At 41.5% G+C, this 144179-nt stretch overlaps 3 protein-coding genes and 2 long non-coding RNA genes across 11 annotated transcripts in view; 1 reads left to right on the top strand and 4 right to left on the bottom strand.

The window, feature by feature from the left end:
- Positions 1-22409, top strand: part of PCYT1B (phosphate cytidylyltransferase 1B, choline) — a 35841-nt gene extending 13432 nt beyond the window's left edge. For 2 of the 3 annotated variants that reach the window (XM_061453304.1, XM_061453303.1), the window contains exons 2-8: positions 5441-5540; positions 6934-7050; positions 10202-10353; positions 11283-11361; positions 13918-14060; positions 16173-16361; positions 21807-22409. In XM_061453304.1, coding sequence (XP_061309288.1) covers positions 5441-5540; positions 6934-7050; positions 10202-10353; positions 11283-11361; positions 13918-14060; positions 16173-16361; positions 21807-22013 — 987 coding nt within the window. In that variant the 3' untranslated portion in view covers positions 22014-22409. Of the gene's footprint in view, positions 1-3743; positions 3796-5440; positions 5541-6933; positions 7051-10201; positions 10354-11282; positions 11362-13917; positions 14061-16172; positions 16362-21806 lie in introns of those variants that run through there. The other variant, XM_061453305.1, reaches the window with a different exon arrangement.
- Positions 22410-31014: 8605 nt separating this feature from the next.
- Positions 31015-83622, bottom strand: PDK3 (pyruvate dehydrogenase kinase 3). Of its 3 annotated transcripts, none has more exons than XM_061453315.1 (11): positions 83395-83615; positions 65967-66108; positions 57865-57936; positions 50151-50335; positions 47965-48054; positions 43804-43881; positions 41591-41667; positions 40299-40400; positions 39586-39696; positions 35467-35580; positions 31015-34385 (listed from the first exon to the last, which is right to left on the bottom strand). In XM_061453315.1, the coding sequence occupies exons 1-11, from the start codon at positions 83498-83500 to the stop codon at positions 34242-34244; spliced, it is 1221 nt and encodes a 406-aa protein (XP_061309299.1). In that variant the 5' UTR covers positions 83501-83615; the 3' UTR covers positions 31015-34241. The 3 variants fall into 3 exon arrangements, with proteins under 3 accessions (XP_061309299.1, XP_061309300.1, XP_061309301.1); XM_061453316.1 differs by lacking the exon at positions 83395-83615 and adding an exon at positions 67620-67641; XM_061453317.1 differs by lacking the exons at positions 39586-39696; positions 40299-40400 and having other exon boundaries at positions 83395-83622.
- Positions 83623-96089: 12467 nt separating this feature from the next.
- Positions 96090-107025, bottom strand: LOC133269259 (uncharacterized). 2 transcript variants are annotated; one of them, XR_009743390.1, is made up of 3 exons: positions 102873-107025; positions 100752-100859; positions 96090-98780 (listed from the first exon to the last, which is right to left on the bottom strand). It is a non-coding gene; the product is annotated as an uncharacterized LOC133269259 (long non-coding RNA). The 2 variants fall into 2 exon arrangements; XR_009743389.1 differs by having other exon boundaries at positions 96090-97389.
- Positions 107026-107596: 571 nt separating this feature from the next.
- LOC133269266 (uncharacterized) lies at positions 107597-132223 on the bottom strand. The gene is made up of 2 exons (XR_009743392.1): positions 132007-132223; positions 107597-109169 (listed from the first exon to the last, which is right to left on the bottom strand). It is a non-coding gene; the product is annotated as an uncharacterized LOC133269266 (long non-coding RNA).
- Positions 111123-121019, bottom strand: LOC133269257 (organic solute transporter subunit alpha-like). Of its 2 annotated transcripts, XM_061453301.1 has the most exons (8): positions 120933-121019; positions 119502-119653; positions 119312-119385; positions 117560-117718; positions 114484-114595; positions 113481-113627; positions 112061-112166; positions 111123-111592 (listed from the first exon to the last, which is right to left on the bottom strand). In XM_061453301.1, the coding sequence occupies exons 1-8, from the start codon at positions 121009-121011 to the stop codon at positions 111405-111407; spliced, it is 1017 nt and encodes a 338-aa protein (XP_061309285.1). In that variant the 5' UTR covers positions 121012-121019; the 3' UTR covers positions 111123-111404. The 2 variants fall into 2 exon arrangements, with proteins under 2 accessions (XP_061309285.1, XP_061309286.1); XM_061453302.1 differs by lacking the exon at positions 117560-117718.
- Positions 132224-144179: the final 11956 nt, after the last annotated feature.

Genomic DNA, 144179 nt, shown 5'->3' with positions numbered 1-144179 from the left:
ATCTAGGCTCATAGGCTGCATGCCACCTTAGCTGTAGTTTGGTCTTTCAGTGAGTCCTACCTGGGTCACTTGTAAGCAGCGCTCCTTCCAGCTGTGGAGGGAGCAGGCTCAGGTGGGTAAGCTGCCAAGGGTCACGATTCTTTTCCAGCTGCTGTTCATGGAGATTGAGGTGCTTCAGCAGCAGTTCTTTCACTTGAGTTCTGCTTGACTTGGGGGCCATCCTACCTCTAGGATGAGTTTTATTTTCTAAATAGCATATTCCAGTTCAGTCAAAAGTTATGGCTGTCACACAGGAATCCTGTCATGAAATTCTTTGGCCTTTTGCAAGTACTATACTAGATTATATAATAGTTGTTCTAGTTTCATAATCTATTAATCTGTACATATATACATCATTGTGCTTCTTGAGAAGGCAGTGGGAACTGCTTTTCTTGTGTGATATCTTCCATTTTTAGTTGCATCTTGTACTTAATCATTACTGACAATACTAACAAGGAGCAAAGTATATTTGATTGAAGATAAAGCCCAAAAAGAGCAACTGAGAATAAGGCAATTTGGAATGCTTGCAAACAGATGATTTTTTTTTTTTTTTAAGTTATTGTTCTTTTTAGGTTAGTTTGCCCTGTTTTTAGTTTACGTCCACTTCCCTCAGTCAGCAGAACTGTGGGAGAACAGGCTAGGTTTTCTTTTTATACATGCATTAATATTGGAATTGTTTGTGAAAAACTTACCTGGAGGCACATACCAATAACACTCAGTTACGACTTACTTAACTGCTCATAAATTTAACTGTTTGGGTCAAAGTTACTAAAGGCAATATATGAGACAACCTCAGTTTCATCTTTCATAATGTTCACTCCCTGAACCATTAAGAGAAGGCTTTGGTAGTCCTTAACATGGTCTTTCCACTTGCAAAGAGTATTCATACTTCAGAAATTCAGCATGTATTTTTAATTCATTCTCAAGAGTTTTGATAGTGTTTTTCTTTTAAACATGCCTTAAAACTGATGTCAGTGTTTCTTGCCCTGTAATTATTGTTTGCCAACATCAGGAGCAGGTTCCCAAAATAATCTTTCCTTACATGAGCAGATCTTACCCGCATGATTTGTTCCAGTAAAATGAGTTATGTGTTTTAAATACTGCCTCTGAGATAAAAGGAGATTACAGCATCAGACCTCCCACAGAATTTGTCTGTCAGCTCAATTGTTTTAAAAGCACAGGCCCAGCCTGCTCTACCAAGTTTTGCCTGTGTAGCTGTAGTGGTTCAAGACCTGAAAATTTGTTAGACATTTGTTGATGGCAAAGTCTTAGATGACGATACAACTCTTCTGTATACAAAGAGGACAACAGTTTTGTCTGTGTCATGTGGTGAGGAAGGTAGTGTAGCTGTGTGAATTTAAAAAGAAAAAAAGAGGAGAGAAAATGAAAGATTGGCACCTTCCATTAGCACATGGTGCACGCAATTACTCTGCAGGCAGAGCCACAATGGCAGATGCACTATGGCATAGATGGATCTACGTTTGCTCATTTAAAAAAATTTTCTGTCTTCCTTGCTGCTATGTAAAAAACACAACCAATAACCAAACGTGGAAAACAAGCAAACAACCCAATTAATTATATCCTGTAAACAAAAGAGAGTGTGTGGAGCTGCTTGTGCCTTTAACCTGTTATTTCAGTGGTATGACTCCACTACAAATTGCCACTTTCCTTTTACTTCACTGGAAACATAAGCTATGAATGTTTATTTTTTTTACTAGCAGCTGAGTTAAATGGCTATTATGAAGAATGATAATAGAACAGCAGCATTGAGATATATCTGAAAATAAGCTGCTTCTAGCTGTCACTTAGGGTTTCTTCACGAAGTATCTCACCACAGAACCAGCTCAGAGCTGCCTACCACAATCTACTCTTCTCTTTGAGATTCCATCTCATTAAATATAGTCAGGGGTTACAAAGATGGTACTGGGTGCAAATGAAACTGTGAGGCATTTGCTAGGAAGCCCCCCTTTACCTACCTTCCATCTTTTAATGTCCTGAAGTTTATTGAGCATCATTCAGTTATTTTGCAAAATTGTGAGAATGCAAGTAAGATACTATTTAAACTTGTCATAGAATGAATGGTTTCTGATATGCAGGGGTTATTGGACAGGATGGAAGTGAATTAAATTATAATTGAATGCAGCATCTTCATTCCCAGGAAATAGTCCTTGCATTGCAAGAGTTTTTTAACATCTTCTGAAGTATCACTAACATGTCCTAATGGAGAGAGTCCAGTGACTCTCCATTTACAACAAGTAATAAGCTTTCTGTAGACACTGCATATTAATAATACAGTAATGATGTGGCATTTGGTCTACTTAAATGAAAGTAAGGTCTCCTTGCTGACACCAGGTGTAAGGTGCTTATGTTGTCAAAGATATAACCACAAAGCGTGAGCACCATGTAAATGATTTTCTATTCCTATCTATTAAAGCTCTAGAAGCCAGAGGAATTATCAGTTCGAACACTGTAAAACTCACCTTGCATTTAACAGAGAAGGGCTACAAAAAATAATCAAAGTTGCCTGCCAGCTTCCATGCAAATAAATGTGGCAAAGCTCTTCAGCCTGAAAATGTGACTGAGGGGAGAAAAGATAGAGGCAGGGAACAGGTGACTATGAATGAATTTACTGAAGCTTCCAGTACAAAAATACCAAATTACACAAGGAGGAGGCAGGTGCTGAACAAACAAAATGAGATAATGCATCACTAAACTTGCACTTAGGCTGTAGAGCACCCTGCTACAGGATGATGCAGATCTCAGCAGCTCACCTTGATCCAAAATACAAGGCTAATTTGACTTGCTTGACTAATTGCAAAATGTAAATGCCTAGAAAATAATGAAGGCACAGATGAAGGGAAATCTGTCAGGGAAAGACAGAAGTACATTTGCACAAAGTCTTTGTCTAGCCATCTGATTATTGGCAAAACTAAGCAAACTTCTAAAAGTAATTTAATGGATTAACCAAAATGAAAAGTTGCTATGTAAATTACTTGCTCTCTTCTCCCAGTTCTAGTTAATACTGACAAGAAGCTGGAAAGAATACAAGCAATTATATGCAGACTGAAAGAGGTGTGATAAATTATTTCTGGGATTTAATAATTTCTTGAAATATTTTATCTTATGCTCAAATGATCCCATCTTATGTTACTCACAAGATTTTTTTGTTAAGCTCAGCAACATTTTTTCTAAGCCACATAAAATGAAATAGTTACTCTTTGGGAAGCTACTGCTGTATTTCCCTTAATCTGTCAGCACGTGATATTTATGCATTTCTCTATGTGGCTTTGGTGAAATATTGCTGATTTTAATCTATTGTATTCAATGTATTTTCATATCCAGTGACTTAGAGGTCACTGGGTAATGGGAATATTGACAGGTCTGGTTGGCCATAAAGTGAACTTTAATGATGAGCGTTTACAAAAGCTGGACAGATGAGAAGCTTATAGAGGTGGTTCTTCATTGAGCAGAGGCTGGGGGAAAAATTTTAGTGTGGCAAAGGCATTTACATGGATTAAAAGCATCACTGTGTTTGCCTGGGGTAGGGGGAAAGATAGCTTCCTGCAAACCTGGCCTATTTTCTTCAAGTAATCTCCAAGGAAACAGCCTATGCTGAGCTAGGATCTGATTCCCAGTTGCAGGCCTCAGACCATAGCCATTATTGTTTTAACATTTCTGCCTTCATCTTTATCCCAGCAGGAATCAGGCTGTAAGGGCTGCTGTGTAACTTGACCTAGCTTGGAGATGAAAAGACAGGTTAGCACACAGAGATCACAAAGCCAGAAGCAAAAAGACAGTATTTAGAAAATAAAGGAGCTGGTGTGGTATGATTATGTGTAATGTTCTACACTGTGCAGCATGGGTGGCCTGATGAACAGCGTCTGTTCATGAAACCCAGAAACCTGGACTTGGTCATAGTTTCTCCATTTTTAACCTTGTCTGTACAGAGATGCTGTGATTTTCATCATTAAAATACTAGTGATGATGATTTCCTGCAACACTGAAGATTACAAAAAAAAAAAAAAAAAAAAGAAAGGAAAGAAAAATGGGGGGGGGGGGAAGAAGTCTGCATAAAATTTTAGTGCTTTCAGTAGACAAAATTAATAGTAAATCAGCAGAAAGATTTGAATCTTTAAGTCTTTGCTGTCATTTTACTACTGTACTCTGAGCTTTCCATGCAATAAGCCAGTGAGCCCATAGTCAGCAGCAATTAGGCATGACATGTCTTAAAACATCTCAGGGATGCTAAAGAAAATAAAAGCATTCAGCATCTAAAAGCTGAAAAAAGTGTAAAGGGGGAAAGAGTTTCTGTTATGATAGACCATGGATACTCAAACTGGTATGACAACTGTGCATCACACGAGCGGTCACTGTCAAAACCCAACCAAACCACAGCTGCAAGGCCACAGGGTCCCAGTTAAATTGTGGTAGAGGCAAAGTGAATGATAGATTTCCTTCGGCTTGCCTCAACCATCACCTCATCTCACAAAAACAAAGCAACCCAAAATTCAGCTATGATTTCTTAAAGATTTCAAGCCAAGAGCAGTAGAAGCATGTTTTTTCATATCAGACCATATGGAAGGTAATAAATATCTGGTTCTGATCGCTGATAACATCCTACATAGGCATGGGCAGAAAATACAGTTTCTGAAATCAAGTTTCCTGACAGATAATGCCACGTCATTCTTCATACATCCTTACTCCCTCTCTTGTACCTTTAGGCTGTAAGCTCTTCAGAGCAATTACTCTTGTAGTGCTCTGATTGCAGAGCGTTAGTACTATTACAGTATGTGTCAGACCAGAGAAAGGAGTTGCAGCCTGGTTAGCTTTAGTTAGGTGGGGCTTCTGGTTGCATTCTTGCATTGTTTTGAATGGCTCCTCGAAATTATATAAGATACTGATTAAAAACACAGCAAAACAACCCGCAGTCCCACTGATGTCAGTGGAAAGAGCTGGTGCTTATGAAGAGGTGGCTCATTTGAAACTTTCCAAATCCCAGTTATTTTTCCCAGCTATTATTTACAGGTAGCAGAACACATTTTGCATCTTGGGCCTTTGGAGTCATTGAGACCTAACAAAGGATTAAGCTGCTTGTACCATCAAACCTGACTTTGTTCTGCAAACAGGAAAAAAAAGTTGTAAATGCACCCACCTCAAAAATGTTTGAGCTTCTCAACAAAGAATTAGGTTGCATGATGTGTTTGGAAAGCTTTCTTTTCCTCATCATTTTACCTTGTGTGAATTGTGTATGCTCCAAAAGGGGTGACCAAAAAGCAAAACACCTTAGAGAACAAACCAGCATTAAGCCAGGTTATAGCATCCTGCACTAGCTAGATGGTTCTTTTTGAACTACTTGATGGAAAAATATTTTTATTTTCTTTGTGTTTTTTCCTCCTTCCAGACTCTGACAACACCTGCTCCATTTGCCGATGAAACAAGCTGTCAGTGCCAAGCTCCCCATGAGAAGCTAACCATCGCACAAGCCCGCCTGGGAACACCAGGTATGTGGAGAGAACTGCATCAGCAGTGGGTGCTCCCAAAGCACAGGCTCTCCCTTATATCTGTCAATGCCCACTTGTGCCTTCCACTTGGAAGCAGAAAGGCCAGTCTGGTATCTGGTGCTGTCAGGTAATGGGGAAGAAAGCAGCAACTATAGGGCCATTATCTTCTGTTAGAGAAAAAAACAAGAGAAAACATTTCAAGTTAGAGTTTGATGTTTTCATGGATGTCCACATGTTGGTCAGAAGGAAGGCTTGTCAGCCCACTTCAGACAGCCTGAAAATTGTTTTGTGTAGTGGCTACCTCCTGGATTCTCTTCCCATGTTGCCCCTGTATGCTGGAAATCTTATTTCGCTAATGTTCTTGTTGATCACGTCAGATCTTCAGTGGCCTTAAAGGCCATTTGCTGTCTGCAAAGAAACCATGCCCAATTTCTTTATCTGAATGTTTGTGACTGGGCTGCAAAAATGGGATGATTTCACATAAAGTCCCAGATATGTACTTCAGCGCCCCCTAAATTACAAGAGACTTAAAAAAAAAAGCACTTTTGTTTACTTACTTTACTTATTTAAAATAAGCTTTCAAAACGTGTACACTCTATAGGGGTAAGCCGCAGCTTTCCAGTCAGCTCTGCAAGGAACAGTGTTCTCCCTGGGATGTCCTGACAGCAGAGACATCTCTCTGTAGCACTGAAGTACAGTCCACGAAGGCTGGAGCTCTGTTGCTCTCATCTCCACTGTCCTTTTGCTTGGAAATGGCACAGCTGTTACTTGTGTCATTTGGTAAAGCAAGTCCTTTTTCTGTTTGGAGCCTGCTGCTGAAGATGTCATACAGAAAGTAAGAGTTATAAAGGTAATAGCAGGAGGATGGTAAGAAAAAGACATCATAGGCTTGTTAGAGAGAAAAGCTTGGTGGAAGTATGAAAGAAGGGAGGTGAAAGTTTATGTAGAAGACATAAGCAATACGTTTTTACAGCACTAAGCTGTGAAAAAAAGAAAGTCACAGACAAGAGAGGAGGAAAAGGGAGATGATATGAAAAAATATGGGAAAAAAAAAAGAAAAATCCAGAAGGTAGAACTGACTAGAAAGGCAGAGAGAAAAGAACAAGGCATATGGTGGAACCCTGAATGAGGCAGGAAGATGACATTTTTGCTAAATTAGAATATAGGGATGATGGATGATAATAAATAGGCTAAGTCTGAGAGAAAACAGCAGAGAGCAGAGAGAAGGACAAGTAATGAGCAGGATAAAACACTCCAAGTCTACCCATGGTGCCTTTGAGCATCAGAACTGGGGTGAATCTCCACAATCATCTGGGAACAAAAGCCTGTCCAGTACAATTAAGTGCAACTTGTTTGGGTCTGAAAAATTACTGTTGTGTTTCTTTTTCCACAGTTGACAGACCTGTCAGAGTGTATGCAGATGGGATATTTGACCTCTTCCACTCTGGCCATGCTAGAGCTCTTATGCAAGCCAAAACTCTATTTCCAAATAGCTACTTATTAGTAGGAGGTAAGATCAGAGTTATTTATTGCACTGAATTTTTGCTTCTGTGCTTCAGTATCAGAGAGTTATTGCCATACCCATACCACCAGTTGTTTATACACTATGACTTTGAACGCTGCTTTCACTCTGGGGGCTTTCTATAGGCCATTTGCCTTGAATTATATCTTACAATTGCATCAATTAAAGTAAAAGTCAAATTCTGCCCTCAGCAGTACAGGCACAATTCCCATTTAGTTAAAGCAGGTGCCTGCATGACTTTGAGCTTAGAATAGCTCCATATGAATAATTTACCTTTTTCAGTTATTCACTCAAAATTGTTCAAAGATGGAGATGAGTGAATGAGATCAACCACTCATTTATTTCTGGCTTCTCAGTCCCTCTGCCAGCCAGGCACAGCCCACGGCTCCTGCCTGCCAGGTCAGTGTGTGTGTGCAGACCTAGCCTTCATCAGGAGAGAAGCTAAATCTGGCCTCTTATCATTGGAGGCCCAAATATAGGTCATGATTTGAATGTAGTTTTTAGCTCACAAGTGTCCCTGGGCAGGTTACTTTCTTATAAGTATTTTTGCTATGAGTATCTTCTTTTCTTGCTGTGTGGTTGCCTAACAGCTGTTCAGCAGTTGGTGTGCGCCTGAGTTGTCACTGGAGGGTGGCTCTTTCCTGCCTAGCTCTACTCTCCTGGGGCGTCATAAACATACATTTTGGTTCCAGTTTCCCTGCACTTTTGGGGCTCAGATATGCCTCTCATAAACATTTCACAGCAACCTTCAGCTACTCAAATGCTTGCAGCAGTGATGATAAAGCAAATGTGAATGCAGCCTTCAGACACTTACTAAGATGCATTGTTTTGCATCTTTGTCCCACATCAGTTGAAAGGGGAAGAAAAAAACCCCAAGATAGAGGAAGAGGAAAAGCTCCTTGTAAACACACTTTTTGGGTTTACTCTTAAATTTATGAAATAAGGTAATTCCCTCGGAGGGAAAGGAGACATCCCTTTGTTATGAAGGAAACATTATGACTCTTGTTTTCTTGTTGAGCCATATAGCTTGCAGAAGAAGCAGGTGGGGGTGCAAGACTGTGAGGTTTAAAAAACCTCCAAGTTACATAGGTTTTGTTGTTGCTTTTAAAGGAGTGGGGGGTGTCCCAGATCAGTAAAGGAGCTCTGGGGCAAAAGCCTGGCTCCTTTGAAATTCATGACATACCTTCATTTTGCCCTTATTTTTGGAGTGAAGGACAAAGCAGCCAGCACTCATCAGCACCTTTTCCCAGCAAGGCACTGTGTCTTAGCATGTTTGAAAAATGGGCGCCTTTCCACACCCACATACAATTTGTGCTGCAAAAGCACTGGTGTCATAAGTCTTTGTGGGCACCACAACCAACCCCTTCTGTTTCTCATTTTGAAGACAATTATTTGGAGCTACAATTGTTATTTTTTAGTAGACCTTTATACCTTCCCAAATCAATCATTAGAGCAGGATGACAGAATCAAAGGGAAATGAAGATATTGTATCTGCACTGCACATTAACAAAAGTAATCAGAAATAAGATCAAACCTTTCTACAGAATTCAAGCAAAAATTACTGCTTTCCAATAATTTTAGTAGAGCCTTTTTCCAGAAGACTGTAGCTTTAAGGTGACATAAAGGCTGTAAATAAGTATAAATACAATCTAAGATGGGATCTTCCTACTGAAAATGCATTGATCTCCATTAAATTTCTTGTCTGCAGGCATCAAAAATGACATAATAGGATTGAGTATCATTCTGCTAGTTGAAATTCATATGTGTATTATCTGGCTTTGGATTTTGCATGCACTCCAGAGCCTTCCTACATTTTTGCTACTATAAAGGTCCTTAACGACCATCACAGCAAGAACATCCATTGTAGTTCTCAAAAAAGGGCAGCATCTTTGCCAGCACCTTGCCTGATAGGTTGATGTTTTCAAATTAGAAAGAAGCAGCAGCTGTAGGGCTGCTGTCACACTTCCCTGCAGCACTAATAACATTGCATTTATCACTTGTCAAGTATATTTACTGTTTGTCTCAGTGTCACAGATGAGTGAGATCCAAAGGCACAGGTTTGACATGTGTTGAAGGACCACCACTGTCAACCCAGCTATAAATGGGTATCACATTATTCCATCTGGAGTGTCAAATGACTATTGTAGCTGTAATATTGGACAGTTACAATGGGGATGAGTCACTGTTTTATGCAACATTCTGAGAAACATAGAAAGATAATACCCAACTTTTATAGTCCTCTGGTAACATGGGTGTTGCTTCCCTTCATTTTAAAAGCAATGTGACAAAGTATTAAGGACAGAGTATCAGAGGTAAGGACACAGGATTTACAGGCTTTTAAATCTGCCCATTCCACTAGGGCATAGGGCTTCTCCCAGTCCTTTCTATGGATATTCCTTCTGTGATTTCCTATTTAAACATGGAACAAGCCTTACTTCTCTTTTTGTAAAACCTGCTGAACTCAAACCTAAATTCAGAGGCAGATTCCTATAAAATGTGCCATGGCCTGTTTTCCATCAGTGTCTAGTGAGAAACTGTTCTGCTGGGATTTAAATCTTTGTTGGCAAGTTCATCATTTAGAGTATCATTTACATAAGCACAAAAAGTGGGAAGGCCCAGAAAAGCTGAGGGGTCTCCATCTTCAGGAACTCAGCTGGATGAGGCCCTGAGCAATCTGCTGTGTTCGACCTTGTTGTAAGGAGCGAGGTTGCATTAGGTGATGTCCACTGGCGCTTTCCTGCCTCGACTGTTTTGTTAAGTTTGCAAACATTCTGTGATTGCCAAAACTGCACTTCTGAACTCTTTCTAAAGCACTAACCATTGCCCCTGAAATTTCACAGCCCATGAAACCCCCGCTTACAGTGGGATTGAGTTGCCTTAACATGGGCATACTGGACCACCAGTGATGTTCAGCAGTGTATCACTGGGCCTCTGGCTACAGCTGCAGAAAGGAAAGGCTCTCTCAGAAGTCTATGGTTGTACCTGCTAACCCTGAGCAGAACTCAGATGCCCTGGAGCACCCCAAAATTAGCTAAGCTAGTAACTAAGTCCTTAATGGAATAATTAAGAAATAATCAGCTGCTGGTTATGCTAATTCTACTTATTGTGGGGCCATTTTGTTTATACTTCCATATTTCAGTTTGCAGTGATGATTTAACTCATAAATTCAAAGGCTTCACTGTGATGAATGAAACTGAGCGATACGAAGCCCTCAGACACTGTCGCTATGTGGATGAGGTCATCAGAGATGCACCCTGGACACTGACACCCGAGTTCCTTGAAAAACATAAGGTACATTTCTCCCCGTATTCTTCCCTTGCCCTTTGTAGACTGACAATTAAGAATTAACAGCAAGTCTGTGAAATCCTATTAGGTGTAACAAATTATTTAATTCAGTTAATTTCAGTCACTGAAAAAAACACTGTACATGGTGCATTTTGCCTCCACCTTTTTCAGCAAATGTGTTTGTCTTGCCTTTTTTTTTTTTCCTCAATACACTGAGATGATTCTTGTAGTGGGAGTTTTGAATGGCAAAGTAACACTGAAGAATTATTCACAAACTGACTTCCAGGGAAGGAGATCATAAACCACAAAAGTTATCATGTAATGACTAAAGTCCCAAATAAAAGACACATTTCTTATTAATGGCAACAGATGAAATAATTGGCCAGAAATACATAAAAATGTCATGTGTCCCCTTAGAGGCAGGATAGAATTTCTTACATGCTATTGACTGTCTTGAAATATATATGAAACTTAACAAAGCATAAATAACTCAGATATATGTTAGTACCCACATCATTGGGTGACAAAAAGACAGTACTAGGTATACACATATATATACACAGCCCTAAGGAGGCAGAATAAAGAATCCTGCCCCCATGGTTTTGAAAGCTTTGCCACTTGACTTATTTCTTCCAGTAGCAACAAAAGTAGGAACAGGCATCTTCATTTTCTACAGAATGTCGCACAGAGCCAGTCAGAATGATGTGTTCATGGCAATGCTTCTGGAGACAAGGTTTCTGTTCTTTCATATTGATCATGCAACACAGCAGTTGTAGGCCTAAATCTAGTGCAATATTCTAGGCGATGGCTTTAGAATGAGAATGTCAAAAGCAAGTCAGCTGAAGTCGAGAAAAGAGATGATCCTCCACATCGACCCCTTACTGAACCAGAATTCAGTGATGGTGGCATGTGATTCTTCTTCTGTTCACTGGCAGATTGACTTTGTAGCCCACGATGACATCCCGTACTCTTCCGCTGGCTCGGATGATGTATACAAACACATAAAGGAGGCAGGTAAGGGCAACTTTTCATTTTTAGCACCTTCATTTTCAGCCTCAGCTCAAATTCTTTTACTGCCTTTTGACCACAACTGCTGGGAGAGAAGGAGGAGAGATAATATCACATTCTCTTACACCCTAATAGTAGGTACTGTTGACTCCAGCAGGAAGATTCACTTTGTAAAACCACAAAGAATGTCCTTAGCTGAATTCCTGCTATAACGCCCAGGAAACCATTCAGATCTGTCATGAAACAGTCCCATCTGGGCTTTTAAAGCAATTTATGTGTCCCTAAGTAAAAGCTTTGAGTGGGTGAAAATGAGTTTTTTTCTTACAGCAGCCCAGCCAACTTCAGATATTTGTTGGTAACTGTGAACTGATGACTCCTTGACACAGCCCAGTCCTGAATATGGGCAAGCATAGGCAGCCTTCTAGAGTCATTAGGATCCACTTCTGCTTTGCACTGTGGGTTCTTTTCACTGCTCAAGGAAGCTGAATTAATTCTGAGGAGATAATGTTAACCCACTTTTGCCAGCAGCAGCTATCCTAACACAGTAAACAGTGCCAGAGGAGGAACTGATCATACCTTCCTCCTCCTGCTCCCTAGAGGTGCTGCTTTGAACTTTGGCAAATCCATCCTCTCTCTGTAAACAAAAACATGTATATTGGAGGCTTAAAAAAAACATCCAGAGCAAGCTTGTCATGCAAAGTGACCTTCTCAAGGTATACAATGTATTCAACTGAGCTGCAAGAATAAGCTTTTTATAGCAGCAGTTCTTGATCTTTTTCTACTTGCAAACCTCACTGTGGTGTCAGACTCACAACCCTTTGGAAACTGCTGTCCTACAGTTTCAGAGCCAGCACCAACTGACTTCACTAGGCAATGAGTACTCCCATTTTTCCACACCAGGTTGCTGGAGAGCAGAGAAGCAGATGGGAACTGTGGAGCTACTTGTGTAGAGTCCCATGGGCTCCCATTTCCCCACTCTCTTCAGTGGGTGGGATGGCACAGGGATGTTAAGCTGGATAACTGTGTGCTGACTAAACATCTGCACATCTGAACAGTTAGTTTGGAAAACATGAATCAGTCCAACATGTGAAACATATGAAAGCAACATCAGTGACAAAAGGTAACGTTCTCATACATGGGTTTGTGAACCTTCTTAAAATCAGTTCTGCTTTTTTTAGCAAGGGTAGAGTTTGGATTTGTTCATGTATTCTTGTAGCTCTTATCTATAAAGGCTTCTGGCTCAAAGTGGGTTTCACTGCTTCCAAAAATAGTTCCTTGAGTGACTGCTGCAAGCCTGAAAAGCACGATCAGGGAAACCTCTCTGCTCATGATTAAAATAATCTACTTTTAGCAGAGTATTAATTAGAGATCAGAAAGAAAAACTATCACATAGCAGTTAGTCACAAGAGACTGCTAAGCTGCTTGATTCCTTCTCCAGATCTTTTTCTAACCCTATGAAACTAGGTAGCAATGCCTGTCTACTTCAAGAACATGGGAGGATTAATTTGCTGGTAGCTATAGCACACTTTTAAGACAAAGCACTACTTTTTTTTTGCAAAACCATTTCCAGTCTTATCTCTCAGCTCCCTCTCATCAGCAGCTTGATGTTGCAATTACCCATGAGAGAAGTAATTTTTTTTGTAGCCCTAAATAACTACTAAACCAAGGTGTGCTAGCACTCTGCTATTATTGCCTTTGTGACTTGCATTAACAGTTCAAGTGAGTTTGTCTCAATGAGGAGCAATTAAAAAGCAGTATATAACCCAGCTGTGTTGATGAAAATACAAGCACTATTAATAAGCAGCCAGTTTTCTTAGGGACTGATCTGTTAGAGCAGGGAGAGAGGTTATGCAGCCACTGACATGGCCCAGTGGACATGAAATGGGGGTTATAGAGATTGATACCCTCAGTCCCTGTGGTATATCCATGCTTGTTCACACTGCCATTATGCTTCACCTTTCTGTTACAAGCTACTGGCACCTCCACGGTGTTTTCCAGTTCTTGTAATGCATCTTTTACCTGAAGGCACTTCCTGGCTTTGGCCAAGGCCAGGAGTTGGTCTGTTTTACTCAGCAGAACAAAGACTGTCAGATGGTGCAGTGCAGGAGTGGAGGAGAGAGTGGAAATATGCAGGAAAGCAGCAAATGCCCTATTGATAGCATGAGTGGAAGCCAACCCCCAGCTCCTTTATGTAACATTAAATAATACACTTATGGAAAGAACTGCTCAGTGAATTGCCACAGCTGTGAGGTTTAGCCTTCCCAGCTCTGGAGCACCTGTCAGTCTAATAACTTCCACATCATAGCTGACACTGAAGTTGTAGCCTTTCTGAAGCTTCCTTCTGAAGACTTGAGGGAAAATGAACAGTACAGCAGTTCAGTATCTTCTAGTGCCTTCCCAAAGCTCACACAGGAACAACAGGAAAGAACTAGGAATAAGACAGGTAGAATTGCAAGTCTCTTCCCTTTGGTCAGGTGTTTCTGTGTTCATCCTCAGCCACCTGCTGCAGTGCCTGATCCTAGTGGGCTTTCTCAGCAGGCTTTGTTTTCCCACTTTGCTCAGGAATGTTTGTACCAACACAGAGAACTGAAGGTATCTCCACATCTGATATCATCACAAGGATCGTGCGGGACTATGACGTGTATGCCAGACGCAATCTCCAACGAGGATACACCGCCAAAGAGCTGAATGTTAGTTTTATAAATGTAAGTACACGGATCTGCATTTGCCTCCGAGACGCTCTTCCTAGGACCCCAAATGTAGAGTAAAGCTTATGAAAGAATGTCTTCCTCCTGCTGCTTTTAAAATAGCTAGGAAGAGCTTAATTTAAAAGAAACTGGTAAGCTGAGGGTTGTTTTAATTGCTCCTATTAATTAGCAGCTTCATTTCCATCTTGTGCTTTTATGTTTATAACAAAAGCTGCTGCTCCCCTTTCCTCCTTGAGCTGTAGGTGGTCTAATGACAGACTAGGAAGGAGCTGAGCCCACCCCACCACTGCAGGCTTCTCAGCCACTCAACCAAGACACAATTTCTTTATTCCCATTATGAGAAAACAGCACAGAAAGCAAAGATTGTGATATGCAAACTTCCTCTACCCTGCAACAAAAAGTCCACCAAACCAACCACTAAGCAGTGCCATTACTAGAGAAAGCTAAAATGGTTTTTAAAGGATAAGGAAGTGTGTTAGGTAGTTGGTATATACATGATGCTGAAGAAACCAGAAACTGTAATTGTAGGGCAAGAGCACCATTTGAAAGCATGGCTCAAATTATTCAGCTTCCATGTACAGAATTGCACCTTACACTCCACTGAGGAGCGAACACTTGACAGAAATGAGTTTACTTTCCTTCATTTTCTGTTTCAAGTCTTAACTTAAAGCCTTGAGATAACCCACATAACTGAAATCACCCTTGTAACTGGGCTGACTTGCAGCAGCCTGATTGTGATGGACTGAATTGTGTCATTTCATAAGGGTTTTGTGCACTGGATTATTGTTTTGAAGTCTGACAGGTAAATAACAGATCACAGGGTGTTTTTCACTGGGCTTTTGTTTTTAGCCTTCTACACCTCTACAAATCCTGCTTGTAAGTACTCCACCCAGAAGGATCACTATTGCAAATATCCATTAAATTCAGGCATGCTGCACTGAATTTAATGTTGGAGCTCTCAAATTTACCCTTTAGCTGCTCTGAGGTTAAGATACAGTTGCATAAAGTATACTTCGCCAGCCTCAGGCACTTATGTATCCTGAAGTCTCTCCTGGCAGTTGGTTATTTAGCTAATAGTAATTTAAATGCAGAAATAGTTATTTGCACCACAGACTGTGTTTCAAGGTTAAAACCGCAGGATTTCACAAAGGCAGAATAGTGCTGGTTTCCTCACTAAAGGAAGGGTTGATCACCTATTAGGTGTAAAATGAGTTTGATTTCTTTGGACCTTGGGGATTTTGTTTGCCCTTGTGGCCTGCAAAGGCAGTTCTTCTAGAGATTCATGAGCTAGAATAAACCCCACCTCAGCACTAAACATTACTTCTTTTAAAAGTAAATTCAAGTGCCCATTAAATTAAGTTTGAAGGAAATTAAAAGCTAATAGTGATCTGTGCTTCTACAAAAGACCATTACACCTTCAAGGGCACAGCATTAGCTGTGTGTGTTTGCAGAGTACAGAAGCTTTTCAAGACAAAAGCCCTTTAACCTGAAGTATTTTAGAAGCTTGGCCCAAGGAAAGCTCCCTAACATTATCTTCTCTGTTCCTCTCTTGTTCTGCATTACTTGTCAATTAGGAGTTTACTCTCTTTTTCTGTGAAGTCTGCTGGCCACAAGGCACTGGCCTACACACATCTTTGTTGCAGCCAGAAGATGCTGAAGAGAGTTTTGCTTATGCTTTGCAGAAACCCAACCAAAGAGGCATTCTGGTCCAAGTTAACACCCAGGCTGGCAAGCCAGCAGCAGGCTGCATTTGCTAGGAAACCCAGGGAGATTTGCCTTCCACTTACTGCTAATTTTGAGCTGTTAATTTGTCACTTGTATCCTTCACAAGAGTCATAGAATTTTCAAAGTGCATTCAGTTTGAAAATATGGAAAGAGTCATGCAGTGGGTTAAACACAGTAATCACCCAGCACTGTCTTTTCAATATGTACCTTCAGCACTTCGTTCCACAAATGTTACATTTGCATTTATAAAAATAACATGGGAATAGTTAACCAAGGCCATATGTATTAGGATACATTAATGCAATTTGTTTCTTCTTCTCAGCTGGCAGTGGCCAATTAATTTCCAAGTCCCTATGTTAAACTCTGTCTGCACTTTTGAAACAGGAGAAGAAATACCGCTTTCAAAACCAAGTGGACAAAATGAAAGAAAAAGTCAAGAATGTGGAGGAAAGATCAAAAGAATTTGTTTACAAGGTGGAGGAGAAGAGCCATGACCTCATTCAGAAATGGGAAGAAAAGTCCAGGGAGTTTATTGGCAACTTCTTAGAGCTGTTTGGACCCGATGGAGCCTTGGTAGGTATTCTGCCATTCTAGGAAGTCTGGATGGCTTTTATTTCTCCTCCGTGACACAGGTCAAGAGCAGATTCTTTTGCTGCAGTCTTTGTTTTGAAAACCAGCACAGTAGGATAATGTCAGACCTGCTTGCTGAGTCCAGTACCTCATGCCAATACTGCAGTGGGAGGATTTGCACTTCTGACTGTTGCTTCTTTGTGGATAATTTCTATCTTTTGTCAAGGTGTGGTGCCGAATGTGATGCTGCATTCAGTAGAGCTATGTAACATCAGTACACAAGTAAACAGGCTAATACAGTCCATTGTCCCCATTAGCACTAAATGGGACCACACAGACATTAGAGAGGGATTACACACTGGAAGTGGTGAGGGAAAGAAGACCATAGAAAAGTTTTTCAGAAGTTATTTTCATGCTCTATACTCAATAGTAGAAGATGAAAATTTTCTAACTTGAAAAACTACTAATTTGAAGTTCCAAGAAGTGATTTTACACATCAAGTGGCCAGGCTCATCTGACTGACTGCAGGGAAGGCTTAGGAACTGAAGCACTTCAAAAGCTCTGCTTGGTACATGCTGGCTCCACAGAGCCCATTTATCAAAGGCCCCCAGGTGACTTGGAAAGGCAGTGGAGGGTCTGCAAAAGCATCCTTCTGGGGGGAAACCCTGGGGCCTCACCTGCTCAAACCAAAGTCATGCACTGAGTGAGTGGTGAGTTGGTGACACTTCGGAGCCCCAAGAGAGTCCTGGACCCCATCTTTCAGTTCTGATAGCTTGCCAAAGCCTTGAGAAGCTTCGTCTTTTTGTACTACTTCCCCTTGCTACATTGAAACCAGTAGCAAAGCTTAATTTATATGTAGAATTTATTTGTTCTTGGGCCTTCCCAGGCCTTCCTGTTGGGAGTCAGTCCTTTTCCAACAAGCTCTCTCTGTGCATCTGTGTTCTGGTGAAAGCCCAAGCCCCAGCCAGACCCTCCAGTGCAGGCATCATCTCAAATGTGCTGCTCTAATTGCAAGCTCTAAGTGAAGTTGTTGCTCTGTTCAAGGAAATGTGAGCGAGCATGGAGGAGAGCAGCAAGCACTGCAGGGTGAACTGAGGGGAGCAGAGTAAGAGCTAGACAAATGATCCTGCAGAACAGCAGGATGCTTCAGAGGTGCATTTTCAGATTGTGGCGCACAGACAGTCAGGCATCTGCCTCCTCACTTGAAAGTAAACTCTGTGCAGGAGGGTTGTGCAAAGCTTTCACTGCTCATGGATTACAGTTTGAGGCAAAGTGTCAACAGAGGCAGCAAGCCAGAAGAAACAGTTTAGGACTAACATGAAGCAGATACTATTGGAATAAAGAGTCAACACACGCATAATGTTCTCTTAGGTCCCTCTTTATCAGTTAATATCTGAACTTCCCATCACAAAAGGTACCTTGTGTTAAAAGGATCATAGCAGAGGTTTTGTTTATAAACAAACACTCAGGAAGAGTCACAGACCTGTGGTGAATTAAGTAGCCCACATCACAGGTGTGTCACAACTCAGTGCCGCTAAAGCACATAACATAGTACCTGCCTCTTACTGGAGTTCTCATCTCTTCTCAGCTATGACATGCCATATTGATTACCATTCAGTTGAGAAAACCCTCGAATTAGGCTGTGAAGGCTTCAGAACAGAAACTGCATCTTTATAATCTCTTTACAACATCTGCCATGCAAAGGCAGGTGCTCTCTGAATAACGTAAGTCCCAGCCATATAATCAAATAGCTTATTTTCCCTGGGGAGGGGAAGAGAGCAACTCTTCTGATGAAGAACCCAGGTTTACCTGCACTGACCACATCCACATGAAGCTTCTTCTCTTAAGTTATTCTCCATAGAGCTCGGCAACTGTTCCTCATGTGGGATGGTCCTGTGGCCGTAGGTGCTGAATAAATAAAACTAATGCTAACAGAGCACATGAAACTCGGAGGAGGTGAGATGAGTTTGCCTGTGCAGAGAGGAAAAGAATTTGAAAGCCTTGATCCCATCCCCTGGCTCTACCCACTCAACTGCACACTGGTGGCATTTTTAGAAGCCCTTTGCTGATGAACATTTTACCAAATCTGATTAGAGAAAAGCTGCTCTGCAACGGTCTCTTAAGAGCTGGGGGTGGCCTCCTGTTTCACAAGTTAGTGTTTGACCATGGGGCAGGGAATCTGGTGAAGTCACAGAGACCTTTGCTAAGAATAAGAGGATTGAAACCTCCTGACAGTGTTGTAGAAAAAGCGTCAGTGACAGCGAGCCGAGAGGTGGTGCAGCTTTTTTAAATACGCTTTGAGCCTTGGCAACAGGAAAGACTTTTAAAATAACGATAACTTGCTATTAGTGTCAAAACTGTTATTAACATTAATTTGCCTTATCACTGTTAGTTAGATGTTGCTTTTAATGTTGACATTAAAAGTACAGGAATCGTTATGGGCATGGTGGATTCCTAGATCGGTAATTTGCATGCCATTAATATGCTATTATTATTTCACAAATAATTATTATAATACGCTTTATGCTAGCATCATTTTTCTGAAAGGGCCACGTAGCCCACAGAAAAATGCCCATTTGTGAAAAAGGTCAAAATGTCAGTTTTCAAATGTCAAGACGTCTATAATTCATTGGCAATTCTGCCCACCTGCGTGTAGTTTTTCTGCAAGAGAGTCACATGTTCTGGCATGCGAGAGGACGACCACACACTAGGGGACCCTAATGGCAGAGACATGGCCCCGGGGAAGGGGAAAGCAGTAGGGTTCATTCCACCTCAGACACATAGGAGCAGGCAGCTGCACATAGGTCAGCAGAGAGAAAACAAGCTCACAGGGCAGGGTTTCTGTGCTAGTCTCCCTCAGGAGTGTACCTTCAAAGGGCCAGCTTCACCCTATGCAGTGCACAGAGGGAGTTTGGGATGGTTGCAAATGGCTGCATCACCTCAGACATCAGCAAGGGCTCAAGATAAATCCTGCAGGTTGCAACTAGAACCCGGGGACAGCGTTTAGGCCTCACCATGCGTCCACAGCCTGGACTTGAGCATGGCCTTGAAAGAATCAGCAGCTCAAAAGCAGCAGTCATGGAATCATAGAAGGGTGTGTTTTGGAAGGGACCTTAAGATCATCTAGTTCCAACCCCTCTGCCATGGGCAAGGGCACCTTCCACCAGACCAGATTGCTCAAAGCCCTGTCCAACCTGGCCTTGAACACTGCCAGGCATGGGGCAGACACAGCTCCTCTGGGCAACCTGTGCCAGTGCCTCAGCACCCTCTTAGTGCAGAGCTTCTCTGCAATGCCCAACCTGCACTTGTTCCATAAACTGAAAGAATGTCAACATGCAGGCAATAAAATTCAGAAATAAGCAAAATACTTCTGCCCAGTAGCAAGTTTGACAAAAGCAAAGCATTATCTCAGGACTGAGCAGGCACTTACCCTGCTGAAGGTCTGAGTGCTCCGGCTTGCTCAAGCAACAAGCTCTTTGCTGAAGCAGAGACTGGAAAGCAGGTGTCCTACAGCCTGGCTGAGGGCCTCAGCAGGAAGGGGAGATTCTCCTTTCCATCCCTTGACCATGTAAACCTGCGGTACAGTGAAGCTCCCTCTGCTACACGGCATACCAGCCAAGCTGGGACACCTCAATCTCCTCCAGCACCGGTACCACAACACCGTGAAGCATCCCAATGTCACCAAACTTCCTGAAGTGGCTGACTGATGAGGTGCCAGTGCAGTGGTTTGCTTGTTCAGGAAGGGGATGTTTCATATCAAACATCATATTTTTTGTTGGGGGTTACCTTCAGTGCGACATGACACAGACCAAATGAAGCAACAAAACCTCAGCTTCTCTGATCTAGAGAGCAACTTTGCAGTCCTACCACTGAATTTCAAATAGGCTCCGGGGCTTTGCCAGCCCTGGTGACTTCCTCACAACTCTCAGCAGCAGAAACCCTCCCCCCATCCAAATGCTTCCTGGCACCATTTATCAGGAGCAACCACCATCTGCTAACTACTGAGATTGTAGGAATCCTTGACTATTCTGGACCCAGCAGGAGTGCAGGGGTAGGTTACATGCCATAGGTATATGTGGGAGAATGCTATTAAGTGTGACTCCAGGCAGCAACTGCCCTATCATTCTGCACTGCAGTGACATCCAGGCTCTAAAACTTAATAAAAGCCAATGTGATAAAGATAAAAACAGTGTGAGGGAGCTCACAGGGGAACAGTTAAGTTTTGTACCTGTGCTCAGTCATTAGCCCCCAGGAGTAGCAAACACTGGATGGGAAAACCTTGCATCCGCCCCTCTGCTGGCAGGGAATAGTGCATTTCAAAGAGTGAGAGGAAGAGCAAGATGAACAGCCAGATGCTCCTTGGCTAGGAGGAAGGTCATCACAGAGCAGGGTTGCTGCAGGGGAAAGGGAGGAGGAACAAAATGAAAACTCAAGCTCAGCAAGCCTGTGGGCTGCAGCAGCCCAAGCAGGCAAAACCAGAGTACATCCTGCACAAGTTCTTTGTTCTCAGACCTCAACTTATTTTGCTCTCAAAGCATCAGTTTAACTTTGTCTGGGCTGGCTCTTCCATTCCAGGTGAGCATTGCCTATGAGCCGACCTCCAGTACTCCAGCCAATGCTGAGGCTTTTTGTTCCACCCCCCAGAAGAAGCAGTGGGACACTCACATTTTGCACATGAAGCCTGCAGCAGCAGCACAGCACAGGCCAGGCCAGGCCAGACCTCCTGTAACCCAGCCTGGCAAGGCCATGTAGGTGCTACCAAGCAGCAGCCTTTGCCTTAGCGTGGCAGACTGCTTGACTGGCAAGGTGGTCTCCTCCACCCCACCAGCACTGGCAGACCTTCATGCAGCTCCGCAAAGCAAAACTGACAATAAAGAGCCCAAAGCAGAACAGTGCCTGCACATGTTTCTCTTTTCAACAGACACCTGAATTCTGACATTCCCACCCCCAATTCAGGGTCTGGGTAGCACCAGCTCCAAGTAGCCGAGGATGTAGCTGACTCCCTTGGGAAGGGAAAGAAGAAAAAAGGCTGGGCCAGCCAGTAAAGCTCAGTGGGAGATGGGTGGTATGCCCCAGCACACTGAAAGGAAGAGGTCCTGGGAACAAGGAATGTTGAAAGCTCAGGCAGAAGACTGACCAACGTGTACGAAGAAATCCAAGTGGAGTTTTCCCTAGCTGGCTTAGGACAATACACACAGTATTCTCACACTAGGGGTGTCCAATCTAAAAACATTTGTCATGTAAAAACTGGGTTATCACGAGCACAGTAAAAGAGGCAAAGGCTAAGTGTGAGCTGGACTGGCCATGTTTCAGAGCAGAAGGCTATCCTCTGTCTCCCTGCTCTCCCCAGGTGACAGGCAGAGTGCAGCGCAGCACCTGCCTGCCCACAGGTGTAGATACCTTCTCTGTGCACTACTCAGAGAACATCTTCTCACTTTGCTTTTGCAGAAGCAGATGTTCCAGGAACGAAGCGGCCGAATGCTCCAGGCTTTTTCTCCCCGGCAGAGCCCCAACAGCAGTCCTACACGAGGCCGCTCTCCATCCCGTTCTCCATCTCCACCCTGGGTCTTCAATAAAGCCTCTCCTCCATCTTCTCCAAAAGCTGCCTCTGCCTCCCTCAGCAGCATGAGCGAGGGAGATGAGGATGAAAAGTAAAACAAAGATTTATTTTTTTAACCATGAGACAGAAGAACAAGCCACAAACTCAACCACTGGATGGGGAGAAGCGCGAGGAACATCAGGGGTATCTCTGACAGCGGGAAATGTGCTCTGGAAGATGCCGTAAGCAGATCAGAGCACAGCAAGGGAGATCTCAGGAAGAGCTTATCCCATCCCCACTCCCCGCGGTGCCCGGTGGCCCGACCGGCAGTGCTTGCCAGACACGGAACCAGGGTCTGACAGAAAACAGACACCTTTGTGCAGGCTCCTGTCTGTGTCTCACTGCTTACAGCTGCTGCAGCTGGGCCAGTGAGCTCTGCACTGAGCAGGACTGGCAGGGGAGCCCTGCTGGACCCAGTGCACAGGCAAGCAATGGCTGAAGCGTGTGGATGGAGGAGCTTTTCTGGCACGTGAAGGAATGGCACTGCTGCAGCAAGTTCACTGAGAAACAGGATGAAACTTTACTTCTTTTCTCAATGGGATCTGCCCCAGACCTCAAACCACACCAGTGAAATGGAGAGCCCTCTAGCCGAGTTGGTGGGAGTCAGTTGAATACATTGAAGCTACTGAATGCTGCTTGTTGACTGAGCCTCTGTAGAGGGTGGATGTAGAGTTGGGCTGTATTTACTTTACCAAATCGCTCTCCATGTTCCCAGTGCCTGAACAGCCACCTAATAACTGCTGGTTTGCTCCCTGGCTTTGCACTTTGGAGGCAAGAAAGTAAATGAAAACACAGCCGCAGCTGGCGTGTGTTGTTGAAATGACACAGTCTGAGGATGTTGGCAATCTTTACTGGTGAATTCTGAAAAACACATGGGATCCCAAGGCCTCAGGACATAGCCTCCTCAGAAACCCTGCTGCTCCCAGCTACGTGTCACCAAATGACGAGCACAACAGTGCTGCTATCACCACATGCTACGCAGATGGCTAAATAAATTTCACGTCAAACTCTAGCCAAGATACGTGCCCAGACACCATGTTCATGGAGAGGGTCCCAAGGCCATTCCTCTCTACCTTCATGTGGAGAAGAGCTGGGGAAAAGGTTTCAAACAGGTTAGGCATGGGGGTCTCTGTCCACAACACCCCCACAGCCCCCAGCAGAACCACAGCACGAGCAGCATGAGTGAAGCTTTGCCCTCCCCTCAATGCACCAGCTCATCTCTTCAGCTGTGCAGAGCCAGACCTGCCTGATGCCCGGCTGCACCACGCAGCCCCTCAGCTGGTGCCTGGTGAAGGGGCTTGCAGGGCTTCTGAGCACAGGGACACCCGGGCCCAGAGGTTGCTCTGCCCCGCAGCTCAGAGTGCCACAGAAGACATCGCTGCGGTAAGACTGCAAAGTATCAGTGCCGGTTTGCTCCTGGATTGCCTGGCGAAGCCTGCCTCAGTGCATGGGAACACTAGAGGCTCTCCAGCCCCGTGCCAGGCCAGGTGAAGGCTGCCACTGCCTGCCTGTCCCACCTCAGGCAGGAGGGTGCACCAGAGCTGCCTGCAACTGCAAACTCATCAGGGCACAGGCCGCAGTGGGCAGCACTTCACTGGTCCCCAGCAAAGGCAGCACAGGGAACACTGGGAGAGGGAGGAGCTGAAGGAACAAGATGCCTGAGCACAGGGGGTGGTAGTACCTGCTGGCAGCAGTCGTCCGCCCCCTGCAGCCAAAATCCTTACTCAAGTGACCCAGTAGGTAAACTCCTTTCACTCCTTCCCTTTCAGATGCTTTTCCAGGCAGGTAAATTACAGATCCTGGTACCAGGCGCCAAATTATCCCCGTGTTCTGTTCATTCCTACAGCTTTCATCCCTCCCTCACTACAGGGTAACCAATTTTTCTTTGGGAACTTTTTGCCAGACACTTCTTGAACTGCTGTAGCACCGAGGATGTTCCATCTCATGGTGTGCTTTGTCCTCTGGAGTCCAGTCAGGTCCTTCTTCACAGAGCTGCAAAAAGAGAGGAGCAGGGAAAAGGGTGGGAAGTGCAAAGGGAGTGCCAGGGGTAGTTCAGCTGCTGCCAGCTGTGTGCCCGATGGGATGATGCAATTAAGACCTTTCTCAGCCTTAGGCAACCTGTTACTGTAATTTCATACCCGGGATGCACTTGTTAGTTTTTCTGATCCTTTGCAAGTCCTAAGTCTTCCCATCACAAACCACTCCTCCACCATGGGAACTGTCTGCTCTGTGCTGGTGCTGTTTATATGATGAGCGATGGCCAAACGCAATGGAGGTCGGCAGGTTTTTGTTGTTCTTGGCTTTTACCATTTTTGTTTTGTTTTAGTTTCGTAACTTACTGATTTCATAAGCTTACTGTTCAGCAGCCTCTGTTCAGTGGTTTGAGTGGAAGACAGCACCATGACTTGTAAATAGGGACAAAACAAAACCTCACCAGTGGCTTCTGCCAAACAGAAACTGTTTCTCAGAGTCACAGGTTCCACCCAGCAACAAAGCCATACGCTGTACCAGGCGCCTGATCGCAGTTAGGATATCAACAAGCCGAAGCCTTTGCCCTGCTGGTACAGACACCAAACCCTGTGCTGTCTCTGGCAAACCAGAACCTCATTGCCTCTGCACACACGGAGGGCAGTTTTGCACTTCTGAGTCATGGTTGGGTTTTATTTTTCATGAGCATTGCTTTAATTCAGTCCCATTTACCAGCCAAGCGCCACAAGAAAAATAAAAAGTGTACCACAGATACTGCTGCCTCGCACCCTCATTTTACAGCACCTCTGGGCACAAACACACCCCCGGCACAAGCCCCACTGCCAACACAGTGCTTGTTATCCCCACCCTTTGTACCCAGGGCTTTACACCCCGTCCAAACGCCACTAGAGCAGCTCCACCAACCGCCCCAAATGCTGCTGCATGAGTTAGTGCTGCTGCTCTCTGCTGTGGGGATCACCTCTCTCCTTGCCCTCACCCACAACTTTCCAGCTGCAAGGTAACAGTGGGAGAATGCTGCCTCAGCTGGCACAGTGCAGCATTAGATACCAGCAGGTACAAGACCCCCCCTCACCCTCTGCCCCAGCACAGTGGCATCAGGAGCCACTATTTTAACTCTTACTTCCAGGTGGAAGAGGCAGTGCTTTCACAGCCATCCTGGTTCTGCTTCGGAAGACCAGCCCCAGCAGCAGCAGTGATGCTCTTTGTGCGAGACAGTATACGGCTGTGCCAGCTGCAGGCAAAACTGCTGCAGCCAACATTAGCCACGGAGACAAATCCCAACACTGGCCCTCCTCCAGCTAAGTCAGTCTGATGTCTGAACGCTCCTGCTTCCCTCCTTCCCTTTGTCCTTTCTGCAAGTAGCTGCTGCCACAGCAGCTGTAAAAATTACTGATCAGCCCTGCCTCAGGCAGGGAGAAGCTGAACCAGCAGATGGGAGCTCAGGCCTCCCCAGCAAAGACACCTTTAATTACAGAATAAGCAAATTTCAAAGTCACTGAGCATGGCAGAGAAGCTACTTAAAGGCAGACCCCACACCAGAATGGTCCTTGGTAAAACAAGCTTTATTACTGATGGTGAATTTGGGGCTGTTTTAAGCAGCGTCTTGCATCACCTGGGACATCCCTGTATGCTCCCAGGAGAGGGAAGGTCAGCCTGGCTGCAGTCCTGCTCTTCTTCTGCCACCAAGCTGCCTTCACAGCAGGAGACCATGCCCGAGGTCTGTTCACCATCCCAATGCCTTGTAGGCAGTTGTGTGCATGCCCCTGCACTCCTGGCAGCACCCTGGGAAGGGGCAACAGGGACCCATGTTCACATGGGCTGGATCTGAACCCCAGGACAATAAGAACCACCAGTGGGTAAGACCCTCCCAGGCAAGGTGACACAAGGCAAGAGCTAGAGCTCCCTAGGGCAACTTCTCCCTCTACTGCCAACAAGCACCATGTTAGATCTGGAACTGACTTTAAATCCAGTAGTATGAACTACAAAGCACTTCTGATTTTGTAAACTGGCATTTCACTGCACCATAGAAACCCTGAAACAGCAGCAAAGAGCGTAACTGGAGCCGGTCAGAGAGTCCCCACTGTGAATTCATATGAGCTCATGTGAAAATAGGCAGGCAAAGTTTGAAATGAAGTGTGGCTGAAGCAGCAGGGATGATTCCCTGCAGTACAAGGCAGGGCTCTCGTTCAAGCGCTTGTGAAACAACTGCACTGTTTCCTTGGTTTTAAATTTTTCCAGGATTTTGACAACTTACAACATTTTACTGCCACCATTTTGGTAGCGCAGCTTTCCATTTACATTTAGGAATCAGAAGCCCCATATCCATAGGCAAGGGGATTGCTTTTGCTGCCCAGCAAACTGCATTAATTACAGCACAGCAATAAACACCTGGAAGAGCCCAGACATACACCCAAGAGGGGAACACCCCAACCCCCTGCCTGATTCTCTGCCACTGTGACCTCAGCCAGTACATGGCAAAGAACCAGGATTCCCCCATTTTAGAGCAGCCTGAAGTACCCTGATCAACAGCAGCTCTTGCTCAGGAGCACATCTGCAAGGGCAGGTGAGCAGAGCGACTTCAGGCCACGTACGACTGCCCTGGGCTGCTCCACCGCTGCAGGGAGCCACAGGCTCGCAGCAGCTGGGCAGCACTGACCTCAGCATCTGGCTGCTGGTGAGCTTGGTCCTAAGGGAGCAAACAGGGCAGGAAACCCTAAACCCTGGTGACCAACTTCTGTTTGCAAGGAAAGGCGCAAACAAAACCTCCGACATGGGAAAGCTGGGGATCCAGGGAGCTCAACAGGTTTTGGCTTGTTTTTAGGTGACTATGCTAAACTGCGAGGCACAGATTTGTTACAAAGCCTAGCAATAAATTATGTTTTTAAATGCTTAACTGGACTCATCAAGAAAAAATAAACACATTCACTCTCTCAAAATAATCACTCCCAGGTCTAAATACACGAAGGCAGAAAGTCTAAGGGAATATCCTACCTGCTGGCACTGACCAGGCTGCATGCGCACCTCATGTCTCACACTTTAAATTCGAGGAACAGCTTTGTTACAGTAAGTTGCAGTCTCTGCAACACACTGTCATACTTTTTAACCCTATTCTATCATTCCCTAATCATAATTCTGACAAACTGACCCTGGTTTTCCATAAAGTTAATTAACTGTGAACCACAAAGCCATGACTGAATCACAGAATGGTTTGGGTTAGAAGGGGCCTTGAAGCTCATTCAGTTCCAACCCCCTGGCATGGGCAGGGACACCTTCCACTAGACCAGGTTGCTCAAAGCCCTGTCCAAGCTGGCCTTGAACACTGCAGGGATGGGGCAGACACAACTTCACTGGACAGCCTGTGCCAGGGCCTCATCACCCTCATCAGCCACTTACTTAAGATTAATTATAACCTGCTCTTTACGAGTAGCTTTGAATACCGACAGGGTTGTGTTATCTTACTGTACTACATGCCATACTAGTCCCTAGCTTTTCCATTTCAAAACTAGTGCACAGAAACAGTAGGAACCCACTTACTTTGCTGCTTGACTCTCCTTCGGGTATTTTCTATCACCAGTTTGAAAACTAGTTTGATTTTTAACAGTGCCCTAACCTTGCACTGCTACAATACATGGTTAAAGGCCAAATGGCAAGATTAAATATGAAACTATCCTTTAGAGCAAATTTCCATTGTGGTGGTTTCTTTCTTTGGTTAGTTTTTTTTTTTCTGTAACTGTTGGTCCTCCATAGCCCCAAGGGCTGTATCAAGCATTCTCTCATCTATGAAGAGGTTTATTGACACCAGAATAATGAGCAAAGTAAAACAGGGAAGGAAGGTGCTCACAGAAAGCACAGGACAAGCCACAGACATCACTGGCAATTTCAAGTCTGCTAGATGGCCCTTCTATTTTAAAAACTGACACAAGAGTGCAAGCTGGCCTGTTTCCATCACCACAAGCCAATTTTAATGCAGCTGTCCTTTGAAAGCTTTCTAATGCCAAAACAGTGTCAACATGTGACCTGGAGGACTGGCAGAACTAAAGGTTTCTTCTGGAAAAAGGAATTAAAATCTATTTACCAGCATCTGCTCATTTATTAATTTCAAGGAAAGCATTCACAGTGGCAGACCAAGGAGGAAAATCATCTTACAACTTCCAGATAACATCTCCTAGTTGCACACTAGTAGAAGCAAAGTGACATGCCTGTTGCTTTTGGATTGGGAGACACAAGAGGGGATATGCTGGGCCAAAGACAGGAAAAGTTATCCAAGTCACTGGAATGAGAAGGGTTTTCAGATTGCTGTGACAAGTCTTCTGAATGGCTGACAGACAAAATACAGCAGCCATTCTTTACTATATTCAGTTGTACTAGAAGAGATGGTACGAAAGCTTAAAATAAACACACCCTTAGTGGCAAATGATGACTATAAACTAATCTGACAGAAGAATGTTTAATTTCTCCTATTGAGCATGTCTGACATGTCTTGTACACCTGACTTCATTTTAAAACTGTCTACTGCAAGACTTCTTTCTACTTTCTAAAATAACAAATTTAAGTACTGAGTCTACAACAGTCTAAAAAAAAAGGCATGGGTTCTATAATGAGAATCTGGTCTCTAATTACAAACTGTTCTCCCACATAAGCCTGTGTCCTGGAGCCATAACTCTTCATTATGCTGCTGCTGCTGCTCCAGTTAGTTGCTTCCTGTTTTACAGGCATTTATTTTACAGGCATATTATGCGGTACATGCCAAGAGATACTGCAATTCTGAGCCACTTAATGAACCCCTGTGCTCCTGTGAATACCCTGCCACAACAAATGGCAAACAGGAAAGTTCAGCGCACAGATTTCATCTCAGGTTTCTAAATAAATTCTTCATCTGAAAGATGTTCTTCCAAAATTCTGACCATGTGGAGCCTCATTTATTACTCTGTAAGGAAGTTAGCAAGTCAAGAAAGCTGGGTCTCCAGGCAACCCCCTGCTCTGGAATTGCTTGGCAAGAAACGTTGCTTTTTCATTTTAAGTTGTGAACCATATGAAACTATAGAAAGCTAAAGAAATTCACGGTAGAAGCCTTGGGTGTTGCTTTATATTGGATATTTCAAATGTTAAGAATGATCCAAGAAACTTTAGCTTTAGGGAGATATATACAGCAGGAAAAGCCCAAACCTCAAAAGGTGCTTATATGCTTCAAAGAAAACTTTCTGGTGACAAACCATGCTGACATGCTCAGAACAATCAGATACCAGAGTTCCAGAAACCCCCACTCACTCAGTTTTGGTTCCAAACCATTGTAGGAGCTTCTGCTGGTTGCATGTCAGGAAATCAAAACCTCCAAGCAGGAAGGATGAACTGGAGGCAGTCCTTAGTAACACTGACTGTTAAAGGAAATGTCACACTCCACTGAAGTGTTAGGAAGTAGCAGAAAACAAAGGCTTCACCTCCATTCAGTTCAGAGGAAGCGTAAGCACTGCTGGATGAGGCAGCTCCATCCACACCTTCAGCATCTCACCAAATCCCATAGTTCTGCAAACCAGCAGCCTGAAGTGCTGTGAAGCCACGCGGCTGCCACCACAGTAACAATGATGACTCAAGGGGATAAACACTCCCTTCTGTTACGTGCAGTGACCTAGTAAACCTTACTGTTATTTATTAACAGTAAGGGCTATGAAACTGAAGAAAAAAAACCCATACACTTAAATAACAAAATTGTTAGTGAAACCACTGTAAATCCACCCAAATTTTACCAGTTTGAAATTGATGGCACCAAAATTCCAATTCAGCTCTTAGCCAACAACTGCCAATTTCTGAGATCCTTTAAAGGAATACAATGCTGCAATTAAAGCACATGGACTTTAAATTTTCTTATTTATTCTTAATTAGAAGGCCCCTTCAGTTACACAAATCTTTGCCGTTTCAAATTAACGTCAACAGCTTAAGTCTGGATCCTGAGAACAGATTCATTTCAGTGGGATGACTTTCATACACTGTTTACCTGTGCAAGCATTTGCAAGATTCAGCCCTGAAGTTGCACACAACTTAGAGCTGTGCTCTTCATTTCTGAATAAACTCTCCTTCGAACTCAGTAACACATCATTCTGTCATGTGCCATCATATTAAGTTCTGCACAAACATATTTACATACATTAATTCAGATGAGTTTGTCAGGAAGAGATTAAGAGCTATTAGAAACCACAGCATGTAAATGGCAGCTGAGGAAACACACAAGAAAACATTGTGCAGTCACACATGGTTACCCCTCAAGAGATAAATACTAACAATAAACACTGAGGCTACTCCCTACAAAACTGATACCAATCAAGACTATTTTGCGCTTTGCAGCACCCAACACATAAGGATCTGTAAGTTCTTATTGAAAGGTCAAGGGGGAGATATCTTCCACATCAATGAGGCTGAAATTCACCTTAAATACTCAGTTTGGGTGGAAGTGAAGAGGAGACTGCTCTACACTGCAAGATCATTCTTGCTCACTTTTTGGAGAAAGCAAACTGCTGTTTCAAAGCAAATTCTACATGCCGCAGAAGACAAAGAAAAGTATGTTATCCAGCTGAAGCAGCAAGTGTTGCCTACAGAGCAAAAAAGTAGCTTGAGTTTTCCAAGAACACTACAACTAATATCCATATTCTTTAAACATATGTCAAGGGACCTGCTTTAAACACTGTCCAAGAGGTAGCACAAACTGCAGCAGGACAAAGACTTTCTCAGTACTATCCTAGGTCACCAGTCAAGTACAGAGACAAAGGCTACATCTGAGTTGCAAAAGAAGCATTTCAGTATCTTCTGAATGTTTCTCATCAAGTGCAGATTCTGAAAGACCCCTTGTCAACCCCAAAACAAAGCCTAGAGGAGCAGTAAGCACAAACAAGTATAGGATTTGGAGATACTTCAGTATCTATTAATATTAAACTAGGCAGGAGATTAAAATTACACTCAAGACATAACACCAGAAAAATGCACACTGGACAAAAAAGTTAAACTATTTGTTACACTACAACATACAGAAGTTGCTTGTAAATTCCCAGGAAGAATCAAGGAACAAACATCTCTTACTCAGTTTGTTACTTTTTATCACTAAACACAACAGATACAAAGCATTTTCATTGAAAACATTTTTTCCCTACTTATGCGTCCTGTAACTCAAGACAAGCAGGTTGCAACAACGTTAGCAGGTCATACATCTGAAATCCATAAAAAGAAATATACTTTTATATCATCAGGAAGTTTGGTATTAACAGCCCCAAAATACTAAAACAAATAGTTGGAACAAACTCTAATCAAAGACAGAAGTAACTGAATAAAGACCAGTATCTGAAGTTAAACCAGCCATATTAAAAACCCATCCACCTTCATTTTTCAGGCACACCCACTGAAACACTCTCTCCTAATCAAAGGTCTGCTGCTGTTGTTTCCCAGACCAGTTTTTTGACTAACACCCCTATGTAGAAACATGGCACAAGGAGGATAAATAAATAACAACCCATGGCATACCTGGGATTTCCACTAAAGCACAGGCTGCCTAAACAAGGCTGGAGAGAAAAGTGGCTTCTCATACTCACTCTAATGCCCAGAAACAGACCTTGGGAAATAGAAAGAAAATGCATTCCTTGTGCTCCACCTTCCTGCTTTCAAGGTGTTAGTACATACTCAAGAGTGCTTGGAAATAGGTGCTATTTTGGGGGACTTCAGTTTTCAAGTACTCAAGCACTTCAGCCCTGAAACCCAGCCAGTTGGTTTTGTGAGCAAAGTGGTGAAATAACTAATATACCGTTAACATCCTCCACAGCATCTTCAGCTTTCATTCACCGGCTTCTGTGGTTTATATTCACTTGATGGAAACAAGTTCAATATACCTGCATCCTTTCTTTCGGTTCCCTCTCCTCTTCATGCATAAGGAGACAGGCAAAAAAGAAGCACCATGTCAGGATTTACTGCTTCAAAATGTGACTTCTAACAAAAAATGAAAATCAGCTTCTTGCAAAAACTTAGCATGTTCTAGGAAATGTTCTAGGAAAAACTGACCCCACACAACTGGGACAATACTAGTTTCATCGCAAATTTCTATTTTTAAGCAAGCCCTCCTCTGTGGTCACCAGAAAACGTACATAATTTGAAATTAATTTAAAAACCAGTAAGAAGTTATGGGTGAGGGCATAAGTTAAGTGACTAAATTTTAGTAGCTGTGACTCCCAACTGGTGTTTCAGTCAAGCTATTACTCTGATTTCACCCAGCAGCATAGCTGTATCGCTTCAGCAACAATTTGCCTTCTCTGCAGCAGTGGGAAATTATTGCTCTAGAGGCCACAGGCGTTACACCCTCTCCGTGCCACATAAAGATCCACTAGCCAGGGTCAAATGAGTCTGGTTCACGAACAGAGGAGGACAGCCCCTTTCTCTTCCTACCTGCTAACAGAGGGGGATCACAAGGGCACAGCTTACCAGGTAATGAACCAAGCAGCCTTCAGCAGCTGTCCTGGTATCTCCACCTCCAAACAGTACGGCAGCACTTTAGAGATGCGTATGAGAGCACACTAAAAGCAACCTGGTGCTCCAACATGACTCACCTGTACAGTGTAGCAAAGCCCACAGAGCCTCAAGCCCTGCAAACTCATGAACTAGTCACATGCAAATTCTTTTAACTGACTGTAACAAAATTAAGGGTTTGTAAGGTAAGGACTCTGACTCTTCAGAAATGGGGCTATGTGAAGCTTATTGCTCAAAGCACATTGTAATCCTGTGATGAAATACGTTATTTAAGTGCAAAGTACTACTGTTGAGTCAAACTAAGATTTTTATTTTTACAAAATATCTAGGAATTCCTCAGCATTTTGCTGTTTAATAGATCAGTTCTTTATAAAAATAAATACTGGGAGGACAAAAGGGCCAGTTCCCCCACAGTTTTAGTAAACAAATCTCATTTTTTTCCATGCTAAAATCCGCAATATCTCAGAAAAATATCAAAACACCTATGAGAGACTGAGGATGCATCAGAGTTGCTCCAACTCATCTACTTTATTCCCACAGCTAGGAGATCACCAGAACTTCTAAACTTCACAATTTTTTCTAATAAGCCACAGTATCAGAAACATTATTTGGCAAAGGCTTGTTAAGGAACAGTTTCCTAATAGTCAGCAATAACCCTTACAATAAATTTTAGGGGAAAATACTTAGGGGTTTTCTCTTTGATGGTTTTTGTTCCTTAAGTAACGTACAAGCTATGTTTAGTCCCTCTCATTTCTATGGTATCTCCAGTTTCATGTATTTAGACCAATGACACTTTCCAAAAGCTGGTGTACAACGTCTTTATATACACTACAAATTCACGTTACCAGACTATTGTCAGACATTGAATATATAAATAACTTTGCAAAATATTTACAGGTTTTAAGCTAATCTGGTTCCAAGCAACCAACACTCTTAAGGCAAATTCATTTGTATGACTGGCTGTCTGGCCTTTCAGCACTTCTTTCCCCAAATCAACCCAAAATGACAGGCAATAGACATGAAATTGAATTACCCCCTGTCCCCAGATTGACAGAATTTCTTGTATGAAGAGATGATCCAACTACTTTCCACAAAACAGGGAAAAACATAGAAATACATTTCTGTGTTTGCATGTCAATAAAATCATGAAGGTGCATACCAAGAAGGGGAAAACCCAATGTCTTATAACGTTAATTTTTGTATGCACTTGACAAATGGATTTGGAATTTGGGGAACGCATCAGTTTAAAGCTGCACAAGCCTTTTTAGAACTATGCATTTAGAAGCTCATTTGATACAAGATCTGAAGAGCTCAAAGAGAATTTCTGTAACAGGTGACATTGTGCAATATAAAATGTAGCAGAGTGGATTTTCAAAGCGTACATTCAACTACATTAGAACTCTTATACCATATTGCTGTGCAAGATACTATTCACCATTTAAAGGTATTATGCACATCTGGCCAATCCTTACCTTGGAATAAAAATTGGCCATTTCAAATAGTATCTTTTTGTTATAACATTGCATTCTTAAATGCAGTCAGTGCAATCCCGTTTGTCAAAGGATGACTGAAGCAACCAAGCATATTCTGGTGAAGTAGACAGGATTCATATACCAAACATGCTTACTGCCTTCCTTTATGTCCCAATCATCACTTTGTTCTTAGTATTTTTCAATGCCCTGATTAGGTCTTTGTTTGGAAGTAATTAGCTACTGCAGTTTGAAGGATTTTGGAACAAAGCAGAGACTTTATACTGAATGCAGAGGTCATCTCTAACAGAGACAAAAGGTGGCAAATTATCGATTAGCTTTATATTTAGAAGCATCCCTTGGTTCACTGCTAGGATTGCTCCAGTCATCTGCTTCAGGTGTAGTCTTGTAGTGTCGCCACGCTGACTTATTGAAAACTGGAAGTCTTTCAAATGATTCACTTGAAAGGGCCTATGGAAAAACAAAAGCAATAGTAAGATAGCATCACAGACACCAAGAGCAAGATGATACTCTGGGAAGTCCTACAGTTACAACTTCTGTATTGAACAAGTGTGCCAATTATCCAAATGTTATATGCCATAACACTGTTTTGAAAATACTTTAGCTGTGACTAATCGCTCTACTCATAGTCAAAGTACTAGTCATTGTAATGTTAAAACAAAATAGTAACACTTTCAAATATATTGCTTCTTTCGAGGAGTGAGGTCTACAAAAACAGCAAGAAAAATGTTTTGGTCAAAAACATTTTAGGGAGATTTGTCCTTGACACGGGGCAGACAACTACTCTAACATTTCACTTCTCCAGCAAACTTGGACTCTGTCAGCACACTGACTTCTGAGGACTGATCTAGTACAGTCCATCAGCATGCCTTTTTCCACTGAGAAAGGCAGTACATTTCTTCTTCACACACACAGGAGAAACACCCATCAGAACTAAGGCTAGCACAGGATTCCACAACTTGCTACATAGCGTTGGCACTGTGCCTTGCTGTAAGTCAACAACCTGCACATGAGCTATACACTATATTCTTTTAAATTCCTTGATGATATTCAAACAGTTAGTTTCAACCTTTAGCCCCTGAGGAGCCTGGAATCTCCCAAAACATGACAATAGGATCAACATAGTGTACTGTACAAAGGTCAGGAAACGCATAGAAAAAGAGTATGTACTAGTCAGAGGTTAGTCAACATTTTTGTCAGTTTTATTGTGGTTAGACCTTTTACGATCAAAGTATTAACTAAATTTATATCTTATCACCCAGTTCTTTGGAAATTCAGCACTTATGATGGATTAACAGAAGGCAAAGATCCAAAACTGGGGACTGAAAAATGAAAGCAAACTAGTATTAGCACCAGGTTAATATTTATAACCTTGGGTTTCAGGATTCTGTGTAACTGATTTAGATAATGAAGACAGCAATTACCAATTTGAAAAGAAGTTGAAGAGTGAAAAGAGAGAAGGGTCACTTATTCAGCCTGCTACAAACAAACTGCATCACATTACTAGCTTATAAAAGGGTCAAATTTATACCTTCAAATAAATTACAGCATCCGAACCAACACCCTCCATGGAGTAGAGTTTAAGGTCACCTTGAAAGTACCTAGCATACAGACGAGAAATTGGCAAGCCATAGCCAAACCCAGCCTACAAAAAACAGGGAAATAAAAACATGATGAAAAATTTAAAAAGCCACACAGAACACTGAAAATAGACAATACCTAAATATTAGATTTGCATCAAAATCCTTTTCAAGCTTTCTTTATTACTCAGCCAACACTTTTGAGCAATCTTTCTTCTCCTTGGCATTATTTTTCATTTTTGGTAACAAAAAGGGAAAAATATCGGAGTCCTTTCTTAGGACTGACTTGGCCATTTTGCCTCTTCTCAAAGAGGTAGGTAGGTGCGACATATAGTACATGCTGCCTCCAATCAAAGCAAACAGATGCTCTCTTCTGCTTTCTCAATACGATTACCATTGCTATGATACTTCATTCCTTGGTTCAAATCAGAGGTTTGACAGCATGTTTGTTCTCCCGCAAACCTGGGACTATTATTCTCATATGTGTCAACACTTAAGAGACTACACAAAAAAGCCAGAGACACCTCTGCTTACTTCATCTAGGTCACACCACAAAGTGATTGTTGATGCCATACTGCAGTACAGATCAGAAGACCACTGCAGAGGACTGCACACAAAACAATATGAGGCACATAATTCTTGCTGTTGTTTACCCATCTACCAAAAGATCAGAATTCCACAGTACTGAAGGATCTACCTAGGACTGTGACCCTGTACAGACCACACAATCTTCAAATCAGAATAGATATGACAGGTATAAATTTTAGACTTTAAATTTACATAACTAAATATTTACAACCACAGCTGCCACAAGGTCAACACCTGGCACCTTTTCCAACCCACTCTTGTCAGAAGAAAAGAAACCAAAACTCCAAGCCTCTCTCACTGCAGCCAGGGAGCAAGATTTTGAATTACACATCACCATATCACCCCTTTCAGATGACTGGGTATGTGCCAAGAATCACAGTGGTTGATTATTTACCCAATCCCCTCTGAATTTTTCAGGACTATGCAAAGCAATAAAGGAAGGAGTCCAGACACACAAACATTTGAAAAGAATAATATACAAGGCAATGGGGTAATACAATTTTTCTGCAAGTGAGGTTTACAGGAAGAATTAAGACACCTAACGTTTTCAGAAAACCAAGAAACTCATTCCATTGTAATATTTCTACAAAGGCAACCTGACATGAAACTGAAAATCATGCCCTTAATCTTAAAAACAAAGCCCCCAAATGATCCAAAACCAGAAGGCCAAGAAAAGACTTATGAGCATTATACAGACCTAGTACGTAGTATCACTTTATAGAAAACCCCTTGAGGGAGAGATGAATATGAAAGAACTTTGTACTACAGTATCCATCACATATTCTCTTGCTGTTATCTATTATCTCCACAGTATCTTTTGACCTCTGCCTTGTTTTTACAGAAGTCTAAATTTAGTGATCTTAAATTGGTTAGTTTCTTACTCAGCAGTTCTGAGCAACGTGAAAAACAGAAATGCCAAAGATACCCTTTCCTACTCATGCTACTTGTCATAGTTAATAGTGTCCATTTCCACAGTTAGAATGGTTGCTTAGCAGCACTTCTTCAAACAACAGTATGCTTTAAGCATATAATTCTCAGACACATGCATCACTTTCAAACATCTGGTCTTGAAAACCAGATGCATTTTACTATCTTAGAAAGAGCTAAAAGAAATAATTCCGAAAGCTAACTTGCATCTTTTGTGGAGACCAGACCATACATTACAGGAAATAGAAGCACAGTAACCAAAGGGCAAATTGTAGATAGTACATACCTCCAGGAACAGCTCAAGTAAAGGGCAGTAACAAGCAATCCTGAAAACACATTATACTTTCCTCTCCCCAGAATTACATCTCCTCAAAACCCATGCCCAACTCCTGTTTGCCTCCTGCCCCTTCAAGCAGTCTTTTACACTCTGTGCGAGCCCTCATTATTTCATACTGCCTTCATCCAAAAATGTCCTGTCTCTTCTTTACAGTGTTTTTCAGGGTACTTTCCAAAACTGGTAACTTACAAGAAATATTAAGACAACAGACCCCAGATGAGTACCTTGTTAAGGCAAAACACTGCAAACAGTGTATTTTGTAAAAGACATTAAGAAGCTATTACTAAGTAGGTCTGTGCTTAACCTAGACAACAGATTATAGTCACTGATAGCACATCTGCCTTGAGAGGGAAAACCTTTTTAGAGCCAATTTCTAATTAAATATTACAGTTTGCATTATACCAATAGAGAATTATTACATTTCTGCGTACAGTTCTCTGTAGGTCTAATTAAACATAAGCCACATTTCTCCCACTATAAACAAATGCTGCCAAAGAAAATAATTCCTTAAGAAAACGTAATTCTCATTGCACATTACATTATGTTTCTAACATTTTCACTCTGCGTATAGCAGTACAGATGAACACAAGACCTAAGATCTAAAAGCTTCCATGCTCACAAGGTTTCTTGGCAGTTTTTAACAATATCTGCAATGGCAGAAAAAGAATTTCCACCGATCAACAAAAAGATTCCTCTCTTCTGCTCCCCAAGTCCATTAATGTTCATAAACTAGACAGGGGATCATATAGCAATGGGAGAGTGTGCTAGAACAGAAAAATATGTCTATTTACACTGCACTGCAATTTAGTATATTATCTAAGTCAGAACAACACAAGCACATACATACCTACCTATGTTCTAGAGCACCATAATTCTTAAGTGGTTTGGTCTTTGGCATTAAGCAATTAAAAATTTCTGCTCTACGAACTTTAGAGGATTTACATGCAGAACCTTTCTGCTGAAGGATTATTTCCAGACTAACATACAAATTATAGCTGGATCTGGGCCATAATACATAACATGGCAATCTTCACTGCCAAGTCCTTTTTTCTCTTAGTGGAAAGATGCCACAGACCCCCAGTCCCTGACTTCTGTCTGTCTGCACACACATGTAAATAATGGAGCTTAAAAACTGTTCTTGACATTCAATCATGTACAGGCTTCGGGTCAGACTCACAGGGCAAAAGCTGCCAGGTTCACAGGAGAGGGGGATACCTTGCAGGTCTGACTACAGTAACATACAGACTGAAGAGGGAAGCAAGGCCTGGAAACGGGGTACAGCAAAAGCAGATTAAGTACAAATGCCACAGAATCAAAGTAAGCAGTCTTGAAGGTAAGGAAATAAATACAAGAATGCACTGCTAAAGACACACGGGAAAAAAATGAAAGAAAAAGTAGTGTAAATCCTAAAATGAACACATTTTACAATCAGAGAATCATAAGGGAAGAAATATTTTAATAGCGAATACAACTGGTAATCAAGTCATAAGTTTATAATGAGAACAAGCTTCAGGAAATCCTTGTAGGCTGATATAGTAAATTGCTTATCAAAAGTGAGAGAGAACAAAGGCAGATTATGAATCAAGATTCTGCATTTGTGACAAAGGAAAAGGTTATATTTGAATTAAGGCCTCTCACCATCACACATCCCATTCAAGAAAATCTTCTGTGAAAAAGCCGAAGTTTGAAATATATTGCTAAAATGCGTTCTAGAGGTAGAAGCTGTTAAGTATTAATATCAACTTAATGCAGATATAGAACCAAGAGTTACATATACTGTGGTAGCATCAAACACTGCTGAAAACAAGGCAATACGCTTACGTACCACAACGCAATGAACTGTGGACTAATAGTACCGTAGAGACTTACTTCTAAAAATCTAAAAAGCAATTCATTATCTCTGAACACTCTGAACTGGTTTCATCCTCAGTTCACTGTTAATTATTTTACATCAGAAATAGTCATTTAGATTCTCTGTGCCATGTTTTAATAGCTGCCTGAAGACACTTCACACAGTAAGGGAAGAAAAGCAATTTTCTATTCCAAAGATTAAGTGACTGTAACAGAACCCATTTTCTCTTGATACATTTTACCTGCAAAAGCTTGTTAAAGATAAACAATTTCTTCACTGTAAAACCTGATCCAGTAAATTGCAGTAAAAGAAAACATACAACCAGAGTAGATCACTGGGACATTTAAACACATTGCAACTGCTTACCAAAGGCACAGCTCTTGATGGCTCCAAACTAGGCCTGGGTGCTGTTGAGTACATGTAGTTAAACAATCTGTCTATTTTTCTTAAAGGTACACCTCCACCTTGATCACTTATCTAAGGAATGAAAATTAAGAGTTTTAAACATGTTCTGAAAAAAACCTGCAAAAGTTCAGCAGCATTATGTAGATTACTTCAGAAATATGGAAGGAGCAGCTAAGGGCTTTGGGTTTGCCTAGTTTGGTAAAAAAATGAGGGTGAGTGGTGACCTCACTGCTCTCTACAGCTTCCTGAAGATGGGAAATGGGGAAGGAGGTGCTGAGGTCTTCTCCCTGAGATCCACTGACAGGATGCATGGGAACAATTCAAAGCTGCTTCAATCAGGGGAGGTTTAGACTGGACATGAGGAAGCATCTCTTCACCAAGAGGGTGGTCAAACACTGGAACAGTATTCCTAGGGGTGGTCAATATTCCATGCCTGTCAGTGTTTAAGAGGCATTGAACAATGCCCTTAACAACACGCTTTAACTTTTGGCCAGCCCTCAAGTTGTCAGGCAGTTAGATTAGATAATCCTTGTAGGTCCCTTCCAACTGAAAATATTCCAACGTATATGAAGAGTCAGAACTGATGTAGTAACTAATTTGCCTGTTCAAATTACAAGTCATACTGTTCTAAACCTAGCAGGTTTATATGCTGCATATTATTTTTAGACACTTACCTTAATAGATAGATCCTCTTTTCCCAAAGTGACTAAGGTTTTGATCGATGGATAACCTTCTTTTTTACCTTCATGCAATTCCACTGTAGCTCTCATTGAATTCTACAGATAACAGAAATAAGTGGGTTTGAGTCTAAACTTTACCATATATGCTTCCTATGACAACTTAGAATTTGCAGTTTTGTTGAATCTAAATACTTTTTCCTACATTTGTATACAAGAAAAGGCCATATTTAAAACAAATTCAAGAAGTGCTTTCTAGTCAATGAATTATCTACTTAAAACTTCCACATCAGAACTTCTTTACACATTTATCTATTTAATATAGTCAGAGAACATAAAGTAATAATTTTCTCTTCCTCCCCCTGACCTTGTGAAATCAAGTAATTGTATATAAGTGATGACAACATCCTTCACCTTGCAGAACACCAACAGTGATGTTCACCACAGATAGCAAGATTGCATTTTATCAGCCTGAGTCACACAATTGTTAAGTTACCATCTATGAATCTGACTTTATCATATCTATTAGTAGGGTTTCCATCACCAGTCCCTCACACATTACCATTACTTACAGATACAGCTTACTGGTTTCACACTATTTCATGACTTGTACCAAAGCATACCTAGAAGTAATGTAGAAATTCTCACCTGTTCTGCCCTAGAACTAGTTACAAATGGTAAAGCAAGGGAAAATTTAAATGAATATACATGACAAGTGTCAGAAATCAAACCCAAAATATCATTATTTAGGAAAAGTTTCTCTCTGACCAAATGCATTTTTCCCCTTAATGTCTGCTGTTCAACTGCACCACCTAGAGACCACCTGTCTTACTCAAAAGCATATAATAGCTCTCATGTTCCATTTTCACTGTTGTTCCAATTACTATGGAAACACAAACCAAGCCAAACCAAAACATGCTCTTCACATGATTCAAAGACATATAGGCTGTTTTCACAATAAAGATACTGATCGTAAGCAGTCCTCAAATATGCAATAAAGATGCAAGCTTATAAAAATTGCAAGGTAATGAGCATATCACTATTGGAAAAAAGACTACCATGAGTGTTTAAAGCTGCAAAAGCACTTAAGTGGGAAACCAAATTTTTTTTCTTAAGTACACAAGGGCATAAGAGAGGGCTCTAAGCTTTTAAGTTTCAAACCCTCTTCACTTGTTTAAGAATAACCTTAAACAAACTGAAATGACATTTAAGAGCTGTAACTGAGCAGAATCTCAATTTCAACAGTATCAGAAGTTCACAAGACCTTCCAAACAGTAAGTGCAACCTACCTTGAATAATTCAAATAACATATGAAACAAATGAGAAGGTACATAGACTACTTGAATAGGCTTGTTTGGAGCTTTAGCTAAAAAACAAAACCAAAAAAAGTAAATTCTTTTTTAAAAAACAGGATTTTATAGCATTTCTACCTACAGGAATAACATGAAAATGTAGCCAAAACTAAGTATGTAAGCATGTTCTAATTTTCCAAGTGCAACATTAGATCCATGAAGTAAAAACATAAAATTCAGTTGACTCCTATCATCTGAAGTAACACATTCTAGTGATGATTTTCAAAGACATCTATCTATGGCAACAGACTTTTAGATATGAAACTTCACTAAACAATGGTTGGTTTTGTCCTGACAATGTATGCTAAGAAAACTTTCCCACTAGAATGGGAAACATTTTTTCTTAACACACATGATATTTAAGCATGATATCTGCTGCATAAAAAGATTAAAATAAAAAAAAAACAAAACACTAAAAACCAGAAACCCACAACACTTTAAATATTCCAAAAACAATTACATATTTTTCCTTAATTAAAAGACAGTGCAAAGTACTCAAAACTTTTCAAAATATACTTCAAACAATATCTCAGTTTTCTTATCGCAAATCATAACTGAATTGTTTGGCCACTATTGCCCTGCTGTTAGTGTTTCCACAGATGTGTATGGTTTGGCACAACTCTGAATGCTAGAGTGCTGACTGATTCAGCCAGAAATACTACAGCTCCATTTAATACATTCCAGGACAGTTTTGGTGCTGAAGATGCACTTGTCTCTGAATATCTACTGGCATTAAATTATACAGTCCCAGCTTGTCAGACTCAGCAGAAGTTCAGGCTGAAGAAAAGTCTCTGAATGTCTGCTTCATAAACGGCAGGAAAAACTAAACATGCACACAGACTGATGTGTGCAGACAGACGTGACTGGAGTCAACATCATCATTTTTGGCACTGAGGGCTGATTACAATACCAGTTATTACTTCAAGAGACACAGTAGTGAGATCTCCTAGGAAAAGGAGGAGATCAAAACAATGCTCTGTATAATTAGTTGCAAGGCAACCTTCTGTTTTATTATGTTAATTTTATCAGAGTCCATACTCCAGTTTTATGCATCACCAAAATGAAGGCAGAGTGATTCACACTCCTATAAGGCATAGAGTACACACAGAAAACATGCTATTGCTGCTCTTGTGATCACATCCGCAAAGCCACTTTCCTCATGCTGATTATAAGCTAGTTCATCGGAAACTAGTAATTCCTTCCTCACTTCTTTTTTTGAGACCCACCAACTTGTTTTCTCTGCTGTTGGATCTTTTTACTTAGTCTTCAAATGAATTTCTGCATTGATTCCTCTGCTGCAGCACTCAGTACTTTTTGCTCAAAAAAATCACTCAGTTTTGGGCCCTTTGGTTTTGGGAGAGGGGCTGACAGTATTGCATCCGACTTGACAATATCACTTTGCGTAGAGAAGTATTTCTACAATATTAAATAGTACTTTAAGCAACATACATTCCTATGTATCACTCCATTGAGTGCTACCCATTTCTGAGACTTCTGCAACTCTACTGCTGAAGTTTGGAAACATCGTAGTCTTATGTTTGGATAGCCGTCCAAAATTTGCGAGGATCACTCAAGACAATTTATTTTTTAACTTTAAAAAGTAATCTACGTTTTGTCAATAGAAATTATGAACAAAAATCTATTCTCATCAATTTTGTAGGACTGAATTTTCATCATTGTAATCAACTTGAAACAGACTTTCACGTAAGAAGTTTATGATAGGACTTAAAGCATAAGCTATGGAAAAAAAATCCCAACAATTTTGCCACCTTACAAAGAAGAGCTCACCACTAGTGCAGAGACTGACAGTGGGATTTATAGGCATATTCAAAATCAGACAAATTTCAGCTCTATTATAAGATTAATTTGAAGGCAGGCGTGTTTGCTTCCCAGTTATGATTATTCCTGACCACTTTATTTTCCTTGAAGTAACACCAAATTCAGCAGCTAGCACTCTGCATTCAGCATCAAGAAGTAAACATATCATGATGAGAAGCTGTAATTCAGGTGCCCATGCAGACACATTAAAGTCACCCTAAAATACAGGACTGCAGAGTTCAGACTATCACTTACAATTAACTAACAAAACTAGAAATCACAGCTATTAGAAATGCTTTTTTCCTACATACATCACTTAATTTCACAATTACCATTGAATTCTTCAACTTCCAGATCAGGTGCCACCAGATAGTACTGTTCACACAACATCTTAGCTGTTTCATAAGCATCTATAAAACAACAGAACACTGATTAAAATCACCTAGAGAAGATTAGCAAAGTTTATCCTGTATGCAAAAGACAAGCAGAAACTCATTTTAGTAACTAGTTTACAAGTGTGAAACTGGTATCCATTCCAATCCTTTTTTCTCTGTATGATTATAGCCCATTTGCCAAGAAAAGGCAACTTCTATTTAAAGATCTACAAACAAAAGCAGATTCGTAGAGACAAGCTATTTTCCATCTTTGTTCAAGGCTTGAAAACCAGAAGGGTATAATCTTAGGCTGACCATAATACCTACTTATTTGTCATGTGCTGATCACAATTTAATACTTTCAATCTCAAACAAAAAAGTGATGACATTGCAACCACAAATTCATTTTTTCCAAACACAATGCTGTTTACAATACTTCATTTTCAAGGTCTTTTTAGGGGAAAGCTGGAATCTAAGATTCTTCATGCTTTCCTACTGAACCAAAATAAAGCCTTCTCAGAATGCAAATCAGTCTTTATGTATTGTCAAAATATAGCAAGGAAGTTCAAGTCATCTTTTATTTGAAAGCTTTCTTACTGGTTCTAAATATTCACTGGTATTTCATCTGCAAAAAATATTTTAGAAACAAGCAGCAAGTGTTAGCTTAAAGAGAAACCACAAGCTCAAGCATGTTCTAGCTGTATTGCTTAAGCTACCTTAACAGAAGTGGCTTTCTTGTAATAAGTATGGGCTATGAGCAAGCACATAAAAAGGTGGGCAGTTCTGCAGACAAAGAACTTTGCTAAAGTACCATAACAACTGCATTTGACCTCATCCTACATGTACCTTCTTCCTCCTGTCCAAAGTGACACTACAAAAGAAAACAGTCACTGCCAAGACTCAGAGCTCTGTGACAAGCACAAAAACTGAAATCACTAGCCCAGAGAAAGGGCTGGTTACCTGCAATTGTGCTCCTTCACAATGGCTACAGAAATCATCTACAGTATGACCAGATATCTGAAAACCATTTCTATCAGTTGTTCAGACATCTGCAGGGCTGGACATATTACACAGACACAAATGCTTCTGGAGGTCTAGTAAAATGGGGTTAATCAACACTGGAACTTTCCTTGATAGAGTCCTGGGAATGTCCCACAAAAATCAGCTACCCAGTAGGAATCTTCTGTGTCAAGATGGTCAGCTCCAGAGACTTTCTAAAAGTGTCCCGTCATTAACACAATAAAATGTGTCCTAGTAAAAAAGATCAAGATCCTGTTTAATATCCAAGCAGTACAGAAAACTGTACAGAGAACACAGCCTGGGATGTGCATAATTTAGGAAAAAAATATGCAGAAATAGCTACACTTACATGACATTCTAAGATTATCTCCAAAATTCTATGGCCTTAGGAGCAATCCTGTGCTTTAGAAACAGGGATGCAAGAAGCACAGCCACAATCTTTACTCAGTCATCAAAAGCTGAAGGTAGCAATAAGCTAGTATGACCATAAGGCTGTCTACGTGGAGAAAGAAATATGTTAGCACATTTCAAAGAGTTTTGAGATCATAGAAATGAAAATTATATTGATCCTGTGGGCAGGAGTTGAATATCTACTGTGGAAAAAAAACTTCAAGGCCTCTAAAAAGCAAATCGATAACTGTATGAGAATAAATCAGAAAACCTTACTCCACAGATGTGGATGCAGACACAGCCACTATACAAACCTTGAGAGAATCAAGAGGCTCTGAATAAATCTATTTGGCCTCCCTGTAAAGAATACGAGAATGATTCCTGTCAAGAACTGAGGAATCATTGTTACCAATGCACCTGTGACCGGTGTACCATGCGTGGAATGTATAAAAACAACCTTGATTATAATAGATGTTGCTGTCAATGCTATGATGGGAAAGAAAAAGAAAGAAGGGAATAAGCTAGTCCGCTCTTTAATCATTTAGACTGTTAAAACAGTAAGGAACGCTTTTAGCTTTGTTTAGCTGCTTGAATGCTTTAAGGGGGTTAAGTAATCAAGGAGACACATCCTGCTAAATATACGGGTCTAAGATTGTGGTTAAGCTTGTGATAGATATCTTTCTGTTAATGTATTACTGAGAAGTTCCAGTATGTTTCTTTACCTGGACAGAAGACCCCAGCAACGGGACAGAAACAAATGAAAAGGAGCCACATCGAGTTCGGGCAAAGAAAACAACAGGATTGGCTGGAACTCAAAACCAGGAACTGAAACCCTGGACTGAGAAGTATAAGAGACTGTACTCCAAAAACCCCAGTGTGCGTTGTTGGCGGAGCGGAGACTCCCTGCGCACCCAGCGCTGCTTGCTTATTGCCTCTTGATATTAATCAATTGTAATAAAATAATTAAATCAGATCATGGCCAAGGCTAAATTTTTATAACATCCCTAAATTCAGTGACAAACTCTAATCCATTTTCAAGAAGTAGACACCTTACCATCCTTCAGATGAACAGGAAGGAGCTGTCACTTCATGATCAAGTAAAATATCCAGCCCCAAGCAAAACTGCCAGAGTCTGAGTGCAGTCTTACATTTTACCTTCCTCCCAAAGCCAACTCTTTGGCAAAGTTCTAAGACTGTAAAAGAAACTGCAAAGTTCAAAGAATGCTTCATGTTGTCGCTGGAGGTAAGTAGCAACAAGAGTGAAGGATCTATGAGCACCTCTAAAATCCTGGCTCCAGGAACAAGACTGGATTTCCTATCAGCTCAAAAATCTTATTGAAAGACAGTGAGACAGAAACCCATCTCAGTTACAGACACAACACTCAATGAAGCTGCTTGAAATAAGGAGTAACTGTTTTCTTCAATGTTTGAAGGGTACACAGAGCTTGTAGCGATCATATACAGCACCAGAAGTCAACATCTTAACTCTGACAAATTGCTCAGAATGCTGCTTGTGAACCAGAACACTTTGGAGCTAGTACGCTATACACAATGTAGATTAACCCCTCCACCCATTCTGCAAGGAAATGGCCTCAATCACCTTGACCCTAGACAGGCTGGTTTAAAGGACTTCTTGCTTCTTTGAAAGACAACACTGCATAATGTTTATGATGCCCTTGTTCTGTGGAAGAGCTATTTCAGCCTCTGCCTTGAAAACTGGACTGTGCACCTTCTGACATGATGCATTCCTCTGTCCAAGGCAGCAACTATGAACTTGATGATAAAAATGGATTTGAACATATGGTCTAACACATACAATGCTGAGGTCAAGCTGGAGTAAGATCAATCAAAAGAAAAGAAAACTGCTGAAAAAAAAAGGCTGCCTTAGGGACAAAAAAAAAGAGTTTGACGCCAAGAAGCCTTCATAACAGCAAAAAGCATCTACATTAAAAAGCAAGCTCTCACGCAGGTCAAAGTCTGACATAAGAAAGGTTTCCCTCTTACTTCACCAAAGGCTCAGGGAAAGCAAAGGAGAGAAACACATTCTTCCCCTCTTGCAGCTTCACGAACAGCAGTGAAGGATAGAGGGTGGAAGTCCCTCCTATGTAATTACCTGTATTTGCAAATAGAGACACTCAAGAGTGTGAACAGCATTTAAGAAAACAGCTTTTCTAATGTGACTGCCATTCAGGTCACATACATGTCTTCTGTATAAGAGAGAACAGGCTGCGGTATGAACAGATGCACACAGCAAAGAGGAATTTCCCTGGAATATTTGTCACCTGAAGATGTTTTACTGAAAGGCCTAACTAAACAAACTGGAAAATATTACTTACTCTCAAATTTTCTTTAGTATCGGCATCAGATAAAAAAGCAGTACATTAGAAACTCCTTCTAAGTATTTTAGGGAAGAAAACATCTGAAGTTTAACAAAACACTTCATCTGATAGTTAAAAATGACAGATTAAGGTAACTAAAACATTACTTAGTTCCATTAAAATACCTAAAGCTTCTACATTCTCAATAATGAAGACATTAGAAAGCCTCAATAAGCCCACAACTTTGCTGCAAGCAACTGCAGAACTTCTATTATTAAATGAATTTAAGTCACTTTCAGTCTCTTGTATCTCAAAACCATATTTCTGCATACTCTAAGGTATGAGGTGTTTGTTTTTTTTTTAATCAACACACACATTAACATCATCTTACCTTTAACCACCTCTGCTACATTACAATTAGGATCAATGCTTCCAATATGTTTGGGATGAGCAGGATTAATATCTCCACCAAAAAGAAGTGCTAAAAGGGAAAAAAAAAGGCAGTAAGTCACCTACTAGACTTGAGGCAGCCCAGAAAGTTTAAATCTGAAATTTGGTGGACAGTGAATTGTCTTGTAAAAACATACTCTAGCAAATTGCCAGAATCCTTGTTTAGGAAGACTACATGCCTCCCTCTTCCATTTTCTTTTTTATTTTTCATACTTATAGCTAAGACTAATTAAAACCAAAATGGTGTGGAAGGGTTTAAGTGGAAAACTTAAACTTATATTTTGAAATAGGCTATCAAAAATTAGATTACACTAAAATGTAAAATGCTTCACTCGTAGCATTACATCAGAACACAAGCAATCACAACAATGGAAGTATTACAGTAAAAAGGACTGACGAACTGTAAGACAGCATTAAAAACCTTTTACACTCACCTAAGCTGCAATTTCACAGCTGGCACAGGGGTGTCTCTCACTTGACTTCCTCCCTGACTCTCAGCAATATGCTCCCTACTCCCTTCCTTTGCAAAAGGATCTAGCACTCACCAGATCCTTCAGAAGAGTTGAGCTCTCAAAGCAGTAGAAAGGTTTGACACTTTTTTTCAGAAGTGATTTTCTGCTATTTTAGCAAGTTATTCAGCTCTGATATGAAACAGATGCAGTATGAGGTGAGCAAGTGACAAGATCTGAAAGCTTTTCCTATTCTGGTCCTGGTGAGCTAACACAATGGCACACTGCCTTGCAGAACTGCACTGTAAGAAACAGTCTGTCAATAATGTATAAAAGAAGCGGAGACTACATGAAAACTCATTTCTGCATCCTGCTTTCCAATTATCATATTCATCCGTGCTTTGAGATTAATATTTGGCATCATATATGGATCACTACTGTGGAAAAATTTTAGAAGATTAACTAAACTTGCAGCATCTGCAAGTAGTTTTAAGTTTCAAGCACTTAAATAAGAGTGTCCACAAGAAAAGCCATTTCAGTTCAATGAAATAAGTTTGATGTTTCAGAACTAGTGCCAATAATGCTAGCACTTGACCCAAGAATTCTATTAGGAGAATATTTTTATTTATAGAGTTCCACAGAACTCTTCTATGGAAGCCTTTTAACTTAACTTGTTTTTTTGCCTGTTACTTGTCTACCCAGGTAGAAGAATAAGCTGCACATTTACCTCATTTTCTATACTTTGCCACAATGAAGTTATTCGTACACACACAGGGAGGCATTTGTTAGTCACACTAAAAGTTACTGGAACAGCACACATCTTGTAGTAAAGTACTTTGCATTACAGTAGCTAGTGTCTGTCTGCATTATATGTAACACATTACAGCTTCTAAGAGCTCATAAAAGCAGAACACTGAGCAGACAATGAAGCTCTAGAGCTAAAAGACACAAGGTACACTAAAAGAGATCACAAGACTGTCCTTAACTTTATACAGATCACTTTCTGCATGGTTGCACATATTGGTTAGTAGGAGCTGTGCAAGTAACTCCTTTCACTCTGTAATACGAATATAAAAAAGCAAGTTTATTAGTAACAACAAGTGAAACAAACTAATGACAACAAACAACTATTTCTAGCATTTATTCATAAAGAGTGAATAGGAAGTACGAGAACACAAGGGATATAACTTAAGTTTTAAGTTAGAAATACTCAACCTTTTTAAAAGGCAAGAAAGTCTAGGTAACTCGCTGGAAAAACACAGCAGTAAAAATCCATATAGTGCATAACCTATTCAAAATTTATGGCATCACTGCATTTCATTATGGAATAAATGTCAGCTCTACAAACTATGTTGACAGATTTGTGAGCAGAAAGATACAGCTACTCTACTATCATCTAAAAATAGTTTATGCATCACTACACAAGCTGTCTCTGCCAACAAAGTTAAAAAGCGACAGCCACACTGACAAAGCTTGACAAATTGTGGAAGAAAGCACACTGCTGGCTTGGATTCATTTCTGATAACTGCAAAGAACAAAATTAACAGGTTGCCAGAATATCTTACTATAATTAGCACAAAACATTAAGAATTAGTCATGAGTAAAAAAACAAGCTATGGCTTCAGGTTTACAAGCAATAACTAATGACTTCTCAAAGATGAGAAACGCAATTACTTACTGTGTTGGTTAATAAGCATACGGAAAGAGATGCGGTTGGTGTAGAATCTATCTAGAAAATACTGGATGTTACTGCTAACAAATGGATCAAAGCCATATTTTTCCTTGTATTCAATCACCCCTTGCGCCATGGTTGGAACCACATCATTGTGTCTGTTCCTGACTTTAATTAAAACATCTAAAAAGCTAGAGGAAACAAAAATCAGAAACAGATTGTTAAGAAGTATAGTTAAACTCGATCTCTCACTTCTCTTTTCAGCTCCTCCCCAAAACACCCCTTTAAATTAAATCTCTTTTCACCATTAGCAGACAACAAAAGGAACAAAAGATTCTCTTTTATTGCAATTGTATGCACCATGGTAACTCATTCTCTAACAGTACCTGAGAGATTGGAAAAGAAGCTTGGGGAAAAAAAATTGCCTGACTGACCTTCATAACTTGATAACCTTTACATTTTCTTCCCAACACCTCAACCTGTGCAGTGTAACTTTTGAATGCATTTCCTTTACCTTGCATCTGTTCTTAAGTTTGAGCAACGGGATGGGTGATTACTACCAGTGTGACTTCTGTTCAGTTTCCTTTTAGACCACTGGATGGCAGAGCGCATACAATGGTGCTCTGATGGGCTCTGTGGTATCCGGAAGTTTTAGGAGATCACATTGGTTTTAACAAGTGGCTGTTAGGATACACTGACTTTGAAACAGGTTGGAGGACTTCTGCTTCTCCTACTAAGGCAGCTTGACGCCTATGATCTTGTAAGCACTCATCCTTTTTGTCCCACACATGCAAATTCACACATACTTGAAATATTAATTATTAATAGGTTTCTAAAGCCTAGACATGGAAAAATCAGTACTACTCAACTGCATTACATTCTCCAATATTAAACGAACACCAGAATGATTATATAATCTTGTTTTTAAAAAGCACACAGTGAAATACACTTTTCAAAGTGCAGCTGGGAGACTTGTTCAGCTATGCATACATCTACAATTCTACAGATCCTTTTTAAAGAAACATCAATGGCAGAACATTCTCAGATTTATAATGATTACTAAAATGAAATGTATTATTAGAATCATAGTTAGGGTTGGAAAGGATCTTTAACAGTTATCTAGTCTAATGAGCAGGGTGAAAACCACCAAAAAGTAAAAGACTACCAGCAGTTAAGTCACATTTAAAGCATCTGATTCCTTCCTTTCCATAACCCCTTAGCTAAAACAATCTTCTGACAGTACACCATACCATTCTCAACAAGTGATACACTTCTAAGTATTTCTGCCAGTCTACACTGACAGCTCTAAAGGAGTGTAAATTCCAGTTTCTATAGTTTATCATTCTCAATTTAACCACCAGTTTTTGCCTGTGTGTTAACTGTTCAAGTCTTTCAACACTATGCTGTGCATAGAAAAGTTTAACTGCCTAATTCTCCAATCTAAATACTATCACAGTACAGAATGACTGCTCTTACTTACCAATCTTGCTGACTTGACAGCTCAAAAATCTTTTAAGGTTTTAAGATTTCAAGACTTTTTATGTTGAAGTCTTGATTCTGTGTGTTCTATAACCACTGAAATAGGATGTTAGTTTTCAAGACAAACGAGTGCCTGGATGCACTCGTGCTACTTCTATGTTTCAGAGCAACAAGACACTAAGAACACAGCAGAGAAGCAACACCTACAACCACATCTGAAAGACAACTCACAACACTCTCTACTAACAGCTATTTGCTGACAGCTTTGCTATTTGTTTTTAAATCCTTCCACTATCCACAATATATATAACGTGATGCTACTGTGCTCCATGAGGGCAAACCATTCACAGACATCCCGCTACCAAAGCGCTTAAATGCACAGAGCATGCTGAGGGGCAAATACACGATTAGGAGATTCATCTGCTACAGACCAGCATCAAATCATAGCTGAAGCTTAGTCTGCAAATACACAAAATAAAGGAATCCTTCATTATTGAAGTGATACATGAAACCCCCAATTCCATCTTTGAAGGTAACTAGTTCACACAAGCGTTTCCATCAAGGGGATGCTTTTAAAGGACCAAACACATGGAGTATGTACAGGCACATTTCAAAGTGGCAAGGCAGAAATCAAAGCATGTTTCCTTAATCTTACCACTCACTCCTTACCACATCTCAAACCCACATACCCCTGGAAACACAGTTTTTACTGTACTCAAACTGTGGAAGATCATGTATAGAATTTCTTAAAATGCTCATGGGATTAGCGGGGGGGGGGGGGGGGGGGAAGTGGAATATTCCAGAATAGCTCTGAAAATTTTATTAAGCAATTACGTTTTATTTTCAGGGTTTTTTTTTGTTGTTGTTGTTTTTTTTCAGAAGCCAGTGTATCGTATATATTATTCTGGTTTGATCTATCATCAAACTGCAAGAAGTCAAAGTCAATGTAAAGACAAAGGGAATTTCGCTATTTCTCTTTTATGGATAGCATTATCTGAAAAATGAAAGACAAGAAAGTGATGAGTGGACTAAAAAATAATCCTTTTAAATGGATTTAAATGGAACAGATATGCAATTTTTTTTTTTTTTTGATTGGCTGCCCTGTTTTAAACAAGTGCTATCTGGCGGCTGAGAGTCATCAGAAAGACAGGGACAAGTTCACAAAGATTTCTCTACTAGAAAGCATAGCTACTTTCAAAGTGCAAAACTAACTGAAGTGGTATTTCACATTACTTGGAATGTAAAAGAAATGGCACCCTCTTAAAATCTAATCAAATATTTACTTATTTCAAATCGCTAACAGAAGCATTATCTTAATCTTAGTGCTGCTAAAAGGAAAATTACTTCTTGTTAACTAAGTTCCTTGTCTGTGTGCTATCTCTAGCCAGCTTAAGTCACTCTCAGTTCCAGGACACTCCCACACACACCCTCCCGCAAAGATTAAAAACAGCAAGGAAACTCCATCGCCTGTACCCATAAGTGTTCTTTGAAAGTACATGTGAACAGCACGTTTTACAAACACTTCAACTGTTTAAAAACAACTTCTGCCTCTGCGTGTTTTATTGACACCACGGGAAGCTTCTGACACTTCTGCCAACTTACCACATCTACTGAGCATGGACACCTTATCGCAACACTTCTCAATAACATAATCACACTGTTTGACAGAAGTGTGGAATGACTTCCACCTGGCCACTCTGCAGTTTGAGCAAAGATATTTGTTATCAAAAAGGCAAAGTAACCTGACCTTTTGGCATATGCGCATACTACCAGCAGTGCCAGTAACATGGTGACACTGTAGTAAGCCTTCATAAGGTATGCTAACCAACAGAATGTAATAAAGAAACTGAAGCACCTCTGAAGCTTCATCACAGAAATGCCAAGACAAAAAATCCCTTCATTTAGTCCAATATTCATAAAGGTAACATTCTTGAATGTAACATCTGGCCTCGAATTCATTCACTAAGAGCAGAGATAATTTGGGCCACTCTGAAAAACATCAGCTTTAATTTAGTCTCCACACTTACTGCTTCTTACCATTCACCTTCTCTATTGCCTTGTCTGTCTTTGTAAGCCACACTGTAACAGTTTAGAGTCCACAGGACGGAAAGCGGTCTATTTTTCAACTACATTGATTTCCCAATTCACTTCACTGCATGGCTTCACAGTCAGCTGTGACAGTACATGGATAATATCTGTAATTCTGTAATCCTCAGAAAGAGTGTCCAGATTCTGAGAATACCAGAGCAGACTCACCATACAAGCAAAGATACAACACTAGTGCTGAACGGATCAAGTAATTCCACTGTTTTAGAAGGCATTAATTGAAGTCCTGCCAACACTGATACAGCACATCTGTGGATATCAAACCTCTTTAAAACAGCATCTTAGCTCCCTTTCTCTCCTATGCCATTGTTACCTTGATTAGCTGTAACAAATTGAGGTCATCTCAGCTGCTAAAAAGACCACCAAGGCACTCATTCAATTTCCAAAAATCAGCTGCTCTGTAAGCCATCATGGTTGAGTGCTCGGTGTAGACACTACATTCAGCTCAAAGAAAACCTGAAGTACTTCCACCCAGACATGTCTTACAGTTGGAGAAGCTAAGTTACAGGAAGAAGCGTTAGACTGAGAAAGCTGGAGCTGTTCATCTGGGAGAACAGAAACTGTGTGGAGAACTCAGAGCAGTTTCAAATATCTGAAGGGGGCCTACAAGGATGCTAGTGAGGGGCTCTTCATCAGGGACTGTAGTTATAGGACAAGGGGTAATGGGTTAAAACTTAAACAGGGGAAGTTCAGGTTAAATACAAGGAAGAAGTTTACTGTGAGGGTGGTGAGGCACTGGAATAGGTTGCCCACTCACAACATGAGTGCTCCATCCCTGGCAGTGTTCAAGGCCAGGCTGGACAGAGCCTTGGGCGATATGGTCTAGTGTGAGGCATCCCTGCCCATGGCAGGGGGTTGGAACTAGATGAGCTTAAGGTTCTTTCCAACTCAAACCATTCTGTGATTCTGTGAGATAAGGGCCATTATGAAATGTCCAAGTCATCTGATACCACACACGGCACTCCAATGACCAAAAGATGCAAGAGTGGCCTTCCATAATATGAGGTATATAATACATAGTATTAGTATATAATAAGTACGCTCCTACAGCATGCTCAATGCAGGAATAAGACAGCTGAGAGGAACCAAGAGATGAATGCTCCAACCCCTCTTCACATGCTACTATATGCAAGGTACTCAGAGATACATCACAGATACTGCTAGTACCAGAAAGTCTCTGGTTCAAATGACCCAGCATACCTTAAGAGTCAACTTCCACTTGTCTTTTTCTAAGCAAACCAATCTGGTTGAAGGAAAGTACTATTCCTAGTCATGCATCCCTAAAGACGCTACCCATAAGGTCCCAGATGACGACTCAAATTCTGTATTAAATGATACATACAAATAATAGAAAAGTGGTATGTAAACCTAAATTAACTCAGATAAGTGGTTTGTTTTGGTCCCTTCTCCACCCCACACTCCTGCACTGCAAAGTAGTTCATTAACTATCTCCCTGTATTTCTCTGCTGACTGCAAGGCATAAAAGTAGGATAGAGCTAGACAGCAGCAACAAGGAATACTGGTACAGAAGTTGAGAAATTTGTTAGACTTATCTGTGGGTTATTACAAGATAAATATGGACATAGTTATTCTTTGCAAAATACTTATTTAAAAAATAACTATGTCCATATTTATCTTGCAATATGATAATGATAGCTAATTATGGATCAATATCCAGTTAAATAGCACAGCCTTCAGAAAGCTAGGAAGAGATGACATGCAAAGAGCAGGAAAGTAAATCTGATCTTCTAATCTTAGGTAGCCTACCCAGTACTGGCAAGAAGACAAACTTGCTCTTTAATCAGTCTTTCATCTTTTTCCCCCACAGGCCAAACTCAGTATAAAGGCAATTCTTACTGTCCTAGTCCCTACCGGGACTTCACCTTAGAATACAGAAAAAAATATCCCCAGCATCCTTATTATATGTACTTCATTACATAAATGCAATAACCACAAGATTTCAAATATGTTAACAGTTATACTGAATGAGTTCAGTATAAGTTCAGTTCAATTTGGTTCATCATCAAATATTTGGTGTATCATACTAATATAGAGCATCAAACAACACTTCCAGTTGCCATGAAACACCATCAAGAATGTGTGTTATCCATATGCCAGATTAAGATAATTCATTTTATAATTATGCACAGACTGAAAATAGATCTCCAAGAAAACTCTTCATCAACATTTTAAAACATATGGTGATCTACCTCTTGCTTACAGGTCTAGAACAGCTTATGCCATCTCAAAAAGAAACAAGACACCTAGGTTTTGGTAACTTAATTCCACTCAAAACACTCTTTCAAGTCAAGCAATAGGAAAACTTACTACTGAACAAGTCACAAACAAATTCTTGTGCAAACAGGTTGTAAATACAGAATAACAAAATGGAACAACTAGAAGCAATTGAAAAGTTCATCTAATTTATCCACTACAGAAGAAGCTTGCCTAGAACATCAATAAAAACTAATCTGTTCTTAAAAGCTTTTAAAATTGAATGCTCTACAGAGAATACTTCAATTTTTACTATTTATTAAATAAAATGGAATTATTTATTTCCATTCTGAAAAGCATTCTTTTTCAGAACAGGATGAAATGGTCTTTTTCAGTCTGTTCTTGCTAATATTAGAATCTGCATTTTTTGCCCTGTGTACAATCTCAACTACAATAAAAATCAGCCACTTTTTTTTTTTATTTCTCCACTTCTTCACTTCAAGCAACCAATAATCTTTTATTATGGTGACCTTTTCTTTTGGCACGCTCAAGACTTGCAGTGTCTCACACTTCAATTACTCTTTTCCAATCTAAACGAATGCCTTCAACATTATTCAGTACTTCAACTACCCACATCTCCAATTCTTGTTCCTTTCATATCAATACTGTCCATGTGCGTTTTAACTGCTTAATAGGTAAGTACCCAGAACTGAAGACAGTATTCCAGATAAGGACTCACACTGAGAAAATACTTTCCCTTGTTCAGTAACACTACAATTCACTTGGTCCATGAACCTTACAGCTCCTTCTACAGTTCTGCCACGCAGGGAAACTGGTACTCACGCAATTGAGTTTTTCCTGTATTGGTCGATACTTAAGACCTTGGATAACATGACCACAGCCAAAAGAGCATAACATCTAAAATGCATTACCTAATAAACCCCTTACTTAGCCTAACATAACATACCAGTTAATGTATCTGGAACTACCGGAAAGCAAAACATCATTTTTGCACAGCGTAGGCCACATCTTGTACAACCAGAGCATTTACTGGACTGCAAGATGTTTTAAAAAATGCTTCCTATAAAGTGTTGTAAGATTTCTAGTTTTTTTTGTTTTGGGTTTTGTTTTTTTCTTTGGGGGGGGGGGGGGGTCGTCTTTAACACGAGAAGCTACCCTAAGAAAACTAATTAATAGAACAAAAGCAAGACATAATCTCCTGAAACAAAGCTGGCTGCTATATAGTACAGAGTAACCATATCCCTTAGTGGTGGGAGGGGTTGTTTTGCTTTTTTAAGTCTCTAATGCGTTTGTTGTACCTGTTCTCACTTACATGTGGTTGGGGGTTTTCTTATACATACATATTTCAAGGAAACATTCTCATAACGATTTTAACATGATTTTGTTGATAAAGAAAACTGGCTAAGCTTTCCTTCCTTCTCAAAACATAAGTAGTACTATTCAGTGAGGTAGGTGAACACAAATAATTGAAGCCCATTAAAAAAGCTTTTAGATAAAAACAATGACACACCGAATGTTTTCAAACTGAAAATGAAATCAAAGTATTAATGCGTTAATATACACTATATGCAACAGTACAAAACTCAGTGTATCGAGAAATGACATTTTAATCCTAAGCATTTGATATGCAACTATATTCTTACTTGCATGTTGTCTTCTCCATACAGCCTTGGAGGAAGCATTTCACACTATTTCTTAAACTACTGGACTGTGCAAATGCAAAATATATTGTTCAAAAGCATAAGATTCCTGTATCCTGCTCCAGATTACAATTTTGGCCTTTCCTGCACAAATTCTACCTTATAAATAAGATTACTGTTATCTTGTAGTATAAAAACACTTGATTGTTTTGAGACAGATTATTTTAAAATGAACCATCAAAAGAAAACAGATTACTCACTCATCCAGAACATGAGGATCCTCAGGACTTTTATTTTCATACTCTAGAAGCTCAAGGAAACTCTGCATGTACCTGAAAATAATCAGAAATGATAAATAGTTAAAATACTTAAAGTATATTTTTTTTTTTAATCTTAAGACTATAACCTCACCTGAAACAACAGTAGTACACAGTCCTCTGTAAAGGCTAAAATGAAGTTGGATACCAGAACCAAGGGACAAAAAGCAACTCCAATATATTATATTGAGTTGTAAGCATTCTTTATGCCTCTACAGACCACAATTTAGGGAAATTTCTAAGGCCCAGTTAGAATTAAACTTAGCTAGAGGTATTAAAGATAACAGGAAGGGATTCTACAGGTACATAGCAAATAAAAAACAGACTAGGGAGAATGCAGGCCCCCTCAGGAAGCTCTCGGGAGAACTGGTTACACAGGATTTGGAGGAGGCTGAGGTTCTGAATGACTTCTTTGCCTCGGTCTTCACTGGCAAAGCCTCTGACCACACCACCCAAGGCTTGGAAGGCAGATGCAGGGACTGTGAGAATGAAGACCTTGCGCCCACTGTAGGAGAGGATCTGGTTCGAGACCATCTTAAAAATCTGAACGTTCACAAGTCCATAGGTCCTGATGAGATCCATCCGCGGGTCCTGAAGGAGCTGGCAAATGAAGTTGCGAAGCCAATGGACATCATATTTGAGAAATCATGGCAGTCAGGTGAAGTTCTCGATGACTGGAAAAAGGGAAATATAACCCCCATTTTCAAGAAGGGGAAAACGGATGACCCAGGGAATTACAGACCAGTCAGTCTCACCTCTGTGCCTGGCAAAATCTTGGAGCAGATTCTCCTGGAAGGCATGCTAAGGCACATGAAAATCAACAAGGTGCTTGGTGACAGCCAGCATGGCTTCACTAAGGGGAAATCCTGCCTGACCAATTTGATGGCCTTCTATGATGGGGCTACAGAACTGATGGACAGGGGTAGAGCAGTTGATGTCATCTACCTGGACTTGTGTAAAGCGTTTGACACTGTCCCACACAACATCCTTGTCTCTAAATTGGAGAGACATCAATTTGATGGGTGGACCACTCGGTGGATAAAGAACTGGCTGGATGGCCGCACACAAAGAGTTGTGGTTTAGCATTAGGTGTCCCTGCCCATGGCAGGGGGGTTGGAACTAGATGATCTTAAGGTCCTTTCCACCCCTAATTATTCTATGATTCTATTCTATGAAATTGCTATATAAATCAAGCCGAAGTTAACAGGCACAAAACCCCTCTTCAGGTAGGTCTGTAATTTCATATATCTTAGTTTGTCCCTGGATCTTTATTTCCTGGTCATCCACTTATTACAGATGACAGTTTGCTGCCACATTCTTCAGACAGCAATCCAAACTTCCTTCCAAAATAAAGCTCCAGGGAACACTCCCCAAAAGCCACACTAACAAGACTGCACCAAGCTGTATTCCAGCACAGTACTCCCCATCACACATTCTCACATCTCCTCTCATTGTACCTCAGGCCACCTGACACAACCCTGGGTTTCATAAAAACACCACTCTTACACAACACAGCTCTACTTTAGACATTTGTCACACGAGATATTATTATGCTTAGAGCCACAGATGTACCACAGGACTCAAAAACCATTTAAGGCAGAGTACCACTAAACATCAACATGGCCAGCCTGTTCCACTGGAAACTAGCCCACCACCACTTAAAATGCACCACCTCACACCACTGGGCCTAAGGACCAGGGATCACCCCCTGAAACAGGCGCATTAGCAGTACAGATATAGCTTTAAAAAAAATACAGTAATGGGACCTCTTTCTTGAAGTAAATCACACAAGGTATAAGTCACACATAAAAGGTTGGGTGGTTTCAGCATTACCAGAAGGAGCTGGCATTCCTTTCCCTTTTACCCTCCCTTCACTCCTGGTTAAGCACTATGAAAACATCAGTGCTAATCAGATGTGTGTCTCAACAGCTGTAGCTCCCTGCAGTGGTGTAACAGAGAGCCAAACTGATTAAAAAACTCAGACCTTTCTCTTACATGAAAACAACTCACAGAAAGGTCTAACCAGCTAAAGCTAGCACAAGAAGAAAAAGATAACCATAAAGCCTACATAAAGAAAAAGCAAAACAAGTGACCCTTTTCAGTAGGCAGCAAACAACAAGATCAGCTCAACAGAATGGCCTATTCAGAAGCTCCGGGCCTACGAGACTGACCCCAGCCACTGAAGATTGGACAACTTCACATTACAACAAAATCTCTGTTGGTGGCAGTTCTATGTTAAGATTAGCTTACGGAGGCTGTGAAACTTCACCCTCCATCTTCAAGCTACAGCAAAGCTTAACACAGCACTGCTGTCTACATGACTCCCTCAAGCACCACAGGCTGCTACTCTAACCCCCATTTCAGCTGCATGATGTGGAGGATAGAGGGGCAGGAGAAGAATCATCAGGACCACCAGCAGGAGGAGGGACTGAGTTTCTAAGAGTGAATCAGAACTAATCTCCCTTGAGAATTTGCCCTTGCACTTTCCTTTTTCATTAATTCCCTCTGGAAAAGGCTGCTTTAGTCTCTGAACTCAGCTGCCTCACCTGCAAGACTTAACATGTAACAAATTATGGTGACCCACTCCTTGGTTTCAGAGAGGAACATATTCTTCAACATTACCTGGCTCATGTGAATCAAGGTCAATCAAGTTAATCATGGGTACAGGATGGGAAAAAAAGGTACCATTATTACAGTTAGCAGAACACAGTAATAAACAATCAGCAAAGAAACTCCAAAATGAAAGATGGGAAATAATGGGCAAGGCACTGAGTAATTCAGGGTGTCATCAGCTTGGCTCCATACAGGCAATGAGTTTTTTTACTTCTCGCCAAACTAGCCAACATCATGTAGAAACAATGCTTAAGACCCATTCCTGTGCCAAATTTTGCTCTGCCTCTAACAAATACATGACATTCCACAACAACTCTTTGCTGCCTACCTCACCTTTTCCTTGATGGATGATGAGAACATATCTAAATAATTCAATCTGTAATTGTCTCCAAGAGGAAACTGACTTTTTTGGACTTTTTCTGTGGAAAGGGAAAATGGGTATCATTCACATGACATCCTTGCAAATACGTTTAGTAATTTAAAAAAAAAAAAAGCCATGTAACTTAAGACCACCAGCACTGTCAGATGGGACTAGTTCTCTCATACTGTGGGTAGTAATATAACGAAAAACTCCTTTCTTATTCTATAATAAATATTTGCTGTCTTATATTTGTTTGTGTGGCAAAAGGAAACTGCACAAAATATTTGATTCTACAGAGAAAAGCAATCTACCCAAAAAATACCTGCATGATTACCATGAAGAAGTCTTACTCTAATCCTCCAATATAGGTTGACCTCATCATTCAATGACTGTTGTCTGCATTTTCATTTCCAATCTAAACCTGTGGTATAATAATCTTCACTTAATTCAGGCCCCTTATATCTGCAAAGTGGTTTTGGCACTTATAAGAAACTAAACAGGAAGCTGCTGAAGCTGCCCATCAAATGTGTGAAACCCAAGGCAGCCAACGTGACCTGAAAAAATGAGTGAGCCAAAATGCTACAATTTCCACCCCCACTTCCCCCCATCCCTCCCAAACAGCTCAAAATTAAATAAACTTAGAACTCACGTTAGCTGTAATAAATAATTTTCAACACTGTCTTATCCATCAACCACATTACGATCTGTGTAATTGTGAACAGTCAGCAATGCAGTTCACTCCTGTAACAGCTAGGGTGTGTAAAAACAATCATTCCCCTTTCATACAATCTATTTCCTTAAATTGTCTTTTGATTTGAACTGTGTGTGCAGATATGGATAAAAGAAGGTGGTAACTACAGAGTTAAATCAAGCGCTGAAAAGACCTTGTGATGTTTTAAACAATCTACCAGACAGCCAGAATGAAGCAGAAAAGTAGCAGAATAATGGATTACTTGCTATATTACCAGTAAATGAGTGCAACTATACAGTACATATCTTAGAAAAAAAGAAACCAGAATCACCCCAAAAACTGAAACAAAACAAAATATTTTGTTATCTTCGGTGAGGGTGAGTCATCAAAAGCATGAATCAGAACCTATGCCCTTCAAATCTGTTGCCCTTCTAGTGTTTAATTTTTTATTATAATAGACTACAGATCATTGGGCAAGCTCTTTGGTTTCAAGCAGCCTTTAGCCTTGTTCCTTTGTTAATTACTGCCACGTAGATTGAATTGTTAGTCTGCCAAATGCAGTAATTCTTGAATGGCACTTTTCACACAAAATCACTGCAAATGCTCAGAATGTCAACTCCAAGTTTGGTTGTTGGGTTTTTTCAGAACTCATGCAAGATACTTTTGCTTTTTGGGTATGTGTATTTCAGAAAGATTTTCCTTTAGAACCTAACAGCAAAGCACTGAAAAGATAAAACATATCTTCATAGCAACACAATTTTGTTAGCATAGTCTGAATGTAAAAAATTATTAATCCCCAAGCTGTATCGATTTCTCCAATGGGTCTTTTCAAGGAGGCAAATGGAAATTCATAGCCTTTTCCAGGTAAAAGTACTAAAGAAGAGACATTTAGTCAATGCCAATTAAAATACGAGTTTTTGATGAGTGAGTAGCATGTTGTGCAAACATCACATGCACTTTAGATATTTTACAAGCTCTGATCTTATCCATTATAAGGTTTAATTGTAACTACTTTCCCTCATCACATCACATTAGTGATGATATCCTCTATTATGCAGTTCTGCCACACGTTCAATATCCTACCTCCAGTGCACAATAGCTGGAGCGCCCTCTGAAAGCTGGCCTAAAAAAAGGCCTGTTTCTTCAGAACTAGGATGCTGCCCACTAATCTTGAAAAACTGAAAATAAGTTGCTGATCCCTAGCACACTGATTGTTGATCTGTCAATGCAGCTCACAGTCAGAACATGTTAACTGTACTATTATTTTTATTCACTTTATTCCTTCTGTTGCTATTCCATACAAAACATACACATAAAGTAAGTTATAAACTCAAACTGGGACAGAGCTCATGATTTTGCACAGACTGAAATGCACAGACTGAAATGCAAAACTGGTTTTGTTGTTCATAGGTCACTCTCTGGACACTGCCAGCTTTATTCAGAAAAGCAATACAAAGAAAGGACAGCTGTCTTGCCTACGCTCGCTGCAGCACACGCATCAGGCTAAAGGAACACAGAAAGGAAGGAGAGAAAAAAACTCACCTTTCCTGAAAGCAATCAAGCAATCAGCTGTAAAATCTGTTAGGCAGCACAGTGCAGTCAAGAAGCATGTTACAGGAAGCGAAGTGCCTATAGACCCTGAAGATGGATTAGAGAACAAGGCTTGCCTGCAGCAGGGAGTGTATTCTCAGAAGTGGCAAGTTGAGGTTGCTTCCCAAGGGATCTATAAGGGACTAGAAAATGCATGTAACCCAGAATGTCACTGCCTGACTGGACAGAGGACTGATGGGAAAGGAAGGATCCATGCTGTAAAGTAGGCAGGGTCAATTTGTTTTCTTACTCCATCAAACCTAAGTTCTATTTACAGAGCCACCATACTCTAAATAAAACCTGCTTTAAAGATAGGAGCTTTTTGTATTTTTTTGCATGCTGACATGAAGGCATAGACTGGGAACTCAGATTTAAAGCTTCAGCTAATTTGGAGTCTCAGCAAAAGCACATAAAATCAGGCTTCTACTGGAAAGTGGTAGCATAAATCAGAAATATGCTGGTGACTACATAAATTACTGAAAATTAGCAGATAAACAGACTAAGGTGAATAATGCATTAAATTATGTGTGCTCACGTATGGCAAATGTACATCAGATTTTTTTGTTCGCATTTTAATAAATTACCATTTTACTATGGCATAGTAAAAATAAAGTATTGTGAAATCTGATCTGAAAAAAATTTCTTGAAGCAAACAAGTGTGTCAAGAAGGTGTTTCTTAATTTTACAAGTACACAAGACAGCTATATTTATTCTACTGCCTAAAATTCAGGGATCTCTCTCTAGATATGTCTGAACTTCACAGGAAGAAACTATAAATATGTTTTAAAACCTACTATCAGCATAGCTGCATAATATTCAAGGTCATTCACACTGAAGCTAAGAAAACACTTTTGGTCTTTTCAGAAGCTGATAGAGTAAATTTTGGCAAGGGTTCATTACCAGTATACCATTAGGCCTTACAATCTACAGGTAAATATTTAAAAATTAAAAGCCTCTAAACAGAGGATAAGAAATAAGCTCTTTCAAGTCCACGTTTACAATCAAGAAAAAAACATGCTACATTTATGTTTGTTACTTCTGACATAAGATCACAAATATATTCTTATACAGTCTCAGTGAAGATCCTCTTTTCCACAAAAACAGCTACTTAACTGAAAATCAAAATTAGAAGAACACAACAAACATTCTGATTTCAACCTTCCATCTCTGGGTTGGATGTCCACTTGAACTTCGTCATGTTAAAGCCTGATTTTTGGCCCATTTATCAGAAAACTGTCAGTCTATAGCTGTGATAGTGCAAATCACATTATCATATAAAGTACATTATCTGGGCACGACATTATATATTCTAACACACTTAAGACTTTTTAAAATATTTTTATTTTTCTCTTTTTTATAATCAGTAGTATCTCTTGTATAAGTCATAAGCTGTAAAAGTCATCCCTTGAGTCCTCAGACCTCTAAGCAAAAATTCTGAAGGGGGCATCCACTCTAAGCACCCATTCAGTTCCTTTGCCAAAAGTGATCCAAATGTTACTTGAGTCTGTATTAGGAGGTCAGAAGCCTATGCACAGAAGGTATATTTGGAGTAGAAGAATTAAGCTGTAGAGTCACTACAGAAAAATTATTTTCTTTTCTTCATTCACTCATGCGTCCACATTTCACTAAAGACAGCTTCACAAGTCATCTAGATTAAAAAAAGCCTAAAAGATCTGCATATTATCCAGTCTTTCCTATTTGGCATAACAACTTCTGGTAACATCAGACAGATGATACAAGCCTTCAAACCTTGCAAGTTGCCACTTAACCACAAAAGTGATTGTTATTGTGTGGCTGCACAGCATTCCCATTTATGTGAAGCACTTAATCACTATGTTTGAAGTGGTCATCAAGACAGCCAGTGTTACCCTTTATAGACAAACATATTTAAACCAAAGTACACAATATTACTTATACTAATTTATATTTCTTAAGTATGAAGCTTGATAAATGAGACCAAATCCAGAAGAAAGGTACAGCCAGTGCGGAATTTCTTGGTTCAAGGGCTATGACTGAACTTAACAGAAGTCTACAAAACAACTGCTGTTACAGTTAGATAAGCTGTTTTCCACAAAGGGAAGTTTGTTGCATACTGCAAAGATATTTTTACATAAATTCTTTGGATCAAGTATTTGTAGATAGAAAAACAGTAAATACCCCATGAATGACAATTTTTTAGAACTTAATACATACAAGGCAGTACTCTCTAAACCACACCGAACATGCAGGTAACCTAGAAAATAATTACTGCGGAAAAGATGACAGGACTTTAAATAATTTTGGGTATACACTAGTTATTATAATAGGGAATGTTAATTACTGGATGACACTAGATTTTTGTCTCATTCCATAACTTCTACTCAATACCAGGTTAAGTTTGCAGATTTAGCAATGAAAAGTACAGATAAGGTTTACATTTTCTGTTGGTATTTTTGACAAAGGAAGAATAAGGAGAAAGAACAGCTACTTCAAGAAGTCATGGGTGCAATATAGTAAAGAGTATTTAACAAGCTTGCTCTTAAAAGTTATTGACTGATTCTAATTATGTGGGAGACAACAGTATTATTTTACTAACTTAAAAGACTAACTTATAAATTCTTATCTCTAGGATCCCTTTTAGAATATTTATTGTTAGATAGAAGAAAATTAAACTTCAATTTGACAAGAAACATGCATTATATACAGTTCAAGGCAGAAAAGAGAGTTCAGTTCAAAACAGTTCAAGCCAAGTTGAAAGTAAAGCAATACGTACAGTTTTGCACTAATTTTTCAATCCATTTTTAAACTTACCAACTCTGTACTAGTCCAACTGAAGGCCTATTAAGTAAGTTATCAGGCAACAAATTGACTTCTCTCATGGTGTTAGCTAGTCGCACTGGAAGTTCTTTCCGCAGAAACATGTAAGAAGTTTTCTCACATGCATTGTCACGACCTGTTAGAAGAGAGGGGAAAAAAAAACAGATGTCCATTTAAGCAGATCAAATTTTAGACTTCCCAGGCTTGTGGAATTAAAAACATTTTAAGTCTGATTTCTTTCACTACCCACCTTCAGTTCCTTCACCCCAAAATGCATATTCTACTCCTACCTTCCTAGAGCTTCACCCCTTTTATCTAACATTTTTCCCCATTTCATATAATCTCATCCTCCCTCCTATAAATAAAAACCTCTCATCCTACAGATAAAATTCATTGAATACGAAAGACTTGATATCAGCTGGAAATAAGACCCCAAAATACCAGCTTTTATCAGTATGATTTTTCTACTAAATTAAGCTTTTAAAAAGTACATGCCACACATGTAATGGAGAGAAGAAAACGAAGGGACAAAACAGAATGGCAGTAGCCAGTTGATGTTTCATGCCACAAGCTCTTCAAAACTACTGAATACTTAAATATATCATCAGCACCTGGAAAGACCAGCAAAGGTCATCATCCCTTCTAGGACTAGCCTACAAGATGCTCACTAGCCACCTGTAAGGAAAGTGCAGTGCTTGTCACCACATTCCCATTTGGAAAAGCTGCAGTTGAGATTATCTTGAACTTTCATTTTTAAACCAGATTTTTATCCAGCACAATATTTTGACAATTAAAAAAAAAAAACACAACCAAAAAAAAAAAAAAGGTCAGAAAGCAAATGAAAGGGATCCAGGAAAAATATCACTACTTTGTTGCAGACCTAGTTGGAAAGGTGGTAATTCTCTGGAGCCACCCTACAGGAGCTAGAAGACTGACATAATTAATACCATTCTTAAGCTAAACTAGTTGCTGATGATACCTATAAAACTTTAACTACAAGTATATGAAAGTGCAAGATGTTAAGACACTTGCCCGAGTAATTCAGATGCCAGATCAGACCTGACAGACTTTTTTGTATTTTGCAGCATTTCACAAGTGGGGAATTCCTCACCATAACTAATTTCTAAGAGACCAAGTAAATTTAAAAAATAAAAAAATAAAAAAATCCCTTTTACTTGTAATGAACTGTCAGTATTCTGCTTAAATCCAGAAAGACAGAAAATGTCTTTTGTGATGATAACCAATAAAACTGCCTGTAAAATCTGTGAGTGAAGGCATAATACAGGAGCTATAAATTATGTTCAAGCAAACCAGAGTTTTAAAAGCACTGCCAGGCACGTAATCACTGAGATTTGCAATTTGAAAGACTCAAGTACTATGCAACCAGCACAATCAAGGTGATACTTTTAAGACAGTCCCATTATAATCAGATGAGCAGCAGAGTTTTCACCTTCTTTGCATAGGTAACATGCATTGATGGATTAGATCCCAAACAGTAACAAGCTTGGGGGAATATGCAAGAAGGATTAAGATTTCCCTTTCTTCTTGCTCATTTAGGTATCATCAGCCAGTGGATCATTAAATTCTATTACTGTCAGCAATTCTATTATCCTTCTTTCAGCAAACATTTGGATCCATTTCACTTACTTGCATTTTCACATCTTAAATTACAAATACACACATCCTGTCAAAATTAGACAAAGGAAACAGATATTACACTGTTGTTTTCTGTGAAGCACAGTAATGATTTCAGAGTTCAATCCTTCAATTAAGTTAGATACCAATTAACCTCCAATAGAGGAGAGATACCTGTTTGTTCACAAGTCACTATATATAACAGTGTCTTTACGAAGACTGTGGCTGGACAGCAGGACTCTCAGACTAGCTCACACTACAGCTTCTGGGCTGGAAAACCCTCAGGAACAAAGACTTCTTCCCCAAGAGTGACCAAGAGCAAGCTGAGTTATTTTGTAGGCAATGAAAAGCAAAAGGAATGAAAGACAGCCCAGAGAAGGGGGAAATGACAAACAAGAACCTACGACCTGCAGGAGCCTGTGAAAGGGCACAGGAGCCCTTCATGGACACAGTCCCAGGACTTGTGGCAAGGCAGATAACAAAAGCTGCAGGACTGGCATAATAAACCCCCTTCATCTCTTCCCATGAGCAAGGGCACATCTCTACTCAACCAGGCTCACCCCAGCAGTTCTAAACTGTCTCTTTTCAAAGGAGTTGCCTTGCTCTAATGAGCTACATTTTAGGTACAGAGCTTCTTGGGATCCTTTTGCATGCTCACTGCAGAAAAGGAAAGGAAGCTCTGTTTAAGCTTGCCTAAGTGGAAGACCTGCTTCACCATAACTTCAGTATATCTTTTTGGTTTGGGATACACGGTCAGAATACCGGCTGCTTAGCTGTATGCAATTTATCTGAGAGCCTTCACAGAGCAGGTTCACTTCTACTCTAACATCAGTTATCTGCTTGCCAAACAGCACATACAAGTAGATATTCCCCAGCTCTGAAGCAAAAAAACATACTTAATGTATCCTAACAGTTGCTCCTTGGCTGCTGTTCCTCACAGCAACACTTACACCGCCACATTTGTCAAAATGAGGGACATCCTAGTAACTACAGAAACAACATCTGAGTCTGTAAGTTAGGTATTCATTAGAAGTTACTTCAACAGAAAAATGGCAATAAAAAGCAAGATATTACAAGAACATAATCTTCAAGTTATTTCAAATTATTACTACTGCATGCATACCTAGGGCAAAATTTGAGAGATGCCAACTGTAACCACAGCAGGTCTTTAAAAAGGCTTAAGAAAAGGGGGTCAACAAATGCTCTATCATCTTCCATCTTCTCTGTTTGGGCTAATCAGTAACCCTATGCAAGTGATACAGAACAGCAAATTCATGCCTGCCTCTCTGTTACTTTCAAATCTTCAGCTCAAAACTAGCACCGAAGAGAGACTGTGATGCCAATCCTGAGATTCTTGTTTAAGTACAAGTCTATGTAACAGACTGACAACAGATACAGCCTTCAACATAAAATGAGAAAACAGATCAGTCAAACAAGGATCTAAGCAGTGATCTGGATTTCAGGATTATACATCATCATCACTGGTGGACCTTCAATCCAAAGGAAATTCAGGAAGCAGTTTTACCTCCAGACAGTTTTCTCTACTAATCTATTTTCCCCCTCTCCGGGATTCAACTCTTGATATCTGCTCATATCTTTCCCTGCTTTTCTATTTTACCTTTTACCCAATAGGGCTAAGAGATGGAGAACAAATCTAACACTGATAAAAAGGCCCATTCAGGCTCTAGGGATCATAAGCCTGTAGCATGTAGGGGAGAAAAAAAAAAACAAAAACAACAAAACAAAAAAACCAACAAACCAAACCCCACACATTTTCAATTGGAAGAAGTGAACATTTACCACAATGTTCCCTCTTTTCAGTTCCTTCCATTGCAGTGAAGGAATTGGACAACTGTTGCAAAGCTGGACCTAAACTGTTCTGGGTTGTGCAACAAGAGGCACTAACAATGTAGTGGCTATCCACACACATGCAGCAGACCCCAATTCAATCCTGGCAAATTCTACAAATTGCAAGAGCAATATGCTGTCCAAGATTCAGATTACAGAAGGATTAGTTCCATAAAAAAAAGCTGTACACAAACCTCGATTTTGCTGCAGAAAAGGGCAGAAACTCAGCATGGCACCATGAACTCTGCTTCCTCTAGAAGATCATCAAATGCTCTCAGTTCAGCTGCCAGATTCTCACATTTGTGAAATACCCCTGAGAACAGACTACAGTAGCAGTCCTTCACAGACAACGATCAAAGTCATCTGCTTCAAAAACCTAACATGGCTGTCACATCCCTAGCAGGTACTGGACTGCCAGAGTAACATCATAAAAGCATCAGTAGTTTAACACTTACCTGTCAGAGGAGACAGGAAAATAAGAAGCTAAGTGATTATTTTAGTCTTTTCGCTGCACCCAGAGCTCTAATTCTCTCTACTAAGTATGTAGTTAACACTGAGCTGAGACATTAGATACCACACTACTTTAAGACTCAAAAGCAGCAAAGTTCTACCTGTTGTTGAGAGGAGGGACTCTATGCAAAATTCCTTAAAAAAAAAACCAAAACAACAAAAAAAACAAACCAACCAACCAACCAAAAACAGAAAACCCCACACAACTACAGGATCAGAAGCATCTCACCTCCTATCCCTGTGCAACTACTACTACTGCTGCTTTTATCTAGACAGAATACAGGAAGACAGAAAGGCAGAAGTGGCAGACCATATCTACTCTCTTCTTGAGCTTCCAGAACACTTGTTATCTCCCATGCTAGCAAATAAAATGGAGGGAAAAAAAAAAAGTGGAGCAGAAGGATAGGGTGATCTTCAAAAAAAATACACAAAAAGATGAAGGTATCAGAGCAAACTGAGCGAAGGCTAAAACTAGTAACTTGCTGCTAAAGCTAGGTAAACAGAACTCAAGGATCAATTAATTCCACTGACTATACACCATTTCAGGAGCATGGGCTGTACGTTAAATGGCACTGCCCCAATAAATGTGGCTACAAAAAAAACAAAACAACACCCAAAAAAACAAACTAACCTCAACTCCAAAAACCAGTCCTATTCCCAACAGAAATAAAGATATTTTCAGCATATTCTCTAGGTATTTATCTCACCAACAACTAAAAACACCAATCCCACAAAAAGCATACAGGGCTGATTTGTTTGTTTGTTAAAGAGAGGTCTTTGTAAAATCCAATGAAAGGAAAAGGAACACACGCAATGTAACTGCAGATGCTGACTCCTGTGACCCTAGCTCTCTACCACAGAGCTGCCTCTAAGAAAGCTGCACACTGAAACTGCTTTCCCTTTTCCAACCTACCACATCGTGCTACAGGATAGCAACGACAGCCTGCACAGCTGTTCCAACATAGGTAGCCAGCAGACGGCCACATCAGGGCCCACACTAACCTGAGGCACTTAACCTGTTTTTTACACATTGCAGACCTAAGCTTCAGCCCAAGTTCCATCACTGCTCTCTAACGATACTTCCACCAACAACTGCAATTTTTATATTGTGCCCTTTTTTAAGGACATGCTTTCACTTGGCACATATCACTAGCATAGTAAGAGACTGACTTTTATTTCATTAAGTAAACTCGAAAAACTCTGAAGTTTCAAGAAAATTAAACTTGAAGAATTAATGACAATGTTTCTTCATCTTACTGAACTATAATAAACATACCACTTACAAACTCTGAACAATTAAGTTTTGTTCAACAACTACTGCTAGAAAAGCAGCTAAATCCAGAGGAATTAAAGTCTGCAAGTAAGCTTTCCCATGTAACTTCTGTTCTTCAGTCCAGTTCCCATTACTAGGTGCCCCTTTGCAGCCTAAGGGAAAAGCACACTGATAGAAGTACTCAAGTCTTCTCAATCTAAACTATTTGTGTTCATAATTGAGAATTTAGTTAGCACTGTACAACCACTGATTTCTACTCTGTGCCACTGCATTGCTAAGCACAATCCAAACTACTAAACTCACACGCTAATTCACTTTCCAGCTGAAGTTTCCAATAGTCATGCTGGAAACACAGCATACAGGTAAGTTACCAGAGTTGAAGTACAGAAACAGTTGATCTTAATAAACCATTTCTGATTCATGCAATTTAGCTAACAGATTCAAGCTCTGTCAGCCAGGCCAACTGAAGCACTTCCTTTCTATTCCAAAGGAAAATTTTAGGATACTATTCACTAATGAGAAGCCTCTATTTAGTCCTCTAAATAACCAGTCCAAATCACATTCACAAAGGTCCAGACGTCAACTTGAATTCAAAATAAGCAGGTATAACTACTCTTCAATTTGCATACAGAAAAAACTATACTTACCTCCAGTTATTTCCAAAAATCTGAGTCAGTTTGTATCTTCTGTGTATTAATTACTATAGCTATATAGATGAATACTAGAGCCAAGAGAAAGTCAGTTTGTATCTTATGTAAATGCAGGTTAAGGGCAAAATGTCAAATAGTTGTCATTATCTCAACATGGACAAAACCATTACATTTATTTTTATATTAGCTGTACACTAATGTAATAATAATGTAGAAATAATAAGTTATGACATATAACTTGTGAACTCCAGTAAACACGTTTCAAGTAAATGGTCCTCCGAATGAAAGAGACTTGTGCTGGGAAACAGCTTAACTTACTGTTGAACTGGAACAGATAAACAGAAAGAATTAACAGATGCACAATCCACTGCAGATCTCTGAAAGTCTTAGTCAAAATACACTCATTAATTTTAACTCTTAAAGCCACAACTTTCCTGTCATATTAAAAAGGCTCAAAGGAAGATGTGCTTCTGTCTCAAGAGGAATGGATTATGAGGCAACCACATGTAAAAGCTGTAAATCAGTATCACACATTATGTAAAACTCAAAGCATGCATTTTTAAAATAAGCTTCCCTGATTTAAAACTAATGTTTGTACTTATTACCACTCTGTTCTAATGAAATAAAATTTTGACTTATTTTATAGCATTTGCCAAGTAGAGTAGTCAAAGGGATCAATAAAGTTTAATGCAGAGATGCTCAAGCAATTACCCACAGGCTGTATTATTTTTCAGACGCATCAGCCAAAGGTTGTTTTTCCCTGGGGCAATTTCAGAGTAGGCTGAAAGTCAGATGAATCATTCCAGCAGCTGAGCCTTGTCTTGCTGTATCACAGGCACTCCTCACAGTACATGACAAGCAAAAACCCAAATTGTTCTTAGAAGAAACCATGGCCTGGATCATGGATCCTAGACCTATATGTGCAACCCAAAACCTCCCTCCTTTACCAAGCACAAGGAGCCTCTAAAAAAAGTGGCTCTTCAGAGTACCTCAGTTCCCCTTCTGCTAACACTCCTGAGACCTAAGCAGGTAATAGTCCAAGAGCAGCGAAAAGGTGTACATACTATACACACATCAACCCTAGTCACACTGCGAAGGGGATCTATAGCTTTCAAACAGGAGAAATTTAGTTTTGTTCCACTGAAACCAAAATTTAAAAACAAAATTTTAAGGGTTTGGGCTGTGTTTTTTTTTTTTAATGTAGATAAGGCTTAAAAATTAAAACATCAAGCCAAAGAAACTTATTCCCCATTTATTGCTCTCTGATCAGATTCTGTTACAGTAAACTGACCAAAAAAGAATGATTTTTTGCTCCTTTGAGCTTATAATCACCCTTTCCTCCTGTAAATGGTGAAGACCTATTTTACACCAAAGGTTATAGTTAGATATTCCAAATTTTTAACACTCTTCCTAAGTTTTCACAGATTTGCCAGCTTCCTCCCTAACCTTTATGAAAAACTTCCGTAATTCCCCACTAACTGTTCCAGAAAAATATGAATCTCTGTTTTATCCTTTAGTTCCTATCAACATGCCACAGTTATTCCAAATCTCCATAATAGATAAAACTAATGTTTATGAGCAAACACTCATAAAGTTAATACCCATTACATAAAATACTGCCAATGCCACATGGTTCAGTTTCCCTTCAGTCTCAGTGAGCTGAAAGGTGTTAGACTGTTAAAACATCCTGTTACAAAATGCTTTTGATGATTAACAAACCACATTGCAAAAAAACAGATGATGAGAGGATTCCTCTATGCCACTGCTAGTTACCAGGGTTCAAATGTATTTATGCAGTCCATGCAAATTTTTAAGCATAAAGACAAAGTAAATTCTAAATTATTTTTTAGCTAGAAGTAATTTTTAACTTTGCCTCTTTCTTCTTTTACACAGTCTTCAACGTAATTCTGAAAAATATTGACTAAAATTTACACAAGCATACCATTTGATGGAATTAAGTCAGTGAAAGTATTATAAATCCCACATTACTTATTTTACATTAACTCCAGACTAATGTGCTGATTTTGTTTTACACACACACACACATATATACACATAGAGTAACAGCAGCCTCTTCCCAGGCAAAGAAAATTATTTAAACAGGGCAAAGACACAATTACACATTTGCGTAGAAAAGATCAGAGGAAAAATGCTCAATGTAATAGTCTCTCACAAAACACAAAACATCAGAAAAAGGAGAAGAATTGTTTATCTCAGTCCCAGTTCAGTGCTCTAATCTGTCCTTTCAACCTACTACTCTAAGAAAAATTACATTTAACTGACTCCAGGAACACACACAAAATCATACACATATTTTAAGAAGGATAAGTAGCAGCCTGTAAATCATTTAAACTATTCTGGGGAGAAAAATGGCTTTCAAAAACACTAATATATTAAGGAGAACTGGCATCAAGAAAAACTGCTGTAATATAGTAACTATGGAATTAGATAATACAATTCCTAAATCTATGCCTAATTCTCCTACAGATTACATTGTTGGGCCTTGGAGAAGCAGAGCAATACTACTCACACTCCACAGAACAGTACTGTGAAGATCAAAGGCTGCTAGTAAAACACAGAGTATATATGAAGTGCTGTCCAAAAGTGCGTCTAACAAGTCTGGCTGGGATGAAGTCAGCTTTCCCCAAGGCAACCCATAAGGTTCTGCTGTGAGGGTGCTGTGCTTTGGATTTGTAACTGTAAGTGTTGATGACATGCCCCTGGTTTTGGCTATTGCTGGACACTACTTGCATAGCACAAATGCCTTCTCTTTCTCCTGCATTCAGCCCTTACCCCAGCAAATAGGTTTGGGGGTGGGTTAGAGGCTGAGAGGGGACAGAGCCGAGACAGATGACCTAAACTGGACGAACGGATGTTCCACATTACATAATGTCATGCCCAGCAATTTAAAAAAAGGTGGTTCTGTCTCAGAAGACAGCCACTGCACTAAGACAGGCTGGGTGGGAGGAGACAAGTTACTTCCTTTGCACCACTTGTTTCTCTTCCTTTTTCCTTCATTATTAAACTGTCTTTTATCTTGACCCATGTCTTTTCCCATTTGCCCCTCCTGTTCTCTCCCCTGGCCAATGTGGGGTGGGAGAAGGGAAACAAACACCTGCATGAGGGCTCATCTTAAAGTTATTCCATAGCTTCTTATGGTTCAGTTGGGTGGTGGTTTTTTGGGTGTGGGTTTTTTTTTTTTTGAGATTTGGGTTGTGGTTTTGGATTTTTGGTGGGTTTTTTTGTTGTTGTTGTTTTTGTTGTTTTAAGGTTTTTGTGGGTTTTTAGTTTTGTTTGTTTGGGGGGTTTTTGGTGGTTTGTTTTAATTAATAATTTCACATGGGCTGTACCAAAACTTCATGAAAAGCCAGGCAGAGCATCGACTGCTACTGCCTTAGCAAGCACCAAGTTAACTTCGAAATCAGAGTGCCCCAACACAACTTATTGTTTACTACCTTATTATCTCTTGGCGCTTACCTATATATCACTTCATTATTAGTTCTGTAATTTTTCAGCTACTTCAGTCAACCCCACTTACTCCGTCTTCCTTTTTCACACAGGTAGTGTATTTTCCCACTTCCACAACTCAGAGGCCATCACCATAGGTTATTTTCATGAAGCTTGTAAACAACAGCTGGGCTGTACCAGGCTGCTTACATTTGCAGAAGAGTGTTCTGCTAGTCACAAAACACATCACTGGCTTATTTCTACTGAAACCCACTAAGCCAAGAGGATCTAGACATATTTCAGCTTATCTAAAATCAGGGGCAAGGGAGAGCTGTGATGCCCTTTCAGTTTCTGGATGCAAGTTATCTTTTTCTGACCATCAAAGCAAAGATGAATTCAGCAGCCTTTACCATTACATAATTACTTTAATCAAGTAAATGCTACAATTCAACATTCTCCCCAATTACTATAAATTATCTCAGCATCTTTTTCTCTGCTTTTCTATCCCATGACTTTTCACCTCAGTTGTTATTTGTACTGCACCCTGACATACATGTCCTTGCTTCCAGTTTCCATATGATTCCTTTTTAATGAACAGTATTTCTGTAATTCCTAACACTGGTCTACTACTTTCTTTTGCCTGCATCAGAAACTGACAGGTCATCTTACATTCCTTATGTCTCAGGAGAGACCCTATCTACCTATTTCCTTAGTTTGTGAAAGTTATGGTACTTTAAAATCACTAGCTGTTATTTCTTCCATTCCTGAGAGGAAAGAACACCACCAATTCATGATCGTTTTCACCAAAATTTAATTAAGTTTCAGATTTTCAAGCACCTCCTTTTTTGTCAAAATCTAGTCCAAAGGAGACAGTGCAATTATTTTTTACCAGTTTCTAAATAAAAAGGTGTCCAAAACATCCTTAGATCTTCAAGAACTACAGAACCTTTCTGTCTTTCCAGAAAGTGGTTTTGCCATCAGTCCATTTTTGTTAAGCTGTATTCTCTATCACTTATGTCACCTGATAAAGGGGGGGGGTGGGGGGAGGGGGAAGCGATAAAGCAAAGCATTGTTTACTGCTTTATGCAGACCTGCTGTTCTTGTCCTGTTTCACCAACAAACATTCAACTGTCTGCTTAAACACCATATACAGCTTCAGGAAAACAATGCATGAGCGTGCACACATGTAACATCATCTCCCCTTCTGAGAACCTGAAAGCAGAGGGCTGCAGCAGCACCTATGGTCAGTCCAAAGACAAAGAGAACACAGACCATGAAATTTTCTGCTGTTTAGAGAAACAAAACAGTCAGAAGATGCTCACTTGCAGGCTACTAGCCTACTCTTACAGGCAAGAAATGGCCAGTTGGATCACCTACTTAAGGCAGAATTTCCAATGCTTAGGACCAATCTTGTTCAACATCTTTGTAGGCGACATGGATAATGGGATCGAGTGCGCCCTTAAGAAGTTTGCCAATGACACTAAGTTATGTGGTTGACATGCTGGAGGGACCTTGACAAGCTTGAGAGGTGGGCCGACGCAAACCTCATGAAGTTCAACCAAGCCAAGTGCAAGGTCTTGCATATGGGTCAGGTCAATCCCAGGCACAGCTACAGGTTGGGCAGAAAAGTGATTCAAAGCAGCCTTACAGAGAAGGGCTTGGAGGTGTTAGTCAACAAGAAATTGAACATGAGCCAGCAGTGTGTGCCTGCAACCCAGAAAGCCAACTGTATCCTGGGCTGCATCAAAAGGAGAGTGACCAACAGGTTCAAAGAGGTGATCCTGTCCCTCAACTTTGCTCTTGTGAAACCCCAGTTGGAGTACTGTGACTGATACAGACAATTCTGTACATGACATACACTATCATCTAATATTATATGCTACTATACACACACAAATATCTGTCTTATCAGCTCAATAGTGAGTGCTGAAGTTATGACTCTTCCAGACCTCCACAATAATCAATATTAGGCTTTATAAAATTCAATATTATGTACAGTATTGGAATACCACTGCCTGACACTCTGGCAGAGGTGCAACTGTTACTTATAACCTGTTACAATTTACATCAAACAGGAGCTACCAGCTACTTGCTGCGCTACAGCCCATTCAAAGAGACATTTTTGATATTATGAAATGCAAACTTTATCCATGCTCAAATCCAGAGAATGAAGGACTGAATACAGAAAAGCAATAACCCCAAAATAATTCAAGAACAAAAGCAGGCAGACAACCCTGCTTGCGCATCTAGCCTTCACTGTGGCAAAAAGGCTAGCCTTTCAAGGTAAAAACTGAGTAGTAAAATGCTTCTATCCCACTGTTAGGCAAAACTCTACTGGGATTCTATTTAAAGCTCCAACAGACATTTTTTAAGAATAATACTAGAAATCCTGGAAAAGCAAAAAAAAAGATCATTTCATAGTATTTTCATAAGGCTTAAAAGTAACTCGTTATTAAGCTAAGGAACGTATTTAGCTTTACAAAATCAAAACAAAATACTCCATCACAATGTACACAAAATACTCCACAGTGAAAAAAATTCCAGACATTAAAGGATCCCAACCTACCAACGACAACCTTAACAAAATTGCTGGTTAGAAGCTGAAGCCAGTCAGATGAAAATAAAAGACAGTAATGCCTAACTAGCATCCATCTTTCTGATCTGAATCGGTGCTCAGCACACTCCTGGTTAACATTCACATTAAAACTTTTTTTAAGGTGCATTTAAATCAAGCGTAACATTTAAGGTCAATGCACAGTACAATAAATAAAATAAAATAGCAATTAAAAAAAAAACAAAAAACCCACAGCTACAGGTAATAAATGGTAAGTAATTATTTAATAGTATCTTTTAGCCCTAAAATCTGCAAGTGCCTTAGATATGCATTCTGTTTCAAAAATAAAAAAAAAAAGACACCCCTCCCCCCCCCCATAACTTCCAGTGTCTTTTTGTATAAAAAGTCTTATAATAGTAATCTTGCATCAGAAAACTAATAATTGTGTTTGGAGACATAAGATGGCTTTCAATCTCTACTTTCCTAACCCCACATCTTGCTGTTTATATCGTAACCTGCTACCTTTTCAATGGCACATCTTCAGTTCCAGTGCTGACATGTGCCTGCTGCCAACAAGACAACATGAAGTGTAAACACTCCTGCAGAAACCTGACCTAACACTGCACGTACAACTGACAGCAATCAACAGCAATGCCAACGCTTGGTTTATTCTTTGAACTGGTTCTGAAAGAGGCCTACAAGTCCTTAAGACAGGTACCACAAACTACATCATTTCATAACATAACTCAAACATAAGTCAGGTAGGGATCCATTGCTCATGTTTTCCTCCAGCTATGCCCCGGGACACAGGAGTTCTCAAACTGCATGCACTCATTGTGATTATCTACTGCATGCTCAGCTGTTCACAGTACAGTGAAATTACTAAATTACAACCTTTATGATATTTTTCAATGCCAGTAACTGTAGCAGTTACCATATATATTTTGATTATAACCTATGAAATCAGGATCTCCTAACCCACATTTCACAAGAAAAATTCACTATGATTCACAATCTTCTATCTTAAGTATATACTTTGTCCAAACTCATACTATGTGGCACATGAACACTAACATATGACAAATAAGGAAGGGTAAGTGTCATTTTGTTAAGTTTCATCTATATGTGCAAAAGAGCTAAGAAAAGCAATGTTTAACCCCACAGGTACAAAATTCATCCAAAATTTAATTTGAGACTTAAAACAGGAAAGGCTAGAACATAGTTAATTACAATTGGCCAAGATAGCTTCAGTACTAATCAAGCTCCAAAGGTACATGGTACATGTTTTTGACACAACAAACCTCAGACTCGCAAGAGTCTCAGGCACTTCATCAGATGAGCAGCAGCAATGAGGGTAATACATGAGAATAGTATACTGGCACACATTCACAATACAGCACTAGCACAACTTCAAATGACTTTTTCATGCATGATCGAAGGATTACACAACTTATATTTCACCTGCATCTGTATCTGTACTTAATTATATATAACCTTTTCAATATAATCATTCATTTCATGAAACACACTGTCAAGTGAAGTACATCAACAGGACCCAAACTAAGTAGTTGCACAGAGCCTGCCAACTAGGGCAGGGTTCAGCATCAGCATGGCTCTAAGGGTTTTGGCTCACACCTAAGCCCTTATCAAAGCAGGCGGTAGTGCGGGCACAATGAGCTTATGTTTCTTCTTTTTTTTCTTTTTTCTTTTTTTCCCTCTAAATGCTAGGACACTCCTCAACAGAAACTCCACTCTCCTCAACTAGACCTGTCTGATGGGCTATTTACTTTCCTCAGGCATACATGACCAACTGATTACCCATGTATGTAGTTGCTGTTAGAGACTACTGAGTAGTCTGCATTTTCCTGTCACCCCCGAAACAATCTAAATTGAGATTCTGTATCAATACATATCTCCAGTATGCACATTTTTTTCCCCTGAAATAGCCTAGCCCCCAAAGCATACAAAGATTAATATACCTGAATGTTAAACTACATCTCTACTTACAAGTGCATTTCAGAAAAGGTATTTGAGTAATTATATCAGACTGGGTCACTCAGGAGAGGAACTCTACCAAAATAACTTCCAGAGTGCCTAGTTTGGAAATACACTGATGAATATAGTTGGTTGGTTTTCATTCTTTCCAAACCAGAATAATTATGGAGGCCTGGAAAAACATGGAGCGAACATGCTAGCATTAAACAAAGTCAAAACTTGTTTATATTAAAACACACAGAAAAAGGTCATTCTTTTGCAAAGGAATGAGATTGCACAAGAATCTTGGGAAATGCACTTTGTAAGAAAGAAACGAAACAAACAGTATTCAAGAAGAGTGTGCAAAGAGAAAATGAACACACTGAAAAAAGCAGCACATAATCCAAGCACTCATATTTTGTGACAGACATCATAAACCCATGACCGAGTAACCTCTTACATAGTTATGGCAGCTACAAAGATAGCTACAAGCTCAACAAAGTAAATCACATATAGCAGAACATGGTCCGTAGACACAAATGGGTCTCAGCTATAAAAAACAACTAAGAATCACTCCTTTAGGCATTGCTTTCTGTTTTGTTTCACAGGTTTTTAGTATCAAGGAGTTAGCTCAGACAGCCAAGTTGTCTCTTACAGTGATTTAATTACCTGAATTAAGGTACCTGAGACAGTTTTAAAACAAACATCATTAATACTCTACAGCTGCACTATGTACACAACTGTATTCCATACAACCTACACTTAGTGATTAAAAAAAAGTTTAAGCTGTGTGTCATGTTTGCCATGTGCCATCATGTTTGAAGAGACTCTTCAGCCCCCAAGAAACAGTTTTTCTCCCTCTGCTCACCAGGATTTTACAAAGAGCCAAAAATTCAGAAGCCAGCTTAGTCTACAACAACAAACACAAACAAGACAAAGACTATATTGTAGTTACATTATTGTCAGACATGAGGGAAAAAAAATAATCTTTCTCCAAATAAATTTTGAATTACAGTAAGTGCAAATTCCTCTTTTAATACAAGCAGCATACATCAGACAAAAATCAGACTTCCATGAGACAGTTATTCACATTTCCTTTGGGCTTATACTGTTTTACATTTGTTGAAAATTTATAGTTGTTTTTGTAACACAAGCACTACGTTTAGGTAGCTCAACAAAAATATCATTTATAAGTGAGACATTAGGCAGCCTCCATAAGCTGACTACAAAGTCTTCTTCCCATCAAACATTCAGGCTAGGTAAACACAACTGAACTGCGCCTTAAGTATTGTGCTAATTATGCTTGGTGCATTTGCTCTCTTGAATACTCGTGTCCTGTGCAACTAGCAAATTCTTTTTCAGGTAATTCAGGTATAAGTAATGTAGAGCCCTGACACTGTGCATAAAGTCCAGGCTTCCTAAGCCTCAAGTGGTAAAACTTCTGTGTCAACATCTTAAGGTTTGTTGCCAATTTCTCCTCAAGGCCTCTGAAGTCTCCAACAGAACTTGAAATTACCCAAAGCAGTCAATGCCCAGGATCACGCAAGTGAAGTAATTACACTGGTTTTAATCTATTTGATTAAACTGCTGTAATCTCCCTGCTTGAGTTTTCCCAAGATGTCAAGAGGCCAGTAAGGCTCATTAAGATCAAGCTGATAGTTTTAGTAAGGCTGGTGCAACATAGAACTACTAATCTTAGAAACTCTTGGTGATCTTAGATGCCTAGATCATGGGCATTTTCTTCTTCAGAGATTTTAAATGTCAACAACTATATAGTTTCCTACCAGTCTTAAGACATGGCTACACTTAAATACATAGCCTACATACACGCAAGATTCCATAGGAACATCCAGTGACAACAGACTGGAGCATGTCCAAAGAACAGGGCTGGCCAGCCTGTTACATAGCATTCTTACTATGCTCATTCCCGCTAACATAAACCAGGCTTAAAATCATAAAATAAGACTATTTCTTGCTGGAGAATCACGAGACACATTTCAAACCACAAAACAAAACAGATACTACAATGCTAAAGCAAACAGAATTATTAAAAGGCTGCCACACAAGAGTCATCCAGAAGGAAGTAGTAATGCAGAGGCAACCTGGAATGGTAGAAAGCCTTGCCAAAAAGCAAAATTTTGCCAGAACACCCAAGTCATTAAAACAAAGACTGAAATCTTTACACTCTTCTAGTCACAACTAAAAACCTACACAAACATTAATACTTCCCAGCAATAATTTACAAATCAAACTTTCAAACAGAAAATGGTGAAATTATTTGTTTACTGCCAAGACTAAAATAAAGATTAGGCTATTGTTCTGCCAATACAGACAAACATGGCATAAGGAGTACAAATGCCAGAGCATGGGAAGTACAGCAGCAAATGAGGGGGTGAGAAAGAGAGAACAAACTCATTCATGTGAGTGGGGACCAGATAAGGAAAGCGTGGGTTCTAGTCAGGTTCTCCTTTTAATGTAACACAGGACAAGGTATGGTATGTTTTTAAAAATGGTAGAAAGCCCTGTCTCACCAAGACATAGTAGCAAGCCCAGCGCTGGCTCTCTACACTTGCAGCATTCTTTCACTAATACTATTGCCATAAATGTGCAATTACTTCCATTTTTAATCACCTTCTGGCTTAAGAGTGCTGGCTCATTTTTGTCGTCCTGTACCTTTAGTGTAATAGTGTAATGAACACTCTATTTAGCTCCACAGTGTACCCACAGCCTTTATATTTACCCTACAAGTAACACTCCTACGCGAGTAAAATCTAAACAACTCTTGTGTCACAGGGCAGGAACCAAATAATCTCTGACACAGATATGGGTTTACTGTTATTTAGATCAAAATGTCAGTTTTTAAGAGCAAAACAAGTCATTCCTGGTTTCAGTCCAGTGCCTCTGACATGACAAATGCTGTTTATTCATCAGCAACACTTCCTAAAGCACATGAACTTTCCTTGAACGGGTCTCCTACACAAGCACTGTCAGAGCTCACTCCCGAGGTTTAGGTAAACTAATCTCTGCACGATGGATTAAAATTTTAATATTCAGGATCTGTAGCTTACTCTCTCCTTCAGCCGCTAAACTCCATAGAAGTTCAGGTCAGAAGCCCTTACTGCGACCCTCTTGCCCACGGTAAACCCCTTCTGGGAATAACCCAAGGAAGAAGAGGCAAGCCTCCCGGCGCCTTGCCTCACTTCAGGACGCCGAGACAGCGCAGCGGCTGTATTTACCCCGGGGTGCCGAGGACCAGGTACGGATGGCTGCCATCCCAGCCGCGCACACCACGGCCCCACCAGCCGTCGGGACCTCCCGCGGCCAAGACGCCCCCGACCGTAACTGCGCACCCAGTGGCCACCGCAGCAGCGGGCCCCGCCGGCCAGGTGCGGGGCGAGGAGACGAGGCCTATCCGCCGGCCTCCGCCACTCGCCCGGCCGGGCCCTCGCCACCCCTGCACGGCAGGAGAGAGGGAGGGCCAGGCGACCCCCCCCCCCCCCCGCCCCAGCTGCTGCCTGCCCCGCCACTCACCGAAGTCGAGGAACTGCTTGATGGAGAGAGGCGAGGGGGAGAAGCGGGAGTAGTACTCGATCTGCTTGGGAACGGGGCTCTTCAGCAGCGCCCCGCACAGCCGCATGGCGCGGCACGGCCCACCCGGCTCCTCTGTGCCGCCGCCGCTCCTCGCCTCTCGTCTCCCTGCCCGGCAGCAGCACTAGGGGGCTGTGGCACCAGCGCAGCCTCCCCTCCTCATCCTAGGGCAGCGCCCGGCCCGGCGGCGCCCGTCGCGCTCTACGGCCCGGCCCGGTGGGAGGGGCGAGCGGAGGAAAACACCCCACACCCCCCCCCCCCGCCACCGCCTGCGCGCGCGCCCGCACGCACGCACTCCCCGGCGCACGCGCAAGCCCGCGGAGGGAGCTGAGAAGAACGGGGGGAGGGCAGCTGTCGCGAGCCGCCCGCCCACCACCCCTTCCAAACGGCCGGGGCACCCTAGTGCGCAGGCGCAGCGCCGCAAGGGGAAGGGTGGGGGCGAGAGGGTGTGGGCGGTCGGGCTTCGGGTTGTGCAGAAGCGGTGGGCCTTGTGTCCCCCGTAGAAACGAAGAGCCAACTAGGTTGGAAAGAGCATCAAGTCCAACCATTACCCCAGCACTGCCAAAACCACCACTGAACCATGTCAATAAGGGCGTTGTCTGCACTGTTTTTGAACTTTTGAAAGTGATTCCACCACTCCCGTAGGCAACCTGTTGCAACGCTTAACCAGAACGTGGCGAGGAACTCTCAGCGTCTTCTCAGCACAGCCCATGTCCACCCTGTGATGTTCGTCCAGTTGCAGGCACTGGGCTTGCACTTGGAATTGATCAGTTAATATATATTGTATCAGCCAGCCCATGAAATGTTGTGTGCACACTAGGCTTTGACCTGAAATTCAGCCTTAATGGCATCAGTATTGGTATTCAAAGGGTTTTGCAGTTCACATGAGACTGGCAGAAGAAAAACTGCCCTAATTTTATGTAACAAAGCAAGTTTTCAGCAGTGGAGAGACCAAGGTTTAAAAGTGGAAGGCTCCACCATACCCTAACATGAGGCCTACTATGGCTGTAATGGGGCCCAGCTGCATCTCATACAATGCTGTACTCCCATGAAGACAGTCCCTCAGTCCGTGTCTAGTGTCTGTCAATACTTAGATCCTGATATTACTCAAAATTTCCTGAAAAGTCTGGTTTTATCTGAGAAAGTACCTAAATAGAAATTAGTTTTGATTGTAAAACCAAAAGTGAAGCTGGGTATTTGAGAGCTAAAATGTACCACTGAAAGAAATCACCATCTATCTTTTCCTATTTTGCTATATTGTGGTTTAGGTACATTTATGAAAAATACGTCTGATGACAACTGATCACAAATTCCTTTATTTGTTCTGAGAGGAATTCAATGTAAACTTCAGCACATACAAGATACTATTTCTCTAATTTTATAACTGACTCACAGAAGAAGCAGGTACTCTTCAGTTACTGAAAGCCTTCCTCCATCCTTCCTATCGTGATTGTCCTTGCAGAATTTGAGATTGTGAAATCCTGACCTAATGTACAGAATAACATCAAATAGCTGGAAAACATTTTAAAATCACTTCAATTGCAGGTCATAGAAATGACCGCCTTGAAGAGGTATGTCGTGTAATCAAGGCTGACAAAATGAAACATCTCCTGTAATTCTGAAGCTTTTTTGGCAGATGAGGAGAAGGGTTCTAAAACTTTTGTTATACACTCTTATGTGGCTTATTTTGTTTTCTCTATAGCATAACTGAATTGATTTGTAGAGTTTTCTGGCAGAAAATAATATTGGTTTTATTTGGTTATTTTATTTTATAATTATATTTTATTGGTTAAAGAGAGACCAATGTTTCCCCAAACTAAGATAAAAATAGCAACTTCAAAGCATGATACATTGTCATAATCTAAGCTACTTGATTTTGTATGTCTTTCTCATTTTTAAGTAATCCAAATGTGATTTTACTTCGGCCTCAAAAAACATCAGGACAGCAGTTAACTACTGAGTTGACTTTATAAACACAAAATGTTTTTTGGATTGTAAACAGGGTCGCAGCATTGCTTTATTGGGAATTTTTTAAACCTGTATTAACTAGCCCAGGTGGAAATTGGAATTGATTTTTTTGTGTGCTACTAGGGTCTAAAACTATATCAAACACATAAGTGAAGTCTCTGGAAACCAGAGGTGTGCTCTTCCCATCAAATGGGCTCTTGCTATCTTCTCTTGACACCAGAGGAACTGGTGAAGTAACCAATAGATCAAATTCTCTGAAAACTGTTCGTACACACACTTCAGACAAATTCAAATTCCAGACTCACCCAACCTGCTCTACCCAAGCTTGTGTGTAAGAAGACTGCAAGACTTGCTTGAGAGAACATAAAATGCACATAGGTAATTCCGTGGTTGTTTTACCAATGCAAGACATCAACAAGCACACACGTAAGTGTAGTTCTTAAACAATCTGCCTGAATAAAGAGAAGTTAGTGGCATAACCCATGCTAAATAGAAAATGTCACTGGGGTAAGGAGACTTAATATATAAGCTGGGTTTTGCTAAAAGCAGGATTTTTTTATGATTTGGATCTCTCCTATCTGCCTCCTTTCTGCATTTCAGCACACATCTTGTGCCGAAACTCTTCCTGCAACTTGTTCAGTGAATGCCTCCCTGAATTTTTGTTTGGATGATAAAAATCATTTAGAGGTGTGCAGGGAAGGAAAGATTTCCCACCCTGGAAGGATGCCCAATTCCTGCAAGTGTTTAAGGCCAGGCTGGATGGGGCTTTGAGCAATCTGGTCCAGTGGGAAGTGTCCCTGCCCGTGACAGGGTGGTTGGAACTAGATAAGCTTTATGGTCCCTTCCAACCCAAATCCAGAATCATTCTATGATTCTGTGATCAGGTGATTTGCCTCTTAGGAAAAGTTAATTTTAACATTGATAATACAGTGAACACTGCTGAATTTCTTGGGTTCTTAGCATCTCCCTTTTATCAAATGTATTATTTTCATATTTTCTAGTTAAATTCAAAGATGGAATAACTAGAAGTAGGTTAGGGGTCAAAGATGCCCCAGTTCTACATGGGCCTTTAGTACCCAGAACATCTTAGTCCACATTCAGGTAAAAAAAAATGTTGGGCATGCAGGCAATCGGAAAACTCAGCCCTTGGAAGTGAATTAGGGTCTTGGTATGAACACTTGCTAGAACCCTGCGCTGAGAATGAGCCCAACTGGGGAGCCCCTAGGGAGCCTCAGCCTTCACAGCACACCAACTCATCAAATCAGTTTTTGTTGGGTCATCACTGTGACAAAGTAGGTGGATTATTTCTTAGGAATAGTCAACTTTGTCCCAATTATTGTTCTTGGGTTTCTGTACTGGAGTTGGTGTAAAATCAATGCTTCTGACTTACAAACCACTGAAACTCTGAGATCAAAAAGTAGCAGTACTGGGTTTCACTGCAGAGTGATTCCATAAAATAGGGGATCTGATGGTAGAGCATGTTTACATAACTGAAAGCTTTTTGGTGTTTCTTACCCTCAGAAATGTTAAGCACTGGCTGCTTCCCACTGAATTTGGTGCTGGGATTCAAAAACTGGCTTCCCCTAGTTTTGTGGTTTGTCTATGATGGGGGCATGTGTCCTAGTGGTAGAGTGTATGTGGAAGAGCCTTTGCTGCTCTAAGTATGGTATTAGTCTTTAACATTAATTCAGCGGAGCCACATGGATAAAAAAGGAACACTTGTATGAGTAGTAGTCAGAAAATTAAGTTACTAGAAAAGAAAGGTCTTGCTAAATTTGAGTTTCCTTAGCACTTACTTACAATTAGAGATTCGCTCCTCTAGAAATTTGTAGCAAAACTTTGGACAATTTAGAAGACACATTTTTGTTCCATTTTCACCTCTTGTTCTTTGCTGACGTTTATATTACATGCACCTCTGTTTTCAGGGATCAAAGTTTTTGCATTTAATGTTTCATCCAATTAAGATTTATTTGCAGCAAAAATTTCAGATTGTTAAAACACCAGAGCCATAATCTCCTTAACAAAGCTTGTTTTTCTTCACTGCATAATATTCGGTAGGTCTATAAACTAGCTGCAGGGGATTCAGCATAATGAGCTTCTTTGTATGGATGTCAGAGGAGGGGAAAAGGAATGTTAAACTATAAACCAAGAAAACATGGTTATTAGTGTTTTCTAGACACACTGACTTCATGGAATTCATAGTAATTATTTTTTTTTAAACCAAAAAACCTCTATATTGAAGTTATTGTAACCCCTGTATCTTAAAGTTCCAAAGCACTCATTGAGAATGGGTATAATGCAATTGAAACACTAACAATGATAGTAACCAAATAACAGTTATTTGGAGAGAATTCACACAGAGAATTATAGTCTTGAAGTACCTTCTACAAGATGACAGAAAAAAAACCTGCACAGAACAGGAAAAACTATTATAGGGTATTGTGATGCTTCATACAAATTCCTTCTGTTCATAACACTATTTTTTCTCAATAACACTGCTATGTTTTCCCACCTGCCATTATATGCTTTCAAGGGTAGATTCAAGTAGTAGATCATGTAAAGCCATGTTGAGAACATGGAGTTAAAAGGGGATGAGGTTTCTTAATGAAGCGTTCCTAAATTTCAAATAGATTTGGTTTTATTTTTAGTAATTTATCTTTTCCTACTATTTATGAACTCAGATGGGTAAGTTTGGATGGACTGTTACTCATAATGGTCAGAAGACTGGTAGCACTGAAAGGCATGAGTTTAAAGTAAATATGGTCATTACTTTTGAGAATGCACATACGATATTAGATTCTGTTACTATCATAGTCTACATTTTCAGCCATTCTTGTCTATTATCCAAGAAAACAAAGTTTCTTTACCAAGTTGTTGTGTTTTTTTTCAGCAAAAGCTGGTAGTCATTGCATTTACTGTTCCTCATCCTGGTCAGGTGACCAGTAAATTTCAGCAGTCTTTCTACATGATCCAACAGGGATTTTCAGAAAATATGTTCAGCAAATCTTTGAGTCAGGAAGTTAAAGAAATTCTTTACTTTCTTTGTAAATTAAAATACCATGGCTTGTCAATGCTTCTAATTAGCTGGTTGAGGTGTGACAGGGGTTTTTAGAGTATGCCTTTTACAACTACTTCAGTTAGAAAACTATCCTCAACAATTTGCTTTAGAGCAAGTCGAACTCTTACTCTACTTGGTGGTGATGTTGCGCTCTATCTGATGACACTGTGTGTCCAGTATTAATGGACAGAGCTACAACATTCTTTAATAGCCCATAGAAATTTGTTCTCTGAGGAAAAAGAAGTAGGTGATCTTATTTGGAAATTGTTAAGGCACACAGGAGAGAAAACCCTTGCTGTTGAGACAACATAGTAAATGCAGAGAAGAGTTTACCCACTTCTCTTGGCAGTGAGGAAAGCTCACTTTATGAGTTCACCCAGTCTTATTTAACACTGCACAATTAGCCACAGTTTTTCCTTTTGTTTCATGGGTGTTCCTTTCTCTTTCCCCAACAAAGTTTCACACGTGCCCCTTTCTCAAATGCATTTGAGGGGAAGGAGAACAAGTCTTTCTGGGCTCTGGTCAGGAGCCAGTCTTCATGGTTGTCCAAGTGCCCTGCCAGCACCCCAAAGGTATGAGAAGAGTTCTCAATCCCGTGCTCCTGAGGCAGGAGGGGTTCTTCCAGCAGGCAGGTAAAAATATCGGTGAGGTGAAAAGTCTCGTTTTAAGCTAACAAAGAGGGTAAAGATGTGGAGACAGTGTTCTGACGGGAGAATGCATAATTGGTACATAAACTCTGAATAATCCTGAAAGATACAGCAAGGCCATGAGAGGCCCAAGGAAGCTTAAGCAAGCAAGATAAGAAGAAGCTAGAATTCACTGAGTTAATGAGAACTGTGGACTGTTGCAAGCTTTCGAGGTCAAGTTCCCACACCTGTGCTTAACCAATTATATACTAGTTGCAAAGGGTCTTCAAGACATGTATCCAATCATAATATGCCAAATCACTGTAAGTGCATGTAAGAAATAGTATTTAAGGGGTTAAGGCTTTGTAATAAACTGCTTTTTGTCTGATCATATTGATCTCTGACTGAGTCTGTATATTTTCTGCGGCATAAAGCAAAGTAACAGTTATCAGAAAGGAACAAGGAAATGGTCTAGGAGGAGTATCCTTAGTGCCATGATATTTGGTCCTTCCTGTGCCATAAGAGCGACCATTGAAACAACTGATGTAGAGCTACGATTGGGTGACACAGAACCATACCAGAACCACATAGCCTTCCCCACAGCACTATGTCTTGGTGCTCATTTTACCATTCAAATGTACAGAAACCCACAGCCAGGTCCTAACTCGCATCTAAAATGTGTAAACCTGAATCCAACCAGCAGTAAGTACATGTCTGCCAAAAATTTATATTCAATCTTCTCTTCCAGAAACGGCTTTCAAGAACACCAGCTGAGGAAGCGTCACTAGATATACGAAAGAAATACATCCTTTGGTTTTGTACTAGATCCTTTAAAATGGGATTGATGACCTGCTTAGAGGAGGACAGCACTAGTTTCACATTAGTAGGAGGGGAGTGCCCCTGACAGAAGTTCCATCTCTTGATAATGTTTTTCTTCCCCTGCTAGGGAGTCTCCTAGGGGAAAGTTCAAAGCTTGCTTTCAGTTTGAGTTGCTGTAACAACAACCTGGCATACCTTTATCTTTGGGGAAAATCATCTCAGCACCTTTCTGTTTGCAGAAATTGAAGCCTGCAGGGGCCTTGTGAGGAAAAAGCTGAAAAGGGGTTAGATCTTGCTACGTGGAATTTGCCATGCAGCAGAAGTGCTTGTATTCTTAGATAAATAGAAAAACCTCTGCCATTTAGGGGAATAGATTTGAGTCATCTTGGCTCTGAAAATCCTCAGCTGGAGCAAAATGGACTTTCTGTTCATTTTACATAGAACGTTTATTTCTGTGCACCCAGACCTTCAAGAAGAAGCTGCCAGCTTTGTCTGAAAATCACCATAGTATCACAGGAAGTCATTCATGTTTATGCTGGTACTTGACATCTTTTTGAGCATGCTGGAGGACCAGAGAAGGACGTTTTCAAAGGCTTTCATGCCTCACAGCTCTGCCCTATGGACTGTCCTGAAACTGATGCTTTTTGGCTTCACTGCAACCCATAAGGTGAACTAAAGATTCCAGGAATTCCATAGTAGAAACAACAAAACACTCTTCTTTGAGAATCCACCTATTTCATGGGATTCTTTAAACAAAATAATATAGAAGTTGATCTCCAGAGACAACTGGGAAGAACTGTCATGCTTGTCATTGTGGAACTTTCTGAATGTGAAAAATATTTCAGAGTGTAATCCCTGCTCCTAGGCTGCACTTTCCAGAAGTGTCTGTGTGCCAAGAGACAAACAAATTAAGAAAAATTCTGATTCTAAATACACTCTTTGTAATTAATTATCAGCCATTTTCCTCTCAAACAAAAAGGAGATAGTTTTGGGGAAGAACAAGTGCATTTTCTGATTACCTCCTCTCCCAGATCTTGGCAGTAGAAAACGGGCTGAAAAGGGCCTCTATTCCAATAGCAGCTCTGCCCTCTGGGGATGCAGTGATACATTACATTGTTCTTCCACATCGATCTGTCTACTTTTCGCCCCTTACGATATTTCCTTGTATCTCATGCACGAAATGCTAGATTTTTTTTAATTCAGTGTCATATCAAGTGCTTTTCTAAAATCGATAAGCTTTACATGCACTAGAATGCCTTTATATAGCACACACGTAATTACAGTGGGTTTGGGTATCAGGTTTGTCTGACTTGGTATGTTTTATTAGCCGATGGTTCTTACTGATCATTGGGCTTTTTCACTCTATAGATTTACACATGAATTGGTGGGACTTTTAGGCTTAACTTGAGCCCATGGGAAGTTTAAACTAATGACTGTAGTTTCTCCAATTTCTGTATTAAAACTACTTTTCCACATTTTTTCAACCAATAAGCTTTTATTGGTCCCATTATCATATATTTATTCAGTTTATTTATTACTGATTTGGAAGTGCACAGTAAAGAAACTGAACCGGTTTGCATAGCACAGGTTAAACATCATCTTTGTCCTTTTGGTGACATCTTGGACTTCAAATCCACTTTTTCACCTTCTGCTGATACTACTTTTTGCAAGATTCGGGAGTTCCCCTTCACTGTAAACAGCAAGATATATTTTACTTGATTTTTCTGCAGTAGTTTGCAGACTTTAGCTTATAGAATGGTCTAGAGGAGAAAATTGGTCTAGAGGAGAAAATAGGGAAGTACAGTAGTTATATCTGTGTACAGTGACTTAACAAAGTAGCCCTAAGCATAACTTCCAGCAGATGAAGTTCTGCAAGGAGAAAGAAGAGAACAATTAAGGAAGTTTGTGTCTCCTCACTACTACAAGAAACCTTTGTCATGGTTATAGTAGTGCTAGGTTTTGGTTAGAGATAAGCTTATCTGGTAGGTATTGTACAGCCATTTTTTCATCATGATGGTAGTTTCCAGTTCTTCTTAACCGTGGGAAGTCAGATCAGGATGCAAGCATGATTGCTCAGATCCATGCCTATAGTGGGGCTCAAGACCAATGCCAAATAAGAATCCCATGACATTTTAGTTTGTTTTAATATACATAGTTCAAGGAAGAAGTAAATGCATTATGTTCATTTGGCATATGCATGAACTTGATCCTGGTAAGTGTATTTAGGCCTAAATTCAGACTTGAAGGCCGGCTGCCAATAGCTGGTGGCTTTTCTAGGAGTACCATTAGGTAAAATATCCTGGGTCCCTATACAGGGCTTGCTCAAAGAATGGGACTGGAAAATACCGTAATTTAGCAAAAAAACAAAAACAAAAACAAAACAAATGTTCTGCCTACTAAACATAATGTGCAGCTTGTTTTGCAAATTATTTTGATGAGCAGTGGGAAAACATAGCCGGAGAGCTTCGTGGGTGGGGAGAAAACTGTGCGCTTTGCGATAACAGGAGTCATAAAATGCCATTTTTCAGGTGAAAAATTGATTCTGTGCAGAGATCTGACTATCTGGAAGTCTTACTTTCTCCATGTTGCATCATCACTCAGGTCTGCACCTGATTAGATAAGGATATGAATGTGGACATAGATAAGATTGGAACCACAGGTGGTCCAGAGTAATATTTACACTTCATTAAGCAATTGAATTGAGGGTGTCAGACTCAAATGATTAGCAACATTTCCACATCTGTGTAGTTTTAATGCTTTTCTTCTCAGCTGAAGCTGGGAGTGGTGTGGGATGGACACACTGAAAAGCAGAATGAAGAGCATAGACCATTTTTGTTGTTACAGTTGCTATATGCTTGCCTTTAGAGGCCATTTTCAGTTGTGTTCGGCAGACATTCACCAGCCCTTAACCACTTCATGGGTATTGACTTCTGGTAGTTTGATGTTACACATGCATAATGAATAAGATAAGATTACAAAATTACTTTTTCTAAGTGAGGGGAAAGGAAAAAAAAGATTTATCAGGTGCACCCATAACTGAAGCTACAGCATAAGCAGGCCTAGATATCTATACCCTATGCCTTGTTTGTGCTACAGCTGTTACCCTCTGGGGACCACAACTCACATTTCCAGATAAGATTCAGTGTAAAATATAAGATGGACCTCTCTACAGAAAGCATCCAGGCAGCCATGGAATCAGCAATCACCTGAGAAAAAGCAGCACTGGAGGGAGTTGCTCTCAGAAATTGTCCTTGTCTTGGTACTTTCACATCACTCTGAGTGACACATAAGCGGACTAGTGTCACCCTTCACTATCTTTCCTAATGTATCTAAGTGGAAGCTGGAGTCCAGTTCTGTTAACATGAAAAGTAATCTTTCTGAGCCAGGCACAGAGGGGAAGGATAACAATACTTTGGCGTAAGGCTGCATTTTTCAGGTGATTTATTTGTCTTCTGGCTCACTGGTTATAATGGCATGGTATTCACCACCTTGCTAGACCTATTCTATAATTTTTCACTGGTTGAGATCAGATTTTGACTATCTTATTGTAGTTTTTATTTTTACATGAAAAATGTTTTCATTACTATACAGTATCAGCTGAAAATGTAATGCCATAAGAATATCAAGTATTGTTCCTCCCAAATAAATGCCTCACTATACAGGTGAAACTGAGCCCCTTTCCCTCTCACAGACATGTTGTAAGTCACATAAACGGATTAGGTGACTATTGTGTGTGAAATGGTTTAGATGTGCTGCAGTGATGGTCAGCAAGCTATTGGATTCTGACTGCAGAAACATTAGGCAATGCACACCATTTCTGTCCTTTTCATTCAAATGACATCTCCCTACCAAATCACATCTCATGTATTCATGAGTATCATAGTTGCAATTCTGATCGTACAGATTTGAGTTCACCAAGTTATCAGAAAAACTAAATGCAAAATGTTTTTCTTCTACAAAGTCATTTAGTATCATCCTTCAAAATAATTTTAGTTGTGAAAAGAAGTGAAATATTTCAGTTGTTATGATTATTGCCAGAACTATCAGCAAGCCAGGGGAGATGATCCTTCCCCTCTAGTCAGCACTGGTGAGGCCCCACGTGGAGTGCTGTGTCTATCTCTGGGCTCCCTAGTATAAGAGAGACGTGGACATACTGGAGACAGTCCAAAGAAGGGCCACAAAGGTGATGAAGGGACTGCAGCGCCTCTCCTGTGAGAAAAGACTGAGAGAGCTTGGACTGTGTCCTGGCACAGATTGACCAGGGACACTGGAGTCTCCATTCTTGGAAATATCCAAAGATGTCTGGGCATAGACTTGGGCAGTCAGCTCTCAGTGGCCCTGCCTGAGCAAGGGTATTGTACAAGGGAGGTTCTCCTCATCTTAGAGGTGCCTTCCAACCTCAACCAGTCTGTAATCCTATGATTATAAAATAGGAATTATGAAGTTGATTTTCATATTTGTTGTTACTTAACATTAACATTGAGAATTGCTTTGTGTTTCCATATTTATTTGTTATCTCAGCCCATTCCTTCCATGAAGGAATTTGTTTAAAATGAGTATATTTGTCATAGAATCATAGAATATTTAGGGTTGGAAAGGACCTTAAGATCATCAATTTCCAACTCCCCTGCCATGGGCAGGCACACCTCACACTAAACCATGTCACCCAAGACTCTTTCCAGCCTGGCCTTGAACACTGCCAGGGATGGAACATTCACAACATCCTTGGGCAACCTGTTTCAGTGCCTCACCACCCTTACAGTAAAGAACTTCTTCCTTATATCTAACCTAAACTTCCCCTCTTTATGTTTAAACCCATTCCTCCTTGTCTTGTCTCTACAGTCCCTAATGAAGAGTCCATCGTCTCAATTTTTTACAATACTTTTTGTTAAAATGCTTTGCCAGAAAGTCTCCTGACCACATATACTGATATTGCAGAAGGTGGCTGTGGCTGTATCAGGCTCACACCTTGCCACAAGCACCTCAGCTGCAATGAGGGACTGTCCCACCTCACTTTTCCTGGAATGCCGCCTTACCCCGCTGAAGGCAAACCCAACCTCAGGCTATGCCAGAGTTTGCAGAAGCAGAGAAGTGCTCCTACTTCCCTGCTTCTCACCAAAACAGTGAAGAGGTTACAGATACTCTCCAGAGCTGCAAAGAAACCAGGGTAATAGTGGAACTCCTTTCAGCAGATTTGTTCAGCCATGTTACTGTATCTCATCTTTAAGCACAGCCTGACTAACTGCAAGGTTAGACTGACACAGATGTCAGGTGGGAGTTCCTTGAAATTAGCAAAGTGCAAAGCAGATTTAGGAACGTGACACCAGGTGTTGCTTTCAAAGGATGGTAAAGGTGACTTGAACTGAAAAATGGTGCATTCCCTCCTCCCAGCTACCACCTAAATTGCCTCTTCTTGAGGAGATCACAGGTGCCTCAATTAAATCCTTTTGGGAGACACTGCATCTTGTTACAAGGCAGCTCCAACACTGGTTCTGTACCATTCAAGATTTTCAGTGAACTAATTAGAAAACTTTTCTTGCCCAGTAGGGCAATCAAGACAAGTCCATATTCATTTTAAAAACAAACAAACACAAACAACCTTTGTAATCTTACCACTGTAAACACTTGTTTTATTGAGTGACTTACATTCCCCCTAGGAGCAAAGCAGCTTTGCCTCAGAGTCAGTCGTTTAGTCAGAAAGGCAAACACTGGCATTGTCAGGAGAAAAAGGAACTTTATACACTTAAAGCAGCATAATATAGCTGCACCTCCTGCCACCCTTCCAACTGGCAATGCAGCAGAAGTGGATTTTAGCCACCACTCTTTTTTAATGCAGTAGGAACATCCAGTTGCTACAGACCTCAGATTAGTGTTACTTTGTAAGAAGACTACTGTGGTTACCCCAAACAAGTAAGAGGACTAAACGTGAAAAATCTCCATTTTATTGTCAATTAAAATGTTGTTTTCAAAATAATGTAGATGTATTTGCAGATAAAAGCAGGCTGGGTGGGGCAGAGAGCATCATACCAAGTCATATTTGCAGGGCTTGTCCTGGGAGCAGCCCAAAGTGGCCCAGCTTTGGTGCTGGCAGAGGCAGGAGTGTCATGCCACCAGATCATACTTACTGCAAGCTCTGTTCTTTGCTGAAGAAGGCGCTTAAAACCTGCTACAACGGTTTTGGTTTGCTTTAATCATTAAACAAAGGCAAATAAAATGCAATGAAGGAAAGCAAACTGTCACACCATTGAATAAATGCAAGCAGGTGTTTGAAATGCAGGGCAGGTTGCTATGGCTAATTCAGGGGAATGGAGGTGGGGGAGAGGGAGGAGAAGAGCTCGGAAGGCAAAAATCTGCTTTCATTGGGGAGTTTCAGTCACAGCAGAGATTCCTGAATTTTTACTTCACATGAGCAGAGAATGCGAATGTAGTCTCTGCTGAAGATGGCTTGATCTGTAGCAGTATGGGACTAAGTTGTTTGAGCTGTGCAGTTTTAGACATGTGGATGGCCGCTTATGCTGAAAGCATTCCTGAAACTATCTCCACAAGTTGTCTCCCTTCAGTAGGCACTAATTCTCCTGTGTCACTGCAATCTAGCTTATTCATCAACATGCTGCTGCAAGCTTGTTTTGTTTGCAAGGAATACATCAGCACTGGAAGCAAACCTCTCTGGTGAGGCTGACAATGCAGTCCTCTGAAAAAACAGGATTTGATGAGGAAGGAGGGAGTCCAGGCTGGTCTCACAGTCAGCTTCTTTCTTTGCAAGTATTTTTATAACCGTCAGTCCTGAAAACTGAAACTGAGATCCAAGAGTAGAATTAAGAAGGGAGGGGGGCGGTGGTGGAAAAAACAGGTTAGTTCATTGATTGTTAGATTTGTAGATTATAGCTATTAGTTAAAATGACAGCACCTGTAGCCCAATGGGGTACAGGCTCAAAGGCTGTTAATGCACTGCAAGTAACATGATTTGAGGATATGAAAAGAGAAAAATCAGTGTGAGATTTAAATCCCAGTTTCTACTTTGAAAGCTGCCTTTTCAAGAGGGAGAAGTCCAATACTCCCCATTCACATGCTAATTCCCTTGTTTCTACAAACTGGTATTCTCCTTCACCTATTCACATTAGCATAAAACACGGAGCCTGAATCTACATTTTTCATAGGATTCAAAAGACAACCAGGTTTCAAAATTTCCAAAATGCAGCCGCTCGGAGTTGGTTCATACATGCTAAATGGCAAAGTATCATAAATGAAATACTCATTTGCCTCCTGCATCTGGAATGTAATTTCCATTTTTATTTTAATCACTAGCGATCCATTGTTCCAAATTTCTTTAAATAAATGTCCCCTACTGCTGCCCATAGCTTCTGCAGAAACAATTTTGAATATTTTGCAGGTGAAAATAGCAGAAGCGTTGAGATTCATGCCGTTCCTCTCCAGAGTAGATGACTGATGAAAAGCGTATTTCCAAGCCTGTGAAAATATGAGCCAGAAATAAATAGCAAATGAGATTATCCTTATATTGATTTCCCTGCAGTACATTCTGATTAACCAGCAAATCAAAGATTTTTTTTCCAGCTGCCCCACCAAGATCATATTCTTCGTTCTCCATATGTGTGGCTTCTGATAAGTAAGTGCTTCTTTTAGTTATCAGTTACCTGGGGGCTTTTCTGCTCTGCTATTCAAAAAGCTTGGTCTTCTTCCTGTACGTCTGAACTTTCACAAGGTGGATTCTAATACTCTCTTTGTTCTCTATAAAAGACTCCACCACAAAATCTGTTGTTCACATCTTTCACAGTCTATTTCAAAATCAGCATGTCTTGCTGAAAACATTCTGGTGCACTTGGTCCTTCTTAAGGGGTTAAAGCAATCACTGGGACAACCTATCTGAGCCTGTGGGACAGTTTCTATCACTAGAAGATTTTTTTTTCAGAAATCAAAACCAGTGTGTTTTATCAGAAAGACTTTCAGTGATATAAGCGATGGTTAATTCAAGGTCTCTGTTGCTGGTGTTGCAATGAGCTGCCTAGCATGAACTTCATGACAGTACCAAAATATCCAAAGAGCTAGTAGTCTAACCTGCCCTAATCAGAATTCAAACCCCCCACTGTTAATGGTCAGTATAACACCAGTCTAGGTGTCACAACAGAGAGCAATATAATGTCTCTGTTCTGGTGGAAATGTGCAGCTAACTTTCAAACACCAAACAGCAGTGCAGATGTTCAGCTGCCTGTGAAGACCCAAGGCTTGCTTTTGTGGGGACACAGCTGTGATACCTTGGCTGAGTTTTGGTTACAAAGTTGTCCAGCTGCAAGAAAGTGTGTAAGCTAAAGCCATATGAAAGTAAGTATGCAGGGAGAAGTGAAATTGTGGCAGCAGTAAGTTAGTTGGAAAATACTAGGGAGGGGGGAAAGATGCAGCACCCTCAGAAAGAAGGCAGAGATTCAGCAGACAGCAGCTTGGCCGGACAAGGGGTCATGATCCACTCTAAAGAGCCATGGAAATGAAAAGTTCCCTTCCTGACCAACAGCTGCTTGCCTGATAATATTTGCAATACTCAGTGGAGTAACCTGTACTAAAGTACTTGGGTAATAGTTAACACTTAAGTAATACTTAGCTGAGTAGACTGTTAGTTGTACCTGTGTACTGTATGCATTAGTTGATACAAAATAGTTGCTGCATGTTTTTACACCTTGCAGTCTTTTGGCATAGTAGAAAGTGCTCAAGGAAAAAGGACCCATGGAGAAAAGGTTGCAGGTGTGAGCACTAGTCCTGGTTCTCTTCTTCCTCCTCCTCTGCCCCAGCTTAATTTTTTCTTGCCACACAGTAAGACTTCAGGACCTTAAGTTACCAGATACCACCAACTAAAATGAGATGGATAACATGCATCACTAGATAGTATTGCTGTCTAACAAAAGAGGTTGCTGTGAAGATTTTTTTTTACACTAGTAAGTGCTGTCAGCAGTCTCTGTAGCCATATTTAGAGGGAGAAAAAAACTAGGACATTAAATTCTGATAATGCTTTTTTAATCAGAAGGAAAGAATACGCTTTCACTAGAGGGCACACTGAGTCTGGATTTTATACATCCTACTCTAAACCAGAAATATAAGGTGAAAACCAGCAAGGTTGAGCACAGTTACTCTGCATGACTGAATCCTCCTAGATGGCAAATTGCAGCATGTCTTTAAAATGCTCCAACCCCTCAGCACCACAGACTGTGGAATTAGGGCAGTGAATTATGTTACTTCTTTGTACGAAATAGAATCTTTTCCTCTGTCTGTCACAATGTCCATCAACAGTGTAAAAGAACAAATCCCTGGGACAGCCATGACAGGTACTTCATTACAGGTGCAAGGAGAAAAGAGGAGATGTAGGCATGTTCTCTCTAATTGTTGGCAAAATTCTCTAAAAGCTTTAATTTGAAGGAAACAACATACAGTATAGAGATCACTGATGGCCAAATTTAAGGACTGTTCCCAAACGAAGACTGGGGGAGATTTCACATTAAGCATCAGGAACAGTATCTCCACAAACATTTGGCAGGTAGCATGGCTCCATAGGGTGTATTTGTACTGTGCCATGGTTGGTTGGTTGTGTTTTGGTTTTTTTTTTGAGTACTTGATATCTTCATTATTCCCATTTTGGCCTAGCTCTAGGCTGGTCGCATGGGCTGAAAACCTGCTGGAAGCTGAGGAGTGTTAGGTGTACTCCTGAAACACATCATGACCTTAAGCTTCCCCACCAGAGTGCTCATAGATCAGCCCTCTGGGCAGCCCCAGGCATTATTAGAAACACGATTAGGAGATTTGCCTTACAAATGCTGATCCAATTTAAAACATGACTCCAGGCTGGCAAGCTGTAAAAATGCATCTCCAAGGAGTTATTTGCTTTGTGCCAAGCAGAGGATAGACTTTGACACAAGCTGGGGAACCAGCTCTGGGTTCTGGCACCAGTGGTTCCACTTAGAGGGCAGAGTTCAAGTATGTGTATATGGATTCATGGCCTGTAGACAGTCTTGTGTCGTCAAGGCTGAAAGTCAGAGTAAAAGGTGCAGTACAAGTAACTTCATTGAATTTGTGGGGTTTTTGCAACACAAAGGTAGGCTGTACAGTAAAGATGTCATGCCCACCTGGCAGGACTAATACAGCAAGAACAACTGAAATTTCTGCCCATCACCTGGTTTGAGATGCGTTTTTTTCTCTACAGGGATGGTTAGAAGGAAAACCACTTTGATTACTGCTTATGTTATCAGTAGCAGTGATAACAACAAAAAGTCCTGCTAAATAATTGGGGAGTGTAAATAAAATGATGGAAGGATACAAATGTTCTGTAAAATTGCTCTTTCAAAACAGTGTCCAAGAGGGGCTGCACAATGTATTATTTTCCCCCCAGATAAATCATACATCCCCCTAACCTTGCAGCTGTGTGACTGCTACTGGAGTGACAAGCCAGATTCATAGCACTTTTTGCAGACATTCCTCAAAGCAGCTGAAATGAGCCATTGTCCCAAATTAAAGATGAAAAGACTAATTTAACTGTAACTAAAGGCAGAGAATTGTAGAATCACAGAATGGTTTGGTTTGGAAGGGACCTTAAAGGTCATCTAGTTCCAAACCCCCTTCCACGGGCAGGGACACCTTCCGCTAGACCAAGTTGCTGAAAGCCCCATCCAACCTGGCCTTGAACACTGCCAGGGATGGGGCAGCCACAGCTTCTCTGGGCAACCTGTGCCAGTGTCTCACCACCCTCACAGGGAAGAATTGTTTCCTACTATCTAGTCTGAATCTACCCTCTTTCAGCTTAAAGCCGTGCTAATAATAAATTGGAAGCTTACCAATGAAGACAGGAAACTGCAATAAAAATACAAGGTACACAGCAGAAGACTGTGCATCAAAGAATCCCTTGTCCCCCGTGGGAGAAGGTCTCCGGCGCAGCCCAGCACCTGTGCCGCAAGGTAAGGAAGCGCAGTGCGTTGTTTAAGTGTGCCATCTAGTGACTGACGTGGGTTCGACTGAGGACTGCCTGTGGGTAAGTCACGACTTGCCGCGAGCGCCTACCCATAGGAATTCCTTGACTTTCTATTCTTCAGAGCATCTGCATGTCCCAGATGTTACGCTGGATGCCTCAAACTGCTGTTGCTGGTAATGTGATTATTGGAAAGTTAGGAGGGAGGGGGTTCACCTTTCAGAAGCTACTTGTTCTTAGGTGGAGTCACTGAGCATTCGGCAGTGATAGTCTGTAAACTCCGAAATAACTGCCTTACCCTGTGGGCACTACGTTCCATTCCTCATCTGAGAAGAAATGTGAAACGACAGGGGGAGGAAGGACAGTGACACACAATTATTTAATCATATTCTTTTCTACCTTTCTAACCAGAGTGGGGATTTACCTCAAATACAATGATTTTGCCTTCATGAGCAGAAGAAAGTTCCTTCTCAAGGTATAGTACTGCAGCCCCTGTAAAAACTTTAGAATAAAATAAAATAAATTACATTAAATAAATTTTAAAATAAATTAAATAAAAATATACTGTAGAATAAAAAGAAATTAAATATTAGTAAAAACAGGTTAAATGAGGCTGAGACTTGCTGGGGAATGATAGCTATTACCCCTGGTGACTGGCCCTGCTTCATCAACACCTCTCTGGTAGCTCCCTTTCCCTTGCTCTGTCAGCCACTTCTGCACATGCTGTTGAAAACTGCATGTTAGCTTTAAAAAATAATCAAGTTAACTTGAGCTAGCTCTTACTGATGTATGGAACCACCAAAGACCAGACAAAACAGGCTTTTCTTGGGGATATGCAGGATGCAGATGTTATGTATCAGAAGGAAAAATGAGGCATTTTGCTCATTGAGATCACAATGGGGGATGCTTAACATTTTTTTTCCATGAGAAATATTTTATTTTTCTGATAATTATTTTCACAATTTAAAAAATTCACAGCTGTCATAATATGTCCTAGAAAAGCAAAATGGGTATTGGTTCCCTGCTAAATAATATTCGAAACACAGGACAGTGTAGATTACAAACCCAGATTTTCTTCTACCTGCAATATAAGGCAAACAGAAGGAGATGCAAGAGACAGAGGGAACACCACATTGCACATGCTTGCCATTTTTAACTGTTACGAGTAGCTGGAAAAGAGGGAAAACTCTGCAAGTAGCTCAGGGATGGAGACAGCTGTTGTATGGTCAGCTTGTAGCTTCCCAGGAATACAAGAATTTAGAGACGGGAGAAGGTGGTCAGTGAAATTTTATTAATCATCTCTCACTGCAGATTTTGTGACAAAATTACAGGGGTTCTTCACCCACTTTTAGGTGGAAGAAGAATGCAGAGAGAAGAAAAGAAAATTTGGACATAATTAATCACATGACATAATGGAAAACCAAGCAGGTAGTTGGCACTTAGTCACACCTGCCTCACCTTTCCTTAGGAGAGGGTTTCTACAGACATCGCTTACTCATGTGGAGGGAAAGCACTAGTAGCAAGGCTTGTGTTAGGCAGCTACAATTGTTTACAGAGAGGATTTGCCTTAGTGTCAGGGAAATCTGTTTAGACTGTTGATGGAAATCCAGCTTGAGTATTGGATAAAGGCTGTAATATTAGCCAAATCCTATTAAACTAATAAAGATTTCAGATCACTTCCTCATAAAGAAGCATTCAAAGGGTGGGTTTAAGTCTTGAAAATTAAGAAAGATAAATCCAAATTAAATCCTTTTAATCTCTCTCAATTTATCAGCATTCTTTCCTTGAGAGGGAGACAGGCTAAAAACGATGATGGGGCTGTTGGTACACTACTAGCATTGTCTGTTCTTTAACATTACAAAAGCAATTCAAAATCCCATTACCATCATTTCAAGAAAAATCTGAATTCACTCCTTTCCAATGGATTATAAACAGAGTTTTTCTGAAGAAGCTGTAGGCAAGGGCACCATATGGCAGAGGCAAGGCTAACTTGGGAGCTGTTTCTTATGCTAGTTGCTGCCTTGTAATATGAAGACCTGCATTGGCTGTTCAGGAGTTGGAGGATCCGAACAAAGCACGTGCCTGTCTGTTTCCTTCGAGGGGATGCTATCTGCTGGGCCAATGCTTAACAAAAGGTCAATTTACGTTAAAACCAGAGAATGGCTTGATAGCCCCAGTGGTGATTTGGAAATATCAGTATAAAACTTACAGTCAAATAATTTCTATGTTGGATCAGACATAACTCCCCAAAACCTTCATTTGATATGCTCAACTTAGTATTCATATGTCTTTAATATCTGTTTTGCATGTCACTCAATTTAATCTGTACAAGTGGTTAAAAGTAGATGAATTATAGGAGGCAGTTGTGTGTGTGTGTGCACATTTGACATCCACAATTTGCTGGTAAAAGAGCAACTAACATTTAACTCATTACTATTTTTAAGAAACTACTACTAGCTTCCAGAAGCTGCTTGATTTTCTGATGCATAATTATACTGACAGCAAAGACCATTGTAATGTCACAGCCACTTACCTTAGGGCTTGGAGCTGCCTTGGGTCCTCAGCAGGCAGCCAAACAAGGCGTCATCTCACCAGGGGACTTTTTCAGACATCTCCCGTTTTGGTGGTAGGGGCCATTTTTGCCCCTGCAGGTGGGACACTGCAATCTTTAGGCCTCCAAGAAGAGAATTTCAAAGGGAAGAGGGAGCATGAAATAAGAGGTTGCCTAATAGAAAGAAGCACATAACCAAAAGGATGAGAGAGGAAGAGAGAAAGAGTTGGTTGAGCTTTATCTCCTTAATGTTATCCACAGGCAGACCACAGGCAGGACTCCTGTCTGGCAGATAACCTGATGGCTTTGATTTTCCTTGCTTGTGCATTTGGGTTCCTCAGCAACTTCCAAGGCAGCTGGCACGACAGAAAAAAATGAGCCCCCAGTTGCCAGGTGTGTCTTTTGTAACACAATAGCTGCTCAGTCAGAACTGGAGTGAAATGGCCAATGTGTTTCTTGTGAAATAAGGGTTACTTGGCCAGAGCTTGAAACTCGATCCTTTTTGGAAGTAAAAGATAAGTTACGCAGAGAAAATAAATAACCTCAGAAAAACAAGCAATAATCTCCAATTAAAAACATGAATTTTAATGTATTAGCCTCTCAGACTCACTTGCTTATGCTCTTTTTCACGTTACGTATGAGCAAGGAAAAGGGGATGCTCTATATGAGAGAGAGACAAGAAGATGCTCTCACAGTTCTGGGAATCTGACATAGGAAATATTGTCTATAACCAAAGCAACTGATTCAGATGTTAACAATTTCTCCTGAAGCACAGAAGCAGCAGCAGATGATGTCATGAACAAAAGTAGGCAGCTGATCAGAAACAGAGCAAAAGAAAAATGGATATGAGAATCACAGCCCAGAATTTCAGAAGCAACAGTAATTCATAAGCAATGAGCTATAAAAAGCAGAACTGACCGAGAAGGGGAGTCGTCATCAGCTCGCATGAAAATGCAAATCCCTACCACCTGTGTGTAGCATTTCTGGCAGCATGAATGCTACTTGATGGGCATAGACACAAATCACAAATGCTTTTTCTGTGAAAGAAGAAATGCAAGCTCTATTTACGTTCATCAAAAAAAGCTTTGAGAGAGAATGCTCTGAGCAATTAAGGTACTGGAAGTGTTCAAAACAGGTTATCCAAGTTGGAGACATTAATCCAGTAAGAGAATTCCCAACTGCTGACTCATATGTACCTGAAACACAATTCCTATCTCAGTGCAAACAGTTGCCATAGATACCCATGGACATTGGAGAAGACAGGGCAGAAAAACCCACATTTTCCTCCTAGATCTTTGCAGGGCAGCCTTCCTGCCTAAAGGATGCTGCTTGATGAAGCCTTGGTAGATCAGATACCATTTAAAGCTACCCTACCTTTGCTGGCTTGTTTTTTTTTTTTGTGGGAGGCTCTGCTTGAAGGTCTTAGGGGTGTAAAGGTGATGCTAACTGTGGGCGAGCAGACCTCATTTACCGCACTCTGTGTCACTGTGCCTGTGGCCAAACTGGACTGCTTCTAGACTAGACACGAGTCCAGATTATACAGCTGTGTTCTGCTGCATGCTGCCTGCTTACATGGAATGGACTCTTCTCCTTGGTAGCTGTCACGTCACACCCATCTTGTCAATAAGCCACAATATACTCACACCAGCAGGACTAAGGACACCCTTGGGTGCAGCTGACTCAACTACCAGAGATTAAATCCCTCTCCCTTGCAAGCTTCATGGTGAGAAGTCACTAATGCTCTGAGTTGTACTAGTGCTATGGTCTAAGCTATAAAGGTAGTATTGTTTACCAGAAATAATACCTGGTTTAGACCAGCTAATATTATGTGATAAGACATAGAAGTGGTGATGATCAGGTTATATCAATAGCTGAAACTTTAAAGTAGAAAATTTGTTTGTGTTTTCCAGCTACTTTTGTTTCTCCCATGTACACATCTGCTTTCCGAATTAATTGTCCTACCTGGATACCCTTTCTTTCTAAATACTATAGGTCATTCACAGTCCTAGGAATGCCCTTGAGGACTAGAATATGGCTTTCCTGGAAACATACATTTTAAATCTTGCAGAATTTAGGCTTAAGCCCTAGTCTAAAATGATGATTTATGATCGCCTTTTAGAGATAATAGATGCAAGTAATAGTGCAAAAGTCTGCATTGACATGAAGAAAAAAGCAATAAATGTAGCACCTTTCAAAATGAAAATATTACTCATAGCCCTGGAACATAAGGGTTCAATTTTTCAAAATTAAAAAGTACAACTCTGCAGAGAACCAATCTAAATATATACCAGAACACCCTACACAGCAGATACCAATACTGAAAGGATAGTGATAGAGCTCTGAGGAAACCAACCACGCCATTTTCATGCCAAGGAAATTAGTCCTTCTACCATTAGCCTTTACACAGGCTTTGATGTTATACCATGTGTTAATTATTTCCAAATCACAAGTGCAAACACTCACCCTGATTGGAAAATTAGCAGATTTCAAACTCAGGTAATTTCCCCCTAATGAGGAACTTGTTGAACTGAATTTAACAATTAGCTCACACCCTTTGCTGGCTGGCTATGGCAAGGCTAGAAGGAAACACATAAACTCGCCTCGTTCAGCAATTTGCAATAAAGGATGAATATAAATTCAGAACTTGTTTTCATGCTTTTCTAACTCCTCCTTTTTTTCCTAAGGCAGTGGTTCTCAAAGGGTGATAAAGGAGAAGGTGCTGCTCATAGTCAATAGTTCTCCATTGTTCTGTAACCTTCCTCCTCTGGGTCATTTCATTGGGGTGCTTTTTGCTATGTACCAAGCTTCTGCACCATGGATTTTGCAGCTTAAAAGAAGAATAAAACTTATGATTTATTGGTCAATATTCACAATGTGTAGATAGAGCTAACAAGCTAATGTGCTTGCCACCCTGATAAAGGCACCCAAGGAGTCACTGTTGGCTGGGCAGCCTTCAGTCACAAAGGGAAGGGAAAGGTTGGCTTCTGCTGCTGCTTAGATCACTGACGTTGCTAAACTGCCATCCTCAGGCTACTTGGTCTTGTTTCTATAGGATTTTGTATGTTTTTCATGGGTTTGCTCTTGAAGAACCCTTGAGCTACTTGATTATCTTTTGTCAACACTGTTCCCTTCTCCAGCAATCTTAACCTTTCTTCTCATGGCTCTGCTCTGCACAATGTCTTGCAGCACTTTCTCACAGCTTAACAGTTCTATCAGATGTCTGAATCAATTTCAGCCTGTATAAAAATTATGCCTTAGATCCCAGAAGTCATTTGTGATCTAGTGCCTGAATCTCTGGAGGGGAAACTGACACTTTTCAGCTGCTAAATTGCATTAAAGGAAACAAAAGTAATTTTATCCTACCTTTAGTTTTCTACATATGCTGGACCCTATCTGCATAATGAATGCTGGGCAGTCAGGTCTTAAAGGAGGTGGCCTGTTTGTAATTGCAAAGGGAAGAGATATACACAACTGAAAGGGAAATTGCCTTCGGTCAATTCTTCTCTCTCCCTAGAACTGGCCCAAACCATCCAAAATATTGCCAAAATGTAAGTCTGATTTCTTCCACAAAAATGTAACTTCTGCAGCCTGATCCTAGCTGATACAAGGATGTTTAAGGAGATCTGAAACAGCAAAAGGTCAGTAAATCTGCCCACTAGATTTGCTAGCAGTAAATCTAGCCCTCTTCCCCCACAGATTGTGTCTTAAAAATAGGAATCCATTTTACCTGGGAGCTAGGGAGGTGCAAACAGATTCATGATCTGTCCTGAAGGAACACATGAAGGGCTGTCAGTCAAAGCAGTAGCATTCAAACTGTCAGCAGCAGTCACGCTTTGTTTAAAAGGGTAAGGAAGTCAAGTGGCAATGGATTAAAGAGGTTGCTGCAACAGACCTGTTCTAGTATTTTCATTAGCTGTGTAGCAAATGGCTGCTGTCTTCCTCTCTGTTATCCATGTCTTCTGAGCTTCTCTACTGCTTACACTAAATCTACCTATTCCCTGACTTGTTCTATTTACCACTGTAAATACCCAGGCACTGCACCTTGACTGAGCAGGCTACAGCTATTGGTCTGAGCCAGAGGTGGGCAAGAATTTCTTAATTAAAAATGAGACCTCCATGACTGTACACAGTAGAAAGAAACGTCTTTGCTGCCAAACCCAAAGTCTGCTTAGATTCAATATGGTACATTTTATTGCTGAAATATGTCAGCTGAAAATCACATTGCACATTAACATCTATCCAAAAGCGTAACAGCTCATGATACCTGTGGCAAAATCAGGCCCACACTGGTGTTAACAAGATATATTTACCAGGCACTTCAGAGACAAGACAGATACAAGACCAACAGTGACATGTGAAGACTTCTGCTGCACCCCAGCAGCTTCCTTCACTGGACTTACAGAGACTACCACTTCTCCATACACTCCATCTGTTTTTGAGTGCACTATCCATGCTGTAGTGCATAGATCTTCTCTTCCATGCCACAGATCCCAACCACCAATGTATGCCCCTAGCAGAACCACTGCAGGAAACATTCAGCAGTAAAGCTCATTGGTCTCATTTGCTGTAGTAATGGATGCCTTTTCCACAGCAATTCACAAAGATCCTTTACAAACTCAAACTATTTTGTTTTCCAATTTTGAAGCTGCTTGAACTCATAGCCAGCCATTCCCAATGCCATTATGAAGTTAAGCACTACTCTGAAAGTCTACATAGCTACCTGTGGCCTAGACTACACTGATAGAAAGCAACATTAGGAACATGTTAATAGCCATAATGTGAAAATATATTATGAAGATTACTTGTGTTAAGCATATGTTATCTGATCCCAATTAATTCTACTGACACACTCTAATGCAGAGTGAAAATTTTCACCTAAATCATTTTTCAAGGGGAAAGCGCAGATTCTCACACATTAATGCAGCTCAAGAATCTGTATTGATTTCCCTGACTGCCTACATAGAAGAAAGATTCAACATAAAAATTGTTGCAACCACTTCAAAACAAAAATAATTAATTTTTTCTACTGTAATAGAATCCTTCAATTGTTAAAGAAAGTATTTTCTATGACCTCAATCAAAAAGCAGAAAACATGTTTTTAATTTGGCCCCTTTTCTACTTCCAGAGGGTTCACTACCTCTTTTCAAAATACTTAAATTTCCACCAACTCCCAAACTGAAAGCATTTTTTTAAATTCAATGTAAACTTAAAATAAATCCCCACTATCTGCAGGAGTAAGTCCAGAGGAGGACCATGGAAATCATCAGAGGGCAGAAGTACCTGTCCTATGAAGACAGGCTGAGAGAGCTGGGGTTGAGAGCCTGGAGAAGAGAAGGCTCTGAGGGCACCTTACAACAGCCTTCCAGTACCTAAAGGGGGCCTGTGAGAAAGATGGTGAAAGACATTTTGGCAGGACCTACAGCAATAGGACGAGGGGTAATGGTTTTAAACTAAAAGAGGGCAGATCCAGACTATATACAAGGAATAAATTTTTATGATGAGGGCAGTGAGGCACTGGAACATGTTATGCAGAGAGGGGCTTCCCATCCCTGCAAACATTCAAGGTCAGGCAGGGGACTCTGAGCAACCTGATCTAGTTGAAGATGTCCCTGCTCATTGCAGGGGGTTGGAGCAGATGACCTTTGAAAGTCCCTTCCAATGCACACTATTCTATAATTCTATCTGCCTAGCTTTGCCCTAATGGTAAGTTATATTTGCGACGATATAGGTTAACATCTTTCCAATACGTAACATTTTTGCAGCCACTGTATGGAATAAGCATTCTTGTTGCTTGGATTGGGTATTTACTTTAAGGGATTGTACTAGAAGAGGATAGATAAATGTTAGTATACAGCACTGCACCTCCCATCCCAGCAAACGGAATATCCAAATGCTTACTAACCACAGTATCATTTTATAAATTGGAGTGAGCTAATCCAAAGCAATTAGGTTCATCCAAGAACATCAGGATCATTTGCAAAAATTAAAAATGGTTTATGCAAAACAGAGCAATGGGTGTGAATTAAAAAGCTCCTGTAATACCTGAAGTCCTACTGAATGCCTGGGCATGTCAGACTTGGGGGGAAGAAGCTGGGGAGGTAAGAATTTCTTGAAAGAGATTCTGCAGAATCACAGAATCGTTTAAGTTGGAAAAGACCTTTAAGATGAGTCCAACCGTTAACCCAACACTGCCAAGTCCACCACTAAACCATGTTCCTAAGTGCCACTTCTACACTTATTTTAGATACCTCCAGGGACTGTGAGTCAAGCACTGCCCTGGGCAACCTGTTCCAATGCCTGACTTTTTCTTTCAGTGAAGAAATTTTTCCCAATATCCAATCTAAACCTCCCTTGGCACAACATGAGGCCATTTCCTCTCATCCTTACTTGGGGGAAGAGACTGACACTCTCTTCACTGGGCCTCAGCAGTGCCCAGTACAGAGGGAAGATCACTGCCCTGGCCCTGCTGGCCACACTATTTCTGATACAGGCCAGGATGCTGTTGGCCTTCTTGGCTGCCTGGGCACAAGCTGGGTCATGTTCAGCTGGCTGTTGATCAGCACCTGCAATATTCCTTTCAATCGCACTAATCCCCACAGACAACCATTAGCACAAGGATCCTGAGAATCATTATTCCCATTTTCCATGCAGGGAGCCAAAGCAGCAGGTAACATCACAGAACAGTGGCAGAAGACATCTCATACTCTAACTCCTACTTTCTTTTTCCAGGCTAGTGACAGAGAATCTGCCATCCTAGGAAGATGTGGTGGTTTGAGCCCAGCCAGTAACTCAGCACCATGCAGCTCCTCACTTACTTCCCCTCTCTTCCCCCTGCTTTCCAGGCAGGATAGGGAGGAGAATTGAAAGAATGTAACTCCCGCAGGCTGAGATAAGAACAGCCCAGTAATTAAGGTATAACACAAACCACTACAGCTACCACCAATAGGAATAATGCTAAGGGAAACAAACAAGGGGAGAAAATATAAAACTAAAAGAGGAAAAGGAAAAGAGAACAATAAACACAAGTGATGCACAATACAATCTCTCACCACCTGCCAACCAATATCCAGCCAAACCCAAGCACCGACTGGTCCCTTCCGTGTAACTCCAGTTTATATACTGGGCATGACTTGCTGTGGTATGGAATAGCCTTCTGCGTAGTTTGGGTCAGGTGTCCTGTCTCTGCTTCCTCCCGGCTTCCTGTGTCCCTCCTCACTGGCAGAGCATGAGAGACTGAAAAGTCCTTGATTGGGGTAAGCACTACTGAGCAACAACTAGAACATTTGTGTGTTATCAGCACTGTTGTCAGACTAAAGCCAAAACACAGCACTGCACCACCTAATAGGAAGGAGAAAAATAACTTACAGCTGAACCCAGGACAGAAGAACATCTGCCAGGGACGTATTTACAAACAGCAACTGTGTATTTATCAAGTTAGGAGGTGAATTGCCAAAGAATGTGAAAAGTCTTGACCTAAAGAGATCATAATTTCTGTAGGTGGAGAGCCCAGACAGGTTTGGGGATTTCAGAACAAACATATGCAAATGTATTTACTTATCAGAATAAGCTATACTGAGTTTATGGCACAGAGTGAGAGCTGATAAATGTTAGTGGAGGAAGGGTGGGAAAATGCTGTGTTGGACAGAGTAAAGAGATGAACAGGAATGACTCTGGATTAACCCTAAATCACATTGTGAGACAGTTTGGCCACCATTGAGTGCTCAATAACAGCATAAAAATACATGGTATAAAATCTTACTAGATTACATGGTACAAAACCACTCACATCATGTATGTATCACCAGAGAATAAAGGGGTTATCTTTCCACTAGTGGCCCTTTCAGTACCATAGCTCACAGGCATTTGTGTCAGAAGTTGTTCCAACACGGACAGTGGTTATTTGTGATGCAAGAATGTGTAAGCTCCTGAAGATGAGCTTCCAGCGCCACAGAACAGGAGCACAGAGGTCTTCTAAACCCTTGGCAATCCATCTTCAGTAACTGTGCCATTTAGGATAATCTTTGGAGTCTGCTTGTTGTCCCCAGCTTCTTCAGCCTTACACTCCAGAGGCTCTAGGTCATTGTATTTTCTCCGATAGACCACCCTTGAGATGAGGGTTATCAGAAACATTTCCATTATGAGGAGCTGCTGGGTCATATCTGCCAAAAAAGGGAGGCAAAGAAAAGCCCCCAGAAGGGGGAAATGACTATCAGAGACAAAATACCTGGCTTATTCATTTTCATCTGCACAAAAGGAACAAGCTTCACCACCCTGTCCCCATAAGGGAGTGTCTCTCAGACTTGGCAATAAAGTCAGTTAGAGAATCGCCCATCAATAAGCATGCAGTAAGTTATATATGCAAACCCCAAGGGATTTAAGAGTAATTATGCATGTTGGCTTCTTTTCCTCTCATTTCTGACTCCAAATCTTCTCATTATCAAGTTTTTCTCTGCAACTATGACACCTATAAAAATTCTGCTACTGTCTTTTTAAGTAAAAGCTGAGATTTTCCAAAAGCTACACTATCCCAGGAGATTTTGGGAAAACACCAGATATCACAATTAGCAACACTGAACTGGCACCTTTATAAGTAATGAAGAACATACATACTTCACAAAAGAACTTACATGCTCCTCTTGCTGAAGAGGAGAGTGGTGGAGCGCAGGGTATGATTCTTTGTGTGGCCAAGATGTTGATAATGGATGTCTGTAGGTGGTTTAGAATGAGAATAAACTGCACCAGAAAGAGAAAACAGATGCCTCAGCCACAAGAAAAAGGTTTACAGTTCACACAACAATACTGCTTTCGTAACAGACCCTCTATTTGCCTCATTCCTCCTTTCTGGCCTTCTCTCTCCTCCCATCTACCAGCCGGCTGCCTGCCAATCTGCAGAATTCATCTTTAGGTCAGGATGATCTTGTTCTGAATGTGAATATTAAACATCTCCTTGGAAAGTGTTTCTTCTCAGCCCTCCACTTAGGAGGTACAATATATACAGACCTCCCAGCTGGGCTTTCAAAAATTACTGAGCTCTGAATAATAGGGAACAATGCTTTAAGGTCTTCCTATGACCTCATGTTCTTCCCTAGTGGAGGAAGGACCAAAAGAACATCTTTTCTGTTATCTCCACTTTTTGTCACAGCAGGGAGATGTGGTGCTCCCCAAGTTATATAGACTGTCTTTTTTGCTGGAAGGGATGAAGGACTCTTCACGGATTAGGTTCAGCAACAATCACACATCATATTACCTGCTATTTGCTGAGCTAGGACCTTGGAGATACCAAAGTGTCTCTCACCCTTCTGGGTGTAACTACCTGAGTATAAACCCTCTCATTAACAGTATTTGCCATCCTAAAACTGGATTCATCCTAATGCAGCTTTGCAGGTGGAACTATCCTGTTTATTGCATTTATAAGTGCTTGCTCATTTACTTCACAGAGACCTAAGTTCACCAGTCTTTCTCTATGTCCTATTCAAGAAGGATGCATACCCAGGGATTCCACTGTACTCTCCTCAGGGTGATGTGGAAGATGGTGGCCCTGTCCCTGGGCTAATCCCAGTCTAACCTATCTGGCTCTGTTCCTTACTATTTAATGATTCCCAGTCAGTATTTTCATTTATATCTAACTTGGAAGTACAGAATGACCAAGAAAAATGATGCTCTACATCCTCTCCTAGTTTAAAAGTACACACCCGCATTTTAACATTATGTTTTGGGACACTGCATCTACAAAACTTCCTTTGAGTCCCAGAGAAGGTGCTGTTTTGACTTCAGTTGCCTAAAGATAAATGGGTTTCAATGTGGCTTTCACATCTCCAGCACTCCTGAGAGACTAGAGGTAAATCAGTTCAAGCTGAAAATGAACAGCAGCCAAGGAGAGTGCTTCAAAAGGATGCAGCTTTAATTAGGTAAAAATATGACTTTGCATAGGGTATTTAATGGGGAAAAAAAATTACCATAACTTCCCAACAAAGGACCAAGAACCAGAGAGACAATGTTGTATCAGTAGTTAAGGGAACTTCTCATCAGAAATATTAAACTTCTCACCTGATAAAGAGCAAACTTTGGGATGATCTTCTTACAGATAAGGAGAGTCCTAACTTGCTGAAACATGATTGCAACTGGCCACAGAGCAATAATGGTGAGGACACCAACCACACAGCTTATCCATATTGCAGCTCCTTTGGTTGATACCTGAGAAGCAAATCAAACAACCACACCTATAAAACTTTACCGTGCTTTTTACTATTTCCAGGAAGAAGCTGTGAACAACTGGATGATGCAAATGTTGAAATGCTTATTGCTGTCTCCATGAAAGCTGATGGCGGTGGCAGTTGCTGGGGTTGCATGGGGAAACTGCACAGTACCTGGAGTGTACTCTCACCCAGCTGGCACAGACCTGTCAATCTGTTCAGCCTGGGAAGGTAACAAGTGACACAACCCCTCAATCTGACCCCAGCAGCACCTGGGGCTGCTCAGCAGCTCATGAAAACAAATGTAGCATGACATCTCAAAGGGGTCATCTATTTTTTACCAACAACAAAAAAAAGTGTTAGTTTTAATCCGAGTTATCCATGAGGTGGAAAATTGTTAGCAGACAGAGACTGCTCCATCATCTTGCAGCTTACATGGTGCAAAACAGAAGAACAATAGTAACTTTTTTACTTTGCACAGAAAAACATGAAATTAGGCTTCCTGTTTACATGCCAGTACCTACACTTGTTTCTTAAGGCTACACCTTACAAAACACAGGGCATGAACATCCCACAGGGCAACTTGCACTCCTATTATTCTAACCATACAAACTGGGAAACATACTGTAGCACAGTCTGATGCCCATCTCACCCCGATGCCCAGTTTCTTTCCAAGACAAGCCAGGAAATGGAGAGTCTGGGGGAAGGCAGAAATTATGTTTCAGGGTCTCAAAAGAATACAGAAAGGACTCACTTGGAAGTGCTCACAGATGTCACAGTTTAGTTGATCAAGATACTAACAACAACCCTAAAACCTATAGATTTGTAAAGCATCTCCTATAAAAATATTTACTTACATTGTAAAGGGTGTAATTGCCATTAGTCCAAAGCACTATTGATAAAAACATGAGCACAGGCCGAAGGAAAGCAAACTGAAGGGTGCCCAGCTTCAGCCAAAAGAGGCTTCGCCTGTCCAGGAACAACAAAGGAAAAAATCACATAGGCTGAGATCTTATTAGCAACTTTAATAACATTATTTTTTTTGATACTGTCAACTGTAGCGTGTGGCTAAAATCTGGGGAGGAACAGCTTTGAGATTAGAAAATCCTTCCAAGAATCACCCAGCAATTATTTAATAGTCTCCACAAAAACAGTACTTTTCTGTTCTGCAGCCATTACACACTAAACAGAGCTGGGCAAAACATGATGTCTTTCCCTGCCCTGAAGCTAACCAGAGAGCCAGTAGCAGTATAACCGGTTCTGAACAATAATGCTGCTTGCTCTTGCCTTGTTGCCTTACTATTCCACTTCTCCGGTGAAACTGGGCAGTTGAGCCTTCCTGTTCAGACACTTCCTAGCCCTGTGGTAGATCAAGAAAGGGAATCCTACTGACCTAGGTGAAAGGTTTTCAATAAATCATTAATACTGTCATGTAAGCACCTGGCTGTGCTCCTCTGTATTCTAACAGAAGAAAGGAACTATCTTTACTATCTTTCACTTGGCAAATTGCTCAAGGACAGCAGGACAGCTCAGGATTTCCTTACTTCTGTCAGGATAAACTGGGTCCAGGGCACAGCCCAGACACAATAACCTAGCCAGCCAGCATTAAAGGCCACCAGGAAAGGGGCAGATGCACTTTCTAACAGAGGGCATGAAAGCTGACTGACATGAACTCTCCTTCAGTCTTCAGAGGACAAGCTGTAGCTCCTATGGCTGGCTCACGTTTCAGTCTACTATTGTGTATTATTTCCCATACTGACAAGGTTGTCTTCACTATAGCTCCTTGGGCCCTTAAGACTGCCATCAGAGCTGCCCCAGCAAACAACAGGCTGCCATTCAGTATGCTACAGGATATAGCCATGAACCTGGAATGATACAAATTGCTCAATGAATATATGTAATAACAACAGGATTATGAACAGCCCAAACACATGTGAAAAGGCCTGCAACTGGCCAATCACTAAGTGTGTTTGCCTATTCAAAGATTTCTTATTCCCAAAGGGCTTTAAAGAACAGTTTGACAGTGTAGTCACTGCAACACCACAAGCTGTTTCCCTTGTCAACACAGGTCTTAACCCTGGGACCTGTCCTGCCACATCTCTCCCCATTTTATGTCTTGTTACTTTGCCTCATCTGCCTACTGTACCTTGTGAGCTTTCCCAGCACTGCTTGGTAGTACATGTTTCTGAAAGGCATGAATCCCGCCCTTGGAGCGGCTCCCTGTTTCCCCTGAAGGTACCTACAGGAGGAACATGAGATTGACCTTTGCCTGGTACTGCCTGCTCAGATTTAAAAAACATCCTACCCTGCCAGGGGGAAAGGCAAGAAGTTAGAAGTGGAGACAACAGATGGGTTTCCCAGTGCTGCAGAAACTGGAGAAGGAGCCCTAGGCCCTCTGCAGAACAAAAAACCTTAATTTTTTAAACAGACAGCTGTCCTTCCTCCCAGCAGTAGTAGGTACTACTCAGCTCTTGAATGAAGCTGATACTTGTTAAGGCTATCCTGCGTAAGCTGCCTCTGGACTGACCAACAGGAGGGCACAGTAGAGGAACTGCTTCCAAGCTCCCAGATACTACAACCTATACAGAGCGTGACAGACATGTAAGGAAAACCAGATATACTTGTGACACATTAGATCTACAGCACAGCTCTGTCCCATGGCATTTCTTCAGCTCTGACTGTGAAATGAGCCTGAACCAATAGTCATTAAAATAGGTAGGATTCATTTACAGCTATATCAGTAGTTGCTGATTTTACATCATTGTACTACATCCAGTTTTGGAGCTACATTTTTCGGCTGGTTTATTACCAGTTATTCTCGGTGCCTCCAGAATGTAAATAATTTGTAGTATTATTCCATTAAAATAAAATGATGGAAACAATAGTTTAAATTACAGTACCAAATGAGGCAGTTAAAAGAAGAATTATTACAATAGAAAACAAGAATTTTTGCAAAGGCATCATAGGCAAACTGCTATGTTGCTTTCATTTAACCAGACCATGAAGTCCCTCTGGTCCCTCTGACACTAATGTCCAGGCCTTCATGGGAAAGCCTCTGTCTTGCAGTCCTTCAGCTTTTGCTTTTCATGAGAGAAATATTCTCATACTCTGTGAGTACGAAAGCCCTGGGAAATACATGAGGCTTGCAGGCTGTGATGTGGTATGTAAATGATAGCGACACTAGCCAGAGGAAGGGCCCCACTGCTCAAAGGAGACAAGGTTTATACTATGCTATATTGGCTCCTGTAAGTGCAGCTCTCCAACCTTACCCCACTCCTCAAAGATGCTTTAATACTAAGTTTAGTAGAAGAAAATATTTGGTTTTGCCACACCAGACAACGCCACCTCTTAGAGATCAAAGCTTTCCAGGAATCACATCCATTTCTTGTTCTAAAAATTATTTTAATCTGAAGTAGCTTTAAAGTCAAAATCAGAATAAAACATTTCAATTTTATCAAAGTAAGAGAAATTTTCTTTCAAAGCAGCCTCAATTTGACAATTTGTGAAAAATACCCGTTTTGGAGACATTTATTCCCTTCTGGAACAAAAAGAAACTGTAATCTCTATTATTAGGTTTTCTGAAGTACAAATTTCTTCTCCCACACAGCACTGCTATTACAGAAATGGGTTCTTGGAAGATAATGGGATTAGTTGGGGAGATATCACAGTGCTCAACATCACTGTGAGTGGAAACACTGCACTGGGTTAAGTTGAGAGAGCTCATCCTCTCTACTCCTATGCAAAATCCTGCAATATAAGACTTGAATAAATTACTGGTGATGTACAGCCCCAAAGTGATGGCACCGTTTAAAAGAGCCGGCTTGCCACTGACTTTCAGGAAGTGGGGAGGCCCTTGCTTTAAGCGTGGCCTTGCCAAGTGGGATGAATTCCAGCAGCCCTTTTCCAGCTGGGAAATCTTAAAGGGCAACTCACCTACTGATGCGCACACGAGGGAGGCAAAGGCAACAGCAACAGCAGGGACCGGTGCTGATCTTGAAGTGACCATTTTCAAACCGCTTGAGGAGCAGCTTTTGACCTCCACAATCTTTAATCATCATCATCAGGAACTTGTGGATAACTATGGCAAAAAATCTAGGAGAGAAAGAAAATGCCAGCTTGAGTTTGCCTGTGTGTCTCTCGTATGCCTGTGCAGGCCAGTGCTGCCTTCTGTCCATGCTTTTTACAGCCTGTGCTTTGCAATCAACAGAAGTTCCACTGCTATCTTTGAAAAACCTTCCACTTTCCATCACCTCAGAGTTAGGAGCTGACCTAACCTAACGAAAACCAAAAGATGAATAAACGGAAGTAGGGAGCAGGTATGGAATTTCCCAAAGCCACAATGGTAGCTGATGGCAGTCAGTACTAAAGTAGAGGGTTTTCTGGCCCAAGCCATTATGGCCATGTTTTTCTATCAGTTATCTAGTCCTTGCTCATCCAAACTTTTTAGAAGAAGTCCTCTCCCTCCTCTAAAAAAAAAAAAAAACCCAAACTGCCACCCAACAACAAACATCTATCTATACATACATAAATATATAAATATACATATATATATATAATTGAATGTGCTATCTCAGTCAGCGTGTGGTTCCTCTCCAGCCAAAGCTGATCCAAGCACTGACTGCCGCAGCCCTACTTCTCCCTCCTTCACCAGCTACACATTCTCAACCCTTCCCAGGAGCTACAGATTGTGCAACTGCCCTTTCCTCCCTGTCTCAGGCTGATTTAGGGATTTGATTCACTGAAATCCAAACTCTCCAAACAAAAGAGGTCCTCTTCAGCTGCACTGACTCCCTAAAGGAGCTTCCTGTGCAGCTGAAGACTATGGGGTAGTGGATTTGAGGGGACAGTAACCTGCAGCTTGGGCAGGGGAAGGGGAGGGTGGATTCAAACAAACTTGAGGTGCCAAAGGATTGGATCCTTGGAAGTTCCTGGCAGTCTGCACTACCTGCACAAATTGCTGCAAGGTAACAGTGTTCCCTGATGCTATTTTCCCTCCTTTTTTACTCTACGCTCTTAGTAAATGCAGTGTGACATGGAGTGTGAGGTGAGATTATTCATGACAGTCTGAGACACTGTCCTGTAGCAGGTTCAAACATCATCCCAAAATCAACTGTGGAGTGTCCAAGGCCACAGCATCCTCCCCACCCTGCTCTGCCTACCAGGGCTGCACCATCACCTCCAGAAAGCAAGGACCCCATTTCTCCCTTCTCCTTTGTGTGTGTCAGAGCTGTCATGCTTGTACATAGAGTGCTTTTATCAGGACAACCGTGGAACATTTTTACATCGATATACTCATCAGAGGTTCACTTGCCACCACTAATAATAGACCTCCATGGCTCATCATTAGTGAAAGTGCAGAGAAGTCATCACAGGTCAGAATCTCATTCCACATGACACGCAGAGAAAGAAAGAGTACTGCTTCGAAGCTCCTGTCAATCTGAGGGATCAATTACATGTGAGTCACAGATCTTTCATATCGAGGCTCCCACACTGGGGGACTGTAGCACTGGGAACTGCTTTGGCATTTTCCACCTGCCAGAAAAAGCTGCCAAGAGATTTCAACTCGAACCAAAAATTACTAAATTGTTAAATTCACAAAATGACTGTGTTTACCAAGAGCAGAGGATGTTTAAAGGGAAGAAATTCAGGGTTTGCACAACATCTAGAAACAAGGAGAATACTCACACTGCTGCTGTGAAATCTGTAAACATCGTTGAGCGAGGAATCCACATGCCAGTGCATGAAGTAGTAGCGATCACCTACAAGGAAAGGGAAGAGGGTTGTTCGAAGGGCAGAGATAAAGCAGGTTCATGTGGATTTTCAGGAAAACCCCATTTTCAACATTCGATTTTATCTCTATTCCATGATAACTCACTGGAGCTGCAGCATTAACCCAAATGATGATTGATCTTTTGGAGGAGGGGATTTTCCTGTAGATGTAGACCGCTTCCTCTATAAACACCAGATTGGCAATTAGCATCATCAGAGTCAAGATTGCAAAGAGAAATCTCCCTGGTAGGTCAAGGCCTGCAGAGACATTAAATAAACCAGTTCTGATTTATTTCATAAGCATTCCAAACATTTAATGTAAAGACACCATCTCTGAGGGGCTTGTTAGCCCCATTCCTGCAAGGAGATGCACTCATTGTTAGCTAGATAGATAGACCATTGGCTTCACAGGATGATTAAAATATTTAAACTTAAGTTCATGACTACATCTTTCCAGGATACACAGACAATATATCGAAAGAATATGCTTCCATAGCCTCAAAGCATTACACAAAAGTCCCATGCAGGAAAATGAAGTTCCATAATCTAAATGTATTTAGATTAATGTAAACATATAACGGAATATAAATAAGTACATAGTGCATAAATAAATAAATACAGCAAATACATATTCTGGGAACTTTTCCAATCAGACAACAAATACATTATTTACAACAAAAAATATGTTTACTCAATATTAGTTCTTTGTTTCCATTGCATGTTCATAGGCATCTTTGGGCATAACTTCATTTGGCATGCAAACTCTTTTAGAGGCTCAATGGAAGTTTGTGGGGAACAAACAATGGAAGGATAAGCCTCTGATATATCTAGCCTGAGATAAAACTTGATGCCTTCACCAAATTCTTTTTCACTTCTCCCTTAAAGTTGTATATGGGTATCGACATTTACCTGGGGCTGATGGTTGAGGTGTATTTTCTTGCAGGAAATGTGTTTCTGGAGTCAGAAGAAAGCACTGCACTGAAGTCGTGTTTACTTCAGAAGGTGATGCTCACCCCTGTTACCAACTCCCATTGTGGGTGTAGCCTATCTAAAGGCTCACCGAGAGTGCCTGCACAGGTGAGCCTCTGCCCTAGCCTCTTTAACCTCACCTGCTTCAAAAAACACTTCTGGACCCGGCTGCAGGTGGAGCAGTTCACACCTCACATCGCAACCCTCGGGGGAGCCTGAGATCAGGCCCGGGTGTATGGGCTAGGGCAGCGCTCGGCTCGGCAGGTACCGGGATCCCCGCCGCTCACCCTTGCTCTCACACCCGCATTCGCGGGCTGGGGGCCGTGTTGCCCTCTTTCCCGCACCCAGCGGCAGCTCGGCCCGCTGCCAGGCAGGAGCGGCCGCCGGCCTCCTCCCGGGGATTTCCTCGCCAGGGAAGAACGGCGGCGGCAGGGCAGGGGCAGGACCGGACCGGGGCCGGACATCCACCCGCCGCGGGTTGCCCGGCTTGTTAGCGGCTGTCCGGGCAGCGGGCAGCCCCCCTTTTCCCTTACGCTGCCCCCTCGCCCCTGCCCGGCTTCGCACTTACTCTGGAGAAGCTCCTGCGAGTAGGGCGGCTCGCTGGCGCCGCAGGACGGGTGCAGGGTCCCGTTGGCCTCACCCTCCATGGCGGCGCGATGGCGATGCTGACGGGAAGAGGTTCGGTGCCCGCCTGCTGGTCCCCGGTGACGGCGGGAGCCGCGATGCGCTGCCCGGCTGCTCGGAGCCGCCGAGGGGCGGTTAATGATTACCCCGGGGCACGGTGGGCTGGGCCCGGCCTCCGCTCTGCCGCCTGGCGCCCAGCGGCCCCGTGCACTGGCGGGTGGGAGCCGCGGAGCGATGGGGACCAAGCAGAGGAGCGGGCTGGGTTCCCCTGTGCACCCAGCCCGGCCAGAGCAGCCCCTGCGGTCTCTGCCTGCGGAGGCAGATGGTTGCCTGGTCTGTGTACCAGACGTTCAAAGGGCTTTCCATGGGGCCTTCATCAAAGACTTGCCGATAATCTTGGCTTCGGTGGAGTGAAAAGCTGCACCACCTTCTGCTGAAGGAGAGCACCCTGAGGGTAGGAACAAACTGCGAGATTCTCCACTCCCTACATGCTTCACGTGCTGGAAGGACCCCTGCTGCCTGAGCCTTTTCAGGCTGTAACAAAGTGATGGAGTTTGGTGACCCGTTGAATTGTTCTGGAGAGTCAGACTGAAAGCTGTCCGCAAGAAGCAGCGGACAGATGGTTACAGGGCTGCGAAGCAGCAGGTAACACGCTGTATTGGTAAACGCAAAGGAGTGTTTGGGGTGGGGAGGACAGCCCTAACTACCCATGCAGTGATGAGCTGTTGGCACTCAGGGAAAACATCTTGGGGCCACAGTGGATTGTCTTCAGAAATGACGGCTTGAAGAATCCTGACGACTGGAAAAAGGGAAACATAACCCCCATTTTCAAGAAGGGGAAAATGGATGACCCAGGGAATTACAGACCAGTCAGTCTCACCTCTGTGCCTGGCAAAATCTTGGAGCAGATTCTCCTGGAAGGCATGCTAAGGCACATGAAAATCACCAAGGTGCTTGGTGACAGCCAGCATGGCTTCGCTAAGGGGAAATCCTGCCTGACCAATCTGGTGGCCTTCTATGGTGGGGCTACAGAACTGATGGACACGGGTGGAGCAGTTGATGTCATCTACCTGGACTTGTGTAAAGCGTTCGGCACTGTCCCACACAACATCCTTGTCTCTAAATTGGAGAGACATCAATTTGATGGATGGACCACTCGGTGGATAAAGAACTGGCTGGATGGCCGCATGCAAAGAGTTGTGGTCAATGGCTCAATGTCCAGCTGGAGACCAGTAACGAGTGGTGTCCCTCAGGGATCGGTGTTGGGACCGGTCTTGTTCAACATCTTTGTCGCTGACATGGACAGTGGGATTGAGTGCGCCCTCAGCAAGTTTGCCAATGACACCAAGCTGTGTGGTTCGGTTGATACCCTGGAGGGAAGGAATGCCATCCAGAGGGACCTCGACACGCTTGTGAGGTGGGCTGATGCCAACCTCATCAAGTTTAACCATGGCAAGTGCAAGGTCCTACACCTGGGTCGAAGCAATCCCAGGCACAGCTACAGGTTGGGCAGAGAAGAGATTCAGAGCAGCCCTGAGGAGAAGGACTTGGGGGTGTTGGTTGATGAGAAAATGAACATGAGCCGGCTTCAGTGTGCACTTGCAGCCCAGAAAGCCAACCGTATCCTGGGCTGCATCAAAAGAAGCATGACCAGCAGGTTGAAGGAGGTGATCCTGCCCCTCTACTCTGCTCTTGTGAGACCTCAGCTGGAGTATTGTGTGCAGTTCTGGTGTCCGCAACATAAAAAGGGCAGGGAACTGTTGGAACAAGTCCAGAGAAGGGCCACGAGGATGATCAGGGGACTGGAGCACCTCCCATATGAAGACAGGCTGAGAAAGTTGGGGCTGTTCAGCCTGGAGAAGAGAAGGCTGCGTGGAGACCTCATAGCAGCCTTCCAGTATCTGAAGAGGGCCTACAAGGGTGCTGGGGATGGACTCTTCACTAAGGACTGTAGTGATAGGACAAGGGGTAACGGGTTAAAACTTAAACAGTGGAAGTTCAGATTGGATATAAGGAGGAAGTTCTTTACTGTTAAGGTGGTGAGGCACTGGGATGGGTTGCCCAAGGAAGCTGTGAATGCTCTGTCCCTGGCGGTGTTCAAGGCCAGGTTGGATGAGGCCTGGGTGACATGGTTTAGTGTGAGGTGTCCCTGCCCACGGCAGGGGGATTGGAACTAGATGATCTTAAGGTCCTTTCCAACCCTAATGATTCTATGATTCTATGAATCAGCATGACAGAAAATGGAAAGGAAGGCCAGGAATTAGTGGATAAAGAAGGGGAGACATAAACCAGCTAAAATACGTGTGGAAGCCTCCCTTCATCAAGGTGCTGTTCCAAGAACTTGAACAGATTTAGGGAAGATTTAGAATTTAGGGACCTTGAGACATTTGAGGGCACCATGGACCCTTGTGGTAGAAGCTGCCATCTTGCAGTTTTCACAGGATTCCCAGAGGTTTTGTGGGAAGGACAGGCTGGACATTGCAATGCTGCCAGCAAGAGCACACGGATGCAGAGGAGAACTGAACTGGTCAGTGGCTAACATCAGCAGGTACTTGACTAAGAAAAAGCAGATCTCTTCCAGTGAGACAGGATTTGGCAGCAGCACAAATGAAGCTACTGGCAGCTGTTCTGTTACTGGCAGAAGAGCTCAATCGCAGACTAAAGCCGTTTATCTTGAGTCTTCCTTGGCATTGTTGTCATTGCCTTTACTGCACTGAAAGGCAAAGAGGAGAGCTTTACAGTTTCACTGGAAGGGATGTGGCAATAACTGGCTGTTAGAGTGTGGTATCTGCCCAGTCTTCACAGGCTGCTGGGAGCATCCTGCATCCAGCACATCTTCTGCTGCCCAGCTGCAGAAAGACGCAGGCAAAATTCCTGAAATATCATTCCAGTTTATTTCCTATTTGGAAGTGTGTTTACTCACCCTGAAGAAACAGTTGCTACATTTTCTAACAGTTTGCTTGATTTTCTTATCCAGGTTTTTGAGGGTGATCACATATTCCAAAATGTGACCAAAAGCTCAAATTAGGATTTGATAAAACGGGAAGATGGCCCAAGGCCCTTGAAAGTTCTTCCTAAACAGAGATGACAGGATTCACATCTGCTGCTATTTTGGTCTCCAGGTCCTTGTATTCCCTGAAAGCTAAAAATAACAATCCCTTTCCTGTGAATCCTTTTTTCAAATGAGGCACATTTGGCAATGCTTTTGTTAAAGAAATTCACACATCAAGTATAGGAGTGATAAAACTCATGGATATTTTACCATATTTCAAAGAAAACCAGAGTCTGCTTTGACTTAAGAATCCCTTGAAGAATCTATACTGTAACAATTTTAGACCTGACAGTGGTACTTTAGTCATTCAACAATACCAGTGTGGAGCAAATACTGCAGCATAGACTGGATGTGGTGCTGGAAAACTTCCTGTCTCAAACCTATGGAAAATACACAGCTTGAAGTTTTGAAGTTAAGGATTAATTCTCAGCTGCTGTTATAGAGATTCATCCTATTCTCTTTCCTACTGGAGTCTCTTGCACAGAATAGTCTGAAAGCAAACCCATAAACTTACTGTGATTCCTGTTTGTTAGAAACACCGTTTGCCAATTTTGGTTCAAACATTAGATCCATTTCCTTAAGTGCTGCTGTACATCCAGCAGGAGCGTGCATCACCTCTTCCTCACATTCTGGGCTATTTCTTGGCAGCAGTATTTGCCTAGCAGTCCTTAAATTTAATTAATAAAATTGAAGAACATGCCATGACCTCTCTGCTACCACAGTTGGAGATCTGCTGCCCTGTGCATGCTTTCTTAACACAGGCTCTTCATCAGTGCCCTCTTCACACTGGCCTCTAAGCCAGATGTCAGGTGTCTACACCAACAGCAAACCATTTGAATCCCCAGGAGCCTAAGTACATTTTCCTCCCAGCTTCACTATTCCATTTTTTTGTTTAACCTTTTAGTTTAAAACATAATATTTGCGTCAAAACCCCCACTTTCAGCAGCAGAAAGTATTTATAAATGGGTCACCTTTCTGTTTAGATGCATCAAGAGATTTTCACAGTTCCTCAGAATAAAACCCACCTGTGAATGCAGTTCCCTGCCTCTGTTTGCCAGAGGCTTTTGAGTGCTGTGTGTTCAGCCCCCTTCCAGGCAGTGTACTGCTCAGATTTGTTCCTTCACAAGGAACGTACGTCTTCGGTTCTACTCTTTTTTTAAAGAGCACTGCAGATGTTTCATCTTCCTTCCACTTTTTGAATTATTTCCATTTTCCCATGCCTTTCAGCTCTGTTGAACAGGATGCCTCTTGTCGTTGCCCCCACAGCATGCAGTCTGGAGGCACTGATGCCATCTGTGGTTCCCCCCTGAAGGAGGTATGCTGGCCTTAAGAAGGTGACACAGCTGCTCTACCCCATGCTGGTGGGCCAAGCCTATGGACAGAAATCCTGATGTCAGCCCTGGCTCAGCAACTGAACAGGAGGAGATCCTGCAGGCTATCACACAGGACAAGCTCCATTGCAGAGGATATATAGGAGAGGCTTATCCATATTTTGGTTATAGGGAAGTCCAGCAGACATTCTCATCATCAGTGCAGATGGAAATACAGATGGGAAATACAGTCCTCTTTCTTGGGGGGTGGGGGGAAATTTTTGTTCAGCTGAGTTCAAGCTAACAAGAAAAGATTGTGTTAGAAAAACAAATAACTTTTCAGTGCCATAGGACTGTATCTCAGATTTCTCACAAGTTTGGATACCCAACCAGCTAAGAAAAGCCCCCTAAAATTGGCCAGCTTCCAAAGGCATGTACCCATTTAATAATGAAATTAAATCCCTTTTCCCAGCTTTAGCATATTATACAGTGAACTTAAATGCAACTTGGCCTTTTCCACTATAAAGCCACTGACTTTTCACCTTCTGCCAGTAATAAACTACCTGTTTCAGAAAAGCTGGCTCACTAATGTGAGACGAATATCTGCTTCACCGTTAAAAGAAATTAGCAGTGGGATTTGCTTGTTACTTGGATCCTGGCAGCAACTGTAAAAATAAAGAAATACAGTGACTACAATAAAATAAGCTAAGATAATAAAGCTAAGTTGTCATTTTTATGCCTCTTCAGATGGACAAATTTCTACATGAAAAAGAATATCAGGTATGCCAGAACCTTTATATCTGTGCCTTAAAGAGGAAAATTTAGACAAAGACTGTTATCAGTAAAGAAACAATAAAAGAGAAAAGAAAGAGGCTTTCATTAAAACTGAAGCTAACAAGTTTGATTTTTATCTCACTTCCAAAGTGGCAAATCAGTTTCTGGCAGTCAATATAGGGGAGAAATATAAGGAAGCAGAATCAAACTATTATTTCTGTAATATATCGTTACACTTTCATCCAGATGTGAGTAATGATTTGTCTTGCCTTACCTTTTAAAGTAATTTATGAGCAACTGGATTTGGCAGTCAAACAACAGAAAGGAAGTTCACAGTACTTCATAGTAGAACAAAGAGCTGAAAGAGCCTTATAAAATTAGAACCCTCAAATTGGTGGTAAGGGGGGTAGCCAATAATCATCATCCTGATGGAGAATAGAGGTAGGTAGTGCATTTTCTCTACCATTGCTGTGATAAAGTAAACCTATTTGATTGCAGGGCTTTTCAGCGATGGAAGAAGTTTTTTCCCCAAAGGAGAGTTGATGAGCAGTAAGACAAATATATCTTAAGGACCAAGTAAATGCCACTTTGTGAGCATCTCATAGGTGTCCAAGGACACTGATGGGCAAAGACAAACCTTACAGATCTTCAGCTTTGAAAAGAATAGATTAGAATTAAGAAGTTCTTTCACTAGGGTGAATTTTGGTAGATTTTGTCCATCCCAGTCTTGACTCATAAACCGCAACTTCTAGAGGAGGGCTGTCAAGAACTTTGAGAAGTTTTTGTGTGAAAAATGCCAAGTTCATCTGTACCAAAGCTTCTGATAAGAGGGATGATTTTATAAATATTTATTGACAGGATGCTATTTTTTAACTTGGCTTTATGTGGAAACATTTCAATTTGACATTTTCTACATGAACTGTTCTGCGTCTGCTGTTCAAAGCAAACGTTGAAACCTGAAACATTTTGAAACACGTTAAAATAAAAAAATTGAAAGGGATGGAAATTAAAGTCAATGTTTCAAAGCAAGGAAATTGCACGCAAATTGATTCCTTTTTTTTTTTTTTTTTTGTTTAAAGAAGTTGCTGCTTTTCAGCTGAATTCAGGATACCAGACCTTAAGAAAAGCTAAGGACCTATTTATGGAATAGGATAAAGAAAGGCTAAGGACCTCTTTGTGGAATAGGGTATGGAGAGTCAAGACTACTGTGTCTGAGATCATGTTTTACAGCTGTTTCCTGGAGGGGAAAGTGGGAGTCTCTTTAGGAGCTACTGATGTTGTTCTGACTGGAAGATGGCATCCCAGGCACACTGCCATTGATGACTAAGTCTGCTTTTTCCACAGCAGTCAGGTGCTGGGCAAGACAGACCTTGCATTTCTTCCCACAGGTCACAACATGTCAGAAATGGTTTTTGCTCCTTCTACATTGTTGGAAAGGAAAAGAAAACCCAACACAAAACACCAACCAAAGCCAGAACATACCCCCACGAGAGCAAAACTGTAATATAATAATATAGTAGAAATAACCCAAAACAGAGCAGCCTTCAAAACTAGAGGTGTGTTGTTTTGTGTAGCAAGCAGACCACCCGCTAGCAAGCAAGAAGAAAAGAGCATACATGTGTGAATGCAAAATGTTGTCAGCATGGGTTTTAGTCACCACAGCAGTGAGACTGCCTGTGCCAGTAGCCTGGGTACGGGCAAAATCCTGGACTGTCTGCCTACAAAATCAGTGCTACGGCCTGAAACTGAACTTTTTACCTTTATATGAACACAGCTTGTGAAATTCTGAAGCTCAGCTTGCAAGTAATGCTACAAGTAAAGGTTGGGGAGCTTAGATTGTGTGTTCATATTATCTGTTTATCCTTCCTCCAAAATGAACCTTATTGCTGTCTGGATGTGCACTTCTAAGGTTTTATTCTTGTAAGTAATGAACAGAAATTAGATTAAGAAAGTTACAATCAGGGGGTGTGGGAGGGTGGGGAAGTTGTTTTCAGTTTGCTGTTATTTGAAAGCTGCCTCAATACTATAACTCTTCCTACATGTATAGGAAATTCATGGGTTTAAAAACATATTGAAAAGCCATAGGCAATGTCTGAGTTTGCACTGAGTTGTGAAGGTGAAAGAAGGGCACCAACATCATGCAAAAGGCATCAAATTATGATTTTTTGTCCTGCAGTTCATACACAACCAACCAACAAGAGCAGTGAAGAGGTTTTGGTAGAGAAGAAGGACCATCTGGAGCACAGTGTGGCTGGAAAGAAAAAGCAAACCCCTTCAAATAAACATTGGGCATGTGTTTGTAATAGCTGAAAGACACACTGTCTGCAAATGAAAACTGGAATTTAGGCTTCAGATAAATACCACAACTGGGCAGGAATAGCTGGATGGTCTGACATGTTATGAAATAATATACAGATCACAGTAAAGCAGAAAAAAACCCTCTGAGACAAGAGTGAGAGTCTGCACGGCTGTCTCTAGCACGTCCCTCTTTCTTTGTGCAAGTGGTGTCCGTACTTCTGATCTGTGCATGTTGGACAGATGTACTCCAGGCAAAGAACTGCTAAGCCAGGGGCAGCTCTTCTCTTGAGCCTGGGGGTGTCCGTCCCCTCCAGGTCTTACCAACCCGGTTAAAATGTTTGTGCTTCTGCAAAACAGAAAAAGTATCTGAAGCACAAACTTGCACAAGACCCTGCAGCTTTCTTCTGTGCACCCCTGGACAGGTGTTTTTACATCTGACAGCTTCCCACAACCCACAAGGGTTTTCCCCTTAGCGAGTAGGTGTGCTTGCTGTGCCTGCACCATGACCCCCAGGGTGTTCCACTGGCTTCCCCCAGTTCACAGAGAAGGGCAGTGGCAGCTCAGTCTGCCAGAGGGAAGGGGAGCGTTGGGAGAAAGCCACAAGTTCCTTCTCAAGGGGGTGTCCATTTTCTGTGTTTTCCTGTATAATGGCTAAATATTCACACCATGTTAGTATTGCCTTGATAGTGAATAACCTGTACTGTTCTTGCAGTTTATGATATTGTTCTCTTGATGCTTTGTTCTCAAAACTGTTCTCAAAATGCTTTGTTTCCTTTGTATCTGCATTTGGACAGAAATAGGGGTCTTGTGAGTACAGTGAAATGGATTCACAATAATCATGGTATCTTTTTGGTTTTAGCAAGGATTTGTTTCATGCTATTGTAGGAGTCAAGCAACCTGTGCAAGTCTCAGCTCTTCTGTCTGTGCAGTGGCAAAACTGTGATAGCCTGCAGAGCAGAGGGGTGGAAGGGTCCCTCCGGTGATGGTTGCAGAAGTACAAGAAACAGTGAAGTGTTTTTTCATCACTACACAAGGAGACAAGAGAATTTTTCTGATACTTTTCATATTTGGAAATGTAATTTCCATGATTCCTTAAAAAGTAGTCACCAAATTCAGATGTTCAGCTTTGCTGGGCAGAACTGTTATGATTTATTCCAAAGTACAGGGTTAAAGGCCTCATTTGCAGACAGAGAGACACTGCATAATTATATTAGCTGGTATTTGTATTAGCCAAAAGACAGGCTTGGATCAGCTTGCTTCTTGAGCATAATAAGCCACAAATGACTATAAATATTCCCACCCTATCAGCAGCTGTCACATCATCTTAGCAGCTGTCAGGGGGTACAGCTAGAAATCTGTGACTGTCCGAAGAGCAGAATGGAATCTGAGGTAATATAAAACCTCATCACTAAACAATTGAGCAAATAGGTTCATACCCGCCTTAAAAAGTAAACAAACAGCATCACCGTAGTGAGCGTATATTTATATTTAGAAGTTTCATTTTCTGTGTGCTTCTGCCCTCGCAAACCTTTGAATGGAATCTGACAGCCATGATTTTGTTTCTGATGCTTTAAACAAATATGCTACAAAAGTGGCACTTCCTCCTAAAGCAACTCTGCCTAAGCAACACTGTCACACTCCTGACAGCGTTAACTCTCATGATCCATTGATATGGAAGATTACACATTAAAAAATTGCCAGAAAATTTGCAGACCTGCCAGAAATGACAGGCAATTTGAACTGGAATAGGCGTAATGAGTATTGTCATCTACTACCTGTGCATCTGGGTTTTACTCTTCACACATTCAGCCTACTTAGTCCAAAGTGTTAATTTGCCATCCTCTTCCATCTGCAGTAAATACACACATAGGACGTAGGCGCACACCAGAGTCATCTGAACTGAGACACAAGCTCCTGAGTGGTTGTGAGCTGGGGCTCTGATATGCAGAGCCAAAAGGCTGCAAAGCAGGACTTTCAGGACATACTCAGGAAGGATTTCTTTGGCAAAGGCTCATTACCTGTTTCTTTAGGTGAAACTCAGAGCCTGTCTTGCCATAAAGAAGCAAAAGCAGTATCTGCCAGTAGAAAAGTAGACAGCTTGGAAGTTTCTGATTCTGTCTTTTACACTAAGATGGAAATTCCTGCTCCAAAATGTCAGAGTTTTGGTACTCCTGCATTTCCAGAGGGTCCAAATCTGACCTGTTGGGAGACGGGAAAAAACCCATTCATGGAAGCGACTCATTTTTGGGTAGGGTACCCTTTGCACATTCCACTTAGGCAGGATGCATAAGGGTAGGATGATCCACCCTGGGCACGACCTGACAAGGCCATCCTGGTCCAATTGCTGGTGCCCCACGTAGCACGCGTGGCAGCCAAGTGGTATCAGCTGGCCACAGGCAGGCTTGTACCTTGAGAGGAGGATGTCACCCCCACGCAACACAAAACCTAGCGCTTGTAATTGTATGAACAGTTATTCTGGCACCTTCACAGCAAAGTCAAGAGGGACAGGAAGGCTGAGGCTGAAGAGTAGGAGAGATGCATGTGATGATTCTGGTGAGGGCTGGGACGTCGAGGGTGCAGGACTTGCTTTGGGCTCTCACCCAACAGCCAGCAGCTGAGATTTAGTAGGAGACCAGCCATGTTTCTCCAAAGTTTCTCCACTGTCAGGGTACTCTGAAGTTAACAAGATGATTACTGCATGACTGAGGATAGATGCAGCAGCATATCCCCAGTGTACACCTCAGGTTAGCATCAACAAAGCCTCTTTTAATCTCTGTGCCAGGATGTTATTCTCCAAACCTGTCAATGCACACACTTCCTAAAGGAGAATTTCATTAGTATTTGTTTTAGGAAGGAAGGAGCTGTTCTAGAGCAACCAGAACTGGTACCACTGGCCACTTTCTTTTATTTCTTGAACCATGTTCAAAACAGTTGTTACAAGAAATTCCTCTTACATTTCATCATCTCATCTCACAACATGCAATAAATATATTCCATAGATCCTGAAGGGACAAAGAACACTGTGAAGAGATTGTTAAAAAAAGAGAAAAACAGGAAAGAGAAGGAAAACCAGATGTTTTGCATGCTAGTGAGGCAAATGTGTAGGAAGAGAATTTTATTAGCCTGGCCAGACTAAGCTGGGAAAAAACAGGAAAGATTTCAGATGTGAGGAACTATCAAAACCAGCAGTGTGGCAGTGACATTTTAATAGATATATTTGCTTCCCCAAAACAATGTGTGACTCAAATACAGTAATGTTAGGTCACTTTTTAACTGCAATTAGGCTCAAAAGGCAGCAGCAATTTTAACATACTATGAACTAGCCCCTGGAGAGACCTTTTCTGCACATCTTTCTCTGGGTTTGATGAATTCACTAAATGTTTTCAGATAGGGCTTACATTCCTGATGGCCTCTTTCCCTCTTTCCCCCATTTTTTTGTTGTTTTATTAGAATAACTTTTTGATTTACAGGATGAATTGTTCATGTTAATATGTAAGTTGAAGGGCATGTGGTCTATCTGAGACCCAAGCAAGCTTTCCTACTCTTGCTTGGCAGTTCCCATGGCAGCATCTGTTAGCGCTCACTTATCCTAACATCTTTCTGATTTACCTCCACTTGCGTCTTCTATTATCTCCTCTTGCCACCAATTTCCTCTTTCCTAGCATCTGACAAGTTGACTAGCACCTTCATACAGCAACAATCACACCTCCCCCCAGCATCTTTCAGCCCTTGCTGACAGCTGAATAATACAGTATCTGTCCTGTTTCAGAACTGTCATTCCCACATGATAATTTTCAGAGAATAATTTCTCTGGTGCCCTTTGTTTCTCTTTGCTCTGTCTCCCAATTCTACTCAGTCAGTTTACAGTTTCTCCAATATTTACTCCCCAGCAATTCATTCTGACTTTGTAAGCGGAGCAAGAAGCTGAGTAAGTTCCACCCAAATGCTGAGCTGTGTATTTTGGGAGGTAGGTATGCAAGTCTCACGATAGAAAACCATTATCTTGTCTGACTGTCAGGTAATACTTAGGGTCCAATTTCTGCAGTGCAAACATTTGCATGGCTTGAAAGTAATTTATCCAAACATTTGACAACAACTGCGTGGAATTTACTACGGCTGAAAACACTCACATCAGTAAAACTAATCAGGTGAAATACTTGCAAAAAGCAGCACTCTTATCTCTCTAGGAAGACTGGGAACTTCATAATACTTGGTATTTTTCTTGAAATCTCTTTTTTTTTTCTGCAGAGTCTCAGTTTTTGCTCAAAATAAAAATCCATTTTTGGGATTTGGATATTTTTGGATATTTTTTTCAGAAAAATACTGAAAATATCCTAAAGATTAAAAAAAAAACCAAAACAACAACAACCCCCCAAAATACAATTAAAGGTATATATCTCTTTAAATCTCATCATTCTGGCTTGTAACAGCTTAGCCTAATAAGCTAGAATTACTGAAGAAAATGTATTCAACCCAAAAGCAGGCTTTTAATGATTCCCAGGCTATTTTTGCAACTCTTGACGAACCTGTTCCCTTTTTAGGAACAGCATTGTTATATACTCAGTATGGCTCCCAAATGCATTCATGTGCTTCTGGTTCTTGCAATTCTGGAAGAAGGGGTGTTCCCTTGCCTTTACTTGCTCTCTGCCTGCAGTTCCCACTACCTTTAGTGGCTTTTGTGGAATCTGTTTCTATCTCACTGGACAGTTGTTGACCTGTATAAAACTGTGTGGAGCTGAGGGTGTCCCCGGGAAGCCGTGATATAGCAAAATCAGTACCCATTTCAGGAGGGTAAAGATATGCCTGTGCCCAAGCAAATCACTGCTTTTGTGTGACAGCAGAGAGCATCTCTCTCAGCTGTGTTCCAGTACCAGTTCTCCATCCACCCTTATCACCCACATGCAGAACACCCCGGAAACAGCAAGTGATGTTGTCTTAGAGAAACACCATGCTGTCATGCTGGATTATGCAGAGCTGCAGACCAGCTGAGGAACGATGGTGCCCTCAGGTATCACCTAGTCTGACCCTCTGCTCAGGGAGGGCCAGTGAGAACAGGTTGCTCCAGGCTGTGTCCAGCTGGGGGGTTTTAATATCTCCATGGATACAGATTCCACAGCCCCTCTGGTCGACCTGTGCCAGGGATTGATCAGCCTCACAGTAAAGAAGTGTCTTATTATGTTCAGTGGAACCTCCTGTGTTTTGTTTTGCACCCATTGCCTCTTGTCCTATGCCTCTGAGAAGAGTCTGGCTCCACAATCTTTACTCCTTCTTTACTCCTCTATAGATATCATCAGGTATTTACACATACACATTTTTATATATATACACATTACCACCACCATATAGAAACACCACCAGGTATTTTTAGATACAAAGATTCCACTGAGTCTTCTCCAGGCTGAGCAGTCCCAGGTTTCTCAGACTCTCCTTGTATGTGTGCTACAATGTACACCCATTAACCATTTCATGTGCTCAGCTGCATCCCTGGAATATTCTGGTTTCTAGATGCTTGTTTATAGAACATGGGTACTTCTGTGACTAACGAATGTACCTGTGTATGTTCTGTATGCCCAAATAATTTAAAAATGCCATTCTGTTCTTGCCTCTGCGTCTACAGCAGGTACTTACAACAAGTAAACCACACTGGCAGGGTCTTACCCTATACCCAAAAACGTAACAAAAAATTACTCACATCATATTTTGTGTATTTGATGCAACCTCAGTGGCAAAGATCTGAAGCAAAAGTGAACCCCAACCCCTCCCCATTCCCTGTAAGGATTTCAGAGGGGAAGGGAAGCCTGAAAAAGGAGGGAAACCCTGTTGATATCTCATGGGAAAGAGGGGAGGAAAGCAGGCCTGAAACATGTTAGTGTGGCTGATGCTGCTTCATTAGATCTGAGAAGTGTTTCTCTTAAGAATCATCCCTTAAAGTGAAGCAAAGCTTTTGATGGCAACAGAGCCCAGGAGCCAGGGCCAGCTGGCCTGCTGGAATGTCTGGCAATGAATGGACAGGGAGAACAGCCCCAGCACTGGGCACAGCAGGACAGCCTCCCCCAAGGAAGGGGTTGATGAGGAAGCCTGGGCCGTCCCTGCCACCTGCAGGAAAACACCTGCTTGAGCTGCTGCTTCTGATCTGAGAAATGAGAGTAGAGACGAAGGCTTTCCTGTCTGTTGGAGCGAGCAGGAGTAAAGTGTGACAAGAGCCCAGAGAAGGTCCCTTCACACAGCTGGGGTGCCAGCCTAAGCCACAGCATCTAATGGTCCCAAACACCCCGGGGAGGGGTGCTCTGGAGGGGCAACATTTGCCCCACCAGATGACAGAAGAGGGTAAAAAAGCATTCCATAAACTGAGATAACTTATGTTGTCCTTTATCGAACTTGCAAATATTTTCTTCTTTATCCTCAGCTAAAGTAATGTGAATGCAATTGATTTATATCTTAGAATGAGTTGGGAGAATTTACTCCCTGAGCACAAGGATAGTTAGGTGTAATTTTCTAATGGAGGATGAGAAATGGAGGAAGTGTCTCAAATGATCCCATCTAAATATGGCCCTTTGTTCTCCCAGCCAAGCCCTGGCAAAAGGGCTAAGTGGGAAAAAAGAGGCTCCTTTAAATTGCCTGTCTGAAGCTATTGACTTGGTGTAATTTTGGCAGGTTCCTTGGGTATTACAGGACAGAACCACTCCCTGCAGTCAGGGTTGTTCCGGCAAAATCATTGTAAAACCTTTGATTATACAATCCTGTCCAGCTACTTCTGAGTGCTATTTCACTGCAGTAAGAGCTCGGGAACAAATACTTCCTATCGGTTGTGTAACGTAGGCAGAGCCCCAAAATGAAAGGTGCTTTGTAAAGGGTGGAGAGGCTCAAACCCAGAGAGAGCTCCTTGCCAGCCACGTGTGAATGTCTGCCTGCTCCAGTGGGATTAAACCTAGGTGAAGGGGAATTCCTTCTGGATGAGACTGGCTGAGCCAGGATGGAGCTAAACATGCACTTATGCCTGTGGCCACGCTATAGGGCTCTGCCATAACCTCACCACTGAAGGTGACAATTACACAAGGATATGCCATAGGTACATTCCTGCCATAGCAAAGGCAGCACAGTGATGCCTCCATGCCCTTACAACATGGTGGCCACGGCATACATGCAGGCAAGGCTGGACTGCCACCCACAAAGGGCATCCCTTGTATCATCACCCTCATCACAGTGATGATCATGTGTCATGGAGATCCATCATAGAATTATGGAATAGTTAGGGTTGGAATGGACCTAAAGATCATCTAGTTTCAACCCCTTGCCATGAGCAGGGACACCTCACACTAAACCATGCCACCCAAGGCTTTGTCCAGCCTGGCCTTGAACACCACCAGGGATGGAGCATCATCATCATGGTGATTATCATCCACTGGCAGCAGGAGTGGGGGCGGGAGGGATGGAGCCAGGGAATTTGGCACCCTGCCATTCCTGGCTAGTTCCACGTGTGTGCACACACACAGACTGCCAGGAAGCCCCTTCTCCTCCTCTCCTTTCTCCCTTAGCCTCTAACATCCCGCTTTGAGGGCCCAGCACCATGGGCCTCACTCACTTGTCACTAACAGAAAGACCCTGGGGGTTCTTCTGGGGAGTAGAAATGCGGAGAGAGGAAGAGGTCACTCCACCAAACCACAGTGAAGCAAAGAAACAGCTACACAAAGCCGGTCACGAGAACATCTCCTTGGGAAACCCAGGTCCAGTTTTCCTATTTACTACCTGTGAAAATGGGAGCACCCTTCAACCTGCTCAAGGCTCGAGTGAAGCTGTGCTCCCAGTAAAGGGGTAATGCCTGGTGCCATCAATGTGCAATCAAAGGTAGCGCCCTGCTTTACCACACTGTGTTATCACATTATGCCTTCAAGTTTGAGACCCATGTGAGACATCTGCAGAATGAGGAGGGTAGCTTATTTTCGGGGGACATTTCTTCCATTTTGCCTCACCTGCTTGGATAATACTGGAGCATGTTGGCATTTCACATTCCTACAGCCACCCTGCATATACTGCTTGCCCTTACAGGGTCCTTCTGTTTGATCATATTTCCCAGATCTCTTTCTTGTCTAATCCAAAATTACACCTGGAGGGTAAATTATTTCTTCTGCCACAAAAAAAAAAAATATTTTTTTATTAAAAAAAAGGTGGGGCTTTTTTATGTTTTGGAAAATGGAGGGGTTTGGAAGTAAGGATGGAGACAAAAGAACAGCTAGAAAACAAATGCGGGGGGGGGGGGGGGAGGCACAGAGAGCTCCACTGAAACTGGAAAACGGGGTGGTTCTCATGAAAAGTTTTAATTTTTAACAAGTATGACACTTTTATAATGACAAAATCATTAAGTAAAATGTGCTGGCCATGTGTACCCTCAATTCCCTTCTTCTCTAACTATCTGGTACCTTTCTTCCATTCCTCCTTGGAATACCAGTATATTCTTATTCTTGTTCTCCCTTTCTTAAAAAGAAATTAAGCAGAACAATATTCATAATTCTGTTAAAAAACATATATGTGTTTTTGATCCTGTTTATGCATAGTATTTTTGTAAGGCCAGCCATAAATCAATCTCTCTTGCTGCATTTCTTCTTTGCAGTGAAGTGGTAAAATGTGGAGTGCTCTGTAACTAGAAATGTAATTGTGTAGACATAAAAATCATATCCATAACCATCTTATGGATACTTATCTCAAGATGTGCCTCTGTGTTCTTCAGAACAGTAAGTGCAGCAGCTGAGACAGGGGGAGCTTCAATGTTGTGACTCATTTATTTCCAGCAGATGTAATACACTTCAGAGAAACCACAGTGGTCATAACACAAAGGACACTCTCATGCACTGGAGAAGCTTTAAAGCCATTCAAATAAAATACAAACCATATTTTTAAAGCTGTTCAGGCATTTTTCAACTTCTTATGGAAGGCACAGACACCAAAGGTTGCAGTGGTGTTATTCTGGCTGATGTCCAGTAACTCTTCTGAAAAAATAAAAAGCCCATGCTGTCAGGCTACATCTGTCATAGCAGTAAGGAAAATCAACCCAAGCTGGGCAAACGTATTTTTGTGATGCTGTGATTGTAATATTGATGCCAGGTAATTCAGTTGGGATGTTAAACACTTTTTGCATGTGGAGTAGTAGCACCTTCTTCCCTGTTGCTGCAAAAGGGTTTTATGTGATAGCAAAATATAAACAGCATAGTGTGCAGGGTAGAGTTGAACATCAGGAGTCCGGAGGTGTTTGCTAAAGGAGGACCAGCCTGTGCCAGAACAGAAGGAAAGGCCAGACCTAGAGGGAAGGTGACGGTGAGGCAGAGCAGGTGGGGAAGGAGGAGCTTGCAGAGCTTTCAATGAAGTGTTGTGTTTTGGGGTTTTTCAGCCAGTTGAGGAACTGGGTGTGATTTTTACAGGTGGGCTACAACACAGATGGAGTCTCCTTTCCCACAGAACTGTAGGGTTTATAAATTACTTCAAAGCCACAGATAAAAGATGCATGAGACATGCAAAGTGTGTCATATGTAGTATATTTCTGAAAGGTAAATGGTATACCTAGAGACAAAGGATCAGATGGATGCCAAGTAAAGGAACTCGTTCTTACAGACTGTCTGGAGGAAGGTAAGACTGTAAATCAGAGTAATAGAATCATAGAATCATAGAATAGTTAGGGTTGGAAAGGACCTTAAGATCATCAAGTTCCAACCCCCCTGCTGTGGGCAGGGACACCTCACACTAAACCATGTCACCCAAGGCTTCATCCAACCTGGCCTTGAACACCACCAGGGATGGAGCATTCACAACCTCCCTGGGCAGCCCATTCCAGTGCCTCACCACCCTCACAGTAAAGAACTTCTTCCTTATAATTAAAAAATATAAAGGACTTCATCCTTTAGGAGCACGGTGAGTGTCTTTTCATGGGTATCTGTTGAGAAATGACAGCTTTTGCTTATACAGCACTGCCTGTGTTTGTCATGAACAAAAGAGATTTTCAAAGGCTGCTGGACTCGTTTGGCGCATCACTCCTTTAAGTGTCCTACAATAACAATGCAAACTGTCCCATAGCCTGGAAAAAAAAAACCAACCTGTATTAGGTATTATTCTTCACTAGAAAGCTATACTGTAGTTTAAATTAGCAAGGTGCTTCATAACCCTTATTTAAAATGTGTTTGCACTGACATCCTGAGAAAAGAGTTTATTTAATTGCACTGTCAGTGCCGATGCTTTCAGCTAAAACCATTTGGAGCTAGACCTTTTAATTGAAAGTGACAATTTAAATTGCTGCAATAGCTGCATAAATGGTGCTTAAAGTCATTATTAATCTGATGCTACAGTTGGCTCCAGACCAGTTTATTAAAGCGAAGGAAAGGTGGAGGGAGTAGGGAAAAAGGAAATTAAGTAGTGAATCATTAATTCCTTTGGTACTCGCTGTAACAACAATAGCTGTGATGAACGTATTTGCCTGTATGGTGGAGACAACATATAATCCCATCCTGGCTTTGCATTAATGAACATCCCTTGCTCCAGAATCAGAAGCACTGATTTGAGCTTGCTTTCCCGTGGGATGGTGTTCTGGTCTCCTTCCTCACTGCCATGGCCCACAGGGTGGGCATCTGGGGTTTATCCTGCTCTTGGGGGCTCAGCAGGGCACCAGGTACACTGAGCCCAAGCAAAAGCTCTGGGATAAGGCTCCCTTCGTTGAAATTTGCAGACAACACCAAGCTGGGCAAGAGCATTGGTCTGCTGGAGGGTAGGAAGGCTCTGCAGAGGGATATGGACAGACCTTTAAGATCATGAAGTCCAACTGTGTCCTGGGTTCAGCAGTAGCAGTCATTTTTTCTCCTTCTTGGTAGCTGGTGCAGTGCAGTGTTTTGACTTTCAGCTCGGGAACAGAGCTGATAGCGATGTTTTGGTTTGGCCAAGGACTTTGTGAGCCTCATGCTCTGCCAGGGAGGAGGGGAAGCCAGGAGGAAGCAGAGACAGGACACCTGACCCAAACTGACCAAAGAGGTATTCCATACCACAGCACATCATGCCCAGGATGTAACGGGGAGTTAGCCGGAAGGGCTGGGAGACTGCAGGGTTGGAGGAGGTATCGGTCGGAGCTTGGTCGGGCTTGGGGGGCGAGTTATCAGTCAGCTGGTGCTGAGGTGTTGTATTCTGTTTCCTTGTTATTTCCTTTATCATTATTATCATTGGTGGTAGCAGTAGTGATCTGTGTTATACCTTAGTTACTAAACTGTTCTTATCTCAACCCGTGGGAGTTGCATTCTTTTTGATTCTCCTCTCTGTCCCTCTGGGAGCAGGGGGAGGGAAAGAAAGGGGGGGAAGTGAGCGAACAAATTACCTGACTGGGTTTAAACCACGACAAACCGTTACCCCAGCACTGCCAAGACCACCACTAAACCATGTCACTAAAGGGCCACATCTACATGGTTTGTGAACACTTCCAGGGATGGTGATTCTGCCACTGCCCTGGGCAGCCTGTTCAATGACTGAACACCCTCCCTGTGAAGAAAATTTTCCTAATATTCAGACTAAACCTCCCCTGGTGCAGCTTGAGGCCATTACCTCTTGTCCTATCTCTTGTTACTTGGGAGAAGAGATCACAGAATCACAGAATCCTGAGGGTTGGAAGGGACCTCAAAAGATCATCTAGTCCAACCCTCCTGCAAGAGCAGGGTAACCTAGAGTACATCACACAGGAACTTGTCCAGGCGGGCCTTGAATATCTCCAACGTAGGAGACTCCACAACCCCCCTGGGCAACCTGTTCCAGTGCTCTGTCACTCTCACAGTAAAGAAATTTTTCCTGATGTTCACATGGAACCTCCTATGCTCCAGTTTACACCCATTGCCCCTTGTCCTATCACTGGACATCACTGAAAAAAACCCAGCTCCATCATCCTGACACTCACCCTTTACATATTTGTAAACATTGATGAGGTCACCCCTCAGTCTCCTCTTCTCCAAGCTAAAGAGTCCCAGCTCCCTCAGCCTCTCCTCATAAGAGAGATGTTCCATTCCCTTAATCATCTTTGTAGCTCTACGCTGGACTCTTTCAAGCAATTAAAGATCAGCCACCTCCTCACTCCATCCTCCTTTCAGGCAGCTGTAGACAATGATAAGGTCCCCCTTGATCCTTCCCTAGTCTAAACAACTCCAGTTCCCGCAACTGTTTCTCATAAGAGTTGTGCTCCAGACCCTTCCACGGCCCCAAACAGAAATGCTCCCAGCAGTGGGAGCCTGGCAGGTCAGGAGCATCACAAGCTTCCTGAATACACAGCCAGGAGAGCTGTCCCAAGAGGTAGCAGGACTCCTACAGGTTCCTACTGTTGATCCCACAAACAGAATCACTGATTTAAGGCTTTCAAGCCTCTCAGTGCGAAGGAGCTACACACCAACAGGGCTGATAGGACTTTGGATACAAGAATTTACTAATCCTGTGGTGGGGTAGAAACACTTGCCTGCAGGGAAGCAACAAGCTTGGCCTGGCAAAGGGTGCACCGTGCAGCTCAGGGGTTGAAATGGTGTCCCCAGTACTGCAGGGGTGAGCCCAGGGGCAGTCCTGAGCATCCAAACCATACAAAACCCACCGAGATGACTAAAGGATGGGCATGGTGCCCTCAGCATTGACCCTTTTCCTCTACAGGTCCCCTTCTAGTGATCGAGACTGCTGGTTAATGTAGGCAGAGGCTTCAGGACTTAGTTGTATGTTACCTACCATTTGCACTACAGCTTGTTGCTGTATGTTGTTCCAACAAATAGTTTAGATTTAAGTAAGACCTGTGACGTACTGAACAGACATCACTTGCCAAATACTTTTACCTCTCAAGCACTGATGTATTTCAGGGGTAGGTGTATGTTCTGAGGCACATCTCTTACTTCCTCCCACCTGTATTTATTTGAACAGAGATGGTAAATCAAGTCTTCCTCCCTGAGAAGCTGGGGATGGTCCTTCAAGTACAGTATCACCACCCTGGCTTGCTGGTGTGTTTTTGCAAGGTGTATGTAGTACTGTAGAAAGTTCTGTCATATGGCAATATAGGGATATTTTAGGGTTTGTTTTTTCCTGCACCTGTGTTAGGTTTATTGTGGTACTGGTCAACTGTCCAGTGAAGTGACAGCTTTGGATACTACTGCAAAGGAACTCAGTGGGTCTGGTCAAGTGTTGGAATTGCTCCAATTGCCCATGGGGAGTTCACACGGCTCCCTGGCAGAGGCTTCCTAGCAAAAAGCATGTGTTGAAAGCTTAACAAGTAAGGAAACTAAAGTATTCTCTTAGTAGGTCCATGACAGATAGGCAAAATGGTATTAATGATACCAAAACTACATTAAGAATATAGTGTATAAGTATACTATAAAGTGTGCATTAATTTTCTTAAGTTCCAAGTACTTAGAGCTCTCTGCTTCTGCAAGTCATTTGACCTGCTGTAACATCCCAGCTCCTGTACCTGTGTGTGCTTGTTAGTTATGATTCATCCTTTCAAATGGATGCAATCCTGACATTCCTTGTTTTCCTGGGCTGTGTCAGACAAAACACATCCCACTCCCTTAAAGCTAACTTTATAGCACCATCCTTAACAAACTCCTTGATTCATGCCAACGTAAGGGAAAAAGCAGGTCCGTATGATCACCTTTTTTGCTCGTCACAAAAGTGTCTTTTCAAATGCATTTGTTTCAAAGAACTCACCTCGTCCATTGGATGCAAGCAGGAAACACTTGGTTCCTCAAAACAGACTCCAGGATGTTTGGTCAGGTCCCTCAGCCCCTGGCCAGCACATGTGCACTGGCATGGCAGAATGGCATCCCCCAGCCAGGAGGCAAGCGGGAGACAAGCACCACAACGGGAGTCACCTGAAGCTGGTGACACCCCCCCTTTGGCTCCACGGTGGAGCTAGCTGAAGTCAGCATCAATCAAGGGATAAACCACAGCAGAAAGTAAGGCGAGAAGCAGAGCAGGGGCAAGCACGAGTGGTGGATACACGGGGCTTGGGTGCTGGGGTTGTGCTTTCACACCAGCAATAACTCAGCATATGGGCTCTGCACTAGCAAGGTGTGCAATGAGCTTGATTAACAGTAGGACACATATATATGCCCTGTATCTATAACAGAGGATGCATTTGTTGCGTTTATCACAGAGGATGCATTTGTTGTGTTTATCTTTCTCTGCTCCCTTCAGGTTCTTTACTTAGTCCTAATTGCAGCAATTCTTTATTCCCACCGTTTTGCCTGCGCTTGTGCCGAGATGACCCACTAAGTCTTTGTCTTCCACAGAACAGTAACATTCTTCCAGATTTGTGGAGGTTGTGTGGGATTCCAGTAAATATTACAGAAGTTTGTATACTACAAGGGCTCTGAACCACCTGTGCTTGCAGCTTTTAACGTGCTCATTGCCTACAGAAATTAATAGCGTTCTCAATTGCCACAGGTCTGGAAAAAAACACCCCCAGCCTCATTTGATACTTTTGGTACTTTCTGAGAAGAATATATATATAAAAATAAAAAATAAATCAAAACTTGCCTTTTCTGCATCAGTGTATCAAGGAAACCAAAACAACCTACCCTCCCTTCAACCTTCTCCACCTAATGAAAGGTTTTTGGCATGCCTGCCCTTTATGCATATTAACAACTACTTCTTTGCTCTCGACCACTCCGCTGACCTGCCTATAGGTTCCAGCCAGCCACTCATTGGTCAGTTTTCTACCTGTCATAATTCTTAACATATTGTGTTTCCTATTAATGATATATTATGTGATTTTAATTACTACCTTTAATAAACCAGAGAACTGCAGCCAGCTGCTGCTTCTCCCAGTTAGTGACACAGCCTTTTGGCTTGCAAATAAGGTGCCTTTGCTGCTGTATCCCCAGCAACGGGAACATTACCGGTGTGGGCTACAGGCACCTGGGCAAGCCAAAGGGCATTCAGCAGACCCTGGCAGCGAAGCAGTAAGGTTTTCACAGCTAAGGAAATTCAAAAGGAAGTGGGAGTAGAGCAGAGGGGAGGGCGGGATTTGCTAGTCTGCTGAACCAGTAACTGCTCCTGGCTCTTCCTCACAGCAACCAGGAATGGGTGTATTTACCCTCCAGTACCCCAAATGTCTCTGGTACTCAGTATAGTTTCATGATGCTGAGGAACAAACATCAGGTAGATGGAGAAAACAAGAAAACACATCAAATCAAAAGCAGGTGCTGGCAATGTGGCCTGACAGCTTCTTACTACCAAGCGTGGCCCAGTGCCAGCCTGGCTGCGGGATGAACTAAGATGAGGAATGAAAGAGTCAGCATTTCCTGAAGGTATCTAGTGAAAGTGAACTGGATTGAATACCCTGAAGGCACCTTGGCCAGCAGACAGCCACCTCCTCCTTCCACCGCCTCCCTTCTCCAGCAGGTACCCAACCAGCAGCAGCAGCACCCAACCAACAGTGCTTCTACCACCAGGTTAGGTGGGGGCCATGGGTTGATGTCAGATCACACAGAGGCTGTGTTGAATGAACCAACATGGCTCCTGCACGTGCAGTTTAATTCAGCTAGTTCGAAGCACTCATAGAGCAGTGGAAAACCAGCCACAAGCCCACTCCACCCCCACTTCTTGCCAGTGCCAGCCCTCCAGCACGTGGAGGAGCTGGTGCAGGGCATGAGGATGGGCAGAGACCCATCCTGGCAGGAGCCGAGCCCAAGAGCAATGGCAGTACCAGCTGGGGCTCACACACCAGAAAAGGCACCAAGAAACACATTTTATTCAGTTACAAGGACAGCGG

The sequence above is a fragment of the Pezoporus flaviventris genome, unplaced genomic scaffold (assembly GCF_033815535.1).
Source record: "Pezoporus flaviventris isolate CSIRO_AGI_PZ_B2104156 unplaced genomic scaffold, CSIRO_AGI_Pfla_v1 ptg000015l, whole genome shotgun sequence".
Taxonomy (NCBI): domain Eukaryota; kingdom Metazoa; phylum Chordata; class Aves; order Psittaciformes; family Psittacidae; genus Pezoporus; species Pezoporus flaviventris.
Note: the sequence above shows the minus strand (reverse complement) of the source record. Positions and strands in the feature narration are given on the sequence as shown.

Coding starts and splice junctions, on each gene's coding strand:
- PDK3 (XM_061453315.1), bottom strand. CDS start 83,500: ATGCGGCTGTGCGGGGCGCTGCTGAAGAGCCCCGTTCCCAAGCAGATC. Junction 66,109..83,394: donor CAAGCAGTTCCTCGACTTCG/GTGAGTGGCGGG, acceptor CTCTTCTAACAG/GTCGTGACAATGCATGTGAG. Junction 35,581..39,585: donor CATCAAGAGCTGTGCCTTTG/GTAAGCAGTTGC, acceptor TGTTTTTTGTAG/GCTGGGTTTGGCTATGGCTT.
- LOC133269257 (XM_061453301.1), bottom strand. CDS start 121,011: ATGGAGGGTGAGGCCAACGGGACCCTGCACCCGTCCTGCGGCGCCAGC. Junction 114,596..117,559: donor CCTCGTGTGCGCATCAGTAG/GTGAGTTGCCCT, acceptor GTTCCTGGACAG/GCGAAGCCTCTTTTGGCTGA. Junction 112,167..113,480: donor CAAAGTTTGCTCTTTATCAG/GTGAGAAGTTTA, acceptor TTTCTGGTGCAG/TTTATTCTCATTCTAAACCA.